This window comes from Epithele typhae, assembly GCF_022376455.1.
Source record: "Epithele typhae strain CBS 203.58 chromosome Unknown BXZ73scaffold_62, whole genome shotgun sequence".
NCBI lineage: Eukaryota > Fungi > Basidiomycota > Agaricomycetes > Polyporales > Epitheliaceae > Epithele > Epithele typhae.
The window spans coordinates 1-132,431 of NW_025954253.1; the positions used below are offsets into that span (position 1 = coordinate 1).

A 132,431-nucleotide genomic window follows, 5' to 3' on the forward strand; every position below is an offset into this window, starting at 1 on the left:
AACGTTCTATGATGACTCGGTTGGCCTGCAATTGAATAGTATCAATAGCTGCTACAAGTAGTAGCCCGAAAACGTACCGGACGAGGCATACCACGAAGTGCTAACCCCTTCGGGACGAACACATCCTCGTCAGTGAAGCCTCCAAGTGGGGCTTTGTTTTCGTCGTCTATGTCGTCTTCTTCGCTATACTCTGCTAGAAGAAGATACACACTATCATTTCACTACACTCATATCGACAGACAACCTCACTACGTACCTTGCTCATCCATCCCGGAGGATGAAGCAACGTTCAATGATCTCCGTTGGTGTTGACGCGCACGCCAATTCGGTAAAAACGGCGTGGAAGGAGTGGGGGCCTTCGACTTAGGCGCACGGCTGCAGCCACAGATGATGACGGGAACTCAAAACGACGCAAAAAACATACCTCGTAGTGGCGACAGGCTGCGAGACAGGTTCGACTTGAAGGCGGCTGCTACCCGAAGCCTGGAGATTGGAGCCAGCTTTGATCTTGCGGAGCGCTGCAACCTCGTTGTAGGTCTTCTGACGCAGACTTGCCTTCTTCGCGGCGGACGTGAGTGGCTGCAGGACAAACAGGAACATTCGGTGAGCAGGACAGATATGATGTGTCGACAGTGAGGATGGCGTACCTTTTGAGTACCAGGACGGGCCTCCGATGCACTCTTGCCCTGATCCGTGTCCTTCCCCCCATCTCCGAGCTCGCTGTTAAGCTCTGTGCCAGCATTGAGGTCCCCGAATGTGTCTCCGGTGTTGCGGTGAAGATGAGGGTTCGGTGGGAAAAGCTTGCTACCCGGAAGCGTGCGGGATGCTGTTGGATGACGCGCACAACGTAAGCGACGGTGAGAACGCGTTCAGACGCGCTGGAATAGCAACGTACCAAGCATCTCCGTGTTCTCCAGGTCCTCTAGCTCACGCTTATCCTCAAGAGCAGCAACCAGTGCAACCCTCTCAGTGTGCATTCGCGCAATCTCGGCCTTCAGCCTCTCCAGCTCGTCTTGGTCCGCTTTCTTCTGCTTCCGTTCGTCCTCGAGTTCTTCAGGCGACTTCTTGTACAGCCCGACTTTGGCAGCTGGGTGCGTATCCTTGTTCTCCGGTCGCGTGTTGTACGGATGCTGATAGTCTGTTGGAACCGTAGACAACTGCAGGACATGGTGAGCAGCGGTGACGCGTCCTGCTCACCATGGGACCTACCTGCTTCCGTTGTTTGCGGGGCTTAGGTGAGTTCGACTTTTTCTCGAGGTCTGCAGATATATTGCGCTTTCGGCCTGTCGACGACTTGAGGGTCGTCTGAGGGATGAGAGGTCCGCCGTCTGCAGGCGGTTCGAAGCCGCCAGCCTGGTCTAAAACAGTAGTGGTCACTTCGACCACTTCTGTGTTCGACTCTGGTGGACTGTCTGCAGAGGCTGAAATGGCGAGTGTGTTGCCGGAGCCCGGGTCGCGCAGCCGTGTTGAACGACGCGTGTTCTGACGTGGCACAGTGTTGGCGGAGGTCGGTGCTGCGGCAGCCAGTGTCGCAGGAGTTGGAGAACTTTGTGTGGGGGATATAGCTCGGCCTCGGGCCTTGCGTGCCATGGGTGACCAGTAAACGAGGGAAATAAAGGGAGGGTGTAGAAAAATTAGAGGCGGGAGAAGAGAGAGGCAGCGGAGTTGCGACTGGGGTGGCGACTCAATCACAAAAAGGCATCCCCAGCGTCTCGCCCCTGGACCCTCGCGTCCTCGCGTCCTCGCGTCGTCAGAACGGTCTCACTCGCCGTGCTCATTCCCTCATCTTCCCCCTTGTCCTCTCTCATCCTAATCCTACTCGTCTTCAAGCATTTAGGCTCCCTCAACCGCTCAATGGCCCGCTTCTGCTCCCTGTGTCACTTGTCCTTCAGCTCGTCACGCGGCTTTGCACACCATCGCCGTATTGTCCACCGCAACCCCAAGCCCAACCCACCTCCTACCGTCCGGAACGAGCATGCGGGTCTTTATGGTACCAACATCGCATCTCTCAGGCTAGTTCATGCATGCTCACGCCAGGCCGACGATTTCTAGCTGGCAAATGCGATAGGAATGGTTTTTTTCTGGGGAACCAGAACACACCTCCACCGCCATACAACGGCCCCAATGGGTACTTTCCGTGGGAAGACCGGATCGCCTTCGAGTTCACCGAGCTGACGTACAAGGAGATGCAAGAGTCGGCCGGCAATCTTGAGCAAATTCTCCGGCTCTGGCACGCGAAATGCATCCTCGAAGGATGTCCGGAGGCTGCTCCGCCGTTTGACAGTGTCGACGATTTGCTTGACACCTTGGACCAGGCCCCCTACGGTGACACTGGATGGCGAGTTTTCCGTGTACGTTACACCGGTCCCGTCGGTCCCGACTCCCCGTCCTGGATGCGACAAACCTACCTTTTCTACGCCCGAAACACCCTCGCTGTCGCCGAACAGCTCGCCCAAAGTCCTGAGTTCAATGGCAGGTTTGATTATCGCCCTTATGCTGAGCACGCTCAAGACGGCACACGTCGCTTCTGTAATCTAATGTCAGGTCAGTGGGCATGGAATAAAGCGGTGAGTTCGCATTTCCTATCTTTCGCCAATTGAGCTAACAACGGTTGTCTGCTATCCAGACCACCATTGCGCAAGATGTTCCGGGGAGCGTTGGGTCAATGCTGGTTCCTATTGTGCTCGGTGCGGACAAGACCACCGTCTCAGTTGCCACAGGTAACCAGGAGTTCCACCCAGTATACATGTCACTCGGAAATATCCATAACGACATGCGCAGAGCGCATCGTGATAGCGTCGTCCCAATCGCTTTCTTGGCTATTCCTAAAGGTACGTGCTCTTTCCTCTTGTCGATCAGAGATCAGCATCTCAGTTTTTTTATCTCAGGCGATCATCACAATGGGGACGAAGAAGAGTTCCGGATTTTCAAGAAGAACCTTTATCACACCTCCCTGGCAAAGGTCCTCGAGCCTTTACGCCCTGGAATGACGACTCCGCACCCGATGCGCTGCCCAGATGGGCATTATCGCCGCGCTATCTTTGAGCTCGGCCCCTTCATTGCCAACTACCCGGAACAGGTCTACCTATCATGCGTTGTTTACGGATGGTGTCCAAAGTGAGTCTCATTCCGTGTCTGTGGCATAACGTGCTTCGCTCCTCCCCGCGTTCGAACTCGGACCTGTGCCCGGGCTGTTCTTGCCCGAGTCGACACCAGTTTGGCTCACTCGACTGCCGCCACTTGCATTCGCCCTCTGGCAGGCAGTGTGCGGGCTTCGGCGTATTGCACTCGCAACAGCCCTGTCCCCACGCTCTCACGCTTGTGCAAGCGACAGCCTGCGCTCACGTTTGCGCGCGAGTTGGTGGTCGTGCTTGCACGTGCCCACAGTCCGGGTCCGACAGTGGTCATGCAGCCCCGTGCTTGCGCGCGCATCTGTGATTGTGCTTGCGCACGTCCATGGTCGTGCTCGCCTCGCGACGGTTCAGTGCTCATGCTTGCACGTGCAACAGCCTGTCCTCACGCTCGTTTGTGCACGCGTTCGAGGTCATCTGCAGTCTGCACGTGCATGCTTGCGCGCGTGGCACGTCACGCTGTTCTTGTGTAGTCTTGGTTTTCCCTCCCCTCCCGAGCGGCGCAAACTTACTAACTTCCTTACTGCAGATGCCGTGCCATCCCAGAGGAGCTAGAAGAAGCTGGTCCTCCGCGATTTCGACAGCACACAGAGGCTCTCATCGACGCCTTCAATGAGAACACCCTCTGGGACACGTATGGTATCATCAAGGACGTGAAGGTAGGCCTACTATAGTTTCATTTATACTACTATACTCGTATCTGATTATTGCTGGTCGGTGTAGCCATTCACAAGTTGGTTCCCCCGGGCCAACATCCACGAGCTTCTCACCCCCGACATCCTCCATCAGCTCATCAAAGGGACTTTCAAGGATCACCTTGTCGCTTGGATCGAAGACTGGATCACAACACACTCGGAATCGGCTCAGGAAGCGAAGCAAATTTTAGACGATATCGATCGCAGGTGAGTACTCGAGCTGGGTCTCATGTCACATCGCAACTCATTCTGTTTTCGAGGCTCGCTGCCGTTCCCCCGTTCCCTGGGCTTAGACGCTTCAAGAATGGTCGCAATTTCAAGCAGTGGACTGGGGATGATTCAAAAGTGTTGGACGACAAGCCGCGACTGTGGTAGACGTCCCGGCCCGGACGAGTTGGGTCCGGTGCGTGCCATATGATCTCTCTGTTCGTATCATTTCGAAATGTCCTTCGTACCTGTACCTTACCTTTCCGTACTCGCCCGAGTCACATATACGCTCTCGCACGTTACGTACACCTCAGTCTTCTTTCCCCCGAGACTGAGGTGAGCCCCACATCCGTATACTCTGTATTCTGGACTACGCACTTACATCAGGAAAACGCTCACCTGCTAATTGGTGATAACACTGCTAATCTGAGAACTAATAGGAGTCTAATGGTGTAATGGCAAAGTAATCCGCAAATCTGCACTAATGGAATCGGGAAAGTGCTCATTCAGACTCAAGTAGAACTTGTGGAAGACCATTATCACTGGTTTGCACACATACACATCAGTAGATGTAAAGCAAACTAATAACTGACCATTCAAACACACTCAAGTAGCCTCGGACCAACCCTGTGGTGCAAGTGTGGGGACGAAATATATATGATCCAACTACACTACATTGTCTACTGCAACAAGTTCCTACAGTATGCGGCCGCCGACACAGGTGACAGGTCATGCAGGTGACACGGGAGACGTAGGAGATGCAGACGTGGGTGACGAAGGTGGGTTGTAGACGCTACATGGGCGGACAACTTGACGACGCGGATTGCAGGCGATATGAGGGGTGTGGGGGTAACCAACACGAGCGACGCGGACATGGGCGACGTGGGTGTGGGCGAAGTGGTGACGCGGGCGACGCGGACATGGGCGGTGTGACGCGGGCGAGGACGAGGTAAGCGACGTGGAGCCTGAAGGACTACGTCCTTCGTCACCGCGGATGCGTGGGCGGAGAGCGCGTGTGTGCGGACGTGTGGGAACAGGTCGGGCGATCCGGACGTGGGAGGTGGGGAGACAGAGAACAAATAGGTTAGAAGGAGCAAAGCGGAAGAGGGAAACATACCGGCAAGGAGCGAGCTAGGGATGTTGCGGGCGACCGAACAGCCCCAGTCACGATCACGCGCGAGCGGGAGACCGTGCACGAGGGCTACAGCAAAGTTCGTCGCGGGCGGAGGTGGCAGCCGGCGGGGGAGCGGGCGATGTGCGACATGGTGGTAACGGCCACACCGGTGGGACGAGCGTCGGTGGGACATGCTCGTTGTGGGTACCGGGTCGGTGGCACGGCCGGGGCCTGGGAAGGTGGTGGGCGAGGTGGGGAGCGCACGAGGGCAGAGCGGGGTACTCACCAAGACAGCTTCTTGAGGAAGCGGCGGGCGAGGGACGTGTTGGTGTGCTCCTCAAGGGTATTGCGCTATGAGGAAAATACAGGAAGGACAGGGAGGACGGGGAGGACGGGGAGGACGGGGAGGACGGGGAGGACGGGGAGAATGGGGGAGGACGAGGAGAACAGGAAGGACGCGGAGGACGAGGAGAACGGGATGGACGGGGTGCCAGCGCAGAGTGAAAGGAAGGAGACGGAAAGCTTCGGACGCGTGGGAATCGACGCGCGTTGCGTGGACTGCTAGCGCCATTCTTTATCTCATCGTCTGCCTCGTCTCGTCGCCCACCTCATCCGCTTTACTCGCCTTGCTCTACTCGCCCTCGCCCTCGATCTCTTCCGCGCGCCTCCCGTTCTCGCTCCCCTGACGCCTCCGAGCCCCTGCCTCCTGCAAATTTTTCAAGGTCGGCTCCTGCTTCGCATACCTCACCGGGCACCCATCGCCCTCGTCACCCCATGTCGCCACATCGCCTGCTTCGTCCGCCTCCCCTGTCGCACCTCCCTCATCTCGCTCGCCACGTCCGTCTCACTGCCTCGTCCGCACTTTGCCCGCCCGCCCGCCTACTGTGTCCCCAATCGCAGGGAGCACGACGCTGACCCCCCGGCTCAAGATGTCCCTGGGTCTCCCACCCACACTCGCCGCAGGTCAGCTCATGCATCGCCCACCTCTCCCGCGTTGCCCACCTTGCCGCCCATTGTGCCCGCGCCCATGTCGCCCATCCTTGCCTGTGTCTGTGCCGCCCACCTCGCCCGTCCCGCCCTCGCCCTCGTCGCCACGTCGTCCACTGTGCCCGTCTCTCCCGTGTCTTGCACCTTGCCCGTTTCGCTCGCATCGCCGCCGCCTCGTTCATCTTGCCCACCTCACCCGTTTTACACGGGTCCGTTTCGCCTGTCTCAGCCACGTAGCCCACCCATCTCGCACACCTCTCGCTCCTCAAGGCCTCACCTGTCTTGCTCGGTCTTGCCTGCCATTCCCATATCGCCCACCTCATCCGCGTCACCTGCGTCTCACCCATGCCTCGACGTCTTGCCCCGCGTCGCCGCGCGATCCACCTCGCCCGCCCGCGTTGCCCTTGTTCGCGTCGCCCACCTCGCCCGCATCCGCACTGCGTGCGGGGTCGGCGTCCACGTCGCCCACTCTTGCTCTCGTCACCTGCGTCTGCGTCGCCTGCATTTCTGCTCGCCTATGTCGCCCATCTTGTCAACCTCGCCCACTTCCTGCCCATCTCACTCGCCTCGCACACGTCTTGCCCTTCGCCTGCCTTGTCTGCCTTGCCCGTCTCACCCACATTGCCCACCTCGCTTTAGGCACCCATCTCACCCACTTTGAATGTGTCACACACGTCCGTCGCCGTTTCTGCGTCACCCACGTCTTGCCCCCACGTTGACACATTGCCCGCACATGTCACCCATTTCGACATGGGTTCTCGTGCGCCTCTTGCGCCTCTTCGTCCCAGGTTTGCGTTACTGCCTTCTATCACCACACACATGTATTAGATAGCTATCTTATCAATATCATCGTTGGTCTTGAATGTACTACTTGGTGTGATTGTGTGATGCAAATGCGAACATTTGGATCTCATGGGCTCTAACTAGTGTTTTATTAGACCTCTGTTTGCGCTCATTAGCATTCTATTAGAGACATTAGTACTAATTAGCACAAAATTAGTTTAGGGGGTACTCCAATTACTGCTAACCAACTAATGGTCTAATTTATATCTCATTAGTGCTAGTCACTCGGATCCATCTCTTCAACCATGCCATCTCTACCTACTATGCCCCAAGCGAGCTCCACGGCACCAACGGCATGCATCGTGACCTTCTGCGATGCAATCCCAAGTGGTTCCATGGCAAAGGGCGATACGACACCTGTCTTGTACAGATCGACGATGACGCAGTCGGCCTCGCAAGCGCAATTCCCGCGCGACTACTCTCCTGCTTCTCGTTCCATTATCAAGGCAGAAAACACGAATGCGCACTAGTAGAGTGGTTTGAGTACGAAGACGACAGCGCAGACCCCCTCACTCACTTAAGGTCCCGGAGTTACCCCGATCAAGTCGGTCAGCCGGGACACCGCCATTTGCCGAAGGTACCGTTCACCCGGGCTCGGCCGGACTCACCCGGTTACCTCGGCAGAGTCGTCCGGCCGGACTCACCTGGTTTTCCCAGGGGAGTCGTTCGGCCGGACTCCCCTGGTTTTCCTGGGGGAGCCGTTCGGCCGGACCCGGTTGAAGTAAGTATGGTGTATAGTATGTGTAAATATGTTGTAGGGTGTATGTAAAGCTTCAATTAGGTAGCTTGGCATTATGGAGGGCAGCTAATGGGGTATATACCGCACGCTGCACAGGTAGGGCTAGGGTGTGTTACAGCACAGAACCCAGTCACTAGGTGCCAGCTGAGCCTACCCAAGGACACAGCAGCCACCTTTGTGACCTTACTATCTGACATAAGGTCTGGCACAGTGAGCAGGGTCCAATGCAAGTAGTGGACCACCGGGCTGTGGTGCGGGACCGACACACTGGGTGGCAGTACACAGATGGCCGGTAGTGATAGATGACCGTCGGCAAACAGACGGCCGGTGATGCAGCTTGAAGCGGACCGACTGTCGGCAGTGGAAGCCTCGGACCGGTCGCAGCGGAGCGCCGCCTGACGGCGGTCGTGCATAGCGCCGCCTGATGGCGGTCGTGCATAGCGCCGCCTGATGGCGGTCGTGCATAGCGCCGGCGCATCGGCGGCTGTGCACTGCCGCCCGCGCTCCGAGTGATCTGAAGTGGCCGCCCCCGACATGTTTGTATTCGTTCTCCGCCGTTATTCGTCGTAATAACGTGCGAAAGAGCGCGTTATGTGCGTATTGACGGCGCGAATAAAACGTACCATGGAACGTTACGTTCCGTGCAGGCGCCGGCCCGTGACGTTATATGGAAGAATGAGGATGAGATGGAGTATGCTGACATTAATTTACATCGGATATATGTATGCATACCCAGATATTCTTCGCATCATCTGTGGCTAACGAAAGAAGCAAGAAGCGTGAAGAAATAGCAGAAACTCGCGAAGATATACCGTTTTGACCAAAAGTGTGGTTCACATATAGGTGGGCTTCCATATGTTGGGATGGAGGACAGATACTACACACCTGCGAGCTTTGACATTGATTTTAGTGTACACAGACCAGGAATCTATGTTTGTGTGCAGACAGATTAAGAATTGATGGTACAGTGCGATATGTCATTTTTCAATGACATACACAATATCGATACAACATGCGAGCTCATCACAGCACACAATAGCAGAACAGACTCGCCTTTACAGCAGCTTTCCAACGCAAAAAGAATCTCGATATTCCGACAGGAACCCATGGAGATGTCGCATATGGGCTCAGAATGTGGCTTCGTGTGCTTGGTGATTTGGTACGACTTGACCACTGCATGCATCCTGAGCCCATATGCGACATCTCCATGGGTTCCTGTCGGAATATCGAGATTCTTTTTGCGTTGGAAAGCTGCTGTAAAGGCGAGTCTGTTCTGCTATTGTGTGCTGTGATGAGCTCGCATGTTGTATCGATATTGTGTATGTCATTGAAAAATGACATATCGCACTGTACCATCAATTCTTAATCTGTCTGCACACAAACATAGATTCCTGGTCTGTGTACACTAAAATCAATGTCAAAGCTCGCAGGTGTGTAGTATCTGTCCTCCATCCCAACATATGGAAGCCCACCTATATGTGAACCACACTTTTGGTCAAAACGGTATATCTTCGCGAGTTTCTGCTATTTCTTCACGCTTCTTGCTTCTTTCGTTAGCCACAGATGATGCGAAGAATATCTGGGTATGCATACATATATCCGATGTAAATTAATGTCAGCATACTCCATCTCATCCTCATTCTTCCATATAACGTCACGGGCCGGCGCCTGCACGGAACGTAACGTTCCAGGGCACTTTTGATTCGCGCTGTTAATATGCACATAACGCGCTCTTTCGCATGTCATTACGACCAATAACGGCGGAGAACGAATACAAACATGTCGGGGGGGCGGCCACTTCAGATCACTCGGAGCGCGGGCGGCAGTGCACAGCCGCTGATGCGCCGGCGCTATGCACGACCGCCATCAGCCGGCGCTCCGCTGCGGTCAGTCCGAGGCTTCCACTGCCGACAGTCGGTCCGCTTCAAGCTGCATCACCGGCCGTCTGTTTGCCGGCGGTCATCTATCTACTGCCCAGTGCCGGCCATCCATCTGATACCGGCCATCTGTTTATCGCCGGCCATCCGTCCATTGCCACCTGGTGCAGTGTCGGGCCTGCACCACTGCCTGGTGGTCTGCTGCCTGCATTGGACCCTGGTGCTCCCTGGTATGTCTGTCCTCGGACACCCACCTCCAAGTATCAGAGGTTTTGAAGGTGGCTGCTGCATGCTTGGGTAGGTTCAGCCAGACCTGGGTGACCAAGTTCTGTGCTATAACACACCACAGCACTACCTGTGTGGTGTATACTCCATAACTATCCAACCTTGAGGCCTAATTGATCATATGAAGCCTTACATACACCACACAACATGTTTTATGCATGCTACACTGTACTCACTTCGACCGGGTCCGGCCGGGCGGCTCCTCTGGGAAAACCAGGGGAGTCCGGCCGAACGACTCCCCTGGGAAAACCGGGTGAGTCCGGCCGAACGACTCTGCCGAGGTAACCGGGTGAGTCCGGCCGAACGACTCTGCCGAGGTAACCGGGTGAGTCCGGCCGAGCCCGGGTGAACGGTACCTTCGGCAAATGGCGGTGTCCCGGCTGACCGACTTTGCCGAGGAAAGCCGGGACATGCACTGGAGAAAAGGCAAAGAAAAGACGAAAAATAATACGTAGGGCGAGTTCAGAGTCCGTTCCACGACATTACCCCCCTCCTAAAACCCATCCGTCCCGGATGGACATGATCCTCCCCTCCTGCCAGTCTTCCTTCTCCGTTTCTGCGTGCTCAGGGTGCTCAACCCTCCTCCACGGCAGCGCGGCGAATAGAGTCGCAGATATCTTGCGAGGCGCGTTGGGATTGCGCTCGTAGAACTCTGCGACCTTCTCTGGGGCATTGGCGACATTCGCCGCTGGTTCCCATGAGTCATCCCCCTCTCCGTATCCCTTCCACCGCACCTGGAACTGAAGCCGGCGGTTGAAGAACCGACTGTCCAGAATCCTCTCCACCTCGTACTCTTCCTCTCCGTCCACTTCCACCGGCTCTGGTGGTGGTGCTCGTCGCCCGTTCACCTCGTTCCCTCCATACTTGGACAGCCGATCCACATGTACGACTGGGTGGATCTTGAGCGTGGGTGGGAGTTCGAGACGATAGGCTAGGTCACCCACGCGTTCGACCACCTTGTAGGGTCCCAGCTGCCGGACACCAAGCTTGCGCGTTGCCTGGTGCACACTGATGTCTTTTGCGCTAAGCCAGACCTTGTCTCCGACTTCGAATGCCTTCCGATCACGAGGGTGTTCCTCTGCGAAGTGAACCTTCATCTTCGCCTTGCCTGCGCGCAGCACTGATTCAATGTCCTTCTGTGCTTGGCGCATGCCCTCTAGACGATCCTCGAGATGAGGGAAGCGAGTCTCTGTTCCCACTGGTACCGTGAAGTCTGGCTTGTACCCGTACATGACCTCGAAGGGCGTGTGGTTGTGCGCAGAGTGGATTCGGCTGTTCAGCGCGAACTCGGCAGTTGGCAGATAGCGTACCCAGTCGTCTTGCCGTTTGCGTACGAACAGGCGCAAGTGCTGCTCTACTTCCTGGTTCGTTCGCTCGGTCTGTCCGTTAGACTGAGGGTGGTACGCGGTGGTGAGTGCATGTTCAATGCCGAGCTTGCCGTAGAGTTCGTGCATTACGCGGGCGGCGAACTGGGGACCACGGTCTCACACAATCTTCCGAGGGACACCATGTAAGCGAAAGATCTCGCGGTAATGCAGGTCTGCAATGCCAGCAGCGTCGACACTGTCGCGTGTGGGGAGGACGTGACACTGTTTGCTGTAGTGGTCGACGTACACCGCGATGGCATTGAACCCTTCGCACTCTGGGAGCCCAGTGACCAGGTCTACTCCCACCACCTTCCAGGGGGCCTCAGGGACGTCGTGCGGATGCAGGGTGGAGCGTGGATGTGGAGCTGGCTTGTAGCGCTGACAGCGCTCGCAGCCTGTGACGTACTTGGCCACGAAGAGCGCCATCCCAGGCCACCAGTAGTGTCGACTGACAAGCTCAAGGGTGCTGCTGCGTCCAGGGTGTCCAGCTGTGACCGAGTCGTGGCATCGCCGAAGAACCTCTCGTCTAAGCTCTGGGTCGGCCGGCACGTATAGGCGACCTTCGTGATACACCAGGCCCCCGTGCTCTTCCCACTCGGCTACTCCACTTGCCATCCTGCGAGGCGGCGCTGCAAGCCCGCTTCTAACCTCCACTTCGCGCTTGGTGCACTCACGGATGCGTTGCTCAAGCAGATCGGTGTCGCTGCAGATGGTTGCAGCTAGCCGAGCGAACCGTTCTGGCTTGAGTACGACCTGCTCCTGGTTGTCCTCCGCGTCCGTGACCTGATGAGTGGGGAGACGCGAGAGAGGATCTGCCTGCGTGTTCGTCTTCCCAGGCTTGTGGGTGAGGACGAAGTCGAAGCGTGCCAACCAGATTGACCATCGCGCTTGCCGCCGTGAGAGGTGCTGAGCAGTACGCCAGTACTCGAGGTTCCGATGATCCGTGATGATCTCGAAGGGATCAGGAAGGCCCTCAAGATAGTGGCGCCAGTCCTCCAGTGCTCGGATGATCCCCAAGAGCTCTCGGTCGTAGATCTCGTAGTTGCGCTCTGCATCCGACATGGACTCTGAGCGGAACGCGATCGGGTGCCATAGGCCGTCGGGGAGCTTCTGGAGCAGAACACCACCTGTTGCGAATCCAGAAGCGTCCACCTCGAGTCTGGTGGGTCGATCTGGTGCCCATGTAGCGAGAACCGGTTCGCTGATGAAGGCGTCCTTGAGCGCGCGGAATGCCTGACGCTGCGCGAACTCCCATGTCCACGCGACGTCCTTCTTCGTCAAGTCATTCAAGGGACGAGCCAGCCTAGCAAAGTCCTTGATGAAGCGACGATAGAAGTTGGCAAATCCAAGGAAACCGCGCAGATCTCGCAGGTTACGAGGATCTGGCCAGTCGCGCACGGCTTTGACCTTCACTGGGTCCATGCTGACCGAGCCCTGACGGATCACCAGCCCCAGGTACTCCACCTCCTCCCGCTCGAACTCGCACTTCTCAGGGCGCAGGTAGAGGTCGTGCTCCTCCAACCGCTGAAGTACTTCATGAACCAGTCGACGGTGCTCCTCTAGGGTGTCCGTGAAGATGAGGATGTCGTCCAGGTACACCGCTACCTTGCCCTGCGCAATGAGATCCGCGAAGATCGAATTCATCAGCGCTTGGAAGGTGGCCGGCGAATTGGTGAGCCCGAAGAACATAACCTTGGGTTCGAACAACCCTCGGTTAGTGACGAAGGCAGCCTTCCATTCGTCACCCTCCTTGATCCGGACATTGTGGTACCCCCAGCGCACGTCGAACTTGGTGAAGTACTTCGCTTCTCGCAGCCGGTTCACAATGTCTGAGGCGAGAGGAAGCGGATAGCGGTTCTTGACGGTGACATCGTTCAGCTTCCGGTAGTCCTGTACTAACCGGAGCTTCCCGTCCTTCTTCTTGACAAAGAAGACTGGAGACGCCATGGGGGACTTAGAAGGTGTGATGTATCCCTTGCGCATGTTGTCCTCCAGGAACCGATCAAGCTCCTCCTGCTCGTTCAGAGGCATGGGGAAAACCTTGGAGCGGATCGACTCAGGCGCATCAGGCTTGAGGTCGATCGCATGGTCATAAGGTTTCGATTCAGGGAGACGCTCTGATTCGACCTCGGAGAACACCTTAGCGTGGTGTCGATACTCCTCCGGGACCATCTCCTCGAACGTCTTCTGAGGTTTCCCCTTGTTGGCAGCCTCTGCCAGCTGCGTCGAATAGGTGTAGCCTGCCGCACACCACACCTCCTCCCTCGCATCCTCCAACACTCCTGCCTTCTGCCACTTCCGTCGCTGTGCCCGGTTCGCGTTGATACGCTCGAACGCAGGCCGTTCCTCCTCCTCCTCGTCCGTCTCAATCCGCATCTCTCCCTTCTCCCAGTCTATCTCCGGATTCACCGTACGTAACCAAGGCAAGCCAAGAATCATGTCCTCTGGTCCCAGATCTGTAACTAAGAAATCGAGACGCTCGCTATATGTACCCATACCTAACGTAAGCCTTGTGAAATGCGTAATACTGCCTGCTTTGTTCTTTGTACCGTCGATATTGTGCACTGTGATCTCCTTGAACAACGGGTGCACCGAAATACCATGCCTATCTATGAACCTTTTACTAACAAAAAGCGAAGTCGCACCAGAGTCAATCATTGCTGCGGTCTTAACACTCTTGTCGTTTCCTTTTACTATCACGCTAGTGCGAAAATGCGAACCGGATCGATTTGCTTCAGGTATAGTACAGCTATCTACGGTATCGTACGCGCTAGGTACAGGTTCAGGGAAAGAAGAAGAAGAGACCTTGGGTGGGGGCGCCGCTGCCGCAGCTCTTAAGCGGGCCCGTTCGGAAAAGACTTTTGGAGCAGTTCAAGCTCGCCACGGAGGATCTTCTGTTGCTCCGTCATCTGCTGCATCTGCTCCAGGATTGCGTTGATCCCCTGCACATTGGAGTTCGCCGTTGAGGTCGACGCGACCGGGCTGTCCTCGGTGGTAGCTGCAACGCGCTGCTGACCGCCCAAGCGTGGCCTGCCCAGTGCCTTGCTCTGGCAAACGCTCTCGCGATGGCCACGGCCTCCGCACCAGCGACAAGTCTCGTTCGAGTGGTTGCCGTCCTTCTTCTGGTGGTCGGTTGCACCACAGCCCCAGCACCTGCCGTTCATCGACCGCCTGAACTCGCTCAGCTTGGCAGCATCAATGTCCATCGCGTCGGGGTCGCGGGAGGTGCGCATGGTCGAGGGAGTTGCCACGGATGCGAACTGCCCGGTGGCGGTACGAGGGACAGTCGGGGTCGCAACAGACTTGCCCTGTTCGCGCGCACGCTCAGCCTTGCGCGTGCGAATGCGCATGTCGAGGTCCGTAGCGACCTGAACGAGGTCGGGGAGCGCAGCAGTGTTGCGAGCAGTATGCACCAACTCGTCTTTGATCTCCGAGGAGAGGTGCTCGTAGAACCGGTCGCGGAGGTCGGTCTGGCTGTAGCCTGTCCTGTCCGCGAGCTCATTGAACCGCGCGTAGTACTCGACGACGGAGAGGCTACGCTGGTGAAGAGCCTGCAGGGCTGCCTTCGCGTCGACTGCCTCGTCGGCCGTCTCGAATCGCGTTTTGAACGCCGCTCTGAAGGTCGTCCAGTCGTTGTTGAACACGGCCAGCCCGTTACCAATCGTTTCCAGGTAGGGGGTAGCCCAGATCGCAGCGTCATCGGTGAGGAGAGTGAGAGCCGACTTGATCCACTTCGCGTCGTCGCGATCGAAGCCACCCGTGGCGTTGGCAGTGTTCAGATGGCCACCCATCTGCATCGCGTAGACTTGGAAGGATGCTACGAAGCGGCGTGCATCCGAACTGGTCTTGCCGTTGTACGGCTGGGGCTTGTTCGCGACCTTTGTCGCGTCCTTCGTGGCTTGGGTGTTGACGTTCGAAGCCACCGTCGCATTCGTCATAGCTTGGGGGAGGGTGGTGGACAGGTTCTGGAACGCGGTTGCCAGATTTGTCACCGCCTGCGTAAGGTTGGCCTGTCCGGCAACCAACTGCTGCTGGTTCGCGGTGAGGGCCTGCATGAGGGCCTGAAACTGCTGGGCATCCATGACTAGGGGTGGGATAGGAGTGTGGGTCTCGTCGAATCTAGCCCTGCGGGTCGTGTAGGTGACAGGGGTACGGATATGAGGACACGGTTGGTTGTCGCACTCTCGCCAGAGGAGGTCGTTTCGCTCGTTGCGGACGATGTGGACGTGCCGGTTGTCTTCAGTGTCAACCGCGTGCTGATGACCTGCGCAAGCCACCGTGCTCTAGGAACCAGGGTAGGCTCCGGGGAAATGAACACCTATTGAGGCTTCCAGGCAGCCAATCAGTCGGGATGACCAACTGCGCGGATAGAGTCGTCGGCCGGGAGCGGGGTAGTGTTCTCAGAGTGTGATACTCGAGCTCAACAGACCCAGGGAGACTGCGATACGCTCAGAGCCTTATAACTCCGGCAGGTATGCAGGGTAGGGGAAGAGCGGGGCGAGTGGCACAGGGTGGGGACGATGCTTGCGCGAGTGGGGGCGATCCGATGCTTTGATGCCAGCACTCACTGGTTAGATCTCGACCTAATGACGCGGGAGCGGGCCGCGAACGCCAATCGGAGGAGAGGGAGGGGTGGATGGGTGTAGATGGAGGTTGGATGACCTCGATGTAGTGGTACAGAGGCGTTGCCGGCACTAGGCGCAAAGCAGACGCAAACTAGAGTCACACGAGGGATGTCTAGCCCACAAAGACCAAGTTAACATAGCTCTACATACATACAGGCAATTGAGATACTCACCTAGCCCACAAAGACCAAGAGGTCGAGATGAGGGCTAGGACACGAAGTGCAAGTGCTAAGAGAGTCCGCGATACGGGCGCTTAAGCGCGGGAACAACCTTCCAATATAGTAGCAGGCAGAGAAAAGGCAAAGAAAAGACGAAAAATAATACGTAGGGCGAGTTCAGAGTCCGTTCCACGACAAATCTCTTCACTGGCCCGCTTCAGCCTTGCAGTGAGTGACACATCTGGGCTGTTTTAGTGTGGTCATTAAGGGCGAAATAAAAGGGACACACCCATTCTGATAAGCTTGAGCCAATTTGAGTATTGCATGTGGTCGTCGATCACCTCGCGTCGATGAGAGGAACCCATTCCCCGAATGCTGTCGTTAATCTTATTAAGCTGAGCCCATAGTGTCTCCAGAACCTCGCCATCTTGCATGCCAGCGCCAGTCACAAAGTTGGGGGAAAACCTGGAGAAGCACTGCGCCCGATGCCCGTGGATCATCAGGAAAAACCCCACTTGCTAATTAGATCTAATTTGCCTAATTTGCTCTCTGATAGATCTAATCTTGTGCAAACAAGTGCTCTTGTAGAAATCAGATCTTCTTTGCACTAAAATATCTCTGATTAGAGTGATCTCAACTCTCTAGTTGCAGGTGAGAGCTTAATATCATTAAGGGGACTATTTTATCGATAATTCACAACAATATAGATGTTCGAGAAGGACGAAATATATTGGTATCTAGGAACACTCAGCACAGGTGTGTCTATGGCTACGTCTAAATAGCTCTCATGGGAAGTGGCCGCCAACACAGACCGTGCGGACGACAGGGTAGATGCAGGCGACGTGCTGATGGGGGGGCAAGACGGGCAAGATGGGCGGTGCAGAGGTGACACAAGGATGAAGCGGGCAACATGGGAGCGGGCGAGGTGGGCGATACGGACGTTGACGCAGGGGATACGTGGCAGCGATGTGGGCGATGCGGACGTTGACGGTGAGGTGACAACGCGGGCGACAGACAGTGGCGACACGGTGAAGTACATGGGGACAAGACGCGGACGCGACGCAGGCGATGTGGACACGACACGAGTAGGACGAGCGAAGTGGAGGACGCTGGCAAGATGTGGGTGACATGAGCGACGCAGGGGCGCGACGGGCGACGCCGATATTGATATGGGCACGACACGGGCGATGCGGATGATGAAGCGGGCGAGATGTGGCTGAGGTGGCAAGGCGGGCGACGCGGGAGGGCAGACAAAAGCAACAACGCGGGGGGCAAGACGCGGATGTGGCAAGGGCAAGGAGGGTATGGCCGGCGAGACGTGGGCGACGCTGGCAGGACGTGGGCGGCGCTGGCAGGACGTGGGCGACGCTGGTAAGACGTGGGCGACGCGGGGGCGATGCGGGGGCAAGACGCGAGTGAGCTGGGTGATGTGAGGTGGGCGCGACACGGGCAAACTGGTTGACGTGGGCCAGACGGATGATGGGGGCGAGGTGGGTGACGTGAGCAAGGTGGGCGACGCGGGAGATGCAGGTGACGTGGGCACGATGCGGGGGGCGACGCGGGCGAGACGTAGGTGGCGCAGGCGTGGAAGTGTAGTCGGGGCGTACTGGCTGCAGCGGAGGAGCTGCCAGCGCCGCTCGTGCTCCGTGCTCGGAGTGCGGCACCGGTGTTCGACTTGCGAGGCGCGGGCTCTGTGGGTGACCATGGTCGACGGGCCTATCGGGGCGAGAGATCGAGTCCAGATCTCGTAGACCGACGCTTGTGCGGCTTCGCGCAGAGGTCGTCGAAGACTCCACCAGCGCAGCGGGACCTGGTAGGGGCTTTGGAAGCTGGGAGAGGGTGCGCAGGGAAGGGTACGGGATTCAAGTACTCACTATGGAAGGGACTGCATCGTTCGCGAGGGCATGAGGGCGAGAGGCTGGCGCGGTCGACGTAGGGGAAGTTCGCGTAGAGTGGCTGGAAGGTGAGGCAGATGACGAGGACGACGAGGACGCGGTGCTGGCAGTGCCAAGCGCTGGAGTCCACGCGACGCGCGTCGATTCCCACCCCGAAGCGGAGCCGCCCCTCGACTACTGCCAACGCACCATCTTGTTTCAATCCCGTCTCCCCTGCTCCCTCTCATTGCCATCCTCATTCCTCCGCCTTTCTGCCCTCGACCTCGCCTACCTCGCCCGTGCCACCACCTCCGCCACTTCATCTACGTCACGAGCGGGTCGCCGTGATCCCCTGCACCGTTGCTACCGCGTTCCGCCGCCAGCTCGAGGCCTCGCTGACGCGTCTCGCCTGGTACCTCTGCCCACGACGCGTGCTACTGTGACCCACCCCTACGCTCCCCGACGATGGCCATCTTAACGGCGTTGGCACTGGGACCAAGTGCCGCCGTACTGCGGACACGTAAACGTGAGTACGCTTGTTCTATCTCAACTTTTTTTCTTTCCCCCTCTTCCCCCAGCGTTCTCGTGGGACGAGCTCGTCAAGCTCGAGGACACCCGGTGATCACTTCTCGGCTCCGTGTCATACCCGCGCGAGCCTATCGTCCCCGCTGCCTACGTCACTCACCCGTTTGGCCCTCCACCTGCGTCGCCCACCGTGCCCCCTCCTCCTCACCCTGCCCGTGTCGCCGTGTCGCCCTCGCCAACATCACCTCGCCCACACCCACCTAGCCCTCGCCCACCTCGCCTGTCACATTCAAATTTACCGCCTCGCCCGCTTCAGCCGTCTCGCGCGCGTGAGGCTTGCGTCACCCTGCAAACCCATGTCGCCCGATGGATATCGGTGAGTCATTTGCGTATCTCGACAAAATCATTTCTGAACAACACTTGGGCGCACGAAATCGTGGCCCGCCTAGTCAGCCTCGCTCGCACCACCCACTTCGCCCACGTTGTCACCTTGCCCATATCGCTCGCGTCGCCACATCGCCCGTGTAGTGATGTACGCCCGCGCCCACGTCACCACGTCGCCCACACGTCTGTCGCTCGTGTCTTCCGCCTCCCCCCCGCGTCGCCCGCTAGCCAGGTTATCCACGTCCTCCGCATCATCCACGTCACCTATCTCACCTTCGTCTTGCATATTGCCTGCGACGCCCAGCTCGCTCACGTCCTCTGTGTCACCTGCATTGCCCATGTCCCCCGCACAGCCCGTACGACTTCCGTCGCCGGACTCTGTGCCCGAGTGTCTGTATGCCTGTCCATCTTGTAGTTTTTCGTCTGTACACTGTCTTGTAGTATGATAAATATAAATTTGTTTCCCTCTCCATTACCCTTGTGTGATCTATTGAGAGCATTGTACGGACATATGAGGCACAAATCGAGTTCTCTTTGAGATCTATTTGCAGCTAATGAAGAGCTCCTGAAGATCTAATTTGCATCTATTTAGAGCTAATTAGAATGTACTACTCTAATTCGTGCTGATTAGAGATTCGCGCTAATGAGCACTAATTAGAGAGAATTTTCTCTAATCAGCAAGTGGGGTTTTTCCTGATGATGTGGAACTGGCCAATTCCGAACAGAAGCAACAGGCCAGAGGGAAGGGGCATGTAGCTCTGTCTCCTGGCAAAACGCTTGCGAAGGTTGATGTAATATTGGCAGGCGACGTCGTATATCACCAGAAATAAGAGGAGTCCAGGGAATGACTTGAGAGCGTGCCAGAAAGTGTAATCCATGTGCGCATGGCTGAAACCAACATTTTTGTCAGCTTGATGTCAGTGGCCACCTGACATGGAACTTACGACTCTCCGCGCTGGAATTCGACAGAGGTATGCGGAAGGAACACACCGTGACGGGAACATGCTGCCGCCCCTATTCCGGTGCTCTCGAGATTGGCCTTCTTCACGTTCGCGCCGAGCACTGCACGGTGGGCATTGCACGTTGGGGGTTCGCTCTACGAACGAATGTGAGTGTTATTCAATGATTTCATGTGAACTCGGGGTGGACCTGTGGCTTAAACTTCCTCTCTTTTTCGAGGTGCTCTTGAAACGGTCCGTCCGCAACCGAAAACATTTCCCCATCAGCAAAGGGCAAACTGTTTTCTGGGTTAGTCAAGAGCCGGCCTTGAACGGTGAAATCCCCATCTAGGACGAAAGAAGGCATGTATTTATACCTGGCGAATTTTTTAATTAGCAAGCAGTGCCATGGAAGGAACGACCACCCATGGCTCATCACTCACGGATGTGTCTTGTCACGTTCCCAACCATCTGGCAAATTCACGCCTGGTCGTGGACAGGCCGGGCACTTGATTGCCATATCTCCTGGTCCGGCAGGCTCTTTGCGATGAGCAAATCCAGACCGTAGAATGTGTTGAAGATTGCGCCATTGGCGAGAAGTGCGCAGAAGCGCCTTGTATGCCATCTGAGGGTGGTTATGACAGTTAGGCTGGGTTTATCGATGCAGCCGCATATGAAGGGCTCTCACAGGCACCCAATGTGGCGCGTTCTCATTGGTCATGTGGCAGAGTTTTGAGTGGAAGCTGAACGGCGAGGTTTTGCAAACTCGATTCTCGGTGAGGAAGCCATCGAGGCATTGAAACGTGAAGGCGGAGCGTGGGCGGTTCTGAGAGCCGGGATAGTATCCCATCTCCAGAAGCTGTATGTCTTCGGTCTTATGGCCTGTGCATTTGCAGAATGATACAGACAGCCGATGGAAGCCGTTGGTGTGAGCAATAGTGAGGGTGCGGGAGTTGTTGTACTCGGCGAAGGGGAACGTGGGGACTGAGAGAGCGTCAAAGGCGTATGTGGTGAACAGGCTGCCCTCTAGGCTCTCGCAGTTTCGTTGTCCCTGCATCTGCAGTGGCCCCATCCTCAGTCTCTTCGAGTTGATCCTCAAAGACGAAAGCGGGCACGACAACATCCGGTTCCTCAGGCCCTTCTTGTCCTTCGTCTTGTAAGTTCTGAACCGGGTCTGTCGCGGGAAGATGCTTCACGAGCTTCGGGCAGGGGACACCGCCATGACCGCAGTGAAGTTGAACCCCTAGATCTTGAATCCACGCAGGGCGAAAACAAGTTCCGGTCCAGACTTCAACGCGATGGAAGAGATGGTCATTGTGCTTCTTACGGCAGCATGCGGTGCAGAAGGTCGGGCGGGAGTCGCAATCGAGGCAGCGCCATTGAAGGGCATGGCCGCATTTTGCTTTCCCGTCGACAGGGATGCCGTGGCCGCTCAACAAGACGTCCAGATATGTGTCGCGAATGCTCAAAAAATCTCGTTGGTAGTCAGTGGCCTATGGGATCCCATTTCACAGTAAGTAATGATCCGATTTGTCAAATACACTTGCATACTGAGCGGCCAGTGCCAGGCATTTTTGGCGGTGTGTGATCGACGGCATCGATGTTTCCAATATCAATCCCGTCCCCTAGCGGCGCTGAAGACGAATGTCTGTCAAGTGATTTGGCGGAAACCGATCGAAGGGTGTCCGTTCTTGGTGTCCGATTCAGAGCCGGTCTGGTTTTGATGGCTGAGCGTTTGGTTCGCAAGGTGTAGCCTGAGTGTACTGCCTGGGACTTTTCGACCTTCAGAGTGAGTGTTGATCTGGTTTTGCGAGCGGGTTTGATATAGGAACGACCCATTGTGAAATGAGGAGGGGATGAGGAGGACGTGTATGGATGGCAAAGAGTTGAAAACTCTGGGCACTTACACGGCGGAAGGCGCATTCATCAGCACAAGGCGCGCGGCGTGCCTGATAGTTAATCCGTGATATGTCTGAAAACATCAGTTCTCCTTCATCAACAGAAACAAACACCGCGCACGTGTGATGGCTGGTCTCGCCCTGTGTGCAGCATACTCAGTGTGATTCTCGACCAAGTTTCCTGCCTCCACTCCAGCTTATATGACCATGCGTACCCGTGTTTCCTCCCCCGCTGTCTCAGCCGATCCAAAAGCGCCTTCTGCTTCGGAGGCATCTGAAGACGTGATGTGGGAATCCAAATTTGCATTGAGCAAGGATGAGAAGACCCTCGTGCTCAAGGATCTCCCACGTTGGCAAGCGAACTCAAACACAAGGTCTGCAATCACATCTGAGCTTGCAAAGAAGATCGCAGAGGGAAGATCAGAGCATCTGAGCGGAACTTTGGCCGCTTTACTTGTGGATGTGCGTGATTTTTTAATTACCGTGATTACTTCACTGAGAACCATCTGTAGAAAATAAGCCAGTTCCTCCACAATTCCAGCCGCACCACTCAACAGGAGAAGAATCCGTTTTATTCCTCTCACCCATTCGATGGCCTCCGGGTCTTTGGATATGAGGAGGATGAGCGAATCCACACGTCGGCACTGGACGATCAGGAGTTCAAAGAGAGCGGTCTCTGGATCGCTGCTTGGACTCGTGCTCGCAAGAAGCTATGGGAGGAGCTGGAACAGGAGGAGAAGGATGAGTTTGAGAATATGGCAGAAGACTGGACGCGTGATGGCCCACCGGAGGATGTGAAAAGAAAGTGCGCCCCTGTCCGTTCATCACTTCTTTCCGTCCTCATTTGTGACTGTCTCGCGTTAGATTGTTGAAGAAGCACGCCCTCCGATACTTCAGAGCCATGACTCTCGGATTTTTTCGTAGTTTTGACACGGCGATACATATCACCGGCTTGTTCAAGGATTCGAATGGCGAGCACATGACCTTCTTGTGCGATTATTCCCTTCTGTATTCTTCCAAAATTAATATCCAACACAAGTTACGACACTTCTGATCTTCTCCGAGAACAACGCAAAGACAAAGTCCCTCTTTTCCGTGACGACAACGAATGGCACGTTGGCTTCCTGGATTCTTTCAATGCATACTTCGGAGCCATCATTGACCCTGACAGCATATCGGAGGAAGGCAGACGAGCTGAGGCCGACCTTCGCCATGTCACCCATCTCCGCGAGCCTGAATTCGAATTTTATGAAGATGGCACGCCAATCATACGTGACAGAGAGAATGACGGCGAGGAGTACACCTACCTCCAGCGGCAGAGGGTCATCGCTGAATATCTGCGAACGCATCTCAGTTAGCCCCATCATTGATCTAGTTGAATCGCTTTCGATATTGATCATGATCTAGGCTGGGCATCTGGAACTGGAAAATGGACACGGAACGGCAGCTGGTCAACAATAATCAGCCATCAAGATAAGTTCTTCGACCCTACTTGGGTGCCCGAAGGTTTTGTATTCAAGGTGCCAAGCAAGCTCGGTGTCGAGGAAGCCAAGGCCTTCATTAATCATATCATGGCCAACGAGACACCAGACTCCGAAGAGGATCCCAACCCTCGTCGCTTCCGCTTGCTCGCAGCGGTGGATCAAGGCCGGAACAAGTGGAGACCTGCTGATTACGTGCGCCCTGAGGGGAAGGACCCGGGAGCCAAGAAGTTGAAGGTCAGAACTATCGCGGAGCGACAAACAGATGCCGAAATGCAGGGCGAAAAGAGCACAGATCTGAAGCATCTCAGCCCTGCTGATATTCGTGACCGACAACGGGTGGTGGCGGAGGCGCGAGGCCAGGCTGATCACTCACGCAAGGGGCGTGCAAAACAGAAGACCCCCGTCGATGTCGAAAGCGAATCAAGCGTTTCTGGGGGTGAGGCTGACAAGAAGCCTAGGCACTCGGGTCGGAAATCTTCCAGGAAACAGAAGTCAAAGTCGACTGCGAAGGCACCGAGTGAAACTATTGGCAGATCAACAGACGGAGCTTCTGGCAAGAAGAAGTCATCTACGCGCCGTCGTCAGCGGTCTCCTCTTGATGACAGTGAGGAGGAGGCCGTCTTCAGTGAGGAGGAAGACAACCCCGATGCCGAAGAGACTGAGAAGCTCCTCGACGCACTCGACCTGTATGACGACTTTCAAAACGACCACAATGGGCCTCCAGACGACGGCTTCGACATCCCCAATGACCTCTTTGACGCCCCTCCCAATCCAAATCGCGTCAACCACCCTATGGAGGCAGTCTACACCTCTCACGCTTCCGGAAGACGGTCCCCACCGCCCATATTAACATCTGACACTGTCGTTACCAAACTTGCGGTCCCGAAATCCTCTGGCACAACACCTGCACCAGCAGAGGCAGATCCAGAGGCAGGGGTGGCATATTTTACGTCCCTTTGCCCGAATCAAGCAAGCTGGACAGACTTGGTGTTCCACATGTCCAGCAAGGCAGGTTGTCATTTCAACATCACTAGAGCAGTTGGCTGATTTTAACTGGATAGCTTGACGAATTGCGCCATGTCCCCTCGGATCCACGGTTTTCTTGGGCCACTTGGTCCAACGATACAGGTGGACTGGACGATGTAATTCACCAGGATCCGGTCACCTCACTCCGCCCCATTCGGTTGTATCTCGACGGCGAATCACTGTCAGATCCTCGTGCTGTCCATGCACAGCGGTGGTTCCTTGTTATGGGGCTACTTCTCCACAACATTTCCCGGGCGATTGAGCACGAGCCCAACTCCGACGACGGCAGCGCACTGGCAACCAGTGCCCTCACGCACAGGGACTTAGATGACCTGCTCGCCATATGTCGATCAAAGCGCCCCAACATTAGAGGTCAGGCAGGTTTTTGTTTCAACGAGACTTTCACGGTTGCTGACGTCGGCTCCGCACCAGATGGCCACGGCTCTGCGGAAGGTCCAGCAGCCGGTGAGGACATCGCAGGCAACGAAAAGGAAACCATCGGGGGACCGGAAGAAGCAGGGCTGCCCCAACCGTCAGATGAGTTGATTCACGCAGCGGAGAACACGGCTGAGAGTGGAGGGGGCCGCAGTCGTGGTGCCTCTCGCCCAAAGCCGAGGGGGAAAAAGCAGGCCGTGCAAACGGCGCCCGTGAGAAGGCAACCGGTGAGGCAAAAGAAGAAAACAGCGACAGAATGAGGGCCCAATTCGGTGTTTTAATGTATTTGCCAATGTGGGGGTTTGAACAAATGCAATGGCGATGTTAAAAGCGAAAGCGACGGCGACGGCGACGGTGCACGCGACGGCGACGGCGACGGTGCACGCGACGGCGACGGCGACGGCGACGGGAAAAAAAAAGTCAACACCTGCTTGCCCTGGTTAAAATTACAACCCGGACGCAACAACGAAGTCATCTACCCGAAGGGGAAAATATTCCTTGCCAGCTTGGTCAATGCCCCATGCTTTCAACACTCCCCTCTGACAGAAAAGCGCGATGCAAACCCGATCACCGGAGACCTCGGGAACGCCATGTGAGAGGTGCTTGGCCAGGAAAACTTGCGCGTTGCCGCTGTTGTATGGCGCCGCGAAACCGAGAGACTGATAGCCCATGTATGCCCCCCTTCCATAGTCACCAACAGTGGCGACCATGTCGTAGAAGAGACTGCCATCCCCCGTGTCACAATGGAATATCGTCTCCCGATTGGAAATGAGGTGGCATGCCTGTGTGGGGAAACACCAGAGGCCCGCGGTCTCGGGTTCGCGTCTGGCAAGTTCATCTAGCTCGGCGCGTAGTGCGCAATGCTGAGCCGGGCAGGTGACGCGCATGATCCCATCGAAAACAGCACCAGCGCGTGCCATGCTTTGAAGCCATGCGGACGTGCCATTCTCTGAGTAGGACTTCGTTTCGGCAATGTTTTTTCGAAGCTGCTGCAGACCGAAAGGAATGAACGCAAGCAAGGATGTTTTTTTGGTAGGCGCATACCGAAGTGCCTTGGGGTATGGCAGCAGGGGACAAGAACTGCTGCCCGGCGTGAGATTTGATGCCCGGATTGGAATTCTTTGCATCGAGGTTGAACAGCTTTGGGCCACAGCGCCAGACTGATTCATCGGTCGAAATGTGGAGGCCGCCGGCTTCACCGTAGGCCGAGCGTGCCTGGATTATGTCCTCCTGCTTTTCGTTAAACCAAGTTGGACGGCAGCTGACGCAGCACTGACCTGAATGTCATCAGAAAGTATCCCTGGCAGAGACCACACCAGGATAAAATCTTCGGAATCGGTAATCACAAAGGGTTTGTCCTCCACGATGGGCAGCGACCCGTCAGGTATTTTCGGCTCGATCGGTGGAAATATCTCTGCGAGATCTTCCTCCCGTCTCTCATCGTTCAAGGCACGGCCTTTTCCAGGCACATGTTCGTATTTCTCCAACGGCCAGGCTGTCTGGTCTATGTGAATATCAGTAACATTCTCTCCGGCCTGGAATGCGACCTTACAGCGGCGACCCAACGCAGCCGCTAAAACAGACCCGGCTCGCCAAGCTGCAGCCTTGTCCCTCCCTGGAATACTTGAAGCTACTGGCATCATCGGCAGGGAAGAGCGCCCTTCCCCGTGTGTCTTCAAATTTTGCTCGAAGCTGAATACCACTGCGTCACTGATGCTTTGAAATCGGGCGCGATCCATGATGAATGAGGGGGTGGTAGTGATCACCACGGGTCACCCCGGGGTCATGGCAGCTGGACCCAGACCCGGACCCGTGAAACCCGGGACCCGCAGACCCCCGGGTCACTGAGCTCACGGGTTGGCGCCTATACACACGGGTTTGCGCGGGTCGTACCCTCCACGGGTCACCCGAGGGTCAGCACATTGAGAGAGAAGTGATTGAATACTTAGATGCAGAGAGTGTGCATATCGCAGGTGGGAAAGTGCAACAAGCATGCGGGTAGACATAACATAACATCACAATAGAACGTACATGACATGTACCTTAACCACGTGCGAGCTCAATTCTATCGTATCCCTTCGGCATCTTGTAATCGAGAACGTCATTCTCTTCTACTTCATCCAATGCAGCAACCCGGAGAACATCCTCGCTGTGAATAAATCCAAGGCGAGACCAGTCGCCAAGGCACAGGAGAGCACAGGTCGTCTGCGCAGAAAGTCGGTTGCGCACGTGAGGCAGCAACAAACGACCCCGGCTGAAGAGCCGCTCAACGTCGATAGAAGTAGCTATCAATGAGCATGGATGTTAGTGTGAAGATGCAACAAATGAAGACGGCTCTGCAACTCACCGGGAATCATCAGAAAGTCGCGAGCCATGCGGCTCAAGCATGGGTACTGCTTTGCATGTGAACGCCACCAGTCGAGTGCATTTTCAACAGGGATGATTGACTCTGCAAGGTAGCGCGTCAACTCGTCCTTGTCGATTGAGTTTCCCCCAACCGGGAGGAAGTTGTAGGTGTCAAACATATTGACATCTTCGTCGTCCTGCAAGAAATGGATTCAGCATCATGAGCGCTGAACGGCCGAGTCCCGGATCTCTCCACACCCGACATAGGCAGCTCACTGCGCCACGGGCTCCTCAGCGTGGGCGGCGCAGGCTCCCCAATGTGCCAAATGCGAGCAGCTCGACACGGCAGCTCGACACACTGCACACGACTTGCAGCTCGATGCGGGCGACGCGAACTGCTCGACGCGCCCGCAACGCGCCGCTCAACGCGCTCGCAACGAGCGGCTCGACATGGCTGATGCGGTCGGTTTGACACAGGCGACGCGGGCAGCTCGATGCGGGCGACGTGGGCAGCTCGATACGAGCAACGCGAACTGCTCGACACACCCGCAACGAGCCACTCGACGCGCCCGTGACAAGCTGCTCGACGCGCTTGCAACGAGCCGCAACGAGCCGCTTGACATGACCGATACGGTCGGTTTGAGACGGGCGATGCGGGCAGCTCGATGCGGGTGACACGAACTGCTCGACGCGCCCGCAACGCGCCGCTCAACGCGCTCGCAACGAGCCGCTCCACATGGCCGATGCGGTTGGTTTGACACAGGCGACGCGGGCAGCTCGATACGGGCAACGCGAACTGCTCGACACGCCCGCAACGAGCCACTCGACGCGCCTGCGACAAGCTGCTCGACACGCTTGCAACGAGCCGCAACGAGCCGCTTGACATGACCAATATGGTCGGTTCGAGACGGGCGATACGGGCAGCTCGATGCGGGTGACGCGAACTGCTCGACGCGCCCGCAATGCGCCGCTCGACACGCTCTAGTACAACGCATAAGACAGATGATAATAGAACGTACCTTGTCGCCCCGAGACCGGCGTGCTACAGGCACTACATCGTCATGGTCGTCCTGGTCGACGGCCGCGTCAGAGTGCTTGTAGTTCAAGTCGTACTCGTTGCGGACGAGAGTCTTGGCCGTCTCGATCCACTCATCTTGCCAGTGATGAGTCTTGAAGTACTCGAGCTTGAAGCCCGGGTGCAACACTGTTACAGACGAGTCTAATTGGTTACAACGTACAAATGAATAGCATTAGAACTCACCCATGGCGATTCGATAGCACTCCGAAGAGTCCGTGAGTTCGTAGTACTACTTGTTGAGGACCTGCTGCGCGAACTTGTGAGCAAAACGGATGGCTGGGTCATAGGGTACACCCTTCGAGGTCTTGCTGCCTGGCAACGCTGTGGTGGTGAGGCGCTCATCGAGGACGTCCATGACTGGGATGACGCTCGCCAGGTTTGGCGTGCTGCGGGAGAAGAAGAGCGTCGCGTCCTTGAAGACCTGTTGAGGTTGGACGCCAGGGATTCATGAGAGATGGGGATGGGTAGGTGATGTATGGAGACGAGACAAGACAAGACAAGACAAGACGAGGAGATGAGGAGATGGTGTGAGGAGATGAGGAGACGGTGCGAGGACAAGAATAAAAGGAGATACGGCGTGGATGCGGTGTGGATGTGGTGTGGGTGTGGGGACAATCGGATGAGGACGAATGGAGATAATGCACAGAGACGATGCAGGGAGGCGAGGCAGGGAGGCGAGGTGGGGAGACGAAACAAGGGTGCACAGCGACGATGCGGGGAGACGAAACGGGGAGACGAACCAGGGGCGTGCAGAGACGATGAGAGTAGTCGGAAAAGACAAGGATATGGGAGGCAGCGAAACGGGAAGATGAGAGAGACCACATGGCAGTGGGAATAAGCAGAAAGATGATCAGAACGAAGAAGAAAAGTGTGAGAACAAGAGACACATACCTTGAGCACCTCGAGAAGCTGCTCTGCAATGGACCATTCCCGCTTTGAGAGCTGGTACTTCTCGAGATCCAGAGGATGTAGGTCGTTGTCGGCCTCGCAGAAGGACTTGATAGCCTTCTTCAGGCGGACAGCCCGCTTGAGCATGTCGTGAGTTGAACACCACCGTGTTCTGACGTCTTGCTTCAGCATGAGAATGTCTTGATTGAGCAATTCGAGCTGCTTCTTCCATGCTGGCAGCAAGATTGTCGTCGACTTGCGGATGGTGGCAGCCAGGCGACGGAGCTTGAGACAACGAGAGTCGAGACAGTGAGTGACCGTGAGGCGTCGAACGCAGACGATAGGAGTGGGAACTCACCTTAGTAAGCATCAAGCGCACTGGGCGGAGATTGGAGCGGAAATCGCGGAGCTCGCCTGGAGTCATTCCGGACATGTCGTCGACCCACTCGACCTCGTCCATGATCCCCTCAAGTCCGTCCTCTGTGTCTTCTTCTTCATCCTCGTCATCCTCATCGTCCCCATCCTCCGCGTCCTCGTCCTCCTCTGTGGCAGCATCCTCACCCTCACCTGGCTTCTTCTTCTCTGGGTCGAACTGATCGAGCAAGCCGCGGCCGACGAGCTGGACGATGTGCCCAAAGCAGGCGACATGTCCGGAAGACGCCCGGAACTTCTGAAGACCTTTCTCCATCGTCTTGATCATCGCCAAATTAGCGGATGCACTATCACAGGCGACACCAAGGAGCTGTGTGAGTAGTTTTATCAGTCTTCTTCATATGTTTGTACGCATTCTGAGGCACACACCATTTCCTTGATACCAAATTCGCAGAGGATACGAATCTGAGTTTCGCCGAGGGTCTGACCTGTGTGCGACTAGCAGATCCCATGGTCAGCGGACACCGGAGAGGTGGGAAAAACATCAAGGTACGCACTTTTGCCACCTCAACAACGTCGAGCACCATACTGAGCGGCTCTCCATCATGCTCAAAGTGCACGATAACCGCCATGAAGGCATTCCCATTTGGAGACGACCAGCAGTCCGTGGATATGCTAAGTCGTCCTTCGTACTCCTGTGATCTGATGAGTACTAAAATGTCCTCTACAGCCTGCTCTACTCACCCGAAGAAGACGGCTGATCCGAGTGCGCGAGCGCGTGAAGAGGGTCTTCACATCGCGCGCGACCGTTGAAGCGGATGGGATCCAGTATCCCGGTCTGCCCGTCTTCAGTAGTGACTGGAGACGGGCGTCCTTGACGATATCAAACGGACGGTAAGACTCCGCGACCCATCGCGCAAATTCCGCACTAATATGGTCATCAATACAACAATCAAACCAGGCTTGGATAGAACATACCGTGTCTCAGTGCGCGTGTGCTGGCGATGAGAGTATGTCACCGGTCCCTTCCCCTTGCGCTCAAAGAAGGAGGTGACGTCCCCACTCTCCAAGGCATTCTTGCCGAAGCGCTGACGAACCTCTCCAGGCGTCATCGTGGCCTTGACCACGCGCTTCACTGCATCTTCGCCAAAGCAGTTTTTTGCGTGCCTTGTCATGTTGCCAGTTGACGTCGCGTCGCCTTTGTCGATGTAGCGATTAACAGCCTTTTTGATACAGCCTTTAGCCATGCACTCGAAGACGTGCACACGACGTCCGTCGATGTCCGCGATCTTAGGGATGGGCTTGAAAAAACCGTAGATAGGGGAGTCCCACCCACGGTCCATCATGGCCGCTATACATGCCGCAACGTTAGTGAGTACATCTTCAGCCAGGATTACGACGAAGTCACACTCACCAAGCTGCTTTAGGCCCTTATCATCGTCCTCGAACCACGGCACGCCATTTGTTCCCTTGGTGAAGGCTGGCGCTGGCGAGTCTGACCTCCCACTGTCCGAGTCCGAGTTGTCAATGTTGATTACATCATGATGTGCAGCCGCCTCCTCCTCTTCGGACAAGCAGTATGGTGAGTGATAGCCCCCCGTCTTCCGAGTCGGCTTCACAACACCCTTTCCAGACTTCGACCGCTTCTTCGGCTTCCGCGCCTTCTTGTGGTGCGCACTCGGCCCTTTATCAGCTGCAGCAGCGTCGCCAGCAGGCTTCGCGCGAGGTGGGGCGTCACCAGTGGCAGCAGGCTTCGCGCGTGGTGCGGCATTGCTGGCGGGCTTCGCGTGGGGTGTGGCATCGCCGGTGGGCTTCGCGCGGGGTGGAACGTCACCAGCAGGTTTTGCGGCACCGCCGGTGGCCTTCGCGCGGGGTGCGGCATCACCGACGGCCTTCTCGCAGGGTGCAGCGTCACCAGCAGGGGCTGCTACACTTGCACCCGCGGCACCAGGCTGACCTCGACGTGAGTATATATCATTTAGTGCAGAATGGTTGAAGACTCACCACCATTCCCTCGTCTTCAAGCATCCGCTGAGCCCTCTTCGTGAGGGTGCGATGGCGCTTCTCCGCCGGGGCATCTTGCTCCACCGAAGGGGATGCGGGACGCTTTTGAGGTGGATCAGGGTGGACAGTGGTGGAAGTCGACATCAACAAGATAGACGCAGAAGTGGGTGGAAAGGCAGACTCGCAGAGACGGGGCGGAGAGGACAGGGAAAGTCTCATCATTATATAATCCTATAACTGTACAGTAGGTGGCGCTAGCCACTCAGGGTCAGGCTGAAACCGGCACGCGCTGCTGGAAGCGCCCAACCAGGATGTTCAGTACAGTGTGACATAACCGCCGGGTTACCCACGGGTCAATGCACAAACGCGCGGGTCGGCTCCTCACCACCCGGACCCGGACCCGCATGACCCGGACCCGGGACCCGGCCGGGTCAGGCCCACCCGTGGTGATCACTAGGGGGTGGTGAATGAGGGGGAATCGTCGACCATTAGATGCCTTCTTTTGACGCCCTTTCATGGGGTTCTGACGATCCATATCGGGCCGATACTTGGAGAGGTGATTGAATGGGGTATCACTTTTCAGAATCGTTCACGAAAAAGTCGGCGGCATGGCATGGGGCTATATTATGATGATCGGGGGCTCATATTACAACAAAAATGTGCGCGAAAATCAGACTCGATTCAGCCGGCTAGGGTGTCGGGTAGGGCGGCCAGAACGCGTGAATGTGATATGCGGAACTGCGGCGACTGGGTGCGACGTGGGGGCGGGGGGTTGCGGCGTCGACTCGGGGGAAGTTGGCGGCGGCGACGCGGGGGGGTCGATCTCGCTCGAGTCGCCTGAAGCATGCCGGTTAAGCCCCAACTGCGCCGAGCGGGAGCTGCCCGTCAGGCTGCTGAGGCTGCTGCGGCTGCACAGGTCTGTATGTGCCGGCCCTTCAGCCAATGGGGGCGCTGGACTAATCGCGCGGCCGGTGTTGCTGGCCCAGCTGCCTGTGTCGCCGTCGCCGTCGCCGTCGCTGTCGCTGTTGCCCCCGTCTTCGCCGTCGCCGTCGCCCCCGTCTTCCTGGCCGCCGCCGTCGTCTTCGTCGCTGTCTTCGTCGCTGTCTTTGTCGCTGTCTTCGTCGCCGTCTTCGTCGCTGTCTTCGTCGCTGTTTTCGTCGCCATCTTCATCTTCGCCCTCGCTGTCACGCCGACTCTTGCCCACGCCCCGAGCCATCCGACTCTTCCCGCCTTGGGAACTGTGGCCTGCCGCCCCTCCCTCCTCCACAGCTCTATGGATCCCATCGTGGGAGGCCGGGCATCAGTATTTTTACATGTGTCAGATTTGTTAGAAAGTCGGATTTTTAGGCTGTCCGACATCAGACCCTCATCCGACCCATCCGACCATCCGACTTTTGGTGTTCAGCACCTGTTTGAACCGAGCATAGTCCATACATTGGCAAACCGCACAACTAAGAGATTCAAACGACAATGTATTGTGTTAATGCTAATACAGTGTACACTCTAAACAACACGGAAGCGTGGCAAACCAGCTCCCGTTCCCCCAGCGCTGACGCGGATGGTGTTCCGTCTCCCAGGCGTAGTCACGTCCGCGTGAGAGGGCTCGGCGAGGGTGAAGATAGGAGTAAGGAAGGCTGCGGCGGGGGCGCGGGGCGCTATCGGTAGATTAGTCGTGCCCGCACGCGGTGTGCGTTCGCCCGCTGGATGTCCGCCAGCGACCGTGCGGGGGGCAGGAGGGCCGTTGAGCGCACCAGGAGCCCCAGGAGGCGAAATCGGGGCCATCTTCGACGCCGACACTGGCATACCACCCTTGTCGCTGATGAAGATGTGCGCGTCCGATGGAATGTCGATGGTGCAGCGGCGTCGGAGATGCGCGTGGGGGGAATGTGTGGTCCGTCACGGCTTGTGGTCATATCCACGTCGCCGTCGCCGTCTCCATCCTCCGTCACTGTCTCCAGGCGAGAGTCCACCGCCAAGGTCGAAGTCGAACGTCCGGCCGAGTTGTTCTGGACAGATGGGCCCGGGCAGTGTTCGCAGGCTGATCCCACACGGGCTGTGCGAGAATGGTCCCGCTGCGGTCCCGACCCGGGACCACGACAGAGCCCGTGGGGATGGTCGAGCGGTTCGGGGTCGCGTTCGTGGACGTCTCCGTCGAGTTGTCTTTCTCTTGCGCCGCCTGCACGCGCGACGAGCCCGCGGGCGGCTGGGCAGCCTTCGTCTGCATCGGCTCCTGTCCTGCGGTCAGGCAAACACGCACGCCACCGCGAGTGTCGGTACGCACCTCATGCGATACGTCGCTATCCCTCCCTGAGGGTTCGACCACCCTCGCCTCGGGCTGCTCCGACACCTGGCGCTCGAGCGCCTGCTGGATCACGCGATAGTGTTCTGCTCGCGCTTCTCCCTCGCCCGGATTTCCGATTGCGCCTGCAGACGGGCAAGCCGCTGTTCACGCGTCTCGCGAGGCATGCCATTCGCGGCGACGGCGGGGCCGACAGCGAATCCTTTGCTGGCGAGCCACGCCTCAAGAATGCGGCCGACGACCTCGAGGGTGCCGGCCTCGACGACGCGGGAGCGTATAGGTTCCGAACTGCGGAAGCCAATGTTAGCGATGCACTGGAAGGCGAGGGAGAAATCGCAACCGGCGTGCTTGTAGTAAGTCTTGGGGAGGAGGATCGGGGCCGGCTTTGGGGGGTGAGAGTGGAGCAAGACCATAAAAGGTGGACGGGTTCTCCGGAGGTGGAGGAGAGAGGCAGAAGTCGCAGAGGATACAGACGAGGCGTTCGAGAACGCCATCTGCGGTCATGATCTCGCGTATGCGGAGTGAAGTGGAGGTGCAAAGTGGAGGTGAGATCGACAAGGTGGGTGAGGGAGTTGGAGAGCGGCAAGGACGAGTTGGTGTCCAAGGCTGGGAGAGATGGTGGGCGTTGGATGGCTGGGTTGGGAAAGTGAGCGAAAAGGACACACCTCGTCGGTCGTAGAGCTGGGAGGAGATGCAGACGCAAGCCCTGTTCTGGGCCGGGAAGGTGAAGTTGGATGAGGTCGATGTTGGCTACACACCTGAAGGCGAGGGAGAAGCGGTAGCTGGCGTGCTTGTCGTACTTCTTGGGGAAACTTTGACAGGTGTTCTTTGCTGTCGGGTCAGGCGAAGAGCGAGGGAATGAGGAGACGGGCAAGGAGGCGGAGACGATGGGGATGACGAAGGTGGTGCTGGCAGTGCCAAGCGCTGGAGTCCGCGCGCCACGCGTCAGTTCCCACGCGTCCCCAAAGCGGAGGCGCACCTCCAGCTGCCAACACGTCGTCGACCTTCCTCCATCGTGTCTCCCCTCTGTCCTTGCCCGACTCTCTCGACCTCGCCCACCTCACCTGGCGCCCTTGTGCCCTTGACATTGCTCGCCTCGCTCACTGGTCGCCATGTCACCTGCATCGTCCCCGAACCCACGTCCTCCGCGTCACCCTGACTAAGTCACCGCAATTCCATCTTCGCTGATGCACATCCACGAGCTCAAGCAGGAGAATGAGCTCCTCCCGCGCGAGGTCGAGGAGCTCCGGCGTTGGCTCGAGGTCAAGAAACTTGGGCAGTGGCAGGTGAGTATATTCCCAACACCCGTTTTACCAGCCCCCGTGCAGACCAACACTCACTCTGGTCCGATTGAGATACCCTCGACTTGATCACACATGCCCGCAGCGAAAGCCGCCGTGGATGCGAGTGAGTTGGAGCCCTACGACGGATCCAAGTGTTCGAGAACTCACTGTCTCCCTCTCCCAGCCTCTGCAGTGCTCGTGGTTGGGGAAGGTCCACGCATGAGTCCCTCCGCTTTTATTTTGACCGCCTTGTGCTCGCACTCAACTCCGTCGCTTTTCCCATCTCACGGAAGGTGTTCACTCCAACATGCTCATCCCCGGCCCATAGGCAGCACGGACTCCACTACCCGCTCGGGTGCGGCGGCGACATCGCGGACATGGCGAACACGGCCGTCAACCTCGTCTCCCCCACTGCGTGCCATGTCTTTGATCAGGTCTTCGCTGTCGACGGCGCCATCCCGTCGATCACAATCCAGTACGGCCCACCTCGCAGTGTGGGTACAGCGCCGACCCACTACGTCGCCCACGTCGCCTGCCCACGTCGCCCACGTTTGCCTTGTTCAAGGGCCCACGTCGCTGCCGTGTCGCCCTCACGTCGCCCACATTCCCCGCATCTGCCGCTGCCCATCTCGTTCCCTCGCCGCCTGCATCGCCCGCGTCGTCCACGCGCACATTGCGCGGAACCAGGGGCTCTGGCACAAGCCCGCGCCGTTCACGCTGCTGCGGTCAACAGTGTTCGCCTCGCGTGGAATATCACCGGCAGTGCCCTCCTCGCGCGCTGCCTACGCCTACGACGACCGCCACGCACGCGCCCTCAGCGTTCCCGTACGACGAAAAGGCCCCGCACGCGCTCTACAGCACCGAGTCACAACAGCCTCGACCCGCAGGCTAGCGTAGGGCAGTGCGCGTGGCATGGCCCTCGCGCTTCCTCTCACTGGGTGCCGTCCCTGTAGCCTGGGGTTGCCACTCATATTGCTGACACTGTAGCCCGGGAATGCCACTCAGATGGACTCATATGAGTGGGCGCTCTGTAGCCTGCATTCTCGCTCATATGAGTGCACAGCCACCTGTATAAGCCGCCTTTCACTGCCTGTCTATAGTATTGTTACTATGTTGCTACTATTACTGCTTTATTATCATGTAGCCTGGAGTGCCATCTATATGAGCCTGTTGCTTGGGCTATTACTCGTATGAGCCTGTTGCTTGGGTTGTTACTCATATGAGCCTGTTGCTTGTGCCACCGCTCATATAGGCATAGCGCTTATCCCATGTATTGCCACTTTAGCTACTATAAATTTATATAAACATGTAGCCTGCATTGACAGTTTCACCCTTGTCTGAGGTATACACCAAGCACCTGCACCTCTATGAATATACAGTACCTACTACCAAGCTATCCTCATGTATATGTGCATACTAACAAGTGCTCACCCCTCTGAGCACTCATTTGTATCTGTGGTATGTACACTAAGTGCCCATCCTCAATTGAAGTTTGATGCTTATTTTGTGCCAAACATATCTCCCTTTGCTCTGTAATACATCCTGTGCATGCTGAGCACCCACGTTTGATGGGCATACGCACTCTGAGCACCCATGTGTGAACATGTTTGCACTCCGAGCGCCCGTGTCTGAACCTTGTCGCACTCCGGGCGCCCGTCCTTGGTGGCGCATAGCACTTCGAGCCCGCACCCCCATTACCTTGCCCCTCTCCGAGTTCTCCACCGTTTGACGTCATCTTGGGCTTTTTTTGTGCGCGTTTCTACCCTCTTTCCAACGAGCCGCCCCGTTCCGCGATGCGCCTCGCCGTTGTCTCGCTGCGCATCGTCTTGTGCAACAGAAGATCGCCCCTCGTGTCACCCACTTGATGCTCCCGTCCCTTGACGGTTCGGAGCTCGTTTTCGATGCGGCCAGGTTCATTCTCTTCCCCTCGTCAAGGCCATTCAGATGCACCTTTGCGCGCGCCGGTACGCCCAGTCAATTGTCCATGACGGCTGCCGCATTGCCGCCTTTTTGCCCTATCTGCATCTTCCTCAACCCCCACGATCTTGAGCACCATGGCTGCATATCCCGTTCGTTCCGCACGCATTTTGGTACGCGTTCCCCCCTCGTTTCCTCGCATATAACGCGCCCTCGATGCCGCCAAAACGCGCAGCAGCTCACACACAGCAGCCACTGCTCTCTCCACACCGCCTCCAGCCATCTTCAGGCTTGGATTCAACACACCGCCTTTCCAGTTTCGCTCCGATCGCGCTGAAAATTGGAGCTCAGATGGCCCTCATCAACTCCTTTCGAACGCGCCCGCGTTCGTCTCATGCGCCGCACTCGTTCTCCCGCTGTGCGCTGCGCAAGACCGCCTACAACCGGCACTCCCTTCCCATCTTTCCAATGCTCGATCTCGCCCACTTTACTACCTAAGAAGACGTGGATGGGTTCATTCGTCGCGCGTTATCAAGCACTTTCGATCGAGCGCTTGGATGTAGCAGTCGGAAGAGATTTGCGTTGTGGACGGCAGGATATGTGTATGTCCAACTTGCCTTCAAGGCCCCTCCTCCTGTGTCCCCCGGTCTTGCCCTTGCATCTTGCCCATTCCATGTCCGTTTGGCATGCGTTTTGGTGCATAGGTGAGCATCTATCCCTTCGTTTGAACGCCACCTTACACATTGTGATCTGTGCCTTTCCTGATGTTTGATATCTTGGTGCTCAGCACCTGTTTGACCTGACCTATACTGTATACACTGTCAACCCCCTCAGTCTCCCTCACTTTTTCAGAATGCAACTGTACATCACATATGAACACAGTGCTGCACATTGCAGCATATTTATATGAGTTAGTCTGCCTGTACTGGACACCTTATCCCTGGAAAGTCACCCTTCACAGCAGCATATGTAGATGGTAATTCACCAAGATAATTTGTTTATCAGAGAGTAGCTTGTAAGAGCTGTTGGTGTGCAAATTTGGAAGGCAGTAGCTGCAAAAGTGAGGGAATAATGAGGTATGATATTTTAAAATGACATACCACACACAGACATGGTATGAGAGTGTATCACATTCCAGACACCTAGATATATTCACAGACAATATCATGAATGCATTGGAGAAGAGATGAAACATAAATACAGATTTCCGGTGATGATACAAGATATGTCTGGAAAGTGGAAGTTCTGAAAAAACATGACATGCATAAGTTCATGTGCAGACATGATATTAACAGGCCGTTTGCTTCATCACAATTGGATACTATTCGGCTGCTCAGATCGGAATTTGTAAGCTTATCGGGGATGAGATGCATGTGAGGGATAGTATGTCATTATTTTATGACATACGGTACCCCTGGCCTGGCATGTGCTCCGATTATAATGCGAAAACATGGAACAGAACGGGGTAAGTCACAGCTATCCAGTGCAGAAGGGATCTTGAAAAACGGTTATGAATCAGTGGAGATGTGCAAGGCAGGCCAGAAGTGTGGTTGCAGCAGAAAGCGGAGTCAATGCACACCCAGCACAAACCGCACCCCCGGCCTGCCTTGCACATCTCCACTGATTCATAACCGTTTTTCAAGATCCCTTCTGCACTGGATAGCTGTGACTTACCCCGTTCTGTTCCATGTTTTCGCATTATAATCGGAGCACATGCCAGGCCAGGGGTACCGTATGTCATAAAATAATGACATACTATCCCTCACATGCATCTCATCCCCGATAAGCTTACAAATTCCGATCTGAGCAGCCGAATAGTATCCAATTGTGATGAAGCAAACGGCCTGTTAATATCATGTCTGCACATGAACTTATGCATGTCATGTTTTTTCAGAACTTCCACTTTCCAGACATATCTTGTATCATCACCGGAAATCTGTATTTATGTTTCATCTCTTCTCCAATGCATTCATGATATTGTCTGTGAATATATCTAGGTGTCTGGAATGTGATACACTCTCATACCATGTCTGTGTGTGGTATGTCATTTTAAAATATCATACCTCATTATTCCCTCACTTTTGCAGCTACTGCCTTCCAAATTTGCACACCAACAGCTCTTACAAGCTACTCTCTGATAAACAAATTATCTTGGTGAATTACCATCTACATATGCTGCTGTGAAGGGTGACTTTCCAGGGATAAGGTGTCCAGTACAGGCAGACTAACTCATATAAATATGCTGCAATGTGCAGCACTGTGTTCATATGTGATGTACAGTTGCATTCTGAAAAAGTGAGGGAGACTGAGGGGGTTGACAGTGTATACAGTATAGGTCAGGTCAAACAGGTGCTGAGCACCAAGATATCAAACATCAGGAAAGGCACAGATCACAATGTGTAAGGTGGCGTTCAAACGAAGGGATAGATGCTCACCTATGCACCAAAACGCATGCCAAACGGACATGGAATGGGCAAGATGCAAGGGCAAGACCGGGGGACACAGGAGGAGGGGCCTTGAAGGCAAGTTGGACATACACATATCCTGCCGTCCACAACGCAAATCTCTTCCGACTGCTACATCCAAGCGCTCGATCGAAAGTGCTTGATAACGCGCGACGAATGAACCCATCCACGTCTTCTTAGGTAGTAAAGTGGGCGAGATCGAGCATTGGAAAGATGGGAAGGGAGTGCCGGTTGTAGGCGGTCTTGCGCAGCGCACAGCGGGAGAACGAGTGCGGCGCATGAGACGAACGCGGGCGCGTTCGAAAGGAGTTGATGAGGGCCATCTGAGCTCCAATTTTCAGCGCGATCGGAGCGAAACTGGAAAGGCGGTGTGTTGAATCCAAGCCTGAAGATGGCTGGAGGCGGTGTGGAGAGAGCAGTGGCTGCTGTGTGTGAGCTGCTGCGCGTTTTGGCGGCATCGAGGGCGCGTTATATGCGAGGAAACGAGGGGGGAACGCGTACCAAAATGCGTGCGGAACGAACGGGATATGCAGCCATGGTGCTCAAGATCGTGGGGGTTGAGGAAGATGCAGATAGGGCAAAAAGGCGGCAATGCGGCAGCCGTCATGGACAATTGACTGGGCGTACCGGCGCGCGCAAAGGTGCATCTGAATGGCCTTGACGAGGGGAAGAGAATGAACCTGGCCGCATCGAAAACGAGCTCCGAACCGTCAAGGGACGGGAGCATCAAGTGGGTGACACGAGGGGCGATCTTCTGTTGCACAAGACGATGCGCAGCGAGACAACGGCGAGGCGCATCGCGGAACGGGGCGGCTCGTTGGAAAGAGGGTAGAAACGCGCACAAAAAAAGCCCAAGATGACGTCAAACGGTGGAGAACTCGGAGAGGGGCAAGGTAATGGGGGTGCGGGCTCGAAGTGCTATGCGCCACCAAGGACGGGCGCCCGGAGTGCGACAAGGTTCAGACACGGGCGCTCGGAGTGCAAACATGTTCACACATGGGTGCTCAGAGTGCGTATGCCCATCAAACGTGGGTGCTCAGCATGCACAGGATGTATTACAGAGCAAAGGGAGATATGTTTGGCACAAAATAAGCATCAAACTTCAATTGAGGATGGGCACTTAGTGTACATACCACAGATACAAATGAGTGCTCAGAGGGGTGAGCACTTGTTAGTATGCACATATACATGAGGATAGCTTGGTAGTAGGTACTGTATATTCATAGAGGTGCAGGTGCTTGGTGTATACCTCAGACAAGGGTGAAACTGTCAATGCAGGCTACATGTTTATATAAATTTATAGTAGCTAAAGTGGCAATACATGGGATAAGCGCTATGCCTATATGAGCGGTGGCACAAGCAACAGGCTCATATGAGTAACAACCCAAGCAACAGGCTCATACGAGTAATAGCCCAAGCAACAGGCTCATATAGATGGCACTCCAGGCTACATGATAATAAAGCAGTAATAGTAGCAACATAGTAACAATACTATAGACAGGCAGTGAAAGGCGGCTTATACAGGTGGCTGTGCACTCATATGAGCGAGAATGCAGGCTACAGAGCGCCCACTCATATGAGTCCATCTGAGTGGCATTCCCGGGCTACAGTGTCAGCAATATGAGTGGCAACCCCAGGCTACAGTAGCGGCATGCACTCCTTCCTCTTGCCCCGCCCCGTTGCCTTTGTGGCCGCGACGCGCACAGACGGCGATGAATCCGGGGTCGTGGCCAGAGCCCACGGGTGACTGCGCATGCGCCACGGGTCGGACGGGTGTAGTGCATGGATGTCGTGTAGATAAAGGGGCCATGTACTTATATACCGCACTCAATATACGCATTGTAACTACCCCGTTCAGCTCAAATTGCGCGGAATCCAGTCTCTCGCAAAAGTCGGATCGAGGCCAGAATGTCAGCACAAAAGTCAGATTAAGATCAGAATGTCAGATTATGAGGATACAACAAAGTCGGATGACAATTTTGACGGGGTCGGATGTCGGACAGTCAGACAGGTCAGAAAGGGGTCGGATGGGTCTGTACAGACCTTTTCAGACCCTGTCTGACACATGTAAAAATACTGATGGGCGCCGCCCATGGATCCCCATCTCGAAGGTGAATTCAGACAGGGCAGGGCCTGCCGTTTTCGATGCAACAGGCAGGCGAACAAGAGGTTGGTTGGCTGTGGTTCCTACGTTCCCTGGGCGGCGGTCTCCTCCAGAGCCCGATGCACTCGGCCCAGCGGCTTCAGTCGAGCCCATTGGCGAACCAGAGGAGGTCAAGTTGGACTCCAAGGCTTCGATGCGCAACCGCAGATTGTTGAAGAAAAACGCCAAAGTGGCAGTCTTAGCCTGCCCATCTCCAATATGCTGCGAGACGTCCCTGTATGCCTGTCGCCAAGGCAGCCCGACCTGAGCGAGCCCGGGGTCGACCTCATGCAGCCGTTGGCGTGCTTCCTCCGTTTCGCCAACATTGACCTCTGGGAGCAGACCTGACGTCACAAGGACGTCGCTGGCTATCGAATGCGCGTCCTGAATGAAACGGGTGAGGTCGGCTCTGTCCCGGGCGAGCTCTTCCTGAAGATGTCTGTTCGTTTCGACCAGGAGTTCTTCTCGATGAGCAGCGGCTGCATCAGTGAGTTCTATGAGCAACCACAAATCCTAGAATGTGTTCCAGCTCACACTGACCTTCTTCCTTCATCTGGGAAATCTGCTCTTGCATCGAACGAAGGGCTCCCGCCACAAGGTCCTCTGCGGCGTTGAGGGTTATCAGATTAAAACCTAATGTAATCAATGGCACTTTAATGCGAATTTTTAGAGCGTGGTTAGACAGGCGCGCACCTTCCTGAACCACGTTTTCGATCATATTCTTCATCGAGGTCTTCACTGACTCCAGAAATTCGCCTTCCTCCCATTGCGATAACACAGAGTCGAGCATCCCACGAACGGTGCTTGAGACGTCCTCCTGAGAGGGCAACGGCTGAGGGGCAGCGTTTACGATTGAGTTGTTCGCTCTGTTGAGGGGCCGATCGATGGCTTGCCCGGCGTTCTTGAGGTGACGATGAGCGGCAGTGATGTTAAATATCGGATTTGGGGCCCCTTCAATGATCGTCGTCAAAATGTCCGAACAGTCCTTAAGCTCCGTGAGAAGGGCTCTCATTTCACTACGAGACATAGTGATTCTTCTGTCTTCGCGGTCGTCGGGAGCATCCTGACGCCAAATTAAAACGTGTTACGTCGAGCAGAAAACAAACGACCGGCTTACTTTACCGCATTTGATCATCAATCTGATCATGTCCATCGACACGCGCAGGCCGTACGTTATCCCTAATCGAAGACCGTAGGCGTCACGGTCTTCCTCAGGTGCAGAAGAATCTTGCCCGGTAGGGACAGCTGGCGTTCGAACATGCCGCTGTTAGCGTTGAAAATAACATGTCAATTTCGGACACCCACTGCTCTCATCAACGCCCCCTGCGCTCCCGTCAATGGCCCCCTCATGGTCATCTACACTGTGGCTGTTTTGTCTTGTGGCGTCCCCCTGCCTGTTCGTCTGGTCCTCGTCATTGATGTTCGACTCTGTGCTTCCCTGACGGGCCTGTCGCCCTGCTTCCCAAGGGTTGTTGGGCTTCACAACCGCCTTGGACATATTTTCATATGAATCCGCTGTGGATCTGATAAGCACAACGAATAAATATATCAAACATGCTCACCAGGTGGTCGCGGGGCCCGTCGTTGCATCCACTCCATGTCCGACTTGTCCTCTGTGCATCAACTGCATTAGCCACACAGAAATAATCAAACCGTCAAGTGGCACAAACCGTCAACCAGGTCGGGGCTGTCTTCCACAAGCTCTTCACCGCCTTGCGACCTCAGGTGCGTCTTCGCCTGGGCAGTGGATCCGGCGTCTGCCACTCTGCGTTTCTTGCGCGATGGTTCGGTGGACGACTTGACTGTGGCCGCGTTGCTTTCAACTTCGTCCGGTCCAGTCGCTGATCCCCGATCGACCGACTTCCCCTTGTTCTTCCCGTGACGGACCTGGGTTCCACCTTGGGCAGACTTAACACCCTTCCCACGTCCGCGCCCACGGCCATGGCCACGACCGCGCCGGTGCCCACGCGCACGCTGACCGGGACCAGGGGACTGCCCGGAGTGGTCCGAATGAGCCTCCTCATCCGACACCTGGTCAATAGAGACTTCGTCCATAGATTCTTGCCCGATGTTGCTCTCGCTCGGCAGGTTACTATCAGCCGAAGGCCCGGGGGGCGATGCACGAGGGGGAGAAACACGAGGGGGCGCCGGCGAATCGGGCGGAACAGGCGATGGGATGGGCGGAACGGGTGATAGGATGGGCGGACTGACTGGGGCGGTAGGGGCAGTTGGCAAATGAATCGGGGGTGAGAGTGTAAAAACCGGGAGTTTATCAACTTCGGATTTCGACCATCCCTTGATGCGTTCTTTGGAGACGAGGAGTCGGTACCAGGATGGCACATCTTCGTCTTTGCGGTCTTTCCGAGCCCACGAACCGTCCTGTTCAGGGTCTCTTGGAAATCGATCTGGGTCAGTGACTTGACAAGCCAGACGGAAACCTTTATAGCTCTCTAGCTGAGCGCGTCGTGTGGCGTTCTCATTCAGCGAGCATCCCTTTCTGTCTCCAATGCACCCGAGACACTTGGCGCTATGCAGCGTCGCGATGATGCAGGATCTACTTTTGCCCTTGCAATTGCTGCAGCGCTGGTCCTGGAAACATTCGCCCAATTAGAAAGTTACAACGCAATCAATGTTTAGGATCAGCAACGAACCTGTGGAAGCTTCAATTTAAAGTCTCCAATTACTTCCTCCGGTGGGAACCCATCCTCTGGAGGGACGTGTTCATCGGGAGGAGCCTTTCGTTTGCCGGGTTCTGAGCAGCCATGATTAGTATTGTTCTGAAAATGGATCAAGGACACGAACTGGTTTCAGAGTCCTGCATCTCGATGCCGACGTCAGAACTTGGCCCGTCGTTTTGTGGAGGGGGACTGAACTCTGTGACGAAAAACGTCAGGATAACGGAAGACGGGGCAGGGAGTGCAAAAACTAACCGTCGCTCAGCCACCAGACAGACGAGGTTTCCAACGGCGGCATGATGCGGATGACGCCGTGGTCGTTGGGCATGATGGGGGGGTCCAATGTGATTCCTTGGAAGTAATCCGGGAGTGGGATATCGCGGAAGATTGGGAGGAGGTTGGAAAGAATGACGACAGGGGGGGGGAAGACCGGCCTCAATTTCGTCTATCTTTTGAGGATCCCCTCTGGACCTAATCTCCGCGATGGCTCTTCGAGCCATAACACCGCGCTTGAACTCGTAAACTGCGGCGAGGGCAATGGAAGGAAGAGTCCCGTTGATGTCGCGGTGGTGTCTGCCAAATAGGGAGCCAACAGAACAGACAAGATGCCGCAGATTCAGCTCATATACAGGGCGGGACTGGGGTGGGATCGTAACGAATTTCCAGCGGATCCACGCGGAGTTGAGCTGTGTGCAGACATCGCTGAATTCACGGATCCTGGCCGGCAACAACTGCGTGAGGCCTTGGCCGGATGCGCTGGCCTCTTGTTGTGACATGAGGAACACCAGGGCGAACTTGAAGGTGAGGGAAATCCACTGCAAAAGCGCGGCGAGGTCAAGAGCGAGCGGGAGAGAGCAAGCAGGCAAATCGATGTGCTTGATGGATCAGGCGCTAATGATCCTGGTGGATCCCAGGACTGTATCTGACGCGATCGCCGTATCTGTCGCCCTCGCCTTCGCTGTCGCCCTCGCTATCGCTGGCGCCTTCCCTATCGCCGGCGCCTTCGCCTTCGCCTTCTCTGACGCTGTCATGCTCACCTTTGGTCCTTTCCACCGCCTCGCCCATCCCCTTGGTCACACCCATAGTCTCTCGCACACCCTCATGCCTGCTTTCATCGGTGAGCCGCTTGCATGCCCTCGTCCTCTCACTTCCCATTGCCCGGGCTCGGTGGTTGATTTTAGCCGGATCCGGCTGCCTGAGTCCCCCGCACAACCCGGCCCCCGCGCGAGCCCTTTCGAAGGGCCACAACGCCGCCGTGCGCCTCTGAAATGGGCATGGGGCGGCATCCTGAACATGTGGGTGCCATGTGCAGGCATCGCGCGCTGCAGTGGGTTGCCCAGAGCCCGGCGGTTGATTTCAGCCGGATCCGGCTGCCTGAGTCCCCCGCACGACCTGGCCGGAACACAAACACATAGAAACCCCCCTACGCTCAACGTGCTCGTCCCCCATTTGCTCTACGCGCTGGCACCTTTATATATTGTGTCGCTATGCTACGTACAGGTCATTGCTGAAGCCCCCTCGATGTTATTCCCCACCAGCATCCCGGTCTGATCGGGCGACTCCTCCGCACTACCCGGGGCGACCTGATCGGGTGACTCCGACGGGGTACCTGGCCGGACCTGATCGGGCCCGGCCGGACAGTACCTTCGGGGTATTTTGGGATCCGGTCAGCCGGCTTACCCGGCTTACTCTAGGGCCCTCAAGTGCAGCCCTTCGCAACAGCGCACGTCGGCGGGACAGGACACACCGTGTAGTTCGTCACCCGCTGCGACTTGACCCTCCTCACCAGCCACTCCATCGCCGTCACACCTGGGGCGTACGTTCCGGGGGGCGCATTGGCGACCGCCGCATCAGTAATTTTGCACGCGTCTGGCACAGCTGTCGCGTCTGTCCATTTCGCACGCAGCAGCCACAGTTCAGCAGTCGAGCAGATGGACAGTTCGGGGGTGCACAGCTCACACAGTTGGGCAGACGGACAGTCGACTGCAAAAAAACCCTCATTTGCAAAAACTAATACTGGCTACTTCGAGCGCGATTAAGTAATCTCACGGGGAGAATATATTGGTATTAGTCTGAAAATCGATCTACTACTTGCGACCTGGAGAGGAGGAGGAAAGTCCGAGGGCGAACGCAACAGGCGATAGGCGTCACGACACGCTGCCCCAGGGCTCAACGTGCCGTCCAGGCTCCCAGTGCACAGCACCCGAGGGTGCGCTCGTGTGCGCAGTTACTTGAAGCGCAAGCTCTACTACGACGCGCACAACCTTGCCAGCGATTTCGCCACGCAGCTTGCGGAGCGTGTCGATGACCTGCGCAGCTGGAGCGCGGGATTGTACTATAGAAAGAGCGGTGTGAGAGCGGGAAAATGGGAATGGAAGAGACCATGCGTACAGTATACAAGATGAGAACGACAAAGTGAGGATGTAGAGGGTAAAGTCCGGTCGCGCAAAAGCGCAGGTACGAGCACAGGTGCGCGTTCAAGCAACCGTGGCGCTGTCGTTGTTCTTGTTGTGTTCTGCGATTGCACAGGATAATGAACGCGTAGGTGTCGGTCAGTCCATTGAGGTGTTGCGCTCTGCTATGTCGGCAGCAGGAAGGAACTCGGCGTCGGCGTCCATGGTGGTCCATGGTGTCGGAAGCGGACGTGGAGTCGCTATTCGCCGTGGCTGTGAGCGCGGGGAATGGCTCGCAGACTGGCAGCGTGATCTCTTCGCGTGTCCGTTCAGCTTGTGGGCAGCAGACGGGCTGCGCTGGCAGTTGTAACCGTCGTCCTGCGGGAGTGTGGCGATGCCGAGCAGGATAGGGAGTGAAACAAGCGGTGGTAGCTGCACCGTTTGATGTGTGACATCTGCCGAACGCGTCAGGAGAAGAATGCGAAGAGAATCCAGCGGGTACGTGCCGTAGTAGGGGTGGAGGCCGGACGGAGAGTCCCGTTGATCAACACCAACGTCCTCCTAGAGCTCCCACGCATGTGCTCCGGGTGCTGCGCCTCCCACAGATGACTTTGGTTGTGGACATCGCGCACAGTGCAAGGACCATACCTCACTGTGCTCTGTGCGACTTGTGGCTCGGCTCATCAACGTGCGTGGTGGGTGGGGCGATGAGTCGGACGAGCAGGAGCCCCTGGGCGACCTTCAGTGCAGGCAGACTTCATGAAGATGAAGTGGCAGGAGGGGCGCATTTGACGCGTGGTGGATGGACTCGAGCTGGGGTGAGAGATCGGTCGAGTGTCTGTTGGGATAGTAGGCGGGGTGTGCGAGTGAGAGGGCTGCATGCGCACATAGGCGGCACGAGTGACACATATAGTCGGGTCGTAGATCGAATAGGCACGAGGAAGTTGAAGAGGGATGGTGGAGGTGAGAACAGCGTGGGCGAGAGGACATGGGCAGCGGACGCCAGAGAGCACGGTGTGCACTGTGCACTGTGCAACGGCGGCGTGTGCTGGGCCGCTGGCGGCCGCGGCACGCGGCAAGATCACGTGGATTCTCACGCAAAGCCGTGCGCTGTGCCGCATGCGCCAGCCTACGCCAGCCCACACCTCGCACGCCCAAGGCGCGCGCCACCCCTGGCGCGTGACCTGGTCCCAATCGCGAACCCTCCCGGAACGCGAGGCGCAGCCTCCGGCGCCTGATGAGGCCGGTTCTAGCGCGAGTAGCCTGAGCGGGGGTAAGTGAGGCGGCCAAGAAGCGCACGGACTTTTTTCTCGGTGGACTTTAGTTTCGGACAACGCGCGCTCGCTACAGGGGGTGCCGGGCGCCCGCGGCCCGATGACGTCGAAGTTCCGTAATCTGCCTACGGGTGCGGTCCCGTGCCACCGAGCGTCAACCGAACGCGGGATACTGGCCTAGCGCTGGGTCACCGTCGCTACGGTACTTACGTAGCCACTATGTGAACCGTCGGGATGGTCTGAGAATAATAATAATAATAATAATAAGCCAGCCTACGCCAGCAAATCCCTCTCCTGCCCCCAACTTCCTCTTCCTCCTCCTCCTCACCATCCACAGCGCCGCCCCCCACCGAATTCAGCTATCTTTGAACCTCGTTCATCCACCTCTTGTCTAGTACCCGATCTGCCTGCTTGTCCGCTTCCTTCCTTGCACCCTGCCTTGCTCATAGCCCCCTCCTGCCAGCTCACCCAACCTGCCAGCTTCTGTACCCGCCCATCCCTACTGTTCTGGTGGACGCAATGGTATGTTTCCACTGTCTTGCATTCATGCGGGCCCGTCTACAGCACAGCGTGGACAAGAATTGAGTGTGCAGGTGGCCATTAACAAGACACGCACAACTAGGGCCTGGGCCGATGCAACCTCGTACGTACCCAACACCGCGCCCCTTTTGCCGTGCCCGCCTCTCACCTCCCTCCACTCCTCTCCCCGCAGATACCACGGCCCGGCACACTAGATCGGGAAGACGGTCCAGCCCTGTTATCGCCGTCACAGCGTCCATCCCTGCGACTATCGTCAATTCATGGGATGGCGGCGCAGGAGCCAGCGGAGAGGTACGACACGCATGAGAGTCGAGGGAAACAAACGCGAACAGGAGGTGGTGCGGGGGAGCCCAGTGTGGACCGGCGGTACGTGGCGTCGTCCTTCGACACGCACTGACGCACCCGCTGACACCCCGACTATCCCCCCTCACCTTCACCTCTACCTCTACAGGTCTTCCATGCACTCGGTGTACTGCACGCGCTGCATGTACTCGCGCAGCCACGCCGGCTACCGCTCAAGTCGCTGCACCACCCGCTCTCGCGCTCGCCGTCGCCGGCTCCTCGCCCTGCGCCGCGCGGTGCTTTCTCGCGCTCTTCTGCCGCTGTACACCGAACGCGGCCGCCTCGCCCGCGTCCGCCTTGGTGTGCGCCCAGCCCTCGCGCCGGCGGAGCGTCGTGTACCGCCGGTTCCAGGCCCCGGGTGGAGTGCAAGGAGCAGCATCTTCGCCTGGTGCACGAGGCTCGGTGTGGGTGCGAGCGTGCCACACGCCCTCCACGAGACGCATATGCACACTGACATCCGATTGGGTGGAGACTGCGATTGAAGACATCCGCGCTGATGCGTGGTTCAGCCAGTACGAACGCTCGGAGTGAGGTCTTCGCGCGTAACTTGATGGAGCGTTGTTTCCCCTCTTGTTCGCAAGTAGTCGCTGTCATGTGAATGGCATATCTCATCACTATGTATTCGCTCGTGGTATCTTGATAATGCAATTTATTTATTCCATTAATTCCCGTCCGAATTTGCGTGCTGGTATCAAGAGCCACTGACGAACTGCTCCGTCTGTTCTGTCTGCGCAACTGTAGGAGAACACTCAGCGGTCGACTGCTCAACTGCTGGGTTTTACTGTCCGTCTGTTGTCTGCTCGTCTGTGGGGCACTGTCCGTCACTGTGACAGACGGACAGTGCCCAGCAGACGTGTGAAAAATTCAACTGCGCGCTGCTGCAACCTCGTCCGGCTTTGTGAAGTTCTGTGAACACGAGTGCGGTGGCGTCCGCTGAATTCCGGTGCTGGCCGTAGCGCGGTGCGGACAAACCTTCCGGAGCGGGGCGCCGCCCTCTGATCCTGCCACTCCCCTAGACGACGTTCCACGCGGGCCAGTCTGCGTGAGATTGCGGCCACAAGTACCCAACGCGACCTAGCTCCCACCTTTTGCTTTCCGTCGCGCCTCGGCTACCACATCAGTAATTTTTCACACGTCTGCTGGGCACTGTCCGTCTGTCACAGTGACGGACAGTGCCCCACAGACGAGCAGACAACAGACGGACAGTAAAACCCAGCAGTTGAGCAGTCGACCGCTGAGTGTTCTCCTACAGTTGCGCAGACAGAACAGACGGAGCAGTTCGTCAGTGGCTCTTGATACCAGCACGCAAATTCGGACGGGAATTAATGGAATAAATAAATTGCATTATCAAGATACCACGAGCGAATACATAGTGATGAGATATGCCATTCACATGACAGCGACTACTTGCGAACAAGAGGGGAAACAACGCTCCATCAAGTTACGCGCGAAGACCTCACTCCGAGCGTTCGTACTGGCTGAACCACGCATCAGCGCGGATGTCTTCAATCGCAGTCTCCACCCAATCGGATGTCAGTGTGCATATGCGTCTCGTGGAGGGCGTGTGGCACGCTCGCACCCACACCGAGCCTCGTGCACCAGGCGAAGATGCTGCTCCTTGCACTCCACCCGGGGCCTGGAACCGGCGGTACACGACGCTCCGCCGGCGCGAGGGCTGGGCGCACACCAAGGCGGACGCGGGCGAGGCGGCCGCGTTCGGTGTACAGCGGCAGAAGAGCGCGAGAAAGCACCGCGCGGCGCAGGGCGAGGAGCCGGCGACGGCGAGCGCGAGAGCGGGTGGTGCAGCGACTTGAGCGGTAGCCGGCGTGGCTGCGCGAGTACATGCAGCGCGTGCAGTACACCGAGTGCATGGAAGACCTGTAGAGGTAGAGGTGAAGGTGAGGGGGGATAGTCGGGGTGTCAGCGGGTGCGTCAGTGCGTGTCGAAGGACGACGCCACGTACCGCCGGTCCACACTGGGCTCCCCCGCACCACCTCCTGTTCGCGTTTGTTTCCCTCGACTCTCATGCGTGTCGTACCTCTCCGCTGGCTCCTGCGCCGCCATCCCATGAATTGACGATAGTCGCAGGGATGGACGCTGTGACGGCGATAACAGGGCTGGACCGTCTTCCCGATCTAGTGTGCCGGGCCGTGGTATCTGCGGGGAGAGGAGTGGAGGGAGGTGAGAGGCGGGCACGGCAAAAGGGGCGCGGTGTTGGGTACGTACGAGGTTGCATCGGCCCAGGCCCTAGTTGTGCGTGTCTTGTTAATGGCCACCTGCACACTCAATTCTTGTCCACGCTGTGCTGTAGACGGGCCCGCATGAATGCAAGACAGTGGAAACATACCATTGCGTCCACCAGAACAGTAGGGATGGGCGGGTACAGAAGCTGGCAGGTTGGGTGAGCTGGCAGGAGGGGGCTATGAGCAAGGCAGGGTGCAAGGAAGGAAGCGGACAAGCAGGCAGATCGGGTACTAGACAAGAGGTGGATGAACGAGGTTCAAAGATAGCTGAATTCGGTGGGGGGCGGCGCTGTGGATGGTGAGGAGGAGGAGGAAGAGGAAGTTGGGGGCAGGAGAGGGATTTGCTGGCGTAGGCTGGCTTATTATTATTATTATTATTATTCTCAGACCATCCCGACGGTTCACATAGTGGCTACGTAAGTACCGTAGCGACGGTGACCCAGCGCTAGGCCAGTATCCCGCGTTCGGTTGACGCTCGGTGGCACGGGACCGCACCCGTAGGCAGATTACGGAACTTCGACGTCATCGGGCCGCGGGCGCCCGGCACCCCCTGTAGCGAGCGCGCGTTGTCCGAAACTAAAGTCCACCGAGAAAAAAGTCCGTGCGCTTCTTGGCCGCCTCACTTACCCCCGCTCAGGCTACTCGCGCTAGAACCGGCCTCATCAGGCGCCGGAGGCTGCGCCTCGCGTTCCGGGAGGGTTCGCGATTGGGACCAGGTCACGCGCCAGGGGTGGCGCGCGCCTTGGGCGTGCGAGGTGTGGGCTGGCGTAGGCTGGCGCATGCGGCACAGCGCACGGCTTTGCGTGAGAATCCACGTGATCTTGCCGCGTGCCGCGGCCGCCAGCGGCCCAGCACACGCCGCCGTTGCACAGTGCACAGTGCACACCGTGCTCTCTGGCGTCCGCTGCCCATGTCCTCTCGCCCACGCTGTTCTCACCTCCACCATCCCTCTTCAACTTCCTCGTGCCTATTCGATCTACGACCCGACTATATGTGTCACTCGTGCCGCCTATGTGCGCATGCAGCCCTCTCACTCGCACACCCCGCCTACTATCCCAACAGACACTCGACCGATCTCTCACCCCAGCTCGAGTCCATCCACCACGCGTCAAATGCGCCCCTCCTGCCACTTCATCTTCATGAAGTCTGCCTGCACTGAAGGTCGCCCAGGGGCTCCTGCTCGTCCGACTCATCGCCCCACCCACCACGCACGTTGATGAGCCGAGCCACAAGTCGCACAGAGCACAGTGAGGTATGGTCCTTGCACTGTGCGCGATGTCCACAACCAAAGTCATCTGTGGGAGGCGCAGCACCCGGAGCACATGCGTGGGAGCTCTAGGAGGACGTTGGTGTTGATCAACGGGACTCTCCGTCCGGCCTCCACCCCTACTACGGCACGTACCCGCTGGATTCTCTTCGCATTCTTCTCCTGACGCGTTCGGCAGATGTCACACATCAAACGGTGCAGCTACCACCGCTTGTTTCACTCCCTATCCTGCTCGGCATCGCCACACTCCCGCAGGACGACGGTTACAACTGCCAGCGCAGCCCGTCTGCTGCCCACAAGCTGAACGGACACGCGAAGAGATCACGCTGCCAGTCTGCGAGCCATTCCCCGCGCTCACAGCCACGGCGAATAGCGACTCCACGTCCGCTTCCGACACCATGGACCACCATGGACGCTGACGCCGAGTTCCTTCCTGCTGCCGACATAGCAGAGCGCAACACCTCAATGGACTGACCGACACCTACGCGTTCATTATCCTGTGCAATCGCAGAACACAACAAGAACAACGACAGCGCCACGGTTGCTTGAACGCGCACCTGTGCTCGTACCTGCGCTTTTGCGCGACCGGACTTTACCCTCTACATCCTCAGTGCTAGGGTTCACCACGGGTGACCCTCGGGTGATTTTGACTCGACCCGCACCCGTACCCGCGCACACCCGCACCCGTAGACCCGAGGGTCAGCTTGCACACGGGTAGGAAGGGTATCTCACGGGTGTGCACCCGTGGCAGGCACCCGCGGGTGAACAGGATAGGCTAGGACGGCAGTGACTCGATGCTGCATACGAGAGTGTGCATGCAAGACTGCGCGCGAGACAGTGCATGCGAGACGATGCCAGCGCATGCGTGAGACGGTGCGCACGAAACGGTCCGCAGGAGACGACGCAGTGAGTGAGATGGCATGGGCGAGGTGGCACGTGCGAGACGGTCTGCAGGAAACGGCATGGGCGAGCCGCGAGACGGTGTGCTGGGCGATGTGACAGCGAGGGCAAGACGGTGTGGACGAGAAGGCGCGTGCAAGGGAGCCTGATGGCGCGCTCGAGACGGTGCGCACGAGGGATACTGCCGGGCGGTATACGTACATGTATTCTAGTCCGACATCTCATTGTCCGATGTGTCAATGTGATCCCAATCATCATCCATCTCATAGTCGGAGCCCGCCTCGTCGATTACATCGAGCTTGCCCACGTTCTTCAAGACGTTCTTGTCGATGAGCTCAAGCTCGGACCAGGCCCCGAGACACAGCAGAGCGCGCGTCGTCTGCGCGGACATGCGGTTGCGCGTGTAGGGGATGAGGTACCGGCCGCGGCTGAAAATGCGTTCAACCTCAATGGAGGTAGCTGTCAGAAGCGTGGAGTAAGCACAACGGTCATGGAAAGAGTGGAGCACCGGGGACGAACCTGGGATTGTGAGATAGTCCAACGCCATGCGGCTGAGGCGAGGGAAGCTGCTTGCGTGATCTTGCCACCACTGGATGGCATTGGTACCGTGAGGCTCGCGTGGCAATGCAAGGTATCGTGTGAGTTCGTCGCGGGTACTAGGGGCTGCAGACTTGGTGAAGTCCTCGGGCAAGAACGACACAGAATCGAACATGTTCTTGCTGCTCCGGCCGTCCTTCTGTGGGAGCACAATGCGACATGAGTAACACAGCAAGAAGAAGAGCGAACCAATGGTGACGTACCGGTGCAGTATTGTTGGCCTGACGGTCCGATTCTACGGGATCCTCCGAGTTGGAAGCCGCATGGGTGTCAGGAGCATTGTACGAGACGTTGAACTCGTCCCGGACGAGCTCAATGGCCGTCTCGATCATACCCTCGTCCCACTTCAGGGCCACGAAGTAGTCGTCCTTGTACGTCGGGTGGAGGACTGACAAAGCACGTTGTAGTCAAACAAAGTAACACAGATTCTAAGACACTCACTCATAGCAATGCGGTACGCCTCAACAGAGTCGGTGAGGTCATAGTACTTGTGGAGCATCTGCTTTGCGAAGCCGAACACGGCACGGATAGCAGGGTCGTACGGGACCCTCGGCCGGAACAAGCTGCCCGGCTGGTTCTTGACAGTGAGCTCTTTGTCGATCTTGTCCATGACCGGAATGATGTGGGCGAGGTTGGGCGTGTCGCGAGAGAAGAACTCAGTGGCATCCTTGAAGATCTAGCGTGCCAACAATGAAGCAGAGAGAGAGAGAGAGAAGCAGGGGACCCGGGAGTGTGAGGCGAACGTCGCAGGAGTCGACAAACGCGCATGAAAGCCGCCGGTGGACAGACCGTGAGTATCAACTGTACAGCTGCCAAAACAAGGTTCGCACCTTCAGCGCGTCGACGAGCTGCTCTGCGATGAGCCACTCGTGCGGGGTCAGTGCAAACGAACCCAGCACATCACTCCCCTCGTCCGATGCACAGAACACCGTGATGGGTGTGCACTCGGTGGCAGTGCTGTAGCCCGTCGGTAACGCCCATACGAGGTGCCCGCGTTGCCGTCGGTAACGGCCATACGAGCTCGTACGAGCTCCGGTAATGTAGCCGTCAGTAACGGTCGTACGAGATGTGGGGGGCAGGTAGTTCCCCTTGATAGCTTAGTGCTTTTCCAACTCTCCTACATACCATAGTACATTGTAATTGGTACAACAACAATGAAAACGATATTCTACAGCCCCTGGGAAGCCAATACCGGGCTAATATAGCAGGGAATGCTGGTTCCGGTAGTGGCACGTCCCACTGCCTACATTGCGCCCTACTGCACCGTACGTTTCGGTAATGCGTTCGCTACGTTCCCCTGGGTCATACGAGCTCGGAACAGTCGTTTTTATCACCGCGCGTGCTGTGGTTGGCCCGGAGCAATGAAAACACTGCCCAGACTCGTACGAGCCTGTAGCCGTCTGTCACGGTCGTACGAGGCACCTCCGGTGTGCACCCGGAATATTGCGGTAATGGATTCGGCAGATGCGCGTTACTGTACCGAACGCAGCGCACTCAATTTCGTTGCGATGCGTGCCATGGTTGGCCTGGGGTAACAAAAACGCTGCCCAGGCTCGTACGAGCCTGTAGCCGTCTGTCACGGTCGTACGAGGCACCTCCGGTGTGCACCTGGAATATTGCGGTAACGGATTCGGCATATGCGCGCGAGTGTACTGAACGTAACACATCAAATTCCATTGCCGTGCATATCATGGTTACAGAGGGAGGGTCAGAACAGTGCTCAGGCTCGTACGAGCCTGTACCCTGTCTCAGACGGTCGTACGAGTACCTCCGGGAGAGCGGACACCCGGAAATCTCGGCAATGCATGGCGTGCATTGCCGAAGGTTACCGGAACGCAGCAAACCTTATTTCGTCGCTTTGCGCACTGTAGTTAAGGTGGGAGAGTCGAAACAGTGTGCAGGCTCGTACGAGCCTGTACCCTGTGTGAGACGGTCGTACGAGTTGTTCCCTGGTGAACCTCGTTTTTTTTGGTAATGCTTTCGGTAGATGCGCACGGATACGCTGAGAATAGCGAACTCAATTTCATTGCTGTACCTGGTGTAGTTAAGGAGGTATTGTCGAAACAGTGTGCAGACTCGTACGAGTCTGTACCCCGTCTGGAACGGTCGTACGAGGTGCTCCTGGTGGGTATCAAAAATTTCCGGTAATGCATGCAATACATTGCCGGAGATCACTGGAACACAGCGCACTTTGTTTTATTGCTGTGCGTGGCATGGTCAAGGTGGCGGAATTGAAACACTACAAAAGCTCGTACGAGCTTGTACTCCGTCTGAGACGGTCGTACGAGTTGTCCCCCGGTGAACCTCGTTTTTTTCGGTAATGCGTTCGGTAGATGCGCACGGGTGTGCCGAGAATAGCGCACTTGATTTTAGTGCCTTATATGCTCTGGTTGGGGCAGCGGAGTTCAAACAGTGTGAACACTTGTATGAGCTTGTACCCTGTCTGTGACAGTCATACAAGGTGTCCTCCGGTAAAAACCCACTTTTTCCGGCAGTGCATTCATTACCGAGATTCCGGCAGCCCTTCCATTACCGAGATTCCGGCAGTCCCTCCATTACCGAGTGTTTGGTCATCTGTGTGTATTACCACTCTCACAACCGAGTTTTTGACCACCTGTGCATATTACCACTCTCACTGCCGAGTTTTTGATTGCCTGTATTCATTACCGAGTTTTTTGCACCCATTGCCGAGTTTTTGATCACCGGTATCAATCAGCAGTCCTCATTACCGAGTTTTTGACTGCCTGAATCCATCACCGAGTTTTTGGTCACCTCCGGACTTCAATGCCGAGTTTTTGACCACCGGTATCCATTGCTTGTCCTCATTACCGAGTTTTTGGACACCTCCAGCCTTCAATGCCGAGTTTTTATTACTGAGGTCTGTAATCCCGGTGCTCACTGCCAGTGCTCTCGCTGACCTCTGGCCTTCAATGCCGAGGTTTGAATACCAAGATCGGTAATCCCGGTGCTCACTGTTGGTCCTCTGGCCTTCAATACCGAGTTTTTGTTACTGAGGTCGGCAATTGTGCTACCAGTGGTGCTCACTGTCTCAAACAGCGAGCTCACTGTCAGACACAGTGAGCTCAACATGTTGCCCATCTCTGTATCTGTCCCTCATTTTTTTGGAATGCACCTCTGCATCACATCTGAATGTATTGCAGCACCTTGCAGCATATTTATATGAGTTGGTCTGCCTGTACTGAACACCTTCTACCTGAGAAGTCACCCTTCACAGCAGCATGTGTAGATGTTATTTCACCTCGCTGTTTTTTGGATCAGGGAGGAGCATGCAAGAGCTGTGGGTGTGCAAATTTGGAGGGCAGTAGCTGCAAAAGTGAGGGAGTAGTGTGGTATGATATTTTAAAATGACATACCACACACAGAAATGGGATGGGAGTGTATCACATTCCGAACACCTGGATATATTCATAGACGATATTATGAATGCAATGCAGAAGAGAGCGCACACAAATCAGGATTTCCGGTGAAGATACAAGATATGTGTGGAAAGTGGAAGTTCTGAGAAAACACGACATGCATAAGTTTATGTGCAGACATGATATCAACATGCTGTTTGCTGCATCACAATTGGGTACTATTGGGGTGCTCAGATCGGAATTTTCAAGCTTATCGGTGATGCGATGTATATGGGGCATCATATGTCATTATTTCATGACATACAGTATCCTGACACAGCATATGCTCCGATTAGCATGCGAAAACATGGAATATAACAGGGTAGAGCATAGCTATCCAACGCAGAAGAGACCTTAAAAAACGGTTGAGAATTAGTGGAGATGTGCAAGGTGAGCCAGAAGTGTGGTTTATGCTGAATGTGCTCCAACCTCGCTTTCCACTCCAACCACACTTCTGGCTCACCTTGCACATCTCCACTGATTCTCAACCGTTTTTTAAGGTCTCTTCTGCGTTGGATAGCTATGCTCTACCCTGTTATATTCCATGTTTTCGCATGCTAATCGGAGCATATGCTGTGTCAGGATACTGTATGTCATGAAATAATGACATATGATGCCCCATATACATCGCATCACCGATAAGCTTGAAAATTCCGATCTGAGCACCCCAATAGTACCCAATTGTGATGCAGCAAACAGCATGTTGATATCATGTCTGCACATAAACTTATGCATGTCGTGTTTTCTCAGAACTTCCACTTTCCACACATATCTTGTATCTTCACCGGAAATCCTGATTTGTGTGCGCTCTCTTCTGCATTGCATTCATAATATCGTCTATGAATATATCCAGGTGTTCGGAATGTGATACACTCCCATCCCATTTCTGTGTGTGGTATGTCATTTTAAAATATCATACCACACTACTCCCTCACTTTTGCAGCTACTGCCCTCCAAATTTGCACACCCACAGCTCTTGCATGCTCCTCCCTGATCCAAAAAACAGCGAGGTGAAATAACATCTACACATGCTGCTGTGAAGGGTGACTTCTCAGGTAGAAGGTGTTCAGTACAGGCAGACCAACTCATATAAATATGCTGCAAGGTGCTGCAATACATTCAGATGTGATGCAGAGGTGCATTCCAAAAAAATGAGGGACAGATACAGAGATGGGCAACATGTTGAGCTCACTGTGTCTGACAGTGAGCTCGCTGTTTGAGACAGTGAGCACCACTGGTAGCACAATTGCCGACCTCAGTAACAAAAACTCGGTATTGAAGGCCAGAGGACCAACAGTGAGCACCGGGATTACCGATCTTGGTATTCAAACCTCGGCATTGAAGGCCAGAGGTCAGCGAGAGCACTGGCAGTGAGCACCGGGATTACAGACCTCAGTAATAAAAACTCGGCATTGAAGGCTGGAGGTGTCCAAAAACTCGGTAATGAGGACAAGCAATGGATACCGGTGGTCAAAAACTCGGCATTGAAGTCCGGAGGTGACCAAAAACTCGGTGATGGATTCAGGCAGTCAAAAACTCGGTAATGAGGACTGCTGATTGATACCGGTGATCAAAAACTCGGCAATGGGTGCAAAAAACTCGGTAATGAATACAGGCAATCAAAAACTCGGCAGTGAGAGTGGTAATATGCACAGGTGGTCAAAAACTCGGTTGTGAGAGTGGTAATACACACAGATGACCAAACACTCGGTAATGGAGGGACTGCCGGAATCTCGGTAATGGAAGGGCTGCCGGAATCTCGGTAATGAATGCACTGCCGGAAAAAGTGGGTTTTTACCGGAGGACACCTTGTATGACTGTCACAGACAGGGTACAAGCTCATACAAGTGTTCACACTGTTTGAACTCCGCTGCCCCAACCAGAGCATATAAGGCACTAAAATCAAGTGCGCTATTCTCGGCACACCCGTGCGCATCTACCGAACGCATTACCGAAAAAAACGAGGTTCACCGGGGGACAACTCGTACGACCGTCTCAGACGGAGTACAAGCTCGTACGAGCTTTTGTAGTGTTTCAATTCCGCCACCTTGACCATGCCACGCACAGCAATAAAACAAAGTGCGCTGTGTTCCAGTGATCTCCGGCAATGTATTGCATGCATTACCGGAAATTTTTGATACCCACCAGGAGCACCTCGTACGACCGTTCCAGACGGGGTACAGACTCGTACGAGTCTGCACACTGTTTCGACAATACCTCCTTAACTACACCAGGTACAGCAATGAAATTGAGTTCGCTATTCTCAGCGTATCCGTGCGCATCTACCGAAAGCATTACCAAAAAAAACGAGGTTCACCAGGGAACAACTCGTACGACCGTCTCACACAGGGTACAGGCTCGTACGAGCCTGCACACTGTTTCGACTCTCCCACCTTAACTACAGTGCGCAAAGCGACGAAATAAGGTTTGCTGCGTTCCGGTAACCTTCGGCAATGCACGCCATGCATTGCCGAGATTTCCGGGTGTCCGCTCTCCCGGAGGTACTCGTACGACCGTCTGAGACAGGGTACAGGCTCGTACGAGCCTGAGCACTGTTCTGACCCTCCCTCTGTAACCATGATATGCACGGCAATGGAATTTGATGTGTTACGTTCAGTACACTCGCGCGCATATGCCGAATCCGTTACCGCAATATTCCAGGTGCACACCGGAGGTGCCTCGTACGACCGTGACAGACGGCTACAGGCTCGTACGAGCCTGGGCAGCGTTTTTGTTACCCCAGGCCAACCATGGCACGCATCGCAACGAAATTGAGTGCGCTGCGTTCGGTACAGTAACGCGCATCTGCCGAATCCATTACCGCAATATTCCGGGTGCACACCGGAGGTGCCTCGTACGACCGTGACAGACGGCTACAGGCTCGTACGAGTCTGGGCAGTGTTTTCATTGCTCCGGGCCAACCACAGCACGCGCGGTGATAAAAACGACTGTTCCGAGCTCGTATGACCCAGGGGAACGTAGCGAACGCATTACCGAAACGTACGGTGCAGTAGGGCGCAATGTAGGCAGTGGGACGTGCCACTACCGGAACCAGCATTCCCTGCTATATTAGCCCGGTATTAGCTTCCCTGGGGCTGCGGGATGTTCTTGCGTGTATGTAGCACACTAGAGGACCTCAAAGCACGCACACGACAGCCAGAATGATACATTTGGCATTGTATATTACTTCTCCACCACTGCTCGTACGACCGTTACCGACGGCTACACTACCGGAGCTCGTACGACCGTTACTGACGGGCTACACGACCGGAGCTCGTACGAGCTCGTATGGCCGTTACCGACGGCAACATGACGGGGTCGTACCGCCGTTACCGACGGCTACAGAGGGGGAAGGGGGTCGGGTGTGCGCATCTCAACAGCTGTATCAACCAAGGTGAGTGTAGAGTTCCATCGAGTGCGGACGTCGATAGGGATGACCCGTGCTTTGAGCCCGAGTTGCGCTAACAGCTTGTTCCACGCAGGCATCAAGACGGTCGGGGACCCCTTGATCTTTACGGCAATGTTGCGAAGCTGTGGGCAAACAGGGTCGAGGTGAGTTTATGCTCTACAAATGATAGTTCGTACGCCAACCTTGGCTAGGGTCTGCCGGACAGGCGCGACATTCTGGAGGAACGCCTCCATCCCCTTCTCCGTCAACTTCCCCACGTCGTCCACCCAGTCATCCTCGTTCCCGCCATACAAGATCTCCGCATCCCCATCAAGACTGCGGTTCTCTTCGTTGAGCTCGACATCTCCCTCTGCCACCGAATCCTCGTCCTCGGATGCCAACACAGCAGCGATGTTATCACTGCTCTCCTCACCGTCGATCAGTGAGTCCGACTTCTTCGTGTTCTTCAGCCCGTTGAAGTGCTTCAAGAGCGCGAAGCTGACAAGCTGAATTACATGCCCAAAGCATCGAACGTGTCCGACACTAGCCAAGAAGTTGTCGAGCTCGACTTCAATCTGTGCCAGCATCTTGATGTTCGCCGAGGCGTTGTCGCACGCAACTCCGAGGATCTGTGAACACGGTATGTTAACATATGTTCTAGTCGTTGAGAGAGGACCCACTGCTCACCTTTTCGTCTATTCCAAACTCGCGTAGGATGCGGACAAACTCCCTAGCAAGTGTTGCACCGGTGTGACTCTGCCGCGGTCGCGCCGCAGTGACGATGATTAGCTGCGGGGACGGCGTGCCGCGTGACCGATAGTAAATGGTATGTACCTCTGCGATCTCTATGACGTCGAGCAACATGCTGATTGGCTTCGTCTTGTGGATGAAATAGACCACAACGGCCATGTACGGCCGCCCGTTCGGTGCCGTCCAGCAGTCTGTTGAGAAGCTAAGACGTCCAGGGTAGTTCTGGAAGGGGACAAGGTGAGCCTATATCCATGTGAATACTGCAGTCAAGTGATATGTTACCCGGAGTAGCTTCCGCACAGTCGCTCTCGATCCCGCAAATACGGCCTTGACGTCACGTGCCACGGTGCTTGCTGATGGAACTTGGTAGTTTGGACGACCGGTCTTCAACAGGGTGAGCAGATGGCGATCTTTGACGATGTTGTAAGGCCTTGACGACTCTGCGACCCAGCGCGCTATCAAAACACTACATGAAAAAAGCCAACAAGTTACTCCGCACCGAACTTCCATATTCGTGTGCTGCCGGTTGGAGTACGTCACCGGTCCCTTTGCACCGTCCGCGCGCTCGAATATGACACTGATGTCACCGCTCCGCGGCTTCGTCTTCAATAGCTTCTGGCGCGCATCGTCAACCGGGAGCTGTGCGGCGACGAGGTTGTCGACTGCTTCCTGCCCCCAGCACGAGATGGCGTGCTTCTTGAGCCCACTCGTAGACGACGAGTCACCCGTCTGAAGATAGCGACGCTTTTCCGACGTCTTGCAACCCTTTCCCTTCATGAGACACGTGAAGACGTAGCAACGCTTCCCCGGCAGTGAGTCGTCAATGCGGGGACGCTTCTCGAAGAAGGCGTAATACGGTGAGCTCCACTTCATCATTGCCTTGTCTGTGTGGCAGTTGTTAACCAAACTCGTCATATCAGTGCTGTGGCGTGGAGCTCACCAAGCGCTTTCTCGCCGCTAGGGTCATCATCGTCATCGTCGTCCGATACCTCCATCACGTCACATGCGCGTGTGGTTGGGTTCCCCGCGGCACGTGTGGTCGAGTTCGTCACGGCGCGTCCTCGTGCGGCCGAGTTGGTTGCAGCCTTGCGCGTGGCCGAATCGTCCGTCACAGCGCGCGTGGTTGAGCTCGTCATGGCGCGTGCTTGTGGGGCCGAGGCGGCTGCAGCACGCGCAGTCAAACTGTCCACCGCAGCGCGCGTGGTCGAGTTCATCGCGGCGCGTGCTTGTGGGGCCAAGTCGGTTGCAGCGCGCGTGGCCGAAGTGTCCACCGCAGCGCGCGTGGCCGCGGTGTCCGTCCCGGTGCGTGCGGCCGAGTCCTTCAAGTGCTTCGTCCTGACCTTTGCACGAGCTGCTGGGACACGTTTTCCACCCGCGATGCGAGCGGGGCCAATGCTCGGAATGAACACGGTGTTCGCAGGTAAGGCCTCAGTTGTGACAGATGTTCCCGACGACTCGTTGACGTTTTTTGTGGCCTTCTCATCCACTTCAGGCAAATAAGAAGGTTTTAACAGCGACGGTATAGCGAGATCCATACCTGTCTTAGGCTTCGAGCCTTCAGAGGTGAGCCCTGTTGACGCTTCTATTGCCTCGCCCTCTTTTGACTCTTTGAGGCGCTTTGAAGGAAGCCGGGCACGCTTCAGGCCATCGGGCAGGACCTCACCTGCTGGAGACGCTGCTCTTTTCTTACCCGATGGAGGATTACGAGTGGGAGAAGACATGGCAGGTTATGGAGAAGGCGACTCAGCAGTGGAGAATTGCGAGTAGAGTGAGATCGGGAGCCGGAGCAGAGTGTCATACACAGTGTCCAGTCGCCTCACACGCATCCAGCGTTCAGCCTCCCATCAGGAACCAGCGCATGCCGACAGAATACCCTGCCACTGGCGTTCATATCAATGACAACATACACCGCTACTGGCGTTCGGATAAGCTCATATGAGTGGGCGCTCTATACCTGCTACTACCGTCTATATGTACCACATAGCCACACATATGAGTGCCCTCACACCCTGCCACCTATACATATTATAAAAGTGGCTGCTTATATGAGTGCATTAGTGTCTTTCCCTCATATGAACTTTGTAGCGCCTTGCCACTCATATGAGCTCGTCCCCTCATATGAGCTCGGCGCTCGCCCCCCTCATATGAGCTCGCCCCCTCATATGAGCTCGCTCCCTCATATGAGCTCGCTCTCCTCATATGAGCTTGCCCCCTCATATGAGCTCATCGGCGTCTCACCCCTCATATGAGCTTATTAATATCCCACCCTTAATATGAATGCACCAGCATTACACAGCTCCCATTAGCACATCTGGGAACTGGCATACTCTATTGCATGCCTGTGTTTCTTTGCATGTATAGGTGCACCCATGCCAGAGCAATTCTTCAGCTTATCATATCACTGAGACACAGGAACTGTACTCTGAAAGGACAGGAAACTGCACCAGCTGTGCAACCGAAACAGACAGAATGGGTGCCCATTAGTTCCATTTTTATTCACACAATGCGCAAAGAGAGAGCAAGAAACCCATGATAGAAAGTGCAAGGCTCAAGCCAATCTCCGAAATCGGCAATTGACTCCCCCCGGGGGTCACCTCCGGGCCGGTAATTGACTCCCCCCGGGGGTCGATCTCCGAGTTTTTGATCACCTGTGTATCTCCGAGTTTTTGACCACCTGTGTACCTCCAACTTTTTGATTGCCTGTGTATATTGTCAGCCTTCATTACCAGACTGCCTGTATCTATTACCGAGTTTTTGGACATCTGTGTGTATTACTGCTTTCATTGCCGAGTTTTTGATTGCTGGTGCCTGTTACCGGTCCTCATTACCAACTTTTTGACTGCCTCAATCCATCACTGAGTCTTTGTTCGCCTCCAGCCTTTGACACCGAGTTTTTTATCACTGATATTGGTAATATTAGATGAGTTAGTATGCCTGTACTAAACACCCTCTCCCTAGGAAGTCACCCTTCACAGCTGCATGTGTTGATGGAAATTGACCAAGCTGTTTGCTGGATCAGGTAGTAGCATGCAAGAGCTGTGGGTGTGCAAATCTGGAGGGCAGTAGCTGCAAAAGTGAGGGAGTAATGGGGTATGATATTCTAAAATGACATACCAAACACAGACATGGGATGAGAGTGTATCACATCCCAGACACCTAGATATATTCACAGAGGATGATTTAAATGCAATGCAGAAGAGAGCGCACAGAAATCAGGATTTCTGATGAAGATACAAGATATGTGTGGAAAGTGGAAGTTCTGAGAAAACACAACATGCATAAGTTCATGTGCAGACATTATATCAACAGGCTATTTGCTGCATCACAATTGAGTACTATTGGGGTGCTCAGATCGGAATTTGCAAGCTTATCGGTGATGAGATGCATATGGGGCACCATATGTCATTATTTCATGACATACAGTATCCTGACACAGCATATGCTCCGATTAGAATGCAAAAACATGGAATAGAACGGGGTAGAACATAGCTATCCAACGCAGAAAAGACCTTGAAAAACGGTTGAGAATCAGTGGAGATGTGCAAGGTGAGCCAGAAGTGTGGTTTATGCTGAATGTACTCTGACCTCGCTTTTCACTACAACCACACTTCTGGCTCACCTTGCACATCTCCACTGATTCTCAACCGTTTTTCAAGGTCTTTTCTGCGTTGGATAGCTATGTTCTACCCCGTTCTATTCCATGTTTTTGCATTCTAATCGGAGCATATGCTGTGTCAGGATACTGTATGTCATGAAATAATGACATATGGTGCCCCATATGCATCTCATCACCGATAAGCTTGCAAATTCCGATCTGAGCACCCCAATAGTACTCAATTGTGATGCAGCAAATAGCCTGTTGATATAATGTCTGCACATGAACTTATGCATGTTGTGTTTTCTCAGAACTTCCACTTTCCACACATATCTTGTATCTTCATCAGAAATCCTGATTTCTGTGCGCTCTCTTCTGCATTGCATTTAAATCATCCTCTGTGAATATATCTAGGTGTCTGGGATGTGATACACTCTCATCCCATGTCTGTGTTTGGTATGTCATTTTAGAATATCATACCCCATTACTCCCTCACTTTTGCAGCTACTGCCCTCCAGATTTGCACACCCACAGCTCTTGCATGCTACTACCTGATCCAGCAAACAGCTTGGTCAATTTCCATCAACACATGCAGCTGTGAAGGGTGACTTCCTAGGGAGAGGGTGTTTAGTACAGGCATACTAACTCATCTAATATTACCAATATCAGTGATAAAAAACTCGGTGTCAAAGGCTGGAGGCGAACAAAGACTCAGTGATGGATTGAGGCAGTCAAAAAGTTGGTAATGAGGACCGGTAACAGGCACCAGCAATCAAAAACTCGGCAATGAAAGCAGTAATACACACAGATGTCCAAAAACTCGGTAATAGATACAGGCAGTCTGGTAATGAAGGCTGACAATATACACAGGCAATCAAAAAGTTGGAGGTACACAGGTGGTCAAAAACTCGGAGATACACAGGTGATCAAAAACTCGGAGATCGACCCCCGGGGGGAGTCAATTACCGGCCCGGAGGTGACCCCCGGGGGGAGTCAATTGCCGATTTCGGAGATTGGCTTGAGCCTTGCACTTTCTATCATGGGTTTCTTGCTCTCTCTTTGCGCATTGTGTGAATAAAAATGGAACTAATGGGCACCCATTCTGTCTGTTTCGGTTGCACAGCTGGTGCAGTTTCCTGTCCTTTCAGAGTACAGTTCCTGTGTCTCAGTGATATGATAAGCTGAAGAATTGCTCTGGCATGGGTGCACCTATACATGCAAAGAAACACAGGCATGCAATAGAGTATGCCAGTTCCCAGATGTGCTAATGGGAGCTGTGTAATGCTGGTGCATTCATATTAAGGGTGGGATATTAATAAGCTCATATGAGGGGTGAGACGCCGATGAGCTCATATGAGGGGGCAAGCTCATATGAGGAGAGCGAGCTCATATGAGGGGGGCGAGCGCCGAGCTCATATGAGGGGACGAGCTCATATGAGTGGCAAGGCGCTACAAAGTTCATATGAGGGAAAGACACTAATGCACTCATATAAGCAGCCACTTTTATAATATGTATAGGTGGCAGGGTGTGAGGGCACTCATATGTGTGGCTATGTGGTACATATAGACGGTAGTAGCAGGTATAGAGCGCCCACTCATATGAGCTTATCCGAACGCCAGTAGCGGTGTATGTTGTCATTGATATGAACGCCAGTGGCAGGGTATTCTGGCGCCACCCAGTGCAGGAACTGTATAGCTGGTGGCGTTCGGCCCGGCGCCTCAGCCTCGGGTGCTGCAGCCGCCCAACTGTGGCGTTCAGTAGCCCCACGGGTGCCAAGGGTACACGGGTCCTGTAGACCGCACCCGCACCCGCACCCGTAGCACCCGCACCCGTGAACCCGTGCGGGTCACCCGCACCCTTGGTGATCCCTAATCCTCACTTTGTCGTTCTCATCTTGTATACTGTACGCATGGTCTCTTCCATTCCCATTTTCCCGCTCTCACACCGCTCTTTCTATAGTACAATCCCGCGCTCCAGCTGCGCAGGTCATCGACACGCTCCACAAGCTGCGTGGCGAAATCGCTGGCAAGGTCGTGCGCATCGTAGTAGAGCTTGCGCTTCAAGTAACTGCGCACACGAGCGCACCCTCGGGTGCTGTGCACTGGGAGCCTGGACGGCACGTTGAGCCCTGGGGCAGCGTGTCGTGACGCCTATCGCCTGTTGCGTTCGCCCTCGGACTTTCCTCCTCCTCTCCAGGTCGCAAGTAGTAGATCGATTTTCAGACTAATACCAATATATTCTCCCCGTGAGATTACTTAATCGCGCTCGAAGTAGCCAGTATTAGTTTTTGCAAATGAGGGTTTTTTTGCAGTCGACTGTCCGTCTGCCCAACTGTGTGAGCTGTGCACCCCCGAACTGTCCATCTGCTCGACTGCTGAACTGTGGCTGCTGCGTGCGAAATGGACAGACGCGACAGCTGTGCCAGACGCGTGCAAAATTACTGATGCAGACTTCCTCTCCCCCACTCCACGGCTCTCCGTCCACCTTCCCGCCGAGCGCACCATCATCGTCACGCACTGCCCCCAATGGCGCGCCGTGCGCGCCCTCGTCAACGCCCTCCGCCTCCCAGCCGCCGGACACATACAGCCGCTCCCCGAGCCCTCTACCACCGTCTCAACACGCCTCCCGCGCCCACGCGTGTGAGCCTCGACGCCTTGCATGACGACCTCACTCTCCTCGTCACCTCCACCTCCGGCCGTGGCCGCCCGGGCTCGCCCTGTGCTGACACGTCTGCTGCGACCGTACACCCGACACGCACGCCTTCCCCGCGCGCTGGCCCGAGCGCGGGCTCCCCTCCGCGCTCGCGCTGCACCTCTGCCTCTAGACCGACGCCGAGCTCGCGTTCGCCACACTCCTCGAGCACAGCGCTCGAAGCCCTACGTGCTCTCTTCGTGACGACTCCTAGCGGGTACGGCCACCGTCGCATGCCTGCGCGCGGCGCGAGCCGAGCCGGGCGCGGAGGAGGCTGTCTGCCCGGCCCTCAGCATGCTCATGCTCGAGCTGTAGGTTCCGCCGCCAATGCCGGGGGCGCGCGCGGACGTCGTCGCGCTCGACGACTTCCCTCTCATCCTCCATGCCGGCTGTGGCGCCCGTTCTTCACAGTGCGCCGTTTTGGTACCACACGTACTGGTCCTCTCCCCTGGCCCCCACGGCCTCTCTCGATATCTTTCACGGTCCCTCGTGCGGCTCACCCCGACTCCACCTCCAGCGCGGTCGACGGCCGTTGAAACGTTGATATCCGGACGGACCAGGACCACTGCGTCACCCAGCGCGCAGTAGCGTTCGGCGACGAGGCTCTGACATCGGATCTCAAGATCTCATGGTGAGCATCGTCTATGTGCAATTCGCTCGAGGCTATCTCGAATCCTCTGGCTGGGTCGCCGGATTGGGTGATCTCTCTCCACACCCATCGCACGATTCCGGTATTTTCTACGCCCGTTTCCCTAATCAGTGACTTGACACAGATTCGAGCTGGGAAGCGGGGTGACGTCGGATCTGGACGCGTTGCAAGGCCTTCTCATCTATGCTCCAAGCTGAGCATATGCGGTTGAATAAGGATGCGGGAGGATGGATACGTGCTGACACCCAGTTTTCAGGCACGGCGCGTCTTCAGACGAGCTTCCTCGCATCTGGAAGGAGTGGACGAGCATGCTGCCGCAGACTGGAGATTACGCAGAGAGATGGCCCACGGAACCCAGGGCGCTTTCCCCATTTTCTACAACCCGATGCACGTTTGACCTTTCCTTGAAAGCGGTCATCGGCAACTCATCCTCTCTTCTGCAGAATCCCACCCAAGAATCCTTCCAAGTAGGCGGGATTCGTCCGCGGCGTTGGTCCTGTAACTGACGCACGATACTATTGATAGACCGGGACGGACAATGTGGTTGATGTTGGACATCGGGAGTTTGCCCGTGGACCGCCTCTCCGAGCCTGCGTTCTTCTTTGGAGGTGTTAGAGATGGTAAGTACTCCGACATACCCTCGTTCGATACAGTGCAGTCACCTATCTACAGACCGTCTCGTCTTCGGAGCGGCGTCCCGGCGACGACCAAAGAACAAGCCGACCGCTTCACCCTCCTCGAGATACACGACATCACCGTTGCGCGGGACCTCTGCCTGGTTATGCTTCTCGCCCAACTCAACACCACCTCAGACCCGACGGAGCGCCTCAATATCCAAGCTTCCCTGGTGTGCACGTACTCCAGTGTGATCATGCCTAGGGAATGGCAGGGGTCGCGTACGGGCAAACGGAGCATGCCCTTACCCGACCCGCGACGTACCCTGACCCTCGTCCGCGGGTACGGGTTTGGACGAGCACGGTACCTTTCATCATTGCTGGTGCGCAGTAGACGTGAGCGTTTCATCAGCACCGGGGGACAATGTCGTGCAACAGAAAAGGAGAGACGTACGACGAGCTGGGAGGTGTGAGCATCGGGTTCATAGCACTCACGTTGGAGGTAAGATGGAACATCACGCGCTCACTCACCGCGAATCCCGTTACATAGGCCCCAGCTCGTTCCCAGCGAAGCCAGTGGATGGCGCATGGCGCGCTCGCGCCGGCAGCCGCGTGCTCTCGATCTCCTTGAAGCGGACGTGCCCGTGTTAATAGAAGGTCAGGAGGCTGGGTATACTACTACGATGGTGAGAATACGCAGATGACAGCGACACAGATGGAGAACTGACCACAGCACGAGCACAGCGAGGTCATCCACTCTTGAGAATACGATTCTCAGTGCGCGCGTCCCTGAGTGCTGCTTGGGTTGTAAGTGAGTGCACTGGAACTTATTGGACTTGTCTCGTACTGACCATCATATCTCCGTATAACGGGCCTATCCACCGATACCCCCGCGGTGTCGCCGTACGGTGGAACGCACCTTCGACCAGGCTAACGCCCAAGCGATCATCTGCGCGTTCGGTCCTCGTCTTTGTACATTTCGTCTATTCCGCCTCGCGCACAAATCGGGATCCGCACGCGGATATATTAGGATTATCGGGTCAGCATAGCTCATGGACCTGTGAAGACGCAACGCATTCGAACGCACCGCGGCGTCCTCCACGCACCCTCGCGGTCTACACCGCGCGCACTCGATCACCACCACCCGCGGCGCGGCGCCCTCTCCCTCTCGCGATGGCACCCCGTAGCCGTCCTCGCACGTCCTCTCATCACTTGATTGCCTATCAAACACTCCGAAATATTCACCTTCTTTGTCCCCTCTTCATTTCTGTCCATCTCCACGCTCTCTTTCGCTTCTTCTGCAGTGTCTCCCGCCTCGCGGATTCATAATTGGCTTCGGTGCAGTCTCTTCCCCTTGATACGCCCTCGCGATGCGCGCGATTCCCCGGTCCTCGTCCACTTCGTGCGCCGCGCGTTCGGCCTCCATGCGGGGCGTCGTATCTTGCTTCTTTTTCACCTCCCCTAATGCCCCGAGCCTCGCGGATACGCGAGATCGCTCCCTCGCCCTCACCCCTGCCACCGACTCTACGCCAGGGTTGGCGCCGCATCAGTGTGCAACAGCATCGTCACGACCGTTCCATGCGCGATGCTAGCGATAGATGGAACTGTTGGTTGGCTTTGGAAACTGTGCGGTGATGTTTACAACAGGCCGCGCTCTACTTCTCGTACCACCATACCTGAAGCTGTACACAAATCAATTTCTTCGTCCATCATACCTGCTCGAAAAAGCGGAGTTTCACTTGCAGCGTTTCTCTACCCAACGGACTAGGAAAGAACGATAACACAACTTCCCAAGACCCCAACTGCGCTCGGCGCTCCACTGGCCATGGTCCGTCCATGTCGATATGATCCGTTTCGCACGAATGTACAGCCGCAGCAGCCGTGGCTCCTTCACCGCCGTAGTACCAACGAAAGATGCAGAAGTGTTGTCGGTGTGGTACGCCCGGACTTGGCGTCTCCGTGGCGATCCGGGATGACAGAGAGGTTGGCCTGGATGAGCGTGGGTCACGGTTGTCGATGGCGGACTCGGTACGAGAGCATGTCCCAAGAACGACTACGAGCCTTCGAAGATCGCCGCGAGAAAAACAAAGGGAGACGTCTCCGGTGGAAGAAGGCGACGGCAGGGTGCTTCTGTCACCGTCGAAGAAAAGTCTAATGTTCCGGAGCTGGAGGAGGTCGCGAAAGACAAGGTGAAAGGGGGAGCCGGTAGTGGTGGATTCGCAGAAGCGCCTCAGCGACTCCATCCCTGCGCTTTCGCCCTCGGAGAGGTCACCGGTGTACGGCGGGAGGGCTACAACGCGGAGATCGGTCATCTTCCAGCCATCTGATTCGATCGCCGTGCTTGATTCCCGCAGCGACACAACGGGTTCCTCTGCGGGCTGGTAGAGCGGAGCAGCGCCAGCGTTGAGCTCGTCGTCCACCCTTTCAAGCAAGAGGAAGACGGGGTCTGGATCTCTGCAGAATAAGTCGACGAGGAGGAATCTCTCTGTATCATCCAGAGGTAGAACGGCCGCGTGGAGCTCGATCCCGCCTGGTGACACGGAAAACGTGGGAGCACGGAGTTCTGTGGTCGTGCCTGCAATCGAGCCGTGCTAAAATGGTCGTCAATGTAGCACAGCGTAGAATGGCATCCATACCAGCGTACCTCATCTTGTCCTCTCTGCGAGCGGGCGCTGGGTTCGTATCTGATTAACCTATGAATAGGGTCGAATAGGCTAAAGGTCGGCGAAGGCTGAATGGGGAGAAGATGACGGCGGATTTCGCTTTGAGGCTCTTCCTGGAGGGCTGATTTGAGGTTTTCCAAGTCGTCCATATACCATCGTTCTCCCAAGAGAAAAATGGAAGGATCCCGCGACGTCTTCGAGATCTCCATGAGGAGCCGGCAGAATGCGAGCCGCCCTTCGCCGTAAAGCGTCGGCATGTTGACCCCGAAAAGCCCGAAGAGGCTGTAGGCGGCGTCCTCCGGCCTCGCAGTTTCCCGATGCGCCGCCCAGGATATGCGCGTCGCAATGCTCGCGTCGGCAAATGGGCTCTCGAAGCGGAGGACAGCCGCAGAGATCCCGGTTGCTTGTTTCAGGCGATCGGCGAGCTCGTACTTGGTGCCCAGATAGATCCACTCCTTGGAATAGAACACGAGAACGCGGGACGCGATGAGCTCTTGGAGAGTCCAGCCCCGCTCGTGCCAGCGACTACATCGGAAGGCGTCCCACATCTTGTCTGGATCAGTGTCGGAGTATTTGACGTCGCTGAGGTAGACGTAGCAGATGGCGGAGACGGCGTAGTAGCGGAACATGGAATTGATCCCTTCCGAGAGCTCGGCACTGCTCTCCTTGTTGATACAGCACGTGTCGACCCAAGCGTACTCGTGCCCGTGCGTTTCGGCGAGCTCAAGGAACGATCGAACTTTTGGAGTGAGGCGATCGCGTGGGTTGAACCATGGTGGCGACGAGCGGGATGGCTCAGCAAGCCCTTGGACGGGTGCAGGAGTAGGGGAAAGCGGTATCGTGGGGGCACGTGGATCTGAATGTGTCGAGCGACCTTGGGTCTCGTACGTCAGCGCCGAGGAGTGAAAACGAGCTTTAATTGCACTGACCAGGCTCGCATTCGGTACTATCTCGGAGATTCTCTTCGGCGCGATCGCGGGTACGGCGAGGAGGGGGTAGCCTGGCATCGAGCTTCTGCATGATCCGGGATTCCACTCGATGGAGAGCATCTTCTAAGTCCCTGCGAGTCACCGCTTCTTCAGAGACTGCCTCAGAAATGAGAGATCGGAGCTCAGCTCGGGGCAGGGGATGTTGATCTTCCTGGGAGAAGGTGCTGTTAGATTCTTCGTTCAGCTTTTGAACCTTTTGAAACGTCTCTTCTTCTTCTCCCCAGGTGTGCGACAGGATAGCATAGCCTCCAGGAACGCCTTCAGGTTGGGGAAAGAAGACGAGGTTCGCGCGCGCGGTGCCCAGGAGCCACATCGCTTGTTTCACGAATATTAGCACAGGTATTTCATGCAAGGGCGAGCACGAATACCGGGTGCGAGTTGCTGTGGAAGATTCGTGGAAGGGGGACCACAGACACTGCGGGAGCATGGGCAAATGCGATACAGAGCACCGGAAGAGCGGACGTACGATGAGAATCCAAGACGGTCGATGGGGTTATCTGTACTTGATATTGGCACAGAGGGGGTCGGTTGCTGGGAGGAAACGCAAGATGGACGAGAGGAGACGTGAGATGGGTCGAGTGGGAGACGGAAGAGGCCAAGGGCGACCCCGGTCCCATACGCCGACCGCACGTCCCACCGTGCGGAGCATGCACGCGATAGCGCCGGAGCGCCTCCAAGGCACCTCCTGAGAAATGAAGGCGAACAGAGTGTGTGCACTCCCAGGGCGAGATGACGTTCCCTGCCACGAACATGTCAGGCTCTGATACCGTGCGTGTCCACCATTGGGCGAAGCTGAGAGATATGTCATTCGTCGCAAGGTACATGATGCGGTCCGATACGCAGATGTTCGCCGACGCTTGGATCGCCGGAGTAGCCAGACTCCAGTAACTGCGAGAGATCTCAGCCGCACTCGTATGGCAGTGTATGCGCGCGAATGGGCGCCGGATGCCAGCTGCCAGGTGCGAAGCCGGGATTGGAGAGCAGCTCAACGCCGTCTCCAGGAAAGACAAGCGCGATGCTCTAGATCTCCCGGCCGCACAACAGCTTGGTTTGAGCGGAGATAAACACCCCTGAGATAAATGGGTCAGCTGGTCCCAAGCATGCGCATGACGTACCGGATTCAGGCAGGACCACCGCAGCGCTTCGCCGTGTTGCCGGTGACGGCACATGCAATATGTATGTATTCCACGTGCGTTTTGGATAGAATTGTCGCCCCGGAGCAGTTCTCGCAGACGATCTTCGGACCCTCAGGCGCAGGTCCGTGTGAATTACCAGATTTATGACACTGAAGAGCCCCGGAGCAGCCGGAATCAATATCCAGGAGTAGCACTTTGAGCGCAAGAAAGAGGAGGGGAGCTAGCTGCAGACTCACATGGTCACCGCGGTGCGCTCGACGCGCGCGATAACGTCCAGGAATAGGAGAAGACTCCCTGGGAATCATCGTGCAAGACTCGAAACAGCAAGGAACGAGCAACCGGTTGTGGTGCGGCTCTGGAGTCGGAAAGGGAACGGCCAGGAGAGCTTCCGTAGACAGTATGCTCCGCGTGGCTTGCCGTGGCGGGGGAAAGAGATGCCTCGAAGTGGACGCAGTTGGCTCGAAACGCAGGCACCGGCGCCAACCAGACCATAGTCCGCATTCTGTCGATATCGACGGCCGGTTCTTCCTCGTTTGCTCCAGGCGTACATGAGCCGGCGTTCGTTGATGTCGCAGTGGGGGGACTTCAAGCTCAAGCCCGAGTTACTCGTGTCGAAGGGGGTCGTGGGGTTATTCCCCGCGGTGCCCGTGGACACGTTGCTGCGGCGGATTGACGGACTCATCTTCCGTCGAGGAGGCAGAGCGAAATACGCGGAAGGCGTGACCGTGCAGGTGGAACGAGTGTGACTGGCCAGGCGTGGCGTAACCAGTGGGGATGGGGGAGGAGACATGGTGGCGAGGACGCGCCGCAAGGATCCGAAGGGGACGGAAACGCGAGGGGGTGGGCACCAAGTGATACGAGCGCGCGGAACGCATCGAGTGCACGACGTGCATCCCGTCTCGATCGTCCTCTGTCTCAAGATGCTGTTCACGGACACGAGCGTCGCCGTGCGCATCGCGACTTGCCGCCTTAGTTTCAAACTTGCAAGCAGAGGACAATCTGCAAGCGTCGATGACGACGCGCCTATCCAACAAGCGCCGGACGCCGGAACACCGCAGGCCGGAGACACCGGTGCTACGCGCGTCCGCTCGCTCCCAGTGCTCTTCGTGCTGCCTCCAAGCCTCGCACCTCTCCCTTGGACGCGGACGACACGCTCTTGTTTCCTCTCCTTAGTCCTCCCCTGCCCAAGTCCCAACCATTTGAGACCAGCATGAGAGGGTGCGTTCTTTCGGTCTGTGTCCGTATCGTTGCCGCGTCCACGGATACCGAACATGCGGTTTAGCCGTCTCGCTGGCTCTTGACAGTACGGGCTCCTGCGCCATCCGCCATCAAATCCAACTCGGTACGTACCTGTCACCACCTTCATTCTGCGTCAAAGCCCCTCTGAATCCCGGCTCCGCCCAGGAGGTCGGCCGCCATCCGCTCTCCTCAACCATTCTTTGGGCTATGGAGTTTGAGTGAGAACTTCCTGTGGACGAGGCCAAGAGTGAGTCTACAGCCGTACTCTCCCCCCATACCGCGACTAATGTCGATTGCTTACCCTCGCAATCGCCGCGTCCTCTCAGACGTGTGCGCTCTCCCCCTTATAGATATCTTTCATAAGGTTACCATCGGCAGGCGATGGCAGTCGTCGAGTCGCATGTTCAATGCCGCATGGAATTGTGCGCGAAATCCAAGATGTCAACACTGATGAGCGTGCCAGCAAGTACTTTGCAACCTCGCGACCTGTTCAATGTGTACGTCGCTCGGGGAACCTTGACGGGTGCAACCCAGTGTTAACGGTGAGTTCAGGTCATTCTTCTGGTTACCGCGTTCCGCAGTCGGCGCTCCCCTCCGATGTAGTAGTGCGGTTGCTCACGGGTCTTTTTCAGCGAACTTTTAGTCGCTAAGGGACGGTCTCACGCGCAGTCGGCGCCGAGAGTGTGTAGCTGTGTAGGCCATCTGCGAGCTGGCGTGCCGACACTCCCGTGGCCTCCTCGGCGAGGAGGGAAGGGCGGTCAGTGGTAATAGAAGGGCTTATCATTCAACTTTGCGCGATCGAGGTCTGTACTATGACGATCACACGGAATCACTCGTACTGAGGATCATTCTATTCCAGCCCACTGGGACAACAACGTATTTCAAGCGTCCGCACCTCTAGTTTCTCGCTTCCCCGGGTCTACCGCTGGTCCATAACGGAGATAATACTGCTCGCAACCAAGCCGCAGTGCGTTGTTTCGCTTTTCCGAAGCTCGGTGCACTTTCTAACGTATCCCACATAGCAGTTTTCCACCATCTTGTCGACAGAGAACTTTATTCACAGCACGAACATGGATGATGAGGATATCGCGGTATTTTGTCGTGGCATATCGTTCCCGGTATCTGCGCAATCGACACTTCTCGCGTTTGCGCAACGTTTGCGGCTGCTCCAGGATCTTTCTCTTTCTTGGGAGATCTTCATTGCCTTCCGCTACTCGGTCTCTGTCCCAGAGCAACACTGTCGGACATGCCTGTTCCTCTATACAGAACCCATAGAGCGAAGGACCGCTCGGCCAGTCTACTGCCAAGAGCCTCCCACGTGCCCATGGCAAGACGGTCGTCTCGAACAAGCACTGTGCTGCGGAAGAAGTCGAGGCTACTACTGGGGTTGCGATGCTTGCGAAGGACGGCACCCCCGTGCATCACCACTACTCAGCCGGAATCAGGCGGAGCGGCGTGTTCATCGCCGTCGATACCGGCCGCCGCAAGATGCAGAAGCGCGAGGAGGGCTAGGTCGAGGACTCGGTTCCATGGCCGCTCAGGTGTGTCCGACGAGTACCGCAGACGCACCAGCGTTCTCAGCGAGGCCCCCACCGGCGCGATGGAGGTCGATCCCCCGGCTCGACCCAACTTCCTAACGACGAAGGACGACGGACAGCTCACGGTTCCGGTCTATTCCGGCCACTGTTAGTTCGATGGCCCTGTCAATGGCCCTGTCGCCGGCTTCACCCCGGACTCAATGGATGTCGACGTGCTCCCCGTCCGGTCGCTGTCGCCTCCAAGTCCCTCACGCTGCCGCGCTCTTCCGACGCGGTTCCGCCCACGATACTGCAGGCTTCGTCCGAGCTCGTGGAGGACGACCATCGCGCGGCGGTGGGCGTGTCACCGGCAGCCTCCCGCGCACAAGTTGCCGCATTCTCCCTTCCAGTGTTCGAGTGGTGGCAGCAGCAGCGGGTCCGTGGGTCCGAGCAGTGGGATTAACGCACGAACCTCCTCGTCCTGTGACCAAGCTCGCCGGCGATGAGCGCGTCGGACGGCCTCCCAAGCTCCGTCATCGGAAGGACGGGGATCTTGTGCGTCAACGGTCTGGAATCGTCGTCGACGAGCTCAAGTCCCTGTCCCTCGTCGACACCGCCCGCGCCGTCAGCGAGAAATGTGGTTACTATCGCCACAGGATGAAGTACCCTTGTCCTCGGACCCGTCGCACGCCGGCCAGCTGGCTGCAAGCGGTCTACCCCTGGCGCTCGGAGGTTCAATCGTCGAACGAGGCACATTTCCCCTCGCCCCCTGCAGTTCTCGCCGCGCGCGCTTCCTCCGCTCCTCCTCCTCCGCCCCCATCCTCCTTCGCCAACGTCAACATTCCGCGGAAGACGTTCAAGAACTCCGGTGGCCCCTCGTCTGATGGCACGACGGATGTGCACCAAATGTTCACCTTCCTGGCTCTCGTGCTTTCTCTCCGAGGAGGCTGAGCCACAAGCCGCTGCAATCGTGCCGCGCCCTCCTCAGCGATCTGTTCCTGCTTGCGCCCTCCTGCCCCATCCGCACGCTCTAAACGACTTTCATCGTCAAAGCCATTCGGGCCTGTGCACCTTTCCCTCGAAAGCTTCGACGCTGGCGTCCTGGCGCGGGGCATCGCCCGCGTCACCCACCACCCCTCTGCAGATCGAGTGCCTAGAAGCGACCGTCATCGCCGGCTACCACGCGGACTCTCCCGCGGACGTCGACGCCCCCGCGATCGTCGTACGTCCCTCGAATCCGCTTCCGTCTGCGCTCGTCCAACGCTGACGCCGGTGTTGCTCGGCAGGACGGCCTCGTCGCCGCCGTCAGCGCCGCGCTCCGGGTGCGCGTCGGCAGCGTCTTGTCCTGTCTCATCGTGGACCCCCCGTGCGCGGCCGAGGCGTTCATGCGTGGGCTTGGCCTGGACGCGTTCGCGCGCCGGCTGTGCCCTACTTGCCCCGTGCTGCAGACCGTCGTCGTTCTGCTTGGCGGGGTGCGCGGGTGCGCGAACGAGCGGGTGCAACTCGGGGAACAGTGCACGGAGTTCGAGCTGTATGCCGATAGGATGGGCAATCTTGGGCACCGGGGTACGGAAGCGGTGGGGTGAGTGGGTCAATCATTCAATTGGACGCGGATGGTGGACTGATTTCGTGCGTTTGTAGGTAGGTTTATGCATAACCACGCGACATGGAGTGTGGGGCTGGGGAGGTTGTCAGCGAGGGTGCTGTGCAGGACGAGTTGCGGCCCTCACGAGGGTAGGGACGTTCGTCGACCTTCCGTATCACGCCAAGCGCGCAGCCGCTGGGGATGTCAGTAAGCCGGAAAGACTCCCGGGGTGCCTCAACAAACCACTCCCAGCATGCGCGACCGCGCTCCGCGCGACGCACCTCGCACTCCTACAAACGGAAGCCAAGGAATGCTGGGGTGCGTCCCTGCGCTACCCCAAGATTAACCAAGTCGACCCCTCGCTGCCATCCAAATCATACCTCGACCTCATCGCACCACTCTCCCGCCGGAAGGCAAGCCTCCTCATCCAGCTCCGCACAGGGCATATCCCCCTACACGCCCATCTCCACCGCATACGCCGCGCGGACACAGATATATGCCCGGCGTGTGGGGCAGGGGCCGAAACGGTGGTACACTTCCTACTCCGTTGCCCCGCGTACTCGAGCGAACGCATGACTCACATCCACATGAAGCTCGGGCGGAAAGGAGGAAAGCTCGAGTACTTACTTAGTAACACAGACGCACTCCCCCAGCTTTTCGCCTATATCGACGCAACGGAACACCTACGGCAGACTTTCGGAGCTCTCGACAACCCTGAAGACAACACCCCCGACGCTCCGCGCCGTCTTTCAACCCCTGCAATCCGTCAAACAAGCCATCGCACAGCACTACCCCGACAACCTCCGCGCCGACCTCGCGCACCGGCTCGGCAACAACAGCGCACCTCCTCCACCACGCGCCCACTGGCCCGCCCGCCTCGCGCTGGAAACCGGTAGACACACTTATGCAGTTGGACTGAACTTTCGCCCTCCCGAATCCCAACCCTCCCCCTCGCGCATCCTGTCTCCTGTTTCGTACCCCTGACCGAGCTAATAGATACATAGCACCAAGGGAGGGCAATCACGTCGTGACACACCCGCACGAAGAAGGAGACCCCGAGACGGCGTCCGTCCGGGTTCGCTCGACCACCTGCAGCGCTTGGGCAACGCACGCGAAAGTAAATAGGTGGCGGGCGAGCCGTCCGGCGACCAGAGTCGACGGAACTCCCACACTGCAAACTGCGCGGCGCACGAAGCAAATGCTACTCCCACCATCCTCCTCCCATAGATAATATCGCACGTTACCGTCCTCACCCCCACGCTGCGCTGCACCCTCTCGTCTGTACCGTCCCACTCCGATCTCCTCCTTCTCATCCACCCACGCACCCATGGTCGCCTCCGTTCCTCCCCATCCCAACCAACCTACCACTCTCACCTGCGAGGCCATGACCACCTCGCTCCAGAGGCCAGAAGGCACGACTTGGAGTAGGCACTCCCCCGGCGTCCTCAAGCCGCGGCGGAAGCTGGTGGACCCGGGTAGGCGGAACGGAGGATATGTATGGTACCCACCGGCACTCACCCCCACTCTCGCTCCCGTACCCACCCCCTTCGCCACACACTCACTCCATTTCGTCTGCACGATGGCTAGATCCCTCTGGCTCTCTCCGGCCCCCGCGGGGCCGACACGTCATCTGTCCCGTATACGCATCTCCATTCTCGCCAGCTAGATTACTGTATGTAGCGCCTACCATAGGGCTCGGCCCTCCAGGGCGATAAACAGGAGACAAACAAACAAACAAACAAACCTTCCGTATCGAGTTAGTATTATACATACAATGTCACATTTAGCTCTACGTCCCGGAGGAAGCATTCAGTCAGCTGTACCATGCTCGAAATAAACATCCGGGTTGTCGTTCATGCCAAGCATGCTCGTCGGGTACACCAAGACGTTGCAGATGGGGCCTAGACCTCGAGTGTCCATAAACGGTCGGCTGCATGGGTTGTTTTTCCGTGTCCACGCACGGATCCCCGTTCACAGATGGCGCAATCGGGGTGTTCGAAACGCATGTGTTCATTAAGAGCTATGACTGTACATAGTACATACACGTTATTCGAAGCTATTCGGATCTTCCCCTGGCTCGGGATCGCCGTGTCCTCGGCACCACGCTATCCGTCCAGCTCACCGCACCCTACCGGATTCATCAGCCCTTCGCAACAGCGCACACCGGCGGGACAGGACACACCTTGCAGTTTGTCACCCGCTGCGATTTGACCCTCCTCACAAGCCACTCCATCGCCGTCACGTCAGGGGCGTACTTCCCCCGGGGCGCTTTGGCGACCGCCGCAGCGATGCGCTCGCTCTGCGCAGACAGCGCGCGGGGCTCGGCGGTGTCGTTCCGGCGGGCTAAGAACACGACCGAGTGCCGTTCGTACTGGGCTTGCTCCCGCGGAGGCTGACTGGGAAGGGGGTGAGCCGCGGAGTATCGGATAGGCACGTCGCGCGGACAAACTCACACAACGCAATGGATGTTGGAGGGCAGGATGCCGCCGGAGATGATGTTGAGGGCATCGCCGATGTTGCAGATCGCGTGGCCGGGTAGGGGCTGAGCGACGGAAAGTCGGACTGCATGAGCACGAGCTCGGCGAATCGAGAAGGATCAATGACCTTGACGTTGAACCACTGGTCAGACCCGGGCGGGAGCACCGAGGCGGTTGTGCAGGAACAACTGGGGAGAGCGATGTCGATACGATGCGAGGGGGCACACGGCGAATCACTCACGAAGGACCCAAAGTCTGTGTGCGCCGTCAGGAACGTCTTCTCCGGCCCAAGATACGGCGGCGCCCTGAGGAACCGCGCCATGCATCCACTGAACTCCTCGACCTTGTGTACAGACGCGAGCGCGCCCGCAGCGAGTCCGAGCTTGTCGTTGAGGACGCCGATGAGGCGATTGTTGATCGCGAGCGACTTCTTCACGAACGCGTGATGGTGGACTCCATCCGGGGTTATGGCGGAGGGATACGTGCGGCGCGCGACGGCAGAGCAGGCGAGCGCGTCGTCCTTGGAGATGTTGACAAACTCAGGTACGTCGCGCGTGCCTTTGTCTGCCTTGTAGCCGCGCCGATGCGGAGGTCGGTGGAAAGTGCAAAAGCAAGCGGTTGGAGAGACCGTACCCGAACGAAACACCTTGGTCTCCCTGCTCAAAGAGGAGCTTCTCCTTGAGGGTAAGAGCGATCGTCTCTTCGCCCATCGCAAACATCCCTTCCGCTTCCTCGTGTACGCCGTGGTTCATGAGGCTTGGAACGGATCGCCGGTTAGTCGTAACGTTCACTCAAGCACAGCGCCGTCACTCACTACCAAAATCCCGTTTCCATCGCAGCCTTCCAGAGCCTCTCAACCTCGTCCGCATCTTCAGCTTTGGTAAGTTCATAGTCGATCACCGAGAAAGGACAGGTAGGGACGTCCTGATGGAAAGGCGGGCAGGGAGTGAGATCAGGTATCGTGATTGGGACTCAGGGAGTATGGATAGCAGCGTACCTTGAGTTCATGAGAAGGGTCTCGGTACTCCGTACTCTGCGAGAAATGTGCTAAACTTGCAGCATGATCTCATGACCCGCAGAAGGATATAGTGGCGAAGCAAGAGCAAGGCACGTCTTAGTGAGAGTTCCGCAGGGCAGGATAGATGTGGATGGTGAGAGGTAGGAGGAAGTGGACGTTCGAACCTGCCTGCCGAGACGAGAGAACTGGCACGGCGCCAACGCGCGTGAGAGCTGATGTAAGCGAGGTGTGTCGCTCGTGTGCAAGCCACAGCTTTCAACTTGTTCATCCGCCAAGGCCCAAGGTGCGCTTCTATGTCGATGGCGTTCTCATGCATGGCTGGCTTTCCGGACTTTTTTTTTGATCGTTGACGTCCCTCCTCCTCGTTCAGGTACGCCACGTGTTTACAGAGACGAGCGCACCCGCCCTCGTCCTGGCAATGGTGCCTCAGATGGGGCCGCCGCATGCAGCGCGACAGCTCCAAATTCGCAACTCATGACCCGACAACGATTCCAACCCGGCCGTACGCATACTTCTAGCAGCCAAGCGGAGGCCGCAGGATCGCGCGAGTGGAAAGAAGTTGGTGCGCCGCATGAGCTGTTTGACTCGAGCACAGAACTCGGCCACGTCGCATCCCAAACCTCTCGAGCCCTTCGCAAAGGTCGACCAACTCCGCGTTGCTGCAAACCCGACCGGCTCCGCGTTCTGTGAACACGAGACCGGACGCGTCCGCTGAACCCCGATGTTTTCCGTACCCAAAATGTGTGCGAGCACGGTCGTAGCGCGGTGTGGACGAACCTTCCGGAGAGCGCGCCCTCTGAGCCCGTCACTCCCCTCGGCGATGTCCCACGCGGGCCAGTCTATGTGGGATTGCGGCCACAAGTACGCGACGCGACCTCGCTCCTGCCTGCTGCTTGCCGTCGCGCCTCAGCTACTGGACTTCCTCTCCGTCACTCCGCGGCTCTCCTTCTACGTCCCCAACCTCTTCATCCCTAACACACGGGAAAGGATGTTCCCCTCGACGCCCCTCCCGTCCAGACGGTCCATCTTCCGAGCGCACAGTCATCGTCACGCACTGCCCCCAATGGCGCGCCCTCTTCGACGCCCTCCGCCTCCGACTGCTGGGCACGTCTCCGCCGGGCACATTTAGCCACTCTCCAAGCTCGCCACCACCGTCTCAACGCGCCCCCCGCGCACGCGCCTGCGAGCCTCTACGCCACGCATAACGACCTCAATCTCCTCGTCACCTCCACCTCCGCGACCGCCTGTGCTGCCACCTCCTCTGCGACCGCACACCCGACGTGCACGCCTTCCCCGCGCGCTGGCCCCGACAAGGCTTTCCCTCCGCACTCTTGCCCCACTCCGTGCGCGCGCTGTGTCTCTGCATCAAGACCGACGCCGAGCCAGCGCTCGCCACGCTCCTCGAGCACCAACCGCACTCGAGGCCCTCACCATGGACTCTCCGTGACGACTCCTAGCAGGCGCCGCCGCCGCCGCATGCCTGCGCAGGACCCGAGCCGAGCCGGATGCGGGGAAGGCGGTCTGTCCTGCCCTCCGCATGCTCGCACTCGAGCTGTACCCGCCGCCGATGCCGCGGGCGCGTGCGGACGTCGTCGCGCCCGACGCCGGCTTCCCTCGCATCCTCGGCCTCCATGCCAACTGTGGCGCATTTCTTCACCGTACAAGCTGCCTTACCATATGGGACAATCCCGGCTGTTCTTGACAGCAATCGATGTCATCCACGATCCCTCGGGCAGCTCACCCCGACTCCACCTCCGGCGGTAGATGGTGCATGAGCGCTGAGCGTCGCCGTGCGCATCGCGACTTGCAAGCTGAGGACAATCTGCAAGCGGAGGACAATCTGCAAGCGCCGATGACGACCCGCCTGTTTAGGGCCAGCGGTCCGGCGACTCGCGAGCGCCGGACGGAACACCCGCAGGGCGGACACAACGGTGTTACGCTCTCTCCTGCTCTTCCTCCACACTTTTCTCCAGCTGCCTCCAAGCCTCACACCTCTTCCCTGGAAGCCGGCGGCACGCTCTTGTTTGTTCTCGTTGGTCCTCGTGTGGCCAAGTGGCAACCGTTCGAGACCAGCGTGAGTCGCCTTCACAGGGTGCGTTCTTTCGGTCTGCCCATCGTTCCCTCCAGATACCGACCAGGTGTTTTAGCCATCTCGCTGGCTCTTACCAGTTGCTCCATTTGTCATCAAATCCAGCTCAGCGCGTGTCTGCATTCTTCGTCGGGGCCTCTCTAAACCCCGGTTTCGCTCAGGACTTTCGGCCGCCTCGTCAGATCGGTGAACACCCTCTCTCCGCAACCATGCATCCGACTGGCCTGGGAATTAGAGCGAGAGCGTCCGGTCGGCGGTGGCTGAAGTCAAGAGTGAGTTCACAGCTACACCATCTCCCCATACCGCGATCAACGCCTCCCCTGCCCTGTGGTTGATGTCGGCTGCATTCAGGAAGCGGTCCAGTGTTGAAGGTGAGTTCTGATCATCTTTTTGGTTACCGCGTCCCCTGGTCGGCGCTCCTCTCCAATATACATGTTGCCGTGCGGTTGCTGACGCGGTTTTGAGGAATTTTTAGTTTCGAAGAGGTCTCGCTCCCGGACAAGACTATGTCGTTGCGTAGGCTGCCTACGAGCCGGAGTGGCGGACACTCCCGTAGCCTCCTCGACGGCTCAACCCGAGGATGGAAGGGCAGTCAACGGTTGCAGAAGAGCTTGCTGCGTTTTGGCCTCGCGCGACTACTGAGAGGTGTGTATTGTGCTACGATCACATGGAACGACTTGTGCTGACAACGTTTCTATTCCGTCCACACCTATAGTTTCGCTCTTCCCCAGATCTATAATGGAGACGATACTGCTTCCAACCGAGCCGTGGTACGTTGCTTCGATCTTTTGATGCTCGATCCACTTTCTAACATGTTGCAAATAACGGATGTCCATCATCCTTGACAGCCGTGGACTAACGACTCACGCGGAGGACTCTGTTAGCAGCTCGAGCATGGATGATCGATATCGTAGAAGGACAGTACCCCCGTGCACCTCCACTGCTCAGCCGGATCCCGGCGGACTGGCGGGTTCATTGCCATCGACGCCCTCCGCGGCAAGATCGCAAGCCGCGTCGGAGTTCCAGGCACCCTCCGGTGTGTCCAACGAGTATCGCAGTCGATTCCCCGCCTCCACGCAACGGCCCAACGACGAAGGACAACCCATAGCCCACGGTTCTGGACTCTATCGGCGACTGCGCCGGCTTCACCCCGGATTCCATGGATGTCGACGCCCGCTCCCGTCCGGCCCCTGTCTCCTCTGAGCCCCACACGCTACTGCACCCGTCCGACGCGGTCCCGCCCCCGATATCGCAGGCTTCGCCCTAACTCGTGAAGGAGGTCCGTCGCGCGGCGATGGGCGTGTCGCCGACTGCCCCCCGCGCACCAGTTGCCGCATTCTGCCCGACAGGAGCCAGCGGCTGCACGTGTTCGAGTGGTGGCAACAGCGGCGGCTTCCAAGTGGGAATGCGCAAATCTCTCCGTCCTGTGGCCAAGCTCGCCATCGACGAGCGTGTTGGACGGCCTCCCGAGCTCCGTCATCGGAAGGACGGGGAGGTTGTGCGTCAATGTCCTGGGATCGATGTCGATGAGCACAAGTCTCTGGTCCTCAAACCTGTCGCTCGCCGCCCAGCCGTAACTGGTCTAGAACTTAGGGCGGTCGGAATTCCAGTCTTCGAATCGCCCTCGCCCCCTGCAGTGCTCGCCGCTGCCGCTGGCACTTCCTCCCCTCTTCCTCTGCCAACGCCAAGAACCCGCGGAAGGAGCTCCAGAGCTCCGGTGGCCGCCCCTCGCCCGACGGCACGACACACATCGCGACCCCGCACAAGTTGCACCCGGACTCGTCGCCGCCGTTGCTGTCAACGCACGGCTCTGAGCCGACCCGGCGTGTGATCAAGGACATGCGCACCCTCTGCTAGAGCCTGCCTTTGCTCACCACGCGGTCGCTGAGGGGCTATTTGATGGTTGTCGACGTGGAGAAGCGGCAGGCGAAGTACCGCCCGCGCGCATTCGCATCAAAGTACACCCTCAGTGGGCTCAGCTCCTCCAGCCCCTTCACATCCGCATCCCCCCGCCCTCGCCGCTCAATGTCAACCTGGGCACGCACAACCCGAAGCGCTCGCTCTATCGCCTCGCATCGCCCTTTGCGCCCCTTGCAGCGGATTTCGCGGACCCTGCGAGCCCCGCGTGCGTGGCTGTTGAAGTGGAGCGTCTCGGGGATGCAATCTGACGGCCTCACGTGCGACGCAGGCGCGAGTCCTGGACGGAAGGGTTACAGACAACGGAGGTCCAACGTAGTAGTGCCATGAAATGCTATGAGAGTCAGCGCGGCGGAGACACTCGACGGACGCACCGGAGCAAGGGACGCGCAACGCCGGTCGTTGACGTCATCGCTCGGATGACACGTACGACGGCCCGGATCGACGCCGTGTCGGGCAACCTCTGCGCTTTGTCCCCGCACACTCGCCCTCGCCCACCTGCACGACGCCGCAGACAGACAGAGGATGGGATGGAGTATGCCGGTACGTCAGCTCAGGCCCTCGCTCTTGCGTTCCTCCCCACACGTCCCTCGCGCGGGTGTGTCCCTTTAAACGACGTCCCCACCGCGAGTCGCTTGAAATATGGAAGGCGTTGACGGCCGCGGGATATTTGTGGAGGTTAGATGGCGCTGGGATCGTGGTATGGAGGAATGAGCACTCTAGTTGCGGACAGGAGCCTACCGCCCTTGTTCTGTGGACAAGTGATGCTGACCTATGCCATTTCAGGAGCTCTTATAATACGTCCCAGAAGGCCCGCCTCAATGAGGCACGGCGACGGTCCTGACGACGTCCCACAGACGCAAGACACACGCTCTGTGCCGCGGTGCGCGCAGGTTCAGGCTCAGGACGCGCTCGCGCGCAGACACGAAGATCCGGATGGAACGATGAATCCCGCAGGGCCAAACCAGTGCGCTGCCAGGTGTGTGCGGCTGCTAAAGCCTCGCCCACCGCTGCTCACAACATCCCTTCTCGGAGGTCGCCAGCCACTCCCGCATCCCCTCGCCGAGCTCGCGACGCGTGTCAACACCTGGCCACGCGCGTGCTCGGCAACACCTTCATCCTTGGACGCACACGCCATTCTCCGATGAACGTCTGCCTTGCCCCCAACTTGGTCGCGTTCTTCGGCGTCTTCATGCGCCTCCAACGCGTCGGCTACCTCATCCTCAGCGACTCTACGGCACGTTCGCGGTCTTGGATCGCAAGCCACAGCGCATTCTCACGGACCCAGTGACTCGTCAACCTCGATATCGTGCTCGAGACCACGCTCACCGCCCTCCGCTTCTCCGCGCTCACCGCGCTCCCAGCTGGCTTCGCGCGCGCCGACATCGCCGTGCGGAAGGCGCCGCTCGAGCCAACGAGCGCAATGCACATGTTCATGACAGGGCACCCGCTCCCGTGGTGGTCGCGTATACAGGCGCCATTCCAGCCGTGCACGCTCCTCGTCCTGTGCCGCGTGGACGCCGTCGCTCTCAGCTCGCTCGTCGAGGCCGACCTGGTCCGGCGCGTGTTCGAGGACCGGTCGTGGGCGCCGGTGCGAGGGACGGTGTTCGTGATCACCGAGCTCGAGTACGTGCACCGCAGCAAGTCCGTGCGGGTCCGGATGAGCGAAACGCGGGTGGTACGGATGCGGGAGGAGGAGGAGGAGGAGTGGTGCACGGTGCCGGGCCGAGGCGAGAATCGGTCCCAAGGTGTGTCAGCGTTTTTGCGTTCAGAGCTGGTGTTTTGATCAACGTTACTCGCGCTTAAGGTTTGAGACGAACGAGCAAGGCTTTCTGCTCCACCGGTCCATGAGGCTTCAGGCGACCCGTTCTTCCGGGTGCGGGTCGCGGATCTCGAGCGCAGCGCAGCGCTCGACGAAACAACCTGGGGCCCCGGGCCCGTCGGTTTGAACCTGCTCCGGACGGCGGGCGGGACGCGCTGCTGCTCGATCGCGCGCTGCCAGCTGTGAGGCCTGCAGCGCGCAAGCCTAGTCCGACGGGGGCCCACCCGAAGCTTTCGAGCAAGCTTCAAGCTTTCCGTCAGACCATCAAGCCTGCGGGAAGGGATACCGGCGGGGATGCGATCGTGATCGGGCGGCGGCGGGCGCGGGCGCAATCTCCGCCTTCTCCCTCTGCCGCCACCGGTGTCTTGGATACTTGGCACTCGAGTTACTCATATTGAGGGGGAGCGGGCATGGTGGACAGCGTAACCGTGCAGGTGGAACGTATGCCGGAGTCTGTTCAGTTTGCGCGGGGGCGCGGGGGACGCTGCAGGCGAGACTCCGCGTGTCTAGACACTAGTCATCTGTCAATGCGTAGAATGTGTTCGCGAATATATAGGAGACTTCCCTCGTATCTGGCCACAAAGAACCCACAAGCTTGGCGCCATTCAATGACTGTGCTGCTTCGACGCTCGCGCCTTGGCGCTACTTGCAATTGTTTTGTTCGTCCATTGTGGCGCGAAATGATGGCCCTGGAAATGTCTCAGAATCGCCCAATCCGCAAGGTGTGATCGCATCAGATGAATCCGCCACCATCCGTGTAGCCTTATAAAAGCATGAGGACAGATGGGGTTGCTCCCCTCCATCCGCCCTCTCCTCTAACTCACGGTCTTCTCTACTGTCATGCTCGTCTCATCGACATCAGCCACGCACTGGCCTGAGGAAGTCCCCGCGCTTTGCTCGAAGACCCTTCATCTCGTCGTGGTATGTGATGCATTCTAAAAAATTTCCCGCATGGCTGCCACTCATAATGCATAAAGATGCTTCGTTTGAGCCAGGTCCGGCGGCGCTCGCTCGGTCTGCACTGTGTGCGACCGCCGCGCGGACACCGACAACTCGGAGGTCGAAGAATGGCTAGAAAGATGTGCGGTAAGTGACGCTTCACACGGATCATCTACATTGCTACTGCTACCGCCGCAAAGGGGCCCTCCGCGGCGGTTGGCACGGCGACGACCACAACGAGACACGATATTAGAGGCGTCCGAGATCGCGCGCGGCCGCCTGTCCCTCAGCCGCAGGTGGTGGCAAGTGCTCGCTGACGGGCGCAACCACCTTTGCGTGTGCGCAAGACGTTCGGACTCCAATCGGCGCGCCGGAGGGCTCAAAGCTTCACTCCGATGCGCGATCGGATGGCGGCAGCGCGTGTCACCGTGTTCGAGTTATGCCGATCATCGAACGCAACAGCTCAAGCTGAAAGCTGAAAGATGCTGACATGAGACGACGACGACCGAGTGCTACAACATGACGCAGGATACTAAAGAGACCAATGCTTAAGCTAGGTGAGGCTCACGGGCAGCGTTCCAAACATCGCCGTACGTTCCCTGCGCACATTAGCATGTGTGTCAGCCGCACGCAAGTGTGTCCTCATTAGTGCGCATACCTTCTGGTTGTTGACGTGCGTGCTCTTTACCCGGCGCGTGAACCACTCGAGTGAGGTCGAAGATCTCGTGCGGGTGCGGCGCGGCGCGGGCGACCGCATCGGCGATGATCGCGCTTTGATCTGCGGGCGGGGCCGTCTGGGGTGGAGTGAAGTAGACGAGGGAGTATCCCTCGCAGTGCGCCAGCTGTTCTCCAGGAGGTCTGTTCAGAGCCGAGTCAGTGGAGACAGGGTACGCGTGTGACGGGACGCTTACACGACGCGGTGGAGGTTGGAGGTCCTGAGAAGGCCACCACTGAAGATTGTCAGCGCATCTCCAATCGCGTGGCTGGGAACAGGCTGTATCGCGGCGAGACGGCTGTCAGCTCCATACCAGCGCGATCGTGCGAAGGATACCTACCTTGCCATACCGCCACGTCCGCGTGCCGGCAGCCCCCCAAAACAGTCACGAAAGAACGACAGGTGGTCAAAGTAGGTATGAGCGGTGAGCGTCGCCTTGGCTTCGTCGGTGCCCTCGAACGGCTCGCGCGGCCGGCTCCGCGTGACCCGCACCTCGCTCCCGCCCCACTCCTCCTTCCGATGCTTGCATGCTGACGTACTGCGCGGCAGCCTGAGCTTCTCGTTGAGAATCGCGAGCATCGTCCCGTTCACCTCGATCGCGCGCCGGACGAAGGGGCCCACCGCGTCGCCCATGCGCGCGTTCACCGGGGCGGGGTAGGCATATGGCGCGGAACCATGGGACACAAGCGCGTCCTCCGCGGCGACGGCGAGGAACTCGGTCGTTCGCCCGCCGGCTGTTCGTCGGGTGTATCATCTCGCGGCCGCAGACGTTTGTAGTTCTGCTCAGGGGGGCGCGCAAAAGAGCGGGTGCATCTGGGACCACAGTCCACAGAGTTTGAGCTGTATGCAGATGGGATGGGCAATCACGGTCAGCCTTGGCAACAACGCACATCGGCGGAACAGGACACACGTTGTAGTTTGTCATCCTCTGCGACTTGACCCTCCTCACAAGCCACTCCATCGCCGTCACCCCAGGGGCGTACTTCCCGGGGGGCGCATTGGCGACCGCCGCAGCGATGCGCTCGCTCTCCGCGGACAGTGCGCGCAGCTCCACGGCGTCGTTCGGGCGGGTGAAGAACACGACAGTGTGGCGCTTGTACTGGGCCTGGGCCCGCGGAGGCGGGCTGGGAAGGGTGTGAGCCGCGGGGTATCAGATGGCACGTCGTGGACAGACTTACACAACGCGGTGGATGTTGGAGCGCAGAATGCCGTCGGAGAAGATGTTGAGGGCGTCGCCGATGTTGCGGATCGCGTGTTCGGGCAGGGGCTGGGCGACGGACAGTCGGACTACCGTGGTGAAGCGACAGGGAACATTGACCTTGACGTAGAACCACTGGTCAGGCCCGGGCGGGAGCACCTGCAAGCCGCCGAGGCGGTTGTGCGGGAACGACTGGGGAGAGCGATTTCGGTACAACGCGAGAGGGCACACGACGAATCACTCACCAAGCGCCCAATACGGCGGCGCCCTGAGGAACCGCGCCATGCATCCGCCGAAATCCTCGGCCTTGTGCAGAGACGCGAGCGCGCTCGCAGGGAGCCCGAGCTTGTCGTTGAGGACGCCGATGAGACTATTGTTGATCGCGAGCAACTTCTTCACGAACGGCGTGATGGTGGACTCCATCCGCGCGTTGACGACGGAGGGGTACGTGCGGGGCGCGACGGCCGGCCAGGCAAGCGCGTCGTCCTTGGAGATGTTGACGAACTCGGTGACGTCGCGCCTGCCTTTGTCGTCTGTGAACTGCACGCCGGCGGCCTTGTAGCTGTGTCGATGCGGAGGTCGGTGGAGAGTACGAATGCAAGGGGGTGGGAGAGAACGTACCCGAACAAAATGCCTTGGTCACCCTGCTTCAAAGAGGAGCTTCTCCTCGAGGGTAAGAGCGATCGCCTCCTCGCCCATCGCAAACATCCCTTCCGCTTCCTCATATACGCCGTGGTTCATGAGGCTTGGAACGGATCGCCGGTCAGTCGTAACGTTCACTCAAGCACTGCGCAGTCACTCACTACCAAACCCCCATTTCCGTCGCAGCCCTCCAGAGCCTCTCAACCTCATGTGCATCTCGAGCTCACAGTCGATCACGAACAAGACAGGTGGGGACATCCTAAGGGAAAGTCGGGTAGTGTTTCAGACCAGGCACCGCGACACTGACTCAGGGAGTATGGATCGCAGCGTACCTATGCCCTTTGAGTTTATGAGACGGGTGTCGGCACTCCGTACTCCGCGAGAAATGTGCTAAAGTCGCAGCATTATTCATGGCTCGGAGAGAACTGAAGCGGTGAAGCAAGGGCAAGGCGCGTCTCGGTGAGAGTTCTGCGGGGTAGGATAGATGTGGGTGTCGAGCGGTTCAGTGCGTGTGGAGGAGAGAGTGGATGTCCGAGCCGAGACTCGAGAAAGCGGCGCTAACGCGCCCGAGGGCTGATGTAAGCGATCCGGTCTGACTCGTCGCTTGTGTGCAAGCCACAATCTTTCAATTTGTTCATCAGCCTTGCAAGGTGCGCTTCTGTGTCGATGGCAAACATGCATATATGTCTGTGGCACCATCAGCTCGGACTTGTTTTAGCTGACGTCCCCCTCCGCATTCAGGTACTTCGTCGCCACAACTACGCATACTTCTTACAGCACAACGCAGGCTGCAGGCCCAGGACTGCACGAGTGGAAATAATATGACACGGCCGCATGAGCCGCAACCCTCGACAGGCTGGCCGCACGAGCTCCTTGACGAGCACACGACTCAACCATGTGGCATCGGAAAGCTCTCGCGCCCTCCGCAAAGGTCGACGGAGTACACCCGCGGACAGCGGCGACGCCTCGCGAACTACGTGTTGCTGAAAACTCGGACCCGGTCCTACGTTCCGCGAACACGAGAGCGGTGGCTTCCGTTGAATCCCGATGCCGGCCGTACCCAAAACATGTGCGAGCACGGTCATAGCGCAGTGCATTGTGGACGAACCTTTGGAGCGACCGCTGCTACTCCCCTCGACGACGTTGCACGCGGGCCAGTCTGCGTGGGATTACGGCCACAAGCACCCAGCGCGACCTGGCTCCCGCCTGCTGCTCGCTGTCGCGCCCCAACCGCCGGACTTCCTCTCTGCCACCCTGCGGCTCTCCGTCCTTCACGGCTCCATCCTCTTGATTCCCAACGCACGGGAAAAGACGTTCCCCTCGACGTCCCTCCCGACCGTGCATCTTCCCGCCGAGCACACCGTCATCGTCACGCGCTGCTCCCAATAGCGCGCCGTCTCTTCGACGCCCTCCACCTCGACTCCCTGCGGGCACCTCTCCGCCGGGCGCATTCGGCTGCTCTCCTGGCCCTTCACCACCATCTCGACGCGTCTCCGGCGCCCACGCGCGTGAGCCTCGACGCCTCACATGACGACCTCACTCGAGTCGTCACCTCCACCTCCGGCTGTGGCCGCCTGTGGTGACACGTCCTCCGCGACCGCACACCTGACACGCACGCCTTCCCCGCGCGCTGGCCCGAGCGCGGTCTCCCCTCCGCGCTCGCGCTGCGCCTCTGCCTCTGGACCGACGCCGAGCCCGCGTTCGCCACACTCCTCAAGTACAGCGCTCGAATCTCTCACCGAGTCTTAGCGGGTGCGGCCACCGTCGCATGCCTGCGCGCGGCGCGAGCGGAGCCGGACGCGGAGGAGGCTGTCTGCCCGGCCCTCGGCATGCTCACGCTCGAGCTGTATATATACGTACCCACCGCCGATGCCGCGGGCGGACGTCGTCGCGCTCGACGGCTTCCCTCGCATTCTCCCGTGGCACCCGACACCGTACCAGCTGCCCTTCCTGGCTCTTCTTGACAGCGATCGATGTCATGCGCGATCCCTCGGGCGGCTCACTCCGACTCCACCTCACGTGAGTGCCGCCTATTCAATTCTCTTGAGAATACCCTGTCGAGGCCACCGGATCTCTCTCCACACCCTTCGCGCTTTCCAAGTATGTTCTGCGCTCATTTCCCTAATCAGTGCTTGACACAGATTCGAGCTGGGAAACGGGGTGACGGATCTGGACGCGTGCCCTTCTCATCTATACTCAAAGGTGAGTATATGCGGTTGAATAAGGATGCGGGAGGATTTATACGTGCTGACACCCAGTTTTCAAGCAGGGCGCGTCTTCAGACGAGTGTCCTCGCATCTGGAAGGAGTGGACGGGCATGCTGCCCCAGCTTGGAGATTGCGCAGAGAGACGGCCCGCGGAACCGAGGGCGCTCTCCCCATTTTCTACAACCCGATGTACGTTTGACCTTTCCTTGGAAGCGGTCATCGGCGACTCATCCTCTCTTCTGCAGAAATCCCACCCAAGAATTCGTCCCAGTAGGCGGGATTCGTCCGCGGTGTTTGTCCTGTAACTGACACGCAAAATTGATAGACCGGGACGGACCATGTAGTTGATGTTGGACATCGGGAGTTTGCCCGTGGACCGCCTCTCCGAGCTTGGGTTCTTTTTTGGAGGTGTTGGCCTAGATGGTACGTACTCCGAGATACGTTCGTTTGATACAGTGCACTGACCTATCTACAAACCGTGTCGTCTTCGGAGCAGCGTCCCGGCAACGACCAAAGAACACGCCAGTCGCCTCACCCTCTTCGACATCCACGACGCGACCATTGCGTGGGACCTCCGCCCGGTTATGCTTCTTGCCCAGCTCAACGCCACCTCAGACCCGACGGAGCGCACCGAGATCCAAGCTGCCCTGGTGTGCACGTACTCCGGTGTGATCATGCCTAGGGTATGGGCAAACGGAGCATGCCCTTACCCGACCTGCGACGTACCCTGAACCTCGTCCGCGGATACGGGTTTGGACGAGTGCGGTACCTTTCATCATTGCTGGTGCGCAGTACACGTGAGCGTTTCATCGGCACCAGGGGACAATGTCATGGAACAGACAAGGAGAGACGTACGACGAACTGGGATGTGTGAGCATTGGGTTCATAGCACACGCGTTGAGGTAAGATGGGATATCGCGCGTTCGCTCACCACTAATCCCGTCGCATAGGCCCCAAGCCAACAGGCTTGTACGCAGAGGAGACAGTGGATGGCGCATCGCGCGCTCGCGCCGGCAGCCGCGTGCTCTCGATCTCTTTGAAGCGGACGTGCCCGTGTTGATAGAAGATCAGGAGGCCGAGTATACTACTACAATGGTGAGAATAGGCAGATGTCAGCGACACAGATGGAGAACTGACAACAGAACTCGCACAGCGGGGTCATCCACTCTTGAGAACACGGTTCTCAGTGCGCGCGGTCCTGAGTGCTGCTTGGGTTGTAAGTGGGTGTACTGGAAATCATCGGACTTGTCTCGTACTCACCATCATACCTCCGTATAACGGGCCTATCAACTGATACCCTCGCGCTGTCGCCGTACGGTGCAGGCGCACGAACACAACATCTTCAACCAGCCTAGCGCCCTCGCGATAATCTCCGCGTTCGGACCTCGTCTTCGCGCATATCGTCTATTCCGCCTCGCGCACATATCGGGACCCGCACGCAGATATCTTATGAATATTTCGTACGCATAGCTCATGGAGCTGTCAAGACGCGACGCATGCGAACGCACCGCGGAGTCCTTCGTGCACTCTCGCGGTCTACACCGCGCGCACTCGATCACCACTACCCGCGGCGCGGCGCCCTCTCCCTCTCGCAATGGTACCCCGTAGCCGTCATCGTACGTCCTTTAATCACTTTATTGCCTATAAAACGATCCGGAATATTCACCTTCTTCGTCCCCTTTTCATTTCTCTCTGTCTTGGTCCACCTCCATCCATCTCCACGCTCTCCCTAGCTTCTTCCGCAGTGTCACCAGCGCCTCGGATTTATAATTGACTTCGGTACAGTATCTTCTCCCAGATACTCCCTCGCGCCGCGCGCGCTGCATGTATGTAGGCTATGACTCAACTTTCCCCCTATTCTCGCGTGTGTGGTGGGCTCATCCAGCTTCGCCTCGACTTCTTCTCGCTACACCTCGACCTTGCCAACGCGCACGCCCAAGACCCCTTCCTGAATCTCTCCCTCGCGTCCTTCATCTTGCCAGCCCGTGTGCGCGAGCTCGCCTCCCCGCGTCTATTTCCCCGTCCTCGTCCACTTCGCGCGTCGCGCGTTCGGCCTCCACGCGGGGCGTCGTACCTTGCTTCTTTTTCACCTCAACCAATGTCCCGAACCTCGCGGATACGCGAGATCGCTGTTGGCGCCGCATCAGCGTGCAACAGCATCGTCACGACCGTTCTATGCGCGGTGCTATCGATAGATGTAACTGTTGGTTGGCTCCAGAAAATGTGCGGTGATATTTACAATAGGCGGCGCTCTACGTCTCGTACCACCAGACCTGAAGCTGTACACAAATCAATTTCTTCGTCTACCTTCCATACTTCAGGACAATGCGGAATTTCACTTGCAGCGTTTCTCTACCCAACGGACTGGGAGAGAACGATAACACAACTTCCCAATACCCCGACTGCGCTCGGCGCTCCACTGGCCATGGTCCGTCCATGTCGATATGATCCGTTTCGCACGAATGTACAGCCGCAGCAGCCGTGGCTCCTTCACCGTCGTGAAAGATGCAGAAGTGTTGTCGGTGTGGTATGCCCGGACTTGGCGTCTCCGTGGCGATCCGGGACGACCAGGTTGGCCTGGATGAGCGTGGGTCACGGTTGTCGATGGCGGACTCGGTACGAGAGCATGTCCCAAGAACGACTACGAGCCTTAGACGATCGCCGCGAGTAAAAAAAAGGGAGACGTCTTCGGTGGAACAAGGCGACGGCAGGGTGCTTCTGTTCATGTCAATGTTCGGGAGCCGGAGGAAGTCGCGAAAGACAAGGTGAAAGGGGGAGCCGGTAGTGGTGGCTTCGCAGAAGCGCCTCAGCGACTCCATCCCTGCGGTTTCGCCCTCGGAGAGGCCGCCGGTGTACGGCGGGAGAGCTACAACGCGGAGATCGGTCATCTTCCAGCCATGTGAGTCGATCGCCGTGCGTGATTCCCGCAGCGACACAACGGGTCTCTCTGTGGGCTGGTATAGCGGAGCAGCGTGAGCGTTGAGCTTGTCATCCACCCTTTCAAGCAAGAGGAAGACGGGGTCGGGATCTCGGCAGAATAAGTCGACAAGGAGGAATCTATGTGTATCATCCAGAGGCAGAACAGCCGCGTGGAGCTCGATCCCGCCTGGTGACACGGAAAACGTGGGAGCACGGAGTTCTGTGGTCGTGCTTGCAATCGAGCTGTGCTAAAATGGTCGTCAATGTAGTACAGCGTAGAATGGCATCCATACCAGCGTACCTCATCTTGTCCTCTCTGCGAGCGGGCTCTGAGTTCGTATCTGATTACCCTAGGAATAGGTTTGAATCGGCTAAAGGTCGGCGAAGGCTGAAGGGGGAGAAGATGACGACGGGTTCCGATTTGGGGCATTTCCTGGAGGGCCACTTTGAGGTCTTCCACCCTCCGCAGATTCCATCTTTCTCCCAAGAGAAAAATTGAAGGATCCCGCGACGTCTTCGAGATCTCCATGAGGAGCCGGCAGAATGCGTGTTGCCCTTCGCCGTAGAGCGTCGGCATGTTGACCCCGAAAAGCCCGAAGAGGCTGTAGGCAGCGTCTTCTGGCCTCGTGGTTTCCCGATGCGCCGCCCAGGATATGCGCGTCGCGATGCTCGCGTCAGTAAACGGGCTCTCGAAGCGGAGGACTGCCGCGGAGATTCCAGTTGCCCGTTCAAGGCGATCGGCAAGCTCGTACTTGGTGCCCAGAGAGATCCACTCTTTGGAATAGAACACGAGGATGCGGGACGCGATGAGCTCTTGGAGAGTCCAGCCCCGCTTGTGCCAGCGGCTGTTTAGGAAGACGTTCCACATGGGACGTGAACGAGCGCCGGAGTAGTATTCGACGTCGCTGAGATAGACGTAGCAGATGGCGGAGACGGCGTAGTAGCGGAACATGGAATTGATGCCTTCCGAGAGCTCGGCGCTGCTCTCCTTGTTGATACAGCATGTGTCGACCCAAGCGTACTCATGCCCGTGCCGTTCGGCGAGCTCAAGGAATGATCGAACTTTTGAAGTGAGGCGATCGCGTGGGTTGAACCATGGCGGTGACGACCGGTGTGGCTCAGCGAGTCCTTTGACGGGTGTAGGAGTAGGGGAAAACGGTATCGCAGGGGCACGTGGGTCTGAATGTATCGAGCGGCCTTGGGTCGAGTCGTATGTCAGCGCCGACTCGGAGGATAAGTGAGCTTTGATTACACTGACCTGGCTCGCATTCAACGGTATCGGATGCTCGATTCCCTTCGGTAGAATCACAGACTACGGGGGAGGAATTGGTACGGCAAGGAGGAGTCAACTGAAGTATCTGCATGATCTGGGACTCCACCCGATGGAGAGCATCTTCCAAGTCTCTGCGAGCCGCAGATTCCCTTGAGACTGCTTCAGAAATTAGAGATCGGAGCTCGGTTCGAGGCAAGGGATGTTGGTCTTCCGGGGAGAAGGTGCTGTTGGATTCTACGTTCAGCTTTTGAACCTTTTGAAACGTATCTTCTTCCTCCCCCCAGGTGTGCGACAGGATGGCATAGCCTCCAGAAACGCGCTCAGGTTGGGGAAAGAAGACGAGGTTCGCGCGCGCGGTGCCCAGGAGCCACATCGCTTCTATCACGAATATTAGCACATGTATGTCACGCGAGAGTAAGCACGAATACCGGGTGAGAGGTGATGTGCACAATTTGCGGGAGGGGTACAGAAACTTGGGGAGCATGAGAAAATGCGATACAAAGCATCAGAAGAGGGGACGTACGATGAGAGTATCCAAGACGGTCGATGGGTTTTGCGGTACTTGGGTTCACAGAGGATGTCGATGGCTGGGAGGAGACACAAGATGGACGGGAGGAGACGTGAGATGGGTCGAGGGCTGAGGGCGAGACGCAAGAGGCCAAGTTGCTGCAAGGGCGACCCCGGTCTCATACACCGACCGCACGCTCCGCCGTGCGGAACATGCATGCGATAGCCTCGGAGCACTTCCGATGCTTCTGCTGAGAAATGAAAGCGAACACAGTGTGGGCAGGCTTCGCGCTACCTAGGGCGAGATGACCTTCCCTGCCACGAAAATGTCAGGTTCTGATAACGTGCGTGTTCACCCTTGGGCGAAGCTGAGAGGTATGTCATTCGTCGCGAGGTACATGATATAGTCCGATACGCAGATGTTCGCCGACGCTTGGATCGCCGGAGTAGACTTCAGTAACCACGAGTGTCTCAGTCGCGCTCGTTATAAATGAAAGTGTATGCGCGCGAATGGGCACCATATGCCAGTGGTGGGCGAAGCGGGGGATCGGAAAGCAGCTCGACGCCGACTCCAGGAAGGACAAGCGCGATGTTCTAGATCTCCCAGCCGCACAGCCCTGGTTTGAGCGGAGATGAACACCCCTGAGACAAATGAGTCAGCTGGTCCAGGCATGCACAAAACATACCGTTGCAACGAGGGTTCAGGCAGGTCCGCGGCAGTGCCCCGCCGCGTTGCCGATGACCCCAGGAGGGTTGTGCACAGAAGCATCGCTGCGGAGATGTTTGCACCGATGATCTTCGCAACCTCAGTCGGTCACAAGAGCACGTCCGCGTGAATAGCAAGATCCATGATACTGAAGAGCAGCGGGGCAGCGGGCATCAATATCCCGGAGTAGCACCTTGAGCGCAGGAAGGAAGTGAGGAGCGAGCTGCAGACTCACATGATCACCGCGGTGCGCTCGACCACGCGGACGATAACGCATGTCCAGGAGGACGTGCCGAACAGAGGGTTCCGGAATCAGAGTCGAAACAGCGAGAAACGAGCATTCGGTCGTGGTGCGGCTCTAGACTCGGATGGAGAACTTCGAGGGGAGCTTCCGTAGACGATATGCGCCGCGTGTTTTGCGGGGGACGCAATTGGCTGGAAACGCAGGCACCAGTGCCAACCAGCCCACGGTCCGCATTCTGTCGGTATCGGCGGCCGTCTCTTCCTCGTTTGCTCCAGGCGTTCATGAGCGATATATCGTCTTCTGTTCCCGCGGCGTTCGTTGACGTCGCAGTGGGAGAAGTTCGAGCCCGAGTCACTCGTGCCGAAGCGGATCGTGGTGTTATCCCCCGCGATGCCCGTGGACACGGTGCTGCGGCGGATTGACGGACTCAAGGCGGCGGAGCGAAATGCGTGGAAGGCGGGACCGTTCAGGTGGAGCGGGCGCGGCTGACCAGGCGCGGCGTAGCCAATAGGATGGGGAAGAAGACATGGCGAGGACGTCCGCGCCGCCCAGGATCCGGAGGGGGACGGAAATGCGCAGGAGTCGGCACCAAGCGATATGTACGAGCTCGCGGAGCGCATCGGGCGCGCAACGCACACCCCGTCTTCGTCCTCCGTCTCGAGACGCTGCCCACGGAGATGGGCGTCGCCGTGCGCACGGCACGCAGAGGACAATCTGCAAGCGCCGATGACGACGCGCCTGTTTGGGCCCTGCGGACCGGCGAGCCCCGGACGCCGGAACACCCGCAGGCTGGAGGCGCAGGTGCTACGCTCTCTCCTGCTCTTCGTCCACACCCTCACGCCTCTTCCCTGGACGCGGGCGACGCGCTCTCGTTTCTTTTCGGCGGTCCTCGCGTGGTCAACCCTGTGAGACCAGCATGAGTCGCCTTCAAAGGGTGCGTTCTTTTAGCAGTCTGCGTATCGTTGCGTCCACAGATACTGAACAGGCGGTCCAGCCATCTCGCTGGCCCTTGACAGCAGAGGCTCCTTCGCCACCTGTCATCGAATCTAGCTCGGTACGTATCTGCCATTGTCTTCATTCTTTGTCAGGCCCTCTGAACTCCGGTGCCGTTCAGGCCTTCAGGACTGTCGGCCGCCTCGTCGGTGAACACCCACTCTCCGCAATCGCACGACGAACTGGGAATTCCGAGCGAGAGCGTACGGTTGGCGGTGGCTGAGGCCAAGGGTGAGTCCACAGCTGCGCCCTCTCCCCACACCGCGATCAATGCCTACCCTGCCCTGTGGTTGATGTCGACTGCTTACCGTCACAATCGCCGCGTCCTTTCAGACGTGCGCGTTCTCCCTCATTCATAGTTTGGTCACCGTCGGCAGGCGATGTCAGTCGTCGCGGCGCATGTTCAATGCCTCATCGAAATACAAGACGTTGTCAACATTCATGAGCGTCGACCTGTTCAACGTGTACGTCGATTGGGAACCCCTGGTGGCTGCGCTCGAGAAGCGACCCAGTGTTAACGGTGAGTTCAGGTCATTCTTCTGGTTACCCCGCACCGCAGCCGGCGCTCCCCTTCGATGTAGTGCGGTAGCTGACGGGTCTTTTTCGGCGAATCTTCACTTGCTAAGGGGTCTCGCGCGCGGACGAGAGTATGTAGCTGTGTAGGCTGCCCACGAGCAGGCGTGCCGACGCTCCCATGGCTCCCTTAACGGCTCAACCTGAAGAGGGAACGGCAGTCAAAGGTAGCAGAAGGGCTTGTCGCGCTTCGACTTCGCGCAACCGAGGTGTGTATTGTGCTACGATCACATGGATTCACTCGTGCTGACGATGATTCTATTCCAGCCCGTTGGGACAACGATGTGTTCCACGCGTCCCCACCTATTGCTTCTCGCCTCCCGAGGTCGAGTACTGGTCTATAACGGAGACAATCCTGCTTGCAACCAAGCCGCGGTGCGTTGTTTCGCTTTTTTTGATTTTCCATGCACTTTCTAACATCGAAGATAACAGATGTCCAACATTCTTGACAGCAGTGAACCAACGACTCGCGCGGAGGACCCTATTGGCAGCTCGAGCACGGATCATCGATGTCGCAGGATTCTCTCTGCGCAATCGTAACTTCTCGCGTTTGCGGCTGCTCCGGGGTCTTATCCTCGCCCGCTCTTGGGGAGATCTTCACTGCCTTCCGCTCCTCGGCCTCTGTCGCACAGCAACACCGTCGAACATGCCTGTTCGACCGGTCAACCCCACGGGACGAAGGACCGCTCGGCCAGTCTACTGCCAAGAGCCTCCCACGTGCACATGGCAAGACGATCGTCTCGTACAAGGACTGTGCCGCGGAAGAAGTCGAGGCTTCTACTCGCGTTGCGATACTTGCGAAGGACAACACCCCCGTGCTCCTCCACTGCTCATCCGGAGTCCGGCGGACTAGTGTGTTCATCGCCATCGACGCCGTCCGCGGCAAGATGCAGAAGCACAAGGAGGCCTATGTCGACGACCTTGTCATCTCGCAAGCCGCGTCGGAGATCAGGGCCACTGAAGTGTGTCCGACGAGCAACGCAGATGCACCAGCGTCCCCAGCGACGCCCCCAGCAACGCGGATCCCCCGGCTCCATCCAACTTCCCAACGGTGACGAAGGGACGACGCACAGCCCACGGCTCCGGTCTCTGTCGGCGACTGCGAAGTTGGTGTCCCTGTCGCCGGCTTCACCTCGAACTTCATGGATGTCGACGCCCGCTCCCGTCCGCCCCCTGTCGCCTCCACGCCCCACACGCTGCCGCGCTCGTCCGACGCGGTCCGGTCCCCGACACTGCAGGCTTCGCCCGGGCCCGTGGGGGGGTCCGTCGCGCAGCGATGAGCGTGTTGCCGGCTACCCTCCGCGCAGACGATGCCCCGCTCTGCCCGTCGGGGACCAGCCACACGTGTTCGAGCGCTGGCAACAGCGGCGGCTCCGCGGGTCGGAGCAGTGGGAACACGCGAACTCCCGTCCGGCGGCCAAGCTCGCCAGAGATGAGCGCGTCGGACGGCCTCCCGAGCTCCGTCATCGGAAGGACGGGGAGGTTGTGCGTCAACGTCCTGCAATCGACGTCGACGAGCTCAGGTTCCCGTCCCTCGTCGACACCGCCCGTGCCGTCAGCGAGCGATACGGCTTCTAGCTCCTCGACACCGCCGCAGGCCGAAGCATCTTTGTCCTCGGACCTGTCGCTCGCCGCCCAGCCGCAACGGGTCCACTCCTGGTGGTCCGAAGTCCACTCGTCGAAGGAGGGGCACTCGCCCTCGCCCCCCTCCAGTGCTCGCCGCTGCCGCGGGCCCTTCCTGCCCCGCTTCTGCCCTTCTCCGCCAACGCCAACAATCCGCGGAAGGCGTCCCAGAACTCCGGTGGCCGCCCCTCGCCCGACGGCACGACGCACGTCGCAGAAGCGTCGCCCGACCCGCGCAGGCTGCACTCGGACTCGTCGCCGCTGGCGCTGTCGACGCACGACTCCAAGCCAACCCGGCATGTGATCGAGGACATGCGCAAGCAGCGGATGAGCCTCTGCTGGAGCCTCTTGCTCATCACGCGATCGCCAATGGGCTCTTTGATGGTTATCGACGAGAAGCGGCATGGCATGCGAAGCACCCTGCGCGCGCATCCACATCTGCGTCCTCAGCGGGCCCGTCTCTCCCAGCCCCTCGCGGCCGCAGCCCACGCGCCCTCGCCGCTCCCTCCATCGCCTCGCGTCGCCCTTTGTGCCCCGCGCAGCGGACTCCGGCCACTCTGTGAGCCCCGCGTGCGTGCTGTTGGAGGAGCGGAGCGTCTCGGAGACGCACTCCGGCGACGGACGGCAGAGGGGCACGGTTACAGACGACAGGGGAGTAACTTGATATCCAATGTAGTACCACGTATCGACAATAAATGTAGCAGTCTGCAGCAATCGCGAGAGTCACAAAATGCTATGAGAGTCAGCGTGGCAGCAGGCACTCGGCAGACGCATTGACGCCGGTCGCTGACGTCATCGCTCAGATGGCACGACGGCCCGGATAAACGCCGTATCCGGTCGTCGCCGCCGCGTCTGCGCACTCGTCGCCGCACATCCGCCCTCGCTCGCTCGCCCGCACGACGTCGCAGACAGGTCTAGAGGAGATGGGGCATGCCGGTACGTCAGCTCACGCCCTCGCTCTTGCGTTCCTCCCCGCGTCTCTCGCTCGGGTGCGTCCCTTCGATGCCCCCACCGCGATGCACTCGCAATATGGAAGGCGTCGACGGCCGTAGCATGTTTCTGGAGGGTAGATGGCACTGGGGTAGTGTTCTGGAGGAATTAGCACTCTGGTGGCGGACAGGGGGCTAGCATCCTTGTTCTGTGGACAAGTGATGCTGAACTATGCCATTTCAGGAGCTCTGTATGAGCTCAATACATGCCAGAGGGACTCGAGGAGGAATGGCGACGGTCCTGACGACGTCCCACAGACGCAAGACACATGCTCTATGGTGCGGTTCGCGCAAGTTCAGGCTCAAGACGCGCTCGCGTGCAGATATGAAGATGTGGATGGAACGATAAATTCCGGAGGACCAAACCAGTGCGCTGCCAGGTATGTGCGGCTGTTGAACGTTGAAGCCTCGCCCACCGTTGCTCAAAACATCACTTCTCAGCGTCTGCGATGCCCGCCACATTCAAGACCGTCGTCTCGTGGTCCGCCATTTAGTCTACGACGGCAACTTCATACGCAGGCCGCGGGACCGCGCGAGTGGAAAGAAGAAGTTGACGCGGCTGCATGAGCCACACACCCCGACAGGCTGGCCGCACCAATTGCTTGAATTGCACAACTCGACCACGTGCCATCGCAAATCCCTCGCGCCCAAGGTCGACGGAGTACACCCGCATCGATGGACAGCGGCGATGCCTCGCGAACTGCGCGTCGCTGAAGACTCGTCCGGCCCCGTATTCCGTGAACACGAGAGCGGAAGCGTCCGCTGAATCCCGATGCTGGCCGTGCCCAAAACGTGTCCCAGCACGGCCGTAGCGCGGTGTGGAACCTTCCGGAGCGGCCGCCCTCTGAGCCCGTTCCCTCAACGCCGTCCCACGCGGGCCAGTCTGTGGGATTGCGCCCACAAGTACGCAACGCGGTGACCCGGCTCCCAGGATTCCATCTGTTGCTTGCCGCAATGCCGCTGCGCCCCATCCGCCAGACGTTCCCTCTCCTCCGACCTCCGGCTCTCCGTCCTCCACGTCTCCAACCTCTTAATCCCCAACGTACGGGAACAGACGTTTCCGTCAACACCCCTCCAGACCGTCCATCGTCTCGCCGCGCGCACCGTCATCATCACACAGTGCTCCCACTGGCGCGCTGTGCTCTCCGTCGGACACATCTCCGCCGGGCGCATTCAGGGCCATACAGTCGAAGATGGCCATCTAATTCGTCGATGGCGGGCTTTTGGAAGAGCTGATGAAGATGCATATGGGTGATTCGAATCGGTTAGAGGCGTTCCCCTCCCACTTCACGCGGATGCGGAGGAGTAACGTTCTGTAAGTCGACGTCTGTCTCCTTTATGGCTTTATCTAACGCACGTGGACCAGGCACTACACCCATGATCCCATGACCACCATCATCTACCTTCTGCGCCACAACGTGCCTCCAAGATGGCCATCAAGCAACTGTGCCGTGAAACTGTTTGCTGAACACCGTCGGGGAAGAATCCGACGGGGCCTTTCGTACGTATGTTGCTCGCTCGCTCGCTCGCTGTTGCACTAGTCATGCTGAACATTCCCAACAGGTACACTCATGCCCCCTGACGAGGTACTTCACTACACGAGACGCAATCGGATCGACTCCTTCGCCATCATATACGGGGGTCTGTCATAGGTCGCCAGCCACTCCCCACTCCCGCATCCCCTCGCCGAGCTCGCGATGGGTGTCAACACCTGGCCACGCGCGTGCTCGGCAACACCTTCATCCTTGGACGCACACACCATTCTCCGATGAACGTCTGCCTTCCCCCCAACGTGGTCGCGTTCTCCGGCCTCTTCATGCGCCTCCGTCGGCCACCTCACCTACTGGCTCTCCGAATTTCACGCGCGCATCCTCAGCGGCTCCACGGCACGTTCCCGATCTCGGATCGCAAGCCGCGGCGCATGCTCACGGACCCGGTGGCTCGTCAACCTCGATATCGTGCTCGAGACCACGCTCACCGCCCTCCGCTTCTCCGCGCTAACCGCGCTCCCAGCCGGTTTCGCGCGCGCGTGGACATCGCCGTGCGGGAGGCGCCGCTCGAGCCAACGAGCGCAACGCACATGTTCATGACGGGGCACCCGCTCCCATGGTGGAGCTGTGCACGCTCCTCGTCCTATGCCGCGTGGACGCCATCTCTCTCGGCTCGCTCGCCGGGGCCGACCTGGTCCGGCGCGTGTTCGAGGACCGGTCGTGGGCGCCGGTGCCAGGGACCCAGGTTCGTGCTCACCGAGCTCGAGTACGTGCACCGCAGCAAGTCCGTGCGGGTCCGGACGAGCGAAAGGCGGGTGGTACGGATGCGGGAGGAGAGGCGGTGCACGGCACTGTGCCGAGGCGAGAATCGGTCCCAAGGTGCGCCAGCCTTTTTGCGTTCAGAGGCGATCGTTTGATTAGCATTACAAGAGCTTAGGGTTTGAGACGAACGAGCAAGGCTTTCTGCTCCGCCGGTCCATGGCGACTCGTTCTTCCGGATGCGGGTCACAGATCTAGAGCGCAGTGCAGCGCTCGACGAAACAACCTGCGGCCCATCGGTTTGAACCTGCTCCGGACGGCGGGCGGGACGCGCTGCTGCTCGATCGCCCGCCGCTAGCTGTGAGGCCTGCCACAGCGCGCAAGCCTAGTCCGACGGGGGCGAAGCTTTCGAGCAAGCTTCAAGCTTCCCGCCAGACCGTCAAGCCTGCGGGAAGGGATACCGGCGGGATGCGATCGTGATCGGGCTCGGGCGCAATCTCCGCCCGAGTTACTCGTGTCGAGGGGGAGCGAGCAGGGTGGATGGCGTGACCGTGCAGGTGGGACGTATGCCGGAGTCTGTTCAGTTTGCGCGGGGGCCCAGGGGACGCTGCAGGCGAGACTTCGCGTGTCTAGACACTCGTCATCTGTCAGTGCGTAGAGTGCGTTCGCAAATATTTAGGAGACTTTCCTCGTATCTGGAAAAGAACCTACAAGCCTGATGCTACCATCAGCAAAAGGGCGGACCGCGGGGTAAGCATTTCGGCGCTTGAAATAATGCGCGACGATTGAAAGGCGTCTGTAAGGACATTGTAAGGAGGGGCATCGTTATAATGGGTGCATCGGCATTATGAACATTTCATGACATAATAATGCCGGAAAGGTTTGATCACGTGAGCGAAGCACAGTCGCCCAGGCTGAGCATCCTGCTCAAGCGCTCAAGGACAGGCTGGGCACCGCGCGATGTCCGCCAAATGTCCGCGACCGGCACAGGCCAACGCCGAAGGGCCCTTCGCTCGCGGGAGGTTGGTGTCGTTGCTCTCGGTTGCGCGCGTGAGCACGGAGAGGTGCGCCCTTCTTCGGACCGTCTCCGCTGTTTCTCACCTTGTCTGCACAGCCCGGCGGCGCAGTCCGCTAGGCCTGTTACCGCGAGGTTATGTCATGATGCGACTCGACTACATGACACAAGTCGTCGCCCGCGACCTTCCAGCGGTAATTGCCCGACCGACCTCGGTCTACTACCACCATCAACTGGCCGTCGCCCCTACTCGCGCGCACACCCCGGACCTCCATAACCGCCTGCGTCCCAGCCGCCACCGCTCGGCGGCCCCCGCGCCCCCGCGCGACCCCACTCTGGTGCTCACTGTACCCGTCCCTACCCCCGTCGTGCCCCATCGCTACTGTGCCTGCTATCCCACCCATATCCCCCCTCTCCTCCCCCGTCCCAGTGGCCGTTTCCTTCACCCCTCCCCACACCCGCCTCTATGCTCCGCAAGGTCACGACCCCCTTGCTCCAGGGCGCCTGCGTATGACGTGGCTCACCTTAGATTAGTTATGATGATTCGAACTGACGGACTACCCCCTTCGTCCCGGCTCCCGCGGTAACGTCTCCCACCTTACGTCCCTCAATTCTTTTCATTTCCTAGTCTACTGACATGAGCTCATGTACCCTACTTTGGCTTACACCCTGGCCCGCCCGCCCCTCCCCGGAGGGTCGACACGAAATCCTCCCCGTATGCGATAGCCCTCCCCGCTTTGTAATTACCGTACGTACCGCCTACCATAGGGCTCCGCCCTCACGGGCGATAAATGGGATACAAACAAACAAACAAACAAACAAACCTTCCAGCGGTACCCTCTCCCTTCTGGCACGACTCTACCACTTCTTTGCCTTTTCCCTCAGCTTTCCCCAACGATATCGACCCCCAAGCTCTCCACCTCTACCAAAATCGGTGTCATGCAGCTTGTCTGCCCATCTCTCTAGCTTGGATTCATCTGTGGTGCTGTGTACGTTTCACTATGAGTTTATTTGCTCCTTTGATATGCTTGCTCAGCCTAGCGGTCATTTTAGCTTTGCGGTGGCTGCCGCCGCCCGCGGGTTGGTGCCTTGTGTTGCACACGTACTTAGAGTGGTATGCGAGGGGTCTGTGAAGGCGACCCCCTCTCTTCCTCTCCAATGTCTCACCCACACGTCCGAGTGCCTTCCTCCTCTCAAGATAAGTATGTTATCACCCTATCCGCACGCAAACATTTACTGGACTATATCGCAGCACTCCTCCCTCTGGTTCTCGCGCATCCACATTTGCAGCCACGTACGATCGCGTTCACGACCACTGTCGCTCTTGCTCTTGCTCCGGCCGCGAGGGACGTGCCAGTTCCCTCACCTGGTAAGCCTCCAGGTGTAAGCATTTGAACCCCCATCACGAGTCGTGCCATGCCAGAGCTCCCCCCGACACGCACCTCAGGTGCCCCGCGACTGTACTGTGCCGTGTGTGTGCCCAGGGAGACGCGCACACCTTGGCCTGCAGGGCGTCCTGCGAGTCATCGCGACGCGCGAGACCCAATTGCGCAGCTGGCGTGCGCTGCCCCACAGCCCGCTCAGGTTGAGCACCGTCGTCCGCGCAGTCCCGGGGGGAGCACGCGGATGTCATCTTCCGCCGCGGCGCGCGCGTTCGTTAGGTCGACGGGCGAGTGCCAGCGGTCTTCCGCGTGAAGGTGTCTGGCTGCATCCTGCGAACGGGGTGGGGACGGCGCCGCCGCGCCCGGCGCGCGCAGCGGGAACGTGGCGGCACTCCGCGCGCGGCGGGCAACGTGCGGAACGCCGCGCGCGCGTCCGAGGTGGGTCCCGCGCCCCCACAAAGTAAGCCTGCCCATTTCTCAACCTTGTACCCGCCGCTCACTGGATGAAGAACGCGCGACAGGCAGTATCTGTACGAGTACTTACTTCCCCTAGTACTTGCGGCTCCTAGCGCGCGTCTTCGGGCCCTTGTGGGATTACATCCTTTCCCCATGTTTTAGCGGCTTTAGCTACGGTGATCGAGACCTAGTTACTCTACCAGATCCGAGCTTGCCTAATAATTCGAGGCTTGTTCATCAGCATCTGCTATGCCGTGTGCCTAAAATGTGTCGGAGCCTCGGAGGTCGTATCCGAATGTAGCATGCCAGCCCATGACCGACTCGCACCAAAATGTGCACGCCAGATTGTAACACCACATAATTGCTGGACTTACTGCAATCCTCGCAATGCCTGTCATCCATTGGGTACATTGTGCCAATATTGCGAGCATTGTGAGAACATTGTGACGACATTGTAATGCCATGGTGGAAAGCGCTTGATATTTAAAGCGGATACACGAATGCGCGCTCCACGGCATACAATATATGGATTGCATGCCAATTCAGCCATTATATACAAGGACATTACAACCTTTTCGGCGAAACGCTGATGACCTGCACGACGTACGTGCTGCTTCGACGCTCGCGCCTTGGCGCTACTTGCAAATGATGGCCCTGGAAATATCTCAGAATCGCCCACTCCGCAAGGTGTGATTGCATCAGATGAAACCGCCACCACCCGTGAAGCATTATAAAAGCATGGGGACAGATGGCGTTGCTCCCCTCCGTCCGCCCTCTCCTCTGACTCAGGGTATTCTCTACTGCCATGCTCGTCTCATCGACATCAGCCACGCACTGGCCTGAGGAAGTCCCCGCGCTTTGCTCGAAGACCCTTCATCTCGTCGTGGTATGTGATGCATTCTAAAAACTTTCCCGCATGGCTGCCACTCATAAAGATGCTTCGTTTGAGCTAGGTCCGGCGGCGCCCGGTAGGTCTGTACTGTGTGCGACCGCCACGCGGACACCGACAACTCAGAGGTCGAAGGATGGCTAGAAAGATGTGCGGTAAGTGACGCTTCACGAGTCATCTGCATTGCTACTGGTACCGCCGCAAAGGGGCCCTCCGCGGCGGTTGGCACGGCGACGGCGAGATCGCGCGCGGCCGCCTGTGCCTCAGCCGCACGTGGTGGCAAGTGCTCGCCGACGGGCGCAACCACCTTTGCTTGTGCGCAAGACGTTCGGACTCCAATCGGCGCGCCGGAGGGCTCACAGCTTCACTCCGATGCGCGATCGGGTGGCGGCAGCGCGTGTCACCGTGTTCAATTTTCGTTATGCCGATCGTCGAACGCAACAGCTCAAGCTGAAAGCTGACATGAGACGACGACGACTGAGTGCTACAACATGACGCAGGATACTAAAGAGACCAATGCTTAAGCTAGGTGAGGCTCGCGGGCAGCGTTCCAAACATCGCCGTACGTTCCCTGCGCACATTAGCATGTTCGTCAGCCGCACGAAAGTGTCCTCATCAGTGCGCATACCTTCTGGTTGTTGACGTGCGTGCTCTTCACCTGGCGCGTAAACCACTCGTGTGAGGTCGAAAATCTCGTGCAGGTGCGGCGCAGCGCGGGCGACCGCAGAGTCGGCAATGATCGCGCTTTGATCTGCGGGCGGGGCCGTCTGGACGCTGTCTCCGGGTGGAGTGAAGTAGACGAGGGAGTATCGCTCGCAGTGCGCCAGCTGTTCTCCAGGAGGTCTGTTCAGAGCCGAGTCAGCGAAGACAGGGTACGCGAGACACTTACACGACGCGGTGGAGGTTGGACCTGAGAAGGACACCACTGAAGATTGTCAGCGCATCTCCGATGTTGCAGATCGCGTGGTTGGGAATAGGCTGTATAGCGGCGAGACGGCCGTCAGCTCCATGCCAGCGCGATCGAGCGAGGGAAACCTACCTTGACATACCGCCACGTCCGCGTACTGGCAGCCCGCCAAGACAGTCACGCAAGAACGACAGGCTGCCAAAGTATGAGTGGTGCCCTCGGACGGCTCGCGCAGTGGGCTCCGCGTGACCCGCGGCTCACTTCAGCTCCACTCCTCCTTTCGATGCTTGCACCGGCGTACTGCACGGCAGCCCAAGCCATTCGTTGAGAATCGCGAGCATCGTCCCGTTTGTCTCGATTGCGCACCGGACGAAGGAGCCATGCGCGCTTTCAACGGGGCGGGGTAGTCATATGGCGCGTGACCGTGGGCCAAGCAAGCGCGTCCTCCGCGGCGACGTTGAGGTCGTTCGCGTGCCGGCTGTGCGTCGGGTGCCCGTCTTGCGGCTGCCGACGCTCCCAGCTCTGCTCAGGGGCGCGCGCAAAAGGGCGGGTGCGGCTGGGACCGCAGTGCACAGAGTTTGAGCTGTATGCGGATAGGGATGGGCAATCACGGTCAACCCTTGGAAACAGCGCACCTCAGCGGAACAGGACACACCTTGTGGTTTGTCACCCGCTGCGACTTGGCCTTCCTCACAAGCCACTCCATCGCCGTCATGCCAGGGGTGTACTTCCTCGAGGGCGCGTTCGCGACCGCTATAGCGATGCGCTCGTTGTGCGCAGACCGCGTGCGCGGCTCGAGGTCGTCGTTCGGGCGGGTGAAGAACACAACCGAGTGGCGTTCGTGGGCCTTCTTCCGCTGAGGCGGGCTGGGAAGGTGAGACGCGGGGCATTGGCACGTCGCGGACGGACTCACACGACGCGATGGATGTTGGAGCGCAGGGTGCCGCCAGAGAAGATGTTGAGGGTGTCGCCGATGTTGCAGATCGCGTGTCTGGGCAGTGGCTGGGCGACGGACGACCGCATGAGCACGAGCGCGGCGAATCGAGAAGGATCACTGACCTGAACGTAGAACCACTGGTCGGACCCGGGCGGGAGCACCTGCAAGCCGCCGAGGCGGTTGTGCAGGAACGACTGGGGAGAGCGATGTCGGTACAATGCGAGGGGACACAAGGCAAATCACTCACCAAGGACCCAAAGTCCGTGTGCACCGTCAGGAATGTCGTCTCCTCCGGCCCAATATACGACGGCGCCCCGATGAACCGCGCCGTGCATCCGCTGAACTCGTCGACCTTGTGTAGAGACGCGGACCCGCCCGCGAGCCCGAGTCTGTCCTTGAGGTGGTGGTTGATCACGAGCGGCGACTTCACGAACGGCGTGATGGTGGACTCCATCCGCCCGTTGACAGCGGAGGGGTACGTGCGGCGCGCAACGGCCGGCCAGGCGAGCGCGTTGTCCTTGGACAATGAAGATGTTGACAAACTCGGAGACGTCACGCGTGCCTTTGTCGTCTGTGAACTGCACGCCGGCGGCCTCGGTGGAGAGTGAAAAATGCAAAGGATTCGAGAGAGCGTACCCGAATGAAACCCCATGGCCTACCGTCTCCCTGCTCAAAGAGGAGCTTCTCCTCGAGGGTAAGAGCGATCGTCTCCTCGCCCATCGCAAACATCCCTTCCGCTTGCTCATATACGCCGTGGTTCATGAGGCTTGCAACAGATCGCCGGTCAGTCGCAATGTTCACTCGAGCGCGGCGCAGTCACTCACTACCCAAACCCCATCTCCGTCGCAGCCCTCCAGAGCCTCACAACATCATGTGCATCTCGAGCCCATAGTCAATCACGAACAGGACAGGTGGGGACGTCCTGAGGGAAAGGCATTGCGATTGAGACTCAGGGGATATGGATAGCAGCGCACCTATTATCCTTGAGTTCATGAGAAGGGTCTCGCTACTCCGTACTCCGCGAGAAATGTGCTAAACTTGCAGCATGATCTCATGACTCGGAGAGGAATGAAGTGGCAAAGCAAGAGCAATGTGCGTCTCGGTGGGGGTTCCGCGGGGCAACTTGATAGATGTGGGTGTGGAGTGGTTCAGTGGGTGTGGAGGAGGTAGTGGATGTCCGAGCCGGCGAGACTCGAGAACGCGGCGCCAACGCGCGCGAGGGCTGATGTAAGCGAGGTCTGTCGCTCGTGTGCAAGCCACATCGTTCAACTTGTTCATCAGCCAAGGTGCGCTTCTATGTCGATGGCAAACATGCGTATATGTTCGTGGCACCATCCTCGGACTTGTTTTAGCTGACGTCCCCCCTCCGCGTTCAGGTACTTCATCGCCACAACTTCGCATACTTCTTCAATTGAAGCACTACGCAGGCTGCGGGACCGCGCGAGTGGAAAGAATCTGACGCGACCGCATGAGCCACAACCATCGACAGGCTGGCCGCACGAGCTCCTTGACGAGCGCACAAGTGGACCATGTGGCATAGGAAAGCTCTCGCGCCCTCCGCAAAGGTCGACAGAGTACACCGTGCACCGATGGACAGCGGCGACGCCTCGCGAACTGCGCATTGCTGAAAAATCGGCCAGCCCCATGTTCCGCGAACACGAGAGCGGTGGCTTCCGTTGAATCCCGATGCTGGCCGTACCCAAAACGTGTGCGAGCACGGTCATAGCGAGGTGTGGACGAACCTTTTGGAGCGGCTGCCCTCTTATCCTGCCACTTCCCTCGACGACGTTCCACGCGGGCCAGTCTGCGTGGGATTGCGGCCACAAGTACCCAACGCGACCTAGCTCCCGCCTGCTGCTCGCCGTCGCGCCCCAACCGCCGGACTTCCTCTCCGCCACCCCGCGGCTCTCCGTCCTTCACGGCTTCATCCTCTTGATTCCCAACGCACGGGAAAAGACGTTCCCCTCGACGTCCCTCCCGACCGTCCATCTTCCCGCCGAGCACACCGTCATCGTCACGCGCTGCTCCCAATAGCGCGCCGTCTCTTCGACGCCCTCCGCCTCGACCCCCTGCGGGCACCTCTCCGCCGGGCGCATTCGGCTGCTCTCCTGGCCCTTCACCACCATCTCGACGCGTCTCCGGCGCCCACGCGCGTGAGCCTCGACGCCTCACATGACGACCTCACTCGAGTCGTCACCTCCACCTCCGGTCGCGGGCACCTGTGATGGCACCCCCGCTGCGACCGCACACCCGACGCGCACGCGTTCCCCGCGCGCTGGCCCGAGCGTGGCCTCTCCTCCGCCCCCTTGCTCCCCTCCGCGCGCGCTGCGTCTCTGCCCCTGGACCGACACATTGCTTGCGCTTGCCACGCTCCTTAAGCATCCAACCGCCCTCGAAGCCCCTCCCGCGCGCCTCGGACTGTCTCCCCGACGACTCCTAGTGGGAGCCACCACCGCATTCCTGCACGTGGTGCGAGCCGAGCCGGACGCGGGGGAGGCGGTCTGCTCGCGCTCGAGCTGTACCCGCCGCGATGCCACGCGCGCGCGCGCGCGTCGTCGCACTCACTTCCCTCGCATCCTCCATGCCGACTGTGGCACCCGCTCTTAACAGTGTGCCATTTCGATACTACACGTACTGGTCCTCTCCCCGAACCCCACAGCCTCTCTCGATATCAACCACGATCCCTCGTGCAGCTCACCCCGACTCCACCTCCAGCGGTCCACGGCCGTTGATATCTGAACGAACCAGGACCACTGCGTCACCCAGCGCGCCGTAGCGTTGGCGACGTTCTGACATCGGATCCCATGTGAGTGCCGTTTGTTCAATTCTCTTGAGAATCCCCTGTCTAGGTCGCCGGATCTCTCTCCACACCCGTCGCGCTATCCCGCTAATTTCTGCGCCCATTTCCCCAATCAGTGTGAGGTCACCTTGACACAGATTCGAGCTGGGAAGCGGGGTGACGTCACTGCGACGTCTGATCTGGACGCGTGCCCTTCTCATCTATACTCCAAGGTGAGTATATGCGCAGGTTGAATGAGGATGCGGGAGGATCAACACGTGCTGGGACCCAGTTTTCAGGCAGGGCGCGTCTTCAGACGAGCTTCCTCGCATCTGGAAGGGTGGACGAGCATGCTACGGCAGATTCGGGATTACGCGGAGAGACGGCCCGCGGAACCGAGGCGCTCTCCCCATGTTCTACAACCCGATGCACGTTTGACCTTTCCTTGAAAGCGGTCATTGGAGACTGATGACTCTCTTCTGCAGAAATCCCAGTAGGTGGGATTCGTCTGCGGCGTTGGTCCTGTAACGGACGCGCGCGATATTGATAGACCGGGACGGACGATGTGGTTGATCTATTCAACCTGTTGGACATCGGGAGTTCGCCGACGGACTGCCTCTCCGAGCTTGGGTTCCTCCTCGGAGGTGTTGGACTCAATGGTACGTACTCCGAGATACCCTCGTTTGATACAGTGCACTGACTCACCTATTTACAGACCGTCTCGTCTTCGGAGCAGCGTCCCGACGACGACCAAGGAACAAGCCGGCCCCTTCGCCCTCCTCGACATCCATAACGCCACCGTTGGGCGGGACCTCTGCCTGGTTATGCCTCTCGCCCAACTCAACGCCGCCTCAGATCTGACGGAGCGCATCGGGATCCAGGCTACTCTGGTGTGAACGTACTCCGGTGTGAGCATTGGGTTCATGGTACACGCGCTGGAAATATCGCACGCTCACTCACCGCTAATCCCGTTGCATAGGCCCCAGTTCTTGCGCAGCGAAGCCAGTGGATGGCGCATGGCGCGCTCGCGCCGGCAGCCGCATGCTCTCGATCTCCTTGAAGCGGACGTGTCCATGTTAATACAAGATCAGGAGACCGGGCACACTAATATAACGGTGAGAATACGCGGATGACAGTGACACAGATGGAGAACTGACCACAGCACTCGCGCAGCGAGGTCATCTACTCTTGAGAACTCGGTTTTCAGTGCGCGTGGTCCTGAATGCTGCTTGGTTGTAAGTGAGTGCACTGGAAATCATTGGACCGGTCTCGCACTGACCATCACACCTCCGTATAACGGGTCTCTCTACTGATACGCACGCGCTGTCGCCGTACAGTGCAGGAGCACGAACCCTACACCGTCGACCAGGCTAACGTACGCCCGCGCGATCATCTCCGCGTTCGGTCCTCGTCTTCGCGTACCTAGTCTATTCCGGCTCGCGCACCCTTCGCTATCCGCCCGCGGATACCATAGGACTACCTCGTAGGCATATAGCATGGGCCCGTCAAGATGCGACACATGCGATCGCACCGCGGCGTCGTCCGTGCACTCTCGCGGTCTACACCGCGCGCACTCGACCACAACCACCCGCGGCGCGGCGCCCTCTCCCTCTCGCGATGGCACCCCGTAGCCGTAATCGTACGTCCTCATTTCACTTGATTGCCTATCAAACGCTCTTGAATATCCACCCTCTTCGTCCCCTGTTCATTTCTCTCTGTCTTGGTCCACCTCCGTCCATCTCCACGCTCTCTCTCGCTTCTTTCGTCGTATCACCCGCATCGCGGATTTATAGTTGGATTCGGTACAGTATCTTCTCCTAGATACGCCCTCGCGCCGCGCGCGCTGTATGTATGTAGGCTTTGAGTCAACTTTCCCCCTGAGGCCGCCCTTTTCTCGCGTGCCATGCGGTATGCTCATTCAACTTCGCCTGCATATCTTCTCGCTACACCTCGACCTCGCCCACGCACACGCCCAAGACTCCTTCCTGAATCTCGCCCTCGCGTCCTTCATCTTGCCAGCCCGTGTGCGCGAGCTCGCGTGCCCCGCGTTCGGCCTCCACGCAGGGCGTCGTATATTGCTTCGTTTTCACCTCACTCGATATCCCGAGCCTCGCGGTTACACGAGATCGCTCCCTCGCCCTCACACCTGCTACTGACTCCACGCCAGAGTTAGCGCCACATCAGCGTGCAACAGCATCGTCACGACCGTTCCATGTGCGGTGCTAGCGATAGATGGAATTGTTGGTTGGCCTTGGAAAATGTACGGTGATGTTTACAATGGGCCGCTCTCTACGTCTCGTACCAGCAGACCTGAAGCTGTACACAAATCAATTTCTTCGTCTATCATACCTACTTGGCACCGCGGAATTTCACTTGCAGCGTTTCTCTACCCAACGGACTAGGAGAGAACGATAACACAACTTCCCCAAACCAACCCTGCACTCGGCGCTCCACTGGCCATGGTCCGTCCATGTCGATATGATCCGTCTCGCACGAATGCGCAGTCGCAGCGGCCAGGGATTCTTCATCGCTCTCGGACCAACGAAGGATGCAGAAGCGTGGTCGGCGTGGTGCGCCTAGACCTGGCGTCTCCATGGCGATCCGGGATGACAGCGAGGTTGTCCTGGATGTGCGTAGGTGGTTGTCAATGGCGGACTCGGTACGAGAGCATGTCCCAAGAACGACAACGAGCGTTTCATGCTGCGGCCACCGGGAATATTTGAAATAAAGGGAGACGCCTTCGGTGGAAGAAGGCGACGGCAGGGTGCTTTCGTCACCGTCGAAGACCGTTTTAATGTGCCGGAACCCGAGGAAGCCGCGAAAGACAAGGTGAAAGGGGGAGCCGGTAGTGGTGGATTCGCAGAAGCGCCTCAGCGACTTCATCCCTGCGGTTTCGCCCTCGGAGAGGTCACCGGTGTACGGAGGGAGGGCTACAACGCGGAGGTTGGTCATCTTCCAGCCATGTGAGTCGATCGCCGTGCTTGGTTTATACATGCACACAACGGGGCTCTCTGTGGGCTGGTATAGCGGAGCAGCGCCAGCGTTGAGCTCGTCGTCCACCCTTTCAAGCAAGAGGAAGACGGGGTCTGGATCTCGGCAGAATAAGTCGACGAGGAGAAATCTCTCTGTATCATCCAGAGGTAGAACGGCCGCGTGGAGCTCGATCCCGCCTGGTGACACGGAAAACGTGGGAGCACGGAGTTCTGTGGTCGTTCTTGGATTCGAGCCGTGCTAAAATGGTCGTCAATGTAGCACAGCGTAGAATGGCATCCATATCAGCGTACCTCATCTTGTCCTCTCTGCGAGCGGACACTGGGTTCGTATCTGATTACCCTAGGAATAGTAGGGAAGAATGGGCCAAAGGTCGGCGAAGGCTGAAGGGGGAGAAGATGGCGACGTGTTCGGCTGTCGGGCGTTCCCTGGAGTTTCGATTGGAGGTCTTCCAAGTCGGACATATACCATCGTCTTCCCAAGAGAAAAATCGAAGGATCCTGCGAGGTCTTTGAGATCTCCATGAGGAGCCGGCAGAATGCGTGCCGCCCTTCGCCGTAGAGCGTCGGCATGTTGACCCCGAAAAGCCCGAAGAGGCTGTAGGCGGCGTCTTCCGGCCTCGTGGTTTCCCGATGCGCCGCCCAGGATATGCGCGTCACGATGCTCGCGTCGGTAAACGGGTTCTCGAAGCGGAGGACTGCCGTGGAGATCCCAGTTGCTTCTTTTAGGCGGTCGGCGAGCTCGTACTTGGTGCCCAGAGAGATCCACTCCTTGGAATAGAACACGAGGACGCGGGACGCGATGAGCTCTTGGAGCGTCCAGCCCCGCCAGTGCCAACGGCTTCTGTGGAAGGCGCTCCACATCCTGCGTGAATCAGTGTCGGAGTATATGACGCCGCTGAGGTAGACGTAGCAGATGGCGGAGACGGCGTAGTAGCGGAACATGGAATTGATGCCTTCCGAGAGCTCGGCACTGCTCTCCTTGTTGATACAGCACGTGTCGACCCAAGCGTACTCGTGCCCGTGCTTTTCGGCGAGCTCAAGGAATGACTGAACTTTGGGAGTGAGGCGATCGCGTGGGTTGAACCATGGTGGCGACGAGCGGGATGGCTCAGAAAGTCCTTGAACGGATGTAGGAGTAGGGGAAAACGGTATCACGGGAGCACGTGGATATGAATCTGTCGAGCGACCTTCGTATGTCAGCGCCGAGTAGGGAAAACAAGTTTTCATCATTAGACGAACCTGGCTCGCATTCAGTACTGGATGGTCGTCTGTCTGGGCGATTCCCACCCGCGTCGTCCTGGACTAATCCAGGAGGAATTTCGGTACGGCGGGAAGGGCGTAGGTGTAGTAGCAATTTGAACTTTTGCACGATGTGTGATTTCACTTTATGGAAAGCATTCTTCAAGTTTTTGCAAGCCGCAGATTCTTTCGGGACTGTCTCAGAAACAAGAAGGCGCAGCTCATCGCGGAGAACGGCCGCTTCTTGAGAGATTTCCTGGGAGATGAGGGTTCGGAGAACGGCCGCTTCTTCAGAGACCGCCTGGGAAATGAGAGATCGGAGCTCAGTGGGGGGCAAGGGACGTTGATCTTCCGGGGAGAAGGAGCTATTGGATTCTGCATTCAGCTTTTGAACCTTTTGAAACGAGTCTTCCTCTCCTCTCCAGGTGTGAGACAAGATAGCATAGCCCCCAGGAACGTCTTCAGGTTGGGGAAAGAAGACGAGATTCGCGCGCGCGGTGCCCAGGAGCCACATCGCTTCTTTCACGAATATGAGCACATGTATGTCTCGCGAGGGCAAGCATGAATACCGGGTGCGATTTGAGGTGTACGACACGCGGGAGGAGTACAGACACTTGGGGAGCATGAGTGAATGCGATGCAGAGCATCGGAAGAGCGGACGTACAATGAGTATCCGGACGTACAATGAGTATCCAGTAAACGGGGTTTCCTGTACTTGATATCACGGAGGGAGTCGATGGCGGAGGGGATGTAAGATGGACGAGGGGAGATGTGAGATGGGTCGTGAGCGAGACGGTAGAGGGCAGGTCGCGGCGAGGGAGACCGCGGTCCCACACGCCCACAACGCGAAGTTCGAACATGCGGTGAAAGCAGCCGAGAGCGTCGGAGCGTCTCCTGGCCAGCAGAGTCCGGGCCGCCTTCGCGCTCCCGGGGCGTGATGACCTGCCTTTCCTCGAACGTGTCAGACGTAGATATCGATGTCGTGCGCGTTATCCGCTAGGCGAAGCTGAGAGCGCTCTATGTCATTCGTCGAGAGGTAGTACACGATGTGGCCCGATACTACCTCGGGGGAATGTACGCACGTAGTGCCCCAGATGTTCGACGATGTTTGGATCACCGGAGCATACAGTAAACGCGCGCGAGTGCCTCCGCCCTGCTTGTTAGAGACAATGTATGCACGCGAATGGGCACGACACGCCGGCTGAGCGAGAAGCGGGGGATTAGAGAGCCGTTCAACGCCGCCTCCCAGATGGGCAAGCGCGATAGTGGCCGCACAACCTCGGACGTAAATATGCACTCCTGAGATAAATGGTCAGCTGATCCCAAGCGTACGGAGGCAGGCCGCGACATACCGTTACAACGAGGATTCAGGCAGGTCCGCCGCAGTGCTTTGTTTGCCGACAACGATACATGCTGCGTTATGGGCAGAAGCACGCCCGAAGCTTGCACTGGAGATCTACAGGCCCTGCGGCGTGAATAATCAGATTACTTGGTAAGAGCGTCGGAAAAGTCGTGATAAATATCCGGGGGTACGTATACGCGAAGTTGAGTACAGGAATGAGGATAATAGCTTGCTAAGGACCCACCGTCATGACCACCGTGGTACGCTCGACGACGACAGCGTGTATCGAGGAATACATGCCGAACAGAGGCCCGGTTCGGAACAGGTTTACACAAGGTCGTGGTGCGGCTCAAGAATCGGAAATAAAACGGCGGGGAGAAGCGCTTACACACACAACATGTTCCGTGTGTTTTGTGTGGATGGTGAGAGCAAAGAGTCGGCTGCTGGTTCACTCGCGGCGCCCACAGGCACCAGCGCCAACGAGACCACGGTCCGCATTCTCCGGGGCGTAGACGCGCGGAGCCACCATCGGGCTCAGCTCCGTCTGAGAAGAGCAGCTCGTCCTCTTTCCCCGCCACGCTCCCTTATGAGACCACTCCCATTGCGTACACACCTTTTCTCAATTGTGCCACGACGCACTCGCTCAACGCGACACCGCAGCTGCTTCTACATGTCGTATCGTCTGTGCAACGTCGCAAGCCGAGAGACGGGTGCCAGTGCGCGAGGGTTTTTGTCGCATGGGATATACTTGTGATGTGTCATTCATCCAAGGTGCGTCTCTCCGTTTGAAACAACTTTCTGCAGCTGGCCAAACTTCTGCTCTTCGCCACAGACGTCATCAGCCCTCCAGGTCGGCCTTCGAGACACGCTTTGAAGTTGGGTCCTTCCATCTTGGCTATTTCAAGTGGGCGACGAGGATAGGCGAATCCGGATACACCTGAGGATGGATGGAGGGGCGGAGGCCGTCTGCCGTACGTTTGAATCGTCCTCCTACTCCATACCTGTTGTCTTACGGCCGTCGTTTCTCTGCTCAGGACCCAACGGACCCAAAGATCGCTCACGTAAAGGCGTAATCCATGCACGAGATGGGTGGAGGCGTTTCAGTCGCTATGGTCGATCACGAATAGCAGGATCACGGTGCTCATGTGGTACGTCCGGTCTCGATCTCCCCATACTGCTCCGAGCACACCCTGTTCTGATACCCTCGCATATAGTCGGAGGCAGCGTCCGATATATGTGTGCCTCTTAAAACGCATCGTCCAACCCCCAGCTAGTGCTTCCGTGATCCAAGCCCTCTCACACGCCCCGTGGTATGTCTCCGTTCCTTTTACACCATCTGCGCTGGGCCTCATCTCTACGAGTCTTCGTTTGCAGTTCCATACCACTCCCAGGAACGACGACTCGTCCCCTTCCTCGCGGGCGCCATCGAACCCATACTAAAGCGGCGGAGATCCGGCCGACGAAGGTCCCAGGTGACGGATGAAGTTCTGGGCGGGACGACAACGCGCGGTGACGTACTCGAAACGCCGATCGTGCAGGAAGTTCCAGTCTCTGCGTTGCTTTTCTTAAATGCTGTCCCATTGTTACAACTAGTGAGCGACACACTAGACCATATTTCCGTGGCACTAACTCCCCTCTCATTACAGCCTGTTGCGCGCTCTCGAAAACCTGTCGACTCGACTCTCTACGGACGCACCCGAACTTCCTCCTTGGCTGAGCGTTACGCCCGAATCGATCTTCATGGTGTTGCGAACGCTCGAGCTCCGGCTGGAAACAAAGAAGTCGACCAAGCCCACAATGTCGGGCCACGCCCGCCAGAGGTTTCGCGCAAACCCACTCACACCGTTCAGCGGTATACCCGGGGTGGTCGAGAACTTGCGGTCGCGCGTGGACATCAGCGTTGCGCATGAATTGGAACGCATCAAGTACAGCTTCCTCCGGCTCACGGACAACGAGGTCGTGCAGATGGATGTTGTCCCGCCCGACGTTCCGCGCTCGGCGAGTGCACGCAAGTGGGTGAACGACAACATCGAGAGGATCGTCGACGTGGTCCACAGACTCGGTCCGGCCATATTGGAACCCGTCCCACAAACTGTCGCGACACGACCCTGCGCGCCCACGGGGGTGTCTGTCAAAACGAGACGACACGCGCGGCGCCCTCCGACGAGCCTCCTCGTGCCCCACCATTCCGGCTTCCCCGTTCCGACGCACTCAGCGCGGTCGCTGTGCGAAGCGGCGCCCTCACAAATTGAAGTGTCATAGGATCGCGAAATCGGTCCATCCGCCGGTAGAGCTGCACGATCGCCGTCCTGGTGTGGCACGCGCGTGACAGGAGATTGAGGAGAAAGGCGGGTTGGCGCGAACACTGAGGCGGAAGGTGATATTTGTCCGCTTCGCCCTGTCCATATTTTATCTGACGCTTTTGACCCAGGTTGTTTCTCGCTTGGACAGAGATTGGCAGACACATTGCCTATATCGACGGGGCTCCACCAGGCCGTCGTCCTCGGATCGGCTGAGGACTCCTCGGACTCGAGGCCGCCACAGCCGGGCACCGCTCCCACTACTCGCTCTCCCGCCAGCTCGACACCCAGGGCGGCGACATCGTCCGCCGGCGGATCGAGGGCATGGGCGTGCGCTTTCTCGGCGGGACCTTCGCCGTCCGCGTCTAGACCTCCTCCTCGGAATCCGACTCCGCGGGCGCACGTGATAGGCGTCGAGCTCGCGGACGGCACGACGGACCCATGCGACCTCGCGTCTTCGCGATCGGGATCACACCCCGGGACGACGTCGCGCGCGCGGCGGGGCTCGCTGACGTGGATGCCCCCGGATCGTCGTACGTCCCTCGAATTGGTGGTTCCGCTAGCGCTTCCTCGGCCTTGACGCACGTCTTGCTCTGCAGGACGGCCTCGTCGCCGCCGTCGGGAGCCTCCCCGCGCTCCAGGTGCTCGTCGTCAGCGTCCTGTGCTACCTCGTCGCGGACCCCCCGTGCGCGGCCGAGACGTTCATACGCGCCCTCGACCTGGACGCGTTCACGCGCCGGCTGTGCGGCGCGTGCCCCACCCTGCAGACGGTTCGTTCTGCTCAGAGGGGTGCCCGGGCGCGCGAACGAGCGGATGCAGCTCGGGGAGCAGTGCACGGAGTTCGAGCTGTATGCGGACAGGGTAGGATGGGTAATCCCGGACCCGGGGTACGGAGGCGGTGGGGTGAGTAGATCTGTCGTTGTACACGGATTTTGGGCTCATTTCGTGTGTTTTCAGGGACGAGATTTCTGCAGAACCGCGCGGCACGGAGTATGTGGCTGGGGAGGTTATCAGCGAGGGTGCCGTACACGACGAGTTGCGTTCAGAGTAGGGAGGGTGATGTTCGTCGACCCTCCGTATCGTGCCACGCGTGTTACGTTTGGCTCTACCTCTTGCTGTGCTACCATGCGCGAAATAAACATCCGGGTTGTTGTTCATGCCGAGCGCGCCCATCGGGTACACCAAGACCTTGCAGATGAGGCCGAGATTTCGATTGTCCAGAAACGGTCGCCTACATGGGTTGTTTTTCCATGTCCACGCACGGGTCCCCGTCCGCAGATGGCGCAATCGGGGTGTTTGAGACGCATGTGTCCATCGAAGGCTACGACTGTACATACTACATACACGTTATTCGAGGCTCTTCAGATCTTCCCCTGATTCGGGATTGCCGTGTCCTCGGTACCCCGCCTATCCCTCTAGCTCTCTGAACCCTACCGGCTTCATCAGCTCTTCGCAAAAGCGCACATCGGCAGGACAAGACATACCTTGTAGTTCGTCACCCGCTGCCAATTGACCCTCCTCAGCAGCCGCTTCATCACCGTCACGCCAGGGGCCTACTTGCCCGGGGGCGCATTGGCAACCGCCGTAGCGATCCGCTCGCTCTGCTCTCACAGCGCGCACAGCTCGATGGTGTCGTTCGGGCAGGTGAAGAACACGACGGAGTGGCGTTCGTACTGGGCCTGCTCCCGTGAAGGGGGGCTGGGAAGGGTGTGAGACGCGGGGTATCGGATAGGCACGTCGCGCAGACAAACTCACACGACACGATGGATGTTGGAGCGTAGGATGCCGCCAGAAAAGATGTTGGGGGCGTCGCCGACGTTGCAGATCGCGTGTCCGGGCAGGGGCTGAGCGACGGACGACTGCGTGAGCATGAGCGCAGTGGATCGAAATGGGTGACTGACCTTGACGTAGAACGACTGGTCAGACCTGGGCGGGAGCACCTGCAAGCCGCCGAGGCGGTTGTGCGGGAACGACTGGGGAGAGCGATGTCAGTGCAACGCGAGGGGACACAAGGCAAATCACTCACCAAGGACCCAAAGTCCGTGTGCACCGTCAGGAATGTCTTCCCCTCCAGCCCAGGATACGACGGCGCTCTGATGAACCGTGCCGTACATCCGCTGAACCCCTCGACCTTGTGCGGAGACGCGAGCGTGCCCGCAGGGAGCCCGAGCTTGTCGGTGAGGACACCGATGAGGTGGTTGCTGATCGCGAGCGAGTTCTTCACAAACGACGTGACGATGGACTCCATCGGCGCGTTGACGGCGGAGGGGTACGTGCGTCGTGCAACCGCCGGCCAGGCGAGCGCGTCGCCCTTGGAGATGTTGACGAATTCGGTGACGCGTGCCTTTGTCATCGGTGAACTGCACGCCGGCGGCCTTGTAGCTGTGCCGATGTGGAGGTCGTCGGAGAGTGCAAATGCGAGATATTCGAGAGAACGTACCCGAATGAAACACCTTGGTCTCCCTGCTCAAAGAGGAGCTTCTCCTCGAGGGCAAGAGCGATCGTCTCCTAGCCCATCGCAAACATTCCTTCCGCTTCCTCAGATACGCCGTGGTTCATGAGACTTGGAACGGATCGCGGGTCAGTCGTAGTGTTCACTCAAGCACAACGCCGTCACTTACTACCAAAACCCCATTTCCGTCGCACCCTTCCAGAGCCTCTCAATCTCATCCGCATCTCCAGCTTGAATAAGCTCGTGGTCGATCACCAAGAGAGGAGAGGTATGGATGTCCTGAGGGAAAGGGGGGTAGGGCGTAAGACCAGGCATCACGACACTGACTCAGGGAGTGTAGATCGCAGCGTACCTATGCCCCTTGAGTTCATGACAAGAGCTCAGCGGCACAACCTGAGCTTGGCTCTGTGAGAGAGGAGGGTGAGCTACGAGTCCCGAACACAGGGCAAAGCAAAGGCCTGCCAAACAAAAAGGGCAGAGACAAAACAAAGAGAAGGCAGAGGGTGGGAGGGTCGAAAGAACTTGCCGAGCTGACGGAGGAAAGGCGATGGAGGAGAGAGGGAGGAAGGAGGCGGACGATGCGGCGGGAGGAGCGTCGTGGTTGGAGGCAAGCCGTGGGCGTCTGCTCTCCGCCGCTCCTCCCGCCGTAGACTAGCACCTGTCTCAGTCGCTCGTTCCTCGCTTCCGCGCCAGGGCAGTCATCTACGGCGTCCGGCTCTGGACGCTCTATGGTGGACGCGCCAGCTAGTGCGCGGGCGAAATGTATTTCGTGGTAGTAGTACAGTGGGAAGGACACCAAATGGGACAAGAGCGGATCGCGTGCTCTGCGGCAGCGCGCACGCGGCGCGTGTTAGCGCGCGTGGCTGAGATCCCCGCGCGCGGCGTGCGCGGGCTCCGCTGAGCTCGCGGTGCTCTGAGGCACAACCTGAGCTTGGCTCTGTGAGAGAGGAGGGTGAGCTACGAGTCCCATTACGGGGCAGGAGCGGCGCGACGCGTCGGGCGAGGCTGACGACTCCCAAAGAAGACAGGAGCAGAGGGACAACGGACCTGCATCATCGCGCGCTGGATGTCGTCCCACACGTGTGGCAGCACAACAAGGTGGGGCTGGAGGACGTCTGCGTGCTTGCGCAGGTAGAGCTGGAAAGAGGATTGAGAGTGCCAGCGCCCCTTGACCATGCAATCGGCGAGAGAGAAACCGTTGAGGGCGTAGCAGAGGAGGGAGCCAATGCGCAGGCTGTGGCCGGAAGGGGTGCCGAAGTTGAACTCCGCGGCGAGAGCACGGATTCGCACCGTGAAGGCCCGGAGCGTGAGCGGGCGACGGGAGCTGCGGATGGTGTGTGAGAAGAGTGCTTCACCCTTTCCGGGCTTGTTGAAGGCGATGTGTTCACGGAGGGCGCGGACCGGATCGTGCATGGGTTGGGAGGCAAAATAAACATCCTCACCGTCGAAACGATGGGTCTTTGTGTGTGGGAGGTGTATGGTGCATACGATAACGCCACCATCTCGCGTGTTGAAAGAGACGTTAGAGAGCTGCACGTGGTTTTTCGGGTGGAAAGATTTCTGGCTTTGTAGTAGGAACTCGCCGTTACGAGCGGTTGCCCAGAAGATTGTTGAAAGTGCAGCGCGGCAGGCAAGGTCGAGGGACGAGCTGGTGTCGAACAGAGGGAACAAGCGGGCGAGGTGTTCAAGTAAGAAAGGATCACGGCGGGACTTAGACGAGGTGCTTGGGGCAGAGTCTTCTGCGGAGCGGAGGAGCAGCGAGCGGGTCTGACGAGTGCAAGGCGACGGTCTATCTCGTGTGTTCGGACGAGTCGGAAAAGTTCTGAAATGCGGGCCTCGAGAGTGTTCGTGGGTGCCGCTTGGTTGGCATTTTCGCCATTCAGTTTCTGAACCGCTTGAAAGGTGTCTTCCGAGTCTTTGGGCCCCCAAGTGTGCGACAAGATGGCGTATCCGGGCTTTGGGACATCCTCAGGACGAGGGAAGAAAACGAGGTTGGCGCGGGCCGTTCCTAGAAGCCACATGACTCTAACTTGCAGGCAACGTTCAGCGAGACGACGCGCGAGATGATGACGGATGTCAGACTCACCAGTATGTGCAAACGACACAAGCGGGTGCCCTCGGATGTCGACTTTGCTGAGATGATCGCGTCCCGGAGGTCGGCAGAAGAATTTACGCGTAATGACCAAGAGAAGTTGCAAGCGTTACGAAGAGCGACGAACTTCGGCGACCCTGAAGCGCACTGAGTGTCGAGGCGAGGAGTAAGATGGAGGGGACGGAGTAAGAGCTCGAGGGTCGAGGTTGAGAACGGGGACAAGGGCTACGGCAGACCTGATTCGTACGGGGCACGGACTTGTGCAGGGGACAGGGCAGCGTCGTGGAGGCCTCGTGCCGCACGTCTGGCTGTATACCCTGCGCGCCGCACCTCACTAGTGTCCAGTGTAGACAGCGCTTCGGCGTGCCGGCACGTTGGTGCAGCTTGGAAGCATCCAATTTCCGACACCACTGCGAGCTCCGGTCGACCGTGTCGTCTTCGCCTGTCACGCACTATCGTTTCCGAAGATTCAATCTTGGGATAGAACGAACAGATCAAACCGAGAACAGAGTGGCGCCTTCCGTGAGTAGCGAGTCGATTCGTCAGAAAGCTGTTCGAAATGCCTTCAATGTGCGACGAACACAGGCGGGGGATATCCATGCTGTGGAGGGCGCACGAAAATGAATAGACAGGCCGTCGACGATGATACGTCCGCGCCTGTGTGCGGACAGGTGATATGGAAGTGAGAAGCGTTGTCGCAGGCCTCAAGGCCTCAAGGCGACGGCCCGGCGCCGGAGGCAGAGCGACGGAATCTCGGGCTAGATTTAAAATCCCAACAATCAGCGAACGACGGATGGGTGCAGGAAGATCGCACGGAGCTCACCAAGACGGCCTGCACCGGAAGATAATGTACAAGCAGACAAGCAAGTCATCACAGCGACTACCAGCCCATCGCGGGAGGACCGTTGAGAAGCTGGCCGTCTGCGTGGATAGCTGCTACTTCGGCGCACTGCTGGCTACTTGCGCGGCCGAGAAGGAGGCTAACACGAGTCCCTTCCGCACCAGTTCCGCCACCCTTACGCGTTTCCAACCACAACGTGGAGACGCATATTCCTGCCAGCGTCGCTGCAAGGACCAGCACACGACATCGCTCGTAAATTCGCGTGGATGAGATGGCTTCGTCGTGACTTGGTGGACGCGATGTTTGCATCGTCGGATCGGAGGAGAAAGCCAACGAATTCTGGCCCCGGCGCCAGTTGAATTCGGCGGTGGGCGTGGGGGAAATGCCACGTGACGATATGGATTCCGAGACGCGTCGCGAGGAGGAGCGACTCTGACCTGCCATTGCTAGTCTTTCTCTCGGTCGTACGCTGCCTCGACGACCATCAGGCTCTCTCCCCGTTGGAAGTTGGAGGATCACATGAAAGAGGAGTTGAAGGACTATCCGGTGCGCCCCTTCATCTGTATGCGCGTCTTCCCTCCCGCTCACAAGATATATCTTAGTAGACTCGTTCAAACCTCGTGCCCGAATGCGCAGGGACAGGAGACATCCGACGCAAACTGCGACGAGTTCGGGGGGCGACAAACCGCGCCGTATAGGCCCGCGATGTTACGCACCGCGCCCTCAGGGTACGTCTTTTTTTCCCGCGTCGCCGTATCCCTGCGTTCGATCCACTTTTTGGGTGTCGCCTGCCCCACGCTCCTCATCGGTCCCATCGCATGTAAAGGCTTCAACGGTCGCGCCGAATGCGCAACCGCGCGTGCCGCCGGTGCACTCGGAATCCCCTCACCCCCATCCTCACCCCCTCGTGCTTGCTCCAGCAGGTCGCCGAGGCTAATGGCGCGCCGGTTCCGACTGTACTGGTCTGTCATTTCATCACCCATGCGCGGAAATACTCAATTCACATGAGCGGACGTAGGACATAACACCTCAACATCGTGGCCACCTGGAGGCGCTATGTCCACATTGACTTGTGCTTTTCCTCCCGCTCCGGGGCCTCGACGCACACGAACAAGAGCGATATCCTGGCGGTCCCGTATCGACAAGCTCGTCGAGGACGGCGATGCACTTATAGGTCTACGGCGGCGTGGGGCGGTGAGGATGTTCAGGGCGTGTGACATCGTGCAGCTCATGCGCGAGCATTGAGTGGGGCCGTTGGGGTATCCTCCCGAGGCACGTCTTCGTATCTCTACTTCTTGAGTATACGCTGATATCTCTTTTCTCATGATGCGGAGATCGTGATTGACAACGGGACCGTTGTCTGGAACCGCGGTATGTCCTTCCTACCGTCTCCCTCCTGCGCATCGCAATCAAGTTCGACCCATAAGTCCCATGTTCTCAAGAAAATCATGCCGTCACGCAAAGTCAAGCACGCGCCAGTGTCCAACATGTTTGTCGTCCACACAGACGGCGGCCTCCGCTCCGGCGCTGACATGTTCCGCGCAGACGGTCTTGCGTGAGTCCCATCTCCCCTCCATCCTCCATTCCCCATCTTCGTTCGAGCGGCTGCTGAGCACGGATATCGCGCGCCGCAGTCGGTCGAATGTACACTTACAGGCTCGCGATCGCCGGGCAGGAGGGCGTTGAGCGGTGATCCAGGCCATCTTCGCCGAGGTCGAGCTCTCGCTCGGGCTCGCGGGGCAGAAGTCTGTTGCGGACATCTCTTGGAAGGCGGACTAGGTGGCAGTCAAAGTTGGTAAGATACATAGGCCCGCAATGTCGCTTGCGTACACAATACATCCGGCGAGCGTCTGATAACTGTCGCAGCGTCCTTCCCGTCCGCGCGCTGAGCGAGGCGCCCTTCCGCCGCCTCTCCGTAGGCCTCCCTACTAGTTCCGCCGTTCTCCGCCCCTAAAACACCTTGAACGTCACCTGCAGCGTGTGACCGTCATGAGGGGCGAGAGTGCTCGGGGCGAACGTCGCCTCAACCGTCTTCCCCTCCACTTGTAGCAGACGCGTCTTCGGCCACACCCCGTCCATGTCGAGGTGGTCGGTCTCGCACGAGTGTGCGTCCGAGCCCGCTGAGCGCAATTCGGACTCATCCAGCAGCCGGAGAGTCGCGTAATGCGTCCACGGTGCTGCCGTGGCCTCGTTGCCGTGCGAAGTCGGGGCGGGCTCTGCGGCGGGGCGGGCGTCGCACCCGCTGAGGAAGACACATAAGAAGCTGTCGCCGCCGCCGGCGAGGGCGAATACGAGGGCCGTGCTGATGTGACCGTGCCCAAAGGATGAGCCCTCCACCACGCCTGGGTGCGTGAGAGGGTGCAGAGACAACAGGTTTGCGAAAGAGAGGCGGAAGGGGGCGCTCGGCGAGGACAGGCCGTCGGCGCAGAACGTCTGCAGGTTGAAAAGCGAATGGTATCGGAAGCCTCTTCGATGGTGCGACGGCCGGTGTTGCACGCGTATTTCGGCCCGTTTCCAGAGTAGATCGGTGGGCAAGGGCTCCTCGAAGATGACAACGCGATCCCTCCCTGGTGGCGCGTACAAGCCTTGGGACTGTGATTCAAGGAGGAGGTAGCATGGAGTGTCAGCCCCGGAAATATCGTTGTGCCAGGTGCAGGAGATGTCAACGAGCAGGGCATCCGGGTCCTGAGTGGTATTGGGAACTACCGTGACAAGCCCAGTGAGAATCAACCCATCGGGAGATATGTTGAAAGTAGGGTAACGAAGGCCCGAGGGTGTTGGTAGCGTATCCTGGGAGGACAATGTCAACGAGGACGGCGGCGACATACAAAGAACGCACTTCGTTTTTACGGTCATGATAGTCATATAGAGGATTGATCTTGAAACTGAGGTTGTTACACAGATGTTTCACGTATTCCAGTGGCGAGGATGGAAATAGATAGCAGCTGTAACTTCCTTCCCGGAGTTCGGAGTAGCGTTCTAGTATTTCGTTCCAGCTGCGATATACTAAGGAATCTCCAACAAGGAAGATGGTTGTGTCGCGCGTCGTTTTCATGATTTCTTCGAGGAGCCGGTAGAACGCATTGTCGCCGCCCTCGCCGTAGAGCGTCGGCATGTTGATTCCAAAGAGCCCAAAGAGGCAGTACGCGCGGTCCTCGGGCCTTGTGGTCGTCCTGTGTGATGCCCAGGACATGCGTGCCGCGACGGACATGTCTGTGATTGGTTTTTCGAAGCGTAAGACGGTGGCGGGAACCCCGGTGGATTCCTCCAAGATTTCGGCGAGCTCGTGTTTAGAACCGATTACAGTCCACTCCTCAGAGAAGAACAGTATGACCGGTGACGCGATGAGCTCCTGGAGGGTCCAGCCGCGGCGACACCATCGGCACCACTGCCGGAGCTGTCCTTGGAAATCCAGATGACCATCGTGCGCGGGATCGAAGTGTTCGGAGGAGACACCGCTGAGGTAGACATAACAGACGGCGGAGCACGAATAGTACTCGAACATGGAGTTGATCGCCTCGGTGAGCTCCGCGCTGCTCGTCTTGTCGATGCAGCACGTGTCGACCCAAGCGTACCGGTACCCAGCTTTCTCCGCACGCTCGAGAAACGCGCGTACTTTGGGAGACAACCGGTCTCGGGGGTTGAACCACGGTGGGGAAGAGGGGACGGTGTGCTGAGAACTTTGGAGCGGGGCAGGAGGTTCAGCGGGAGTGCGGAGAGACACTGTTACTATCACAGTGAAATTGAAGCATGAGTTGGATATTCTGGGGCCAAGTTTGATAGCCACATACGGGGTGCATCTTGACGAGAAGACGGCGCCTGCGGGAGTCCACTCATATTGATGAGATTGATGAGCTCCGTCACTTGTTGTTCTAGTTTCTGACGCGCTCGTCTCTCCTCTGCAAGCGCGAGTGAAAAATGCTCATCTAGTATGCCCCGTTGTACATGAGATTTATCACGTAGGGCATTCGGAGTCGGACAGAACCTACTGAGAGCGTCAAGTGTTATGGTCGGAAGCTGTTTGTGCGAAGATATTTCCGCGTTGGCCTCTTTGTTAAGCTCTTGAACGAACTGAAACGAGTCCTCCCCGCCATCTTCCACAGCGCTCCAGGTGTGAGATAAGATGGCATATCCGCCGGGAATGTCATAAGAACGGGGAAAGAACTCGAGGTTGGCGCGCGCGGTATCTAGCAGCCACATTGTCCTGAACATGGAGGATTAGAATCAAGCGTATGGTGGAGATCAGAGACGGTCTCACGTAGAGTATGAGAAACGAAGCAGATTCAAGGACGAGTCGATGTTGGCAAAGCAGATTGTGCGAAGTGCAAGGAACAATGGTGGTGCGGGCTCATGAACGTCGATGGTGGGAGATGAGGACGAGGTCTTGGGGCCTGGGTCAGAGTGCAGGTGACTCAGCAGCACGTTGCCAGTTGATCATCGTTACGCTCCGATTCCACCTGCCGCACCGGGTTCTCACGTTCTGCACATAGGCGCCGAAACATAGAACCGCGATGTACGCAGTAAAAGAACAGCGCGGTGGACGTACGCAAGCGCGGAGTCATGATGCAGGTTCTGTAGTGACGAAAGCTTCGAGCATAACGCGACACGTTCTCCAGACAGGCACTCCTGGTTCTGCCATCACTATGGCCGTCATGTGCACCAAGCGAGCCGGGCGTGAACGTCGCCTCCACCATCCCGCCTCCCACCTCCACTCGACGCATCCTCGGTCACAGCCTGTACATGTAGATGTGGGCAGTCTCATACGAGCGCGGGGTGCGGTGCTTCGACCACCCGAGGACGGCGAAATGCGTCCCCGGAGGCTGCGCTCAGCCGGGAGGCGGCGGCCAAAGGACGGCGGCAGATCTGTTGCACTCGCCGAGGACGACGCCCGATGAAGAGCATAATTGCGGAGTCGGTAGTCCAGACCCTCAAGGGTATGAGGTGCCCTCGGCCAGATGCCGGGAGTACTGGAAACGCGCGGACTCTGGTAGGAAGCCGGTCACGGTGGTTCCATTCACAAGAATTCAGACGTCGATCAAGTATATGACAGCCCAGTTCCATCATACACACAGAAGCCAAGTAAGCATATGGCCGTGGTACACAGGTCAAAACATAGGAGTCGAACAAACGAAACATACTGGGAGGTGCGCGGTACGCGGCGAAGTACCCGCCGGCGGCACCCGGTCGTCATCCCGTCATCAGCGCCCGAAAGTCCGGAGCATATACGTGCGTATCTGCGGAGTGCCTTCCATGAACCACCGGGGGTTGGAAGGCATCCACTAGAAAGATGCACCGTGCAAGAGCGAAGAAGTCGGAGCAGTGCGAAGCGGAGGCGCGCACAGGCGTCTTGCTCGGCCCAAGGTTCTGTGATTCGGTGCGGTCAGGACAGAGCGGACGTGAGAGCGGTACGTATCGAGCCAGGCGCGCGGACGTTCAAGGGAGCCGAAGTTCGAGGCGTCGGCGGCCGCCAAAGTTAGCATGACCATTGGGGGTAAGGTAGATCGTACCCGCCGCAGCGTCCGAGTGGCTCAGTATTGGGAGAGATTAGGGACTCGGGAGCGCAGCCGTGACTGGACGTTGGAACTGCAGGCACGTACGAGTCGGCCGAGTCAGCGCTGCGACGCTGCGGCAGACGACAGTGCCCTCTGCAGGACATTGCAGGCAGCGTGAAGTTCTAAACCAATCGAGTCAGCTCCAAGCAAGTGCGCCTCCATCGACGACCCTACCTACCGCGGCGCGCGGCGCGCCGCCCACCTCGCCGCCGCCGCGACCCTTCCTGTCAGCCAGCCGAGAACGGGCAAGCGCGCCCGTGGTGCACGACGGGGGCGTGCGCGCGGCGCGGCCGCAATCACGTCA

The 132,431-nt window shown here is 57.8% G+C and overlaps 40 protein-coding genes across 40 annotated transcripts; 16 read left to right on the forward strand and 24 right to left on the reverse strand.

The window, feature by feature from the left end:
* Positions 1-77: 77 nt before the first annotated feature.
* On the reverse strand, positions 78-1,590 carry BXZ73DRAFT_80538 (uncharacterized protein; the record flags this gene model as incomplete). The annotated part of the gene is made up of 6 exons (XM_048023303.1): positions 78-193; positions 257-375; positions 425-579; positions 648-826; positions 896-1,157; positions 1,210-1,590. Coding segments are annotated over 6 exons (1,212 nt in total), but the record flags the coding sequence as incomplete, so codon positions are not given.
* A 434-nt stretch (positions 1,591-2,024) lies between these two features.
* BXZ73DRAFT_52908 (uncharacterized protein) lies at positions 2,025-7,746 on the forward strand (the record flags this gene model as incomplete). The annotated part of the gene is made up of 9 exons (XM_048020896.1): positions 2,025-2,567; positions 2,627-2,831; positions 2,889-3,117; positions 3,661-3,790; positions 3,855-4,033; positions 4,087-4,173; positions 5,844-6,531; positions 6,967-6,985; positions 7,199-7,746. The coding sequence occupies 9 exons, from the start codon at positions 2,025-2,027 to the stop codon at positions 7,744-7,746; spliced, it is 2,628 nt and encodes an 875-aa protein (XP_047873935.1).
* An 8,545-nt stretch (positions 7,747-16,291) lies between these two features.
* Positions 16,292-20,806, reverse strand: BXZ73DRAFT_52848 (uncharacterized protein; the record flags this gene model as incomplete). Its single annotated transcript, XM_048020884.1, has 8 exons — positions 16,292-16,369; positions 16,448-16,542; positions 17,903-17,913; positions 19,520-19,659; positions 19,860-19,905; positions 19,974-20,126; positions 20,193-20,374; positions 20,438-20,806. The coding sequence occupies 8 exons, from the start codon at positions 20,804-20,806 to the stop codon at positions 16,292-16,294; spliced, it is 1,074 nt and encodes a 357-aa protein (XP_047873936.1).
* A 145-nt stretch (positions 20,807-20,951) lies between these two features.
* On the reverse strand, positions 20,952-21,128 carry BXZ73DRAFT_19011 (uncharacterized protein; the record flags this gene model as incomplete). Its single annotated transcript, XM_048017574.1, has 1 exon — positions 20,952-21,128. A coding segment is annotated over one exon (177 nt), but the record flags the coding sequence as incomplete, so codon positions are not given.
* Positions 21,129-21,854: 726 nt separating this feature from the next.
* BXZ73DRAFT_105170 (uncharacterized protein) lies at positions 21,855-24,178 on the forward strand (the record flags this gene model as incomplete). Its single annotated transcript, XM_048016160.1, has 5 exons — positions 21,855-22,109; positions 22,160-22,452; positions 22,512-22,637; positions 22,687-23,000; positions 23,055-24,178. 5 exons carry the CDS (start codon positions 21,855-21,857, stop codon positions 24,176-24,178), a joined length of 2,112 nt encoding a protein of 703 aa, XP_047873938.1.
* An 860-nt stretch (positions 24,179-25,038) lies between these two features.
* Positions 25,039-26,331, reverse strand: BXZ73DRAFT_80541 (uncharacterized protein; the record flags this gene model as incomplete). The annotated part of the gene is made up of 3 exons (XM_048023304.1): positions 25,039-25,578; positions 25,637-25,864; positions 25,909-26,331. The coding sequence occupies 3 exons, from the start codon at positions 26,329-26,331 to the stop codon at positions 25,039-25,041; spliced, it is 1,191 nt and encodes a 396-aa protein (XP_047873939.1).
* Positions 26,332-28,029: 1,698 nt separating this feature from the next.
* BXZ73DRAFT_52881 (uncharacterized protein) lies at positions 28,030-29,364 on the reverse strand (the record flags this gene model as incomplete). Its single annotated transcript, XM_048020891.1, has 4 exons — positions 28,030-28,142; positions 28,200-28,245; positions 28,908-29,189; positions 29,263-29,364. Coding segments are annotated over 4 exons (543 nt in total), but the record flags the coding sequence as incomplete, so codon positions are not given.
* A 72-nt stretch (positions 29,365-29,436) lies between these two features.
* BXZ73DRAFT_23503 (uncharacterized protein) lies at positions 29,437-29,649 on the reverse strand (the record flags this gene model as incomplete). The annotated part of the gene is made up of 1 exon (XM_048017677.1): positions 29,437-29,649. A coding segment is annotated over one exon (213 nt), but the record flags the coding sequence as incomplete, so codon positions are not given.
* A 14-nt stretch (positions 29,650-29,663) lies between these two features.
* Positions 29,664-30,619, reverse strand: BXZ73DRAFT_52866 (uncharacterized protein; the record flags this gene model as incomplete). The annotated part of the gene is made up of 4 exons (XM_048020889.1): positions 29,664-29,774; positions 29,834-29,971; positions 30,021-30,134; positions 30,251-30,619. 4 exons carry the CDS (start codon positions 30,617-30,619, stop codon positions 29,664-29,666), a joined length of 732 nt encoding a protein of 243 aa, XP_047873942.1.
* Positions 30,620-31,950: 1,331 nt separating this feature from the next.
* Positions 31,951-34,593, reverse strand: BXZ73DRAFT_105172 (uncharacterized protein; the record flags this gene model as incomplete). The annotated part of the gene is made up of 8 exons (XM_048016161.1): positions 31,951-32,551; positions 33,329-33,510; positions 33,562-33,645; positions 33,774-34,073; positions 34,136-34,185; positions 34,245-34,285; positions 34,338-34,487; positions 34,559-34,593. 8 exons carry the CDS (start codon positions 34,591-34,593, stop codon positions 31,951-31,953), a joined length of 1,443 nt encoding a protein of 480 aa, XP_047873943.1.
* Positions 34,594-34,766: 173 nt separating this feature from the next.
* Positions 34,767-35,754, forward strand: BXZ73DRAFT_105173 (uncharacterized protein; the record flags this gene model as incomplete). The annotated part of the gene is made up of 4 exons (XM_048016162.1): positions 34,767-34,865; positions 35,195-35,337; positions 35,596-35,624; positions 35,681-35,754. 4 exons carry the CDS (start codon positions 34,767-34,769, stop codon positions 35,752-35,754), a joined length of 345 nt encoding a protein of 114 aa, XP_047873944.1.
* Positions 35,755-41,291: 5,537 nt separating this feature from the next.
* BXZ73DRAFT_80545 (uncharacterized protein) lies at positions 41,292-44,390 on the reverse strand (the record flags this gene model as incomplete). The annotated part of the gene is made up of 10 exons (XM_048023305.1): positions 41,292-41,866; positions 41,928-42,020; positions 42,081-42,450; positions 42,505-42,632; positions 42,693-42,902; positions 42,950-43,000; positions 43,058-43,976; positions 44,039-44,139; positions 44,190-44,261; positions 44,318-44,390. The coding sequence occupies 10 exons, from the start codon at positions 44,388-44,390 to the stop codon at positions 41,292-41,294; spliced, it is 2,592 nt and encodes an 863-aa protein (XP_047873945.1).
* Positions 44,391-44,956: 566 nt separating this feature from the next.
* Positions 44,957-45,329, forward strand: BXZ73DRAFT_105175 (uncharacterized protein; the record flags this gene model as incomplete). The annotated part of the gene is made up of 2 exons (XM_048016163.1): positions 44,957-45,179; positions 45,244-45,329. 2 exons carry the CDS (start codon positions 44,957-44,959, stop codon positions 45,327-45,329), a joined length of 309 nt encoding a protein of 102 aa, XP_047873946.1.
* Positions 45,330-52,849: 7,520 nt separating this feature from the next.
* Positions 52,850-54,753, reverse strand: BXZ73DRAFT_80546 (uncharacterized protein; the record flags this gene model as incomplete). The annotated part of the gene is made up of 5 exons (XM_048023306.1): positions 52,850-52,918; positions 53,822-54,006; positions 54,060-54,294; positions 54,449-54,648; positions 54,744-54,753. The coding sequence occupies 5 exons, from the start codon at positions 54,751-54,753 to the stop codon at positions 52,850-52,852; spliced, it is 699 nt and encodes a 232-aa protein (XP_047873947.1).
* A 1,590-nt stretch (positions 54,754-56,343) lies between these two features.
* BXZ73DRAFT_80547 (uncharacterized protein) lies at positions 56,344-56,717 on the reverse strand (the record flags this gene model as incomplete). The annotated part of the gene is made up of 2 exons (XM_048023307.1): positions 56,344-56,498; positions 56,537-56,717. The coding sequence occupies 2 exons, from the start codon at positions 56,715-56,717 to the stop codon at positions 56,344-56,346; spliced, it is 336 nt and encodes a 111-aa protein (XP_047873948.1).
* A 1,487-nt stretch (positions 56,718-58,204) lies between these two features.
* Positions 58,205-58,578, forward strand: BXZ73DRAFT_80548 (uncharacterized protein; the record flags this gene model as incomplete). Its single annotated transcript, XM_048023308.1, has 2 exons — positions 58,205-58,385; positions 58,424-58,578. 2 exons carry the CDS (start codon positions 58,205-58,207, stop codon positions 58,576-58,578), a joined length of 336 nt encoding a protein of 111 aa, XP_047873949.1.
* Positions 58,579-60,394: 1,816 nt separating this feature from the next.
* Positions 60,395-60,763, reverse strand: BXZ73DRAFT_22855 (uncharacterized protein; the record flags this gene model as incomplete). Its single annotated transcript, XM_048017662.1, has 2 exons — positions 60,395-60,565; positions 60,626-60,763. Coding segments are annotated over 2 exons (309 nt in total), but the record flags the coding sequence as incomplete, so codon positions are not given.
* Positions 60,764-60,895: 132 nt separating this feature from the next.
* On the reverse strand, positions 60,896-61,054 carry BXZ73DRAFT_17213 (uncharacterized protein; the record flags this gene model as incomplete). Its single annotated transcript, XM_048017545.1, has 1 exon — positions 60,896-61,054. A coding segment is annotated over one exon (159 nt), but the record flags the coding sequence as incomplete, so codon positions are not given.
* A 25-nt stretch (positions 61,055-61,079) lies between these two features.
* BXZ73DRAFT_52862 (uncharacterized protein) lies at positions 61,080-62,045 on the reverse strand (the record flags this gene model as incomplete). The annotated part of the gene is made up of 2 exons (XM_048020888.1): positions 61,080-61,394; positions 61,455-62,045. The coding sequence occupies 2 exons, from the start codon at positions 62,043-62,045 to the stop codon at positions 61,080-61,082; spliced, it is 906 nt and encodes a 301-aa protein (XP_047873952.1).
* A 6,601-nt stretch (positions 62,046-68,646) lies between these two features.
* Positions 68,647-69,353, forward strand: BXZ73DRAFT_80551 (uncharacterized protein; the record flags this gene model as incomplete). Its single annotated transcript, XM_048023309.1, has 4 exons — positions 68,647-68,728; positions 68,762-69,105; positions 69,135-69,224; positions 69,273-69,353. The coding sequence occupies 4 exons, from the start codon at positions 68,647-68,649 to the stop codon at positions 69,351-69,353; spliced, it is 597 nt and encodes a 198-aa protein (XP_047873953.1).
* Positions 69,354-71,546: 2,193 nt separating this feature from the next.
* Positions 71,547-72,687, reverse strand: BXZ73DRAFT_24233 (heterokaryon incompatibility protein-domain-containing protein; the record flags this gene model as incomplete). The annotated part of the gene is made up of 2 exons (XM_048017686.1): positions 71,547-72,179; positions 72,568-72,687. Coding segments are annotated over 2 exons (753 nt in total), but the record flags the coding sequence as incomplete, so codon positions are not given.
* A 3,132-nt stretch (positions 72,688-75,819) lies between these two features.
* BXZ73DRAFT_105179 (uncharacterized protein) lies at positions 75,820-76,261 on the forward strand (the record flags this gene model as incomplete). Its single annotated transcript, XM_048016164.1, has 2 exons — positions 75,820-75,966; positions 76,025-76,261. The coding sequence occupies 2 exons, from the start codon at positions 75,820-75,822 to the stop codon at positions 76,259-76,261; spliced, it is 384 nt and encodes a 127-aa protein (XP_047873955.1).
* Positions 76,262-76,349: 88 nt separating this feature from the next.
* On the forward strand, positions 76,350-78,835 carry BXZ73DRAFT_105180 (uncharacterized protein; the record flags this gene model as incomplete). Its single annotated transcript, XM_048016165.1, has 7 exons — positions 76,350-76,434; positions 76,677-76,702; positions 76,759-77,193; positions 77,411-77,488; positions 77,553-77,832; positions 78,104-78,381; positions 78,491-78,835. The coding sequence occupies 7 exons, from the start codon at positions 76,350-76,352 to the stop codon at positions 78,833-78,835; spliced, it is 1,527 nt and encodes a 508-aa protein (XP_047873956.1).
* Positions 78,836-79,991: 1,156 nt separating this feature from the next.
* BXZ73DRAFT_105181 (Clavaminate synthase-like protein) lies at positions 79,992-81,662 on the reverse strand (the record flags this gene model as incomplete). Its single annotated transcript, XM_048016166.1, has 8 exons — positions 79,992-80,247; positions 80,305-80,413; positions 80,495-80,516; positions 80,570-80,892; positions 80,957-81,084; positions 81,143-81,252; positions 81,326-81,361; positions 81,597-81,662. 8 exons carry the CDS (start codon positions 81,660-81,662, stop codon positions 79,992-79,994), a joined length of 1,050 nt encoding a protein of 349 aa, XP_047873957.1.
* Positions 81,663-82,166: 504 nt separating this feature from the next.
* Positions 82,167-85,292, forward strand: BXZ73DRAFT_105182 (uncharacterized protein; the record flags this gene model as incomplete). Its single annotated transcript, XM_048016167.1, has 6 exons — positions 82,167-82,298; positions 82,364-82,689; positions 82,835-82,986; positions 83,320-83,420; positions 84,350-84,471; positions 85,073-85,292. The coding sequence occupies 6 exons, from the start codon at positions 82,167-82,169 to the stop codon at positions 85,290-85,292; spliced, it is 1,053 nt and encodes a 350-aa protein (XP_047873958.1).
* Positions 85,293-86,496: 1,204 nt separating this feature from the next.
* Positions 86,497-87,360, forward strand: BXZ73DRAFT_105183 (uncharacterized protein; the record flags this gene model as incomplete). Its single annotated transcript, XM_048016168.1, has 3 exons — positions 86,497-86,593; positions 86,717-87,100; positions 87,167-87,360. 3 exons carry the CDS (start codon positions 86,497-86,499, stop codon positions 87,358-87,360), a joined length of 675 nt encoding a protein of 224 aa, XP_047873959.1.
* Positions 87,361-88,677: 1,317 nt separating this feature from the next.
* BXZ73DRAFT_105184 (uncharacterized protein) lies at positions 88,678-90,767 on the reverse strand (the record flags this gene model as incomplete). Its single annotated transcript, XM_048016169.1, has 10 exons — positions 88,678-88,712; positions 88,772-88,971; positions 89,025-89,096; positions 89,169-89,562; positions 89,659-89,668; positions 89,739-89,952; positions 90,007-90,115; positions 90,186-90,218; positions 90,272-90,588; positions 90,670-90,767. 10 exons carry the CDS (start codon positions 90,765-90,767, stop codon positions 88,678-88,680), a joined length of 1,482 nt encoding a protein of 493 aa, XP_047873960.1.
* Positions 90,768-91,715: 948 nt separating this feature from the next.
* Positions 91,716-92,057, forward strand: BXZ73DRAFT_105185 (uncharacterized protein; the record flags this gene model as incomplete). Its single annotated transcript, XM_048016170.1, has 1 exon — positions 91,716-92,057. The coding sequence occupies one exon, from the start codon at positions 91,716-91,718 to the stop codon at positions 92,055-92,057; it is 342 nt and encodes a 113-aa protein (XP_047873961.1).
* Positions 92,058-92,646: 589 nt separating this feature from the next.
* BXZ73DRAFT_80557 (uncharacterized protein) lies at positions 92,647-94,483 on the forward strand (the record flags this gene model as incomplete). The annotated part of the gene is made up of 8 exons (XM_048023310.1): positions 92,647-92,687; positions 92,810-92,870; positions 93,220-93,298; positions 93,392-93,525; positions 93,558-93,659; positions 93,695-93,777; positions 93,826-93,970; positions 94,346-94,483. 8 exons carry the CDS (start codon positions 92,647-92,649, stop codon positions 94,481-94,483), a joined length of 783 nt encoding a protein of 260 aa, XP_047873962.1.
* A 1,682-nt stretch (positions 94,484-96,165) lies between these two features.
* On the reverse strand, positions 96,166-97,440 carry BXZ73DRAFT_92186 (heterokaryon incompatibility protein-domain-containing protein; the record flags this gene model as incomplete). The annotated part of the gene is made up of 3 exons (XM_048026273.1): positions 96,166-96,247; positions 96,307-96,911; positions 97,306-97,440. 3 exons carry the CDS (start codon positions 97,438-97,440, stop codon positions 96,166-96,168), a joined length of 822 nt encoding a protein of 273 aa, XP_047873963.1.
* Positions 97,441-98,841: 1,401 nt separating this feature from the next.
* Positions 98,842-99,036, reverse strand: BXZ73DRAFT_25736 (uncharacterized protein; the record flags this gene model as incomplete). Its single annotated transcript, XM_048017717.1, has 1 exon — positions 98,842-99,036. A coding segment is annotated over one exon (195 nt), but the record flags the coding sequence as incomplete, so codon positions are not given.
* Positions 99,037-100,599: 1,563 nt separating this feature from the next.
* BXZ73DRAFT_105187 (uncharacterized protein) lies at positions 100,600-101,668 on the forward strand (the record flags this gene model as incomplete). Its single annotated transcript, XM_048016171.1, has 3 exons — positions 100,600-101,052; positions 101,164-101,351; positions 101,398-101,668. 3 exons carry the CDS (start codon positions 100,600-100,602, stop codon positions 101,666-101,668), a joined length of 912 nt encoding a protein of 303 aa, XP_047873965.1.
* A 3,140-nt stretch (positions 101,669-104,808) lies between these two features.
* BXZ73DRAFT_80560 (uncharacterized protein) lies at positions 104,809-105,431 on the forward strand (the record flags this gene model as incomplete). Its single annotated transcript, XM_048023311.1, has 3 exons — positions 104,809-104,937; positions 104,974-105,071; positions 105,212-105,431. The coding sequence occupies 3 exons, from the start codon at positions 104,809-104,811 to the stop codon at positions 105,429-105,431; spliced, it is 447 nt and encodes a 148-aa protein (XP_047873966.1).
* A 3,782-nt stretch (positions 105,432-109,213) lies between these two features.
* BXZ73DRAFT_105188 (uncharacterized protein) lies at positions 109,214-111,299 on the reverse strand (the record flags this gene model as incomplete). Its single annotated transcript, XM_048016172.1, has 10 exons — positions 109,214-109,264; positions 109,322-109,351; positions 109,416-109,536; positions 109,583-109,671; positions 109,743-109,757; positions 110,256-110,466; positions 110,514-110,602; positions 110,660-110,731; positions 110,785-111,108; positions 111,174-111,299. 10 exons carry the CDS (start codon positions 111,297-111,299, stop codon positions 109,214-109,216), a joined length of 1,128 nt encoding a protein of 375 aa, XP_047873967.1.
* A 2,428-nt stretch (positions 111,300-113,727) lies between these two features.
* On the forward strand, positions 113,728-114,212 carry BXZ73DRAFT_105189 (uncharacterized protein; the record flags this gene model as incomplete). The annotated part of the gene is made up of 3 exons (XM_048016173.1): positions 113,728-113,748; positions 113,867-113,979; positions 114,032-114,212. 3 exons carry the CDS (start codon positions 113,728-113,730, stop codon positions 114,210-114,212), a joined length of 315 nt encoding a protein of 104 aa, XP_047873968.1.
* Positions 114,213-116,591: 2,379 nt separating this feature from the next.
* On the reverse strand, positions 116,592-118,062 carry BXZ73DRAFT_52869 (HET-domain-containing protein; the record flags this gene model as incomplete). The annotated part of the gene is made up of 3 exons (XM_048020890.1): positions 116,592-117,416; positions 117,757-117,768; positions 117,943-118,062. The coding sequence occupies 3 exons, from the start codon at positions 118,060-118,062 to the stop codon at positions 116,592-116,594; spliced, it is 957 nt and encodes a 318-aa protein (XP_047873969.1).
* Positions 118,063-120,459: 2,397 nt separating this feature from the next.
* On the forward strand, positions 120,460-122,241 carry BXZ73DRAFT_105191 (uncharacterized protein; the record flags this gene model as incomplete). Its single annotated transcript, XM_048016174.1, has 6 exons — positions 120,460-120,482; positions 120,537-120,939; positions 121,425-121,547; positions 121,790-121,960; positions 122,010-122,077; positions 122,148-122,241. The coding sequence occupies 6 exons, from the start codon at positions 120,460-120,462 to the stop codon at positions 122,239-122,241; spliced, it is 882 nt and encodes a 293-aa protein (XP_047873970.1).
* A 556-nt stretch (positions 122,242-122,797) lies between these two features.
* BXZ73DRAFT_105192 (uncharacterized protein) lies at positions 122,798-123,543 on the reverse strand (the record flags this gene model as incomplete). Its single annotated transcript, XM_048016175.1, has 4 exons — positions 122,798-122,888; positions 122,946-123,034; positions 123,092-123,163; positions 123,217-123,543. 4 exons carry the CDS (start codon positions 123,541-123,543, stop codon positions 122,798-122,800), a joined length of 579 nt encoding a protein of 192 aa, XP_047873971.1.
* Positions 123,544-123,698: 155 nt separating this feature from the next.
* On the reverse strand, positions 123,699-123,957 carry BXZ73DRAFT_105193 (uncharacterized protein; the record flags this gene model as incomplete). Its single annotated transcript, XM_048016176.1, has 2 exons — positions 123,699-123,753; positions 123,812-123,957. The coding sequence occupies 2 exons, from the start codon at positions 123,955-123,957 to the stop codon at positions 123,699-123,701; spliced, it is 201 nt and encodes a 66-aa protein (XP_047873972.1).
* A 5,280-nt stretch (positions 123,958-129,237) lies between these two features.
* BXZ73DRAFT_52900 (heterokaryon incompatibility protein-domain-containing protein) lies at positions 129,238-130,775 on the reverse strand (the record flags this gene model as incomplete). The annotated part of the gene is made up of 2 exons (XM_048020894.1): positions 129,238-130,248; positions 130,644-130,775. The coding sequence occupies 2 exons, from the start codon at positions 130,773-130,775 to the stop codon at positions 129,238-129,240; spliced, it is 1,143 nt and encodes a 380-aa protein (XP_047873973.1).
* Between the last annotated feature and the right edge of the window lie 1,656 nt (positions 130,776-132,431).